This window comes from Leuresthes tenuis, unplaced genomic scaffold, assembly GCF_036924035.1.
Source record: "Leuresthes tenuis unplaced genomic scaffold, fLeuTen1.0.hap1 SCAF_5, whole genome shotgun sequence".
Classification (NCBI taxonomy): domain Eukaryota; kingdom Metazoa; phylum Chordata; class Actinopteri; order Atheriniformes; family Atherinopsidae; genus Leuresthes; species Leuresthes tenuis.
This window is the reverse complement of record NW_027325359.1, coordinates 24206123-24349938: the sequence shown is the minus strand read 5'-3', so window position 1 is coordinate 24349938 and position 143816 is coordinate 24206123. Positions and strand designations below refer to the sequence as shown.

General features: G+C 45.2%; 19 non-coding genes across 19 annotated transcripts; all 19 read left to right on the top strand.

The window, feature by feature from the left end:
* Window positions 1-31103: 31103 nt before the first annotated feature.
* Window positions 31104-31217, top strand: LOC140308284 (U5 spliceosomal RNA). Its single transcript, XR_011916245.1, has one exon. It is a non-coding gene; the product is annotated as a U5 spliceosomal RNA (small nuclear RNA).
* A 23564-nt stretch (window positions 31218-54781) lies between these two features.
* Window positions 54782-54895, top strand: LOC140308146 (U5 spliceosomal RNA). Its single transcript, XR_011916119.1, has one exon. It is a non-coding gene; the product is annotated as a U5 spliceosomal RNA (small nuclear RNA).
* Window positions 54896-55180: 285 nt separating this feature from the next.
* LOC140308001 (U2 spliceosomal RNA) lies at window positions 55181-55371 on the top strand. The gene has a single exon (XR_011916015.1). It is a non-coding gene; the product is annotated as a U2 spliceosomal RNA (small nuclear RNA).
* A 411-nt stretch (window positions 55372-55782) lies between these two features.
* On the top strand, window positions 55783-55896 carry LOC140308145 (U5 spliceosomal RNA). The gene has a single exon (XR_011916118.1). It is a non-coding gene; the product is annotated as a U5 spliceosomal RNA (small nuclear RNA).
* A 308-nt stretch (window positions 55897-56204) lies between these two features.
* Window positions 56205-56395, top strand: LOC140307904 (U2 spliceosomal RNA). Its single transcript, XR_011915926.1, has one exon. It is a non-coding gene; the product is annotated as a U2 spliceosomal RNA (small nuclear RNA).
* Window positions 56396-56806: 411 nt separating this feature from the next.
* On the top strand, window positions 56807-56920 carry LOC140308283 (U5 spliceosomal RNA). Its single transcript, XR_011916244.1, has one exon. It is a non-coding gene; the product is annotated as a U5 spliceosomal RNA (small nuclear RNA).
* Window positions 56921-83763: 26843 nt separating this feature from the next.
* Window positions 83764-83877, top strand: LOC140308143 (U5 spliceosomal RNA). The gene has a single exon (XR_011916117.1). It is a non-coding gene; the product is annotated as a U5 spliceosomal RNA (small nuclear RNA).
* A 285-nt stretch (window positions 83878-84162) lies between these two features.
* Window positions 84163-84353, top strand: LOC140308313 (U2 spliceosomal RNA). The gene has a single exon (XR_011916271.1). It is a non-coding gene; the product is annotated as a U2 spliceosomal RNA (small nuclear RNA).
* A 411-nt stretch (window positions 84354-84764) lies between these two features.
* LOC140308142 (U5 spliceosomal RNA) lies at window positions 84765-84878 on the top strand. The gene has a single exon (XR_011916116.1). It is a non-coding gene; the product is annotated as a U5 spliceosomal RNA (small nuclear RNA).
* A 308-nt stretch (window positions 84879-85186) lies between these two features.
* On the top strand, window positions 85187-85377 carry LOC140307903 (U2 spliceosomal RNA). The gene has a single exon (XR_011915925.1). It is a non-coding gene; the product is annotated as a U2 spliceosomal RNA (small nuclear RNA).
* Window positions 85378-85788: 411 nt separating this feature from the next.
* On the top strand, window positions 85789-85902 carry LOC140307813 (U5 spliceosomal RNA). The gene has a single exon (XR_011915843.1). It is a non-coding gene; the product is annotated as a U5 spliceosomal RNA (small nuclear RNA).
* Window positions 85903-109377: 23475 nt separating this feature from the next.
* Window positions 109378-109491, top strand: LOC140308359 (U5 spliceosomal RNA). Its single transcript, XR_011916313.1, has one exon. It is a non-coding gene; the product is annotated as a U5 spliceosomal RNA (small nuclear RNA).
* A 278-nt stretch (window positions 109492-109769) lies between these two features.
* LOC140308301 (U2 spliceosomal RNA) lies at window positions 109770-109960 on the top strand. Its single transcript, XR_011916260.1, has one exon. It is a non-coding gene; the product is annotated as a U2 spliceosomal RNA (small nuclear RNA).
* A 411-nt stretch (window positions 109961-110371) lies between these two features.
* On the top strand, window positions 110372-110485 carry LOC140308282 (U5 spliceosomal RNA). The gene has a single exon (XR_011916243.1). It is a non-coding gene; the product is annotated as a U5 spliceosomal RNA (small nuclear RNA).
* Window positions 110486-137151: 26666 nt separating this feature from the next.
* On the top strand, window positions 137152-137265 carry LOC140308140 (U5 spliceosomal RNA). The gene has a single exon (XR_011916114.1). It is a non-coding gene; the product is annotated as a U5 spliceosomal RNA (small nuclear RNA).
* A 285-nt stretch (window positions 137266-137550) lies between these two features.
* On the top strand, window positions 137551-137741 carry LOC140308289 (U2 spliceosomal RNA). The gene has a single exon (XR_011916249.1). It is a non-coding gene; the product is annotated as a U2 spliceosomal RNA (small nuclear RNA).
* Window positions 137742-138152: 411 nt separating this feature from the next.
* Window positions 138153-138266, top strand: LOC140308139 (U5 spliceosomal RNA). The gene has a single exon (XR_011916113.1). It is a non-coding gene; the product is annotated as a U5 spliceosomal RNA (small nuclear RNA).
* Window positions 138267-138574: 308 nt separating this feature from the next.
* LOC140307902 (U2 spliceosomal RNA) lies at window positions 138575-138765 on the top strand. Its single transcript, XR_011915924.1, has one exon. It is a non-coding gene; the product is annotated as a U2 spliceosomal RNA (small nuclear RNA).
* A 411-nt stretch (window positions 138766-139176) lies between these two features.
* LOC140307810 (U5 spliceosomal RNA) lies at window positions 139177-139290 on the top strand. The gene has a single exon (XR_011915841.1). It is a non-coding gene; the product is annotated as a U5 spliceosomal RNA (small nuclear RNA).
* Window positions 139291-143816: the final 4526 nt, after the last annotated feature.

Here is a 143816-nt window from a genome sequence, read left to right as displayed (position 1 = left end):
TATGGTCTGGCAATACTACCTTTTCTTACCCGTTTGTGAGTAATTATGGCTGGACATTCACACCTACTTTCAGCAGAACACCACCTCTCTCGCTTTTGATGATGTATGGACCGGCATTCTTACCTTTTCTAACACATTTTTCAGCAATTATGGTCGGACATTCCCACCTACTCAGAGCCGAACACCTCCGTTCCCGCATTTGATGGTGTATAGTCGGGCATTCTCACTCTTTCTCATCAGCTTTTTGCAAATTATGATCTGATATTCACAGCTGCTTTTGATAATGTATGGTTGGGCATTCGCACCTTTTTTTACCCATTTTTCAGGAATTATGGGTGGACATTCACACCGTCTTGCAGCTGAAAACATCCTCTCCCGCTTATGATCATGTGCGGTTTGATATTCGAAAATTTTCTTTCATGTTTTAAAGAAATTATTGATGGACATTCAGACCTTCTTGCAGCTGAACCCCTCTGCTCGCGCTTTTGATGGTGTATAGTAGGGCTTTCGAGCCTTTTCTTCCCGGTTTTTACAAATTATGGTTGGACATTCAGACCTTCTTGCAACCTAACACCTCCGCTCCCTCTTTTGATCATACATTGTCTGGCATTCGCACCTTGTCTTACGCGCTTTTTACAAACTTTAGTCGGACATTCAGACCTTCTTGCAGCTGAACCACCTCCGCTCCCTGTTTTGATCATGTATGGTCTGGCAATACTACCTTTTCTTACCCGTTTGTGAGTAATTTTGGCTGGACATTCACACCTACTCAAAGCCGAACAACTCCGCTACCGCATTTGATGGTGTATAGTCGGGCATTCTCACCCTTTCTCATCAGCTTTTTGCAAATTATGATCTGACATTCACACCTACTTGCAGTCGAACAGCTCTGCTCCCGCTTTTGATTATGTTTGGTTGGATATTCGAACCTTTTCTTCACTGCTTTTTACAAACTTTGTTCGGAGGTACACGTCTTCTTGAAGCCGAACACCTCCGCTTCCGCTTTTGATGGTGTATAGTCGGGCTTTCGAGCCTTTTCTTACCTGGTTTTTAGAAATTATGGTTGGACATTCAGACCTCGCAGCCGAACACCTCCGCTCCCTCTTTTGATCATACATTGTCGGTTATTCGCACCTTGTCTTACCCGCTTTTTACAAACTATAGTCAGACATTCACACGTTGCAGCTGAACCACCTCTGCTCCCTGTTTTGATTATGTATGGTCTGGCAATACTACCTTTTCTTACCCGGTTGTGAGTAATTATGGCTGGACATTCACACCTACTTGCAGTCGAACAGCTCTGCTCCCGCTTTTGATTTTGTTTGGTTGGATATTCGAACCTTTTCTTAACTGCTTTTTACAAACTTTGGTCGGACGTTCACACCTTCTTGCAGCCGAACAACTCCACTCCCGCTATTTATTGTGTACAGTCGGGTAGTTTAACCTTTTCTTACCCGCTTTTTACCAAACTAAGGTCGGACATTCACACCGTCTTACAGCGGAACACCTCCGCTTCCGCTTTTGATGGTGTATAGTCGGGCATGCGAACCTTTTCTTACCCGCTTTTTACAAACTATGGTCGGACATTCAAACCTTCTTGTAGCCGAAAGCCTCCGCTGCCTCTTTTGATCATACATTGTCGGGCATTCGCACCCTTTCTTACCCGCTTTTTATAAAACCATGGTCGGACTGTCACAACTTCTTGTAGCCGAACACATCTGCTCCCGCTATCGATTGTGTACAGTTGGGTTTTTTAACCTTTTCTTACCCGCTTTTTACCAGCTCTGGTCGGACATTCACACCTTCTTACAGCGGAACACGTCCGCTCCCTCTTTTGATGGTGTATTTTCGGGCATTCAAACCTTTTCTTACCCGCTTTTTACAAACTATGCTCGGACATTCAGACCTTCTTGCAGCTGAATCACCTCCGCTCCCTGTTTTGATTATGTATGGTCTGGCAATACTAGCTTTTCTTACCCGTTTGTGAGTAATTATGGCTGGACATTCACACCTACTTTCAGCAGAACACCACCTCTCTCGCTTTTGATGATGTATGGACCGGCATTCTTACCTTTTCTAACACATTTTTCAGCAATTATGGTCGGACATTCCCACCTACTCAGAGCCAAACACCTCCGTTCCCGCATTTGATGGTGTATAGTCGGGCATTCTCACTCTTTCTCATCAGCTTTTTGCAAATTATGATCTGATATTCACAGCTGCTTTTGATAATGTATGGTTGGGCATTCGCACCTTTTTTTACCCATTTTTCAGGAATTATGGGTGGACATTCACACCGTCTTGCAGCTGAAAACATCCTCTCCCGCTTATGATCATGTGCGGTTTGATATTCGAAAATTTTCTTTCATGTTTTAAAGAAATTATTGATGGACATTCAGACCTTCTTGCAGCTGAACCCCTCTGCTCGCGCTTTTGATGGTGTATAGTAGGGCTTTCGAGCCTTTTCTTCCCGGTTTTTACAAATTATGGTTGGACATTCAGACCTTCTTGCAACCTAACACCTCCGCTCCCTCTTTTGATCATACATTGTCTGGCATTCGCACCTTGTCTTACGCGCTTTTTACAAACTTTAGTCGGACATTCAGACCTTCTTGCAGCTGAACCACCTCCGCTCCCTGTTTTGATCATGTATGGTCTGGCAATACTACCTTTTCTTACCCGTTTGTGAGTAATTTTGGCTGGACATTCACACCTACTCAAAGCCGAACAACTCCGCTACCGCATTTGATGGTGTATAGTCGGGCATTCTCACCCTTTCTCATCAGCTTTTTGCAAATTATGATCTGACATTCACACCTACTTGCAGTCGAACAGCTCTGCTCCCGCTTTTGATTATGTTTGGTTGGATATTCGAACCTTTTCTTCACTGCTTTTTACAAACTTTGTTCGGAGGTACACGTCTTCTTGAAGCCGAACACCTCCGCTTCCGCTTTTGATGGTGTATAGTCGGGCTTTCGAGCCTTTTCTTACCTGGTTTTTAGAAATTATGGTTGGACATTCAGACCTCGCAGCCGAACACCTCCGCTCCCTCTTTTGATCATACATTGTCGGTTATTCGCACCTTGTCTTACCCGCTTTTTACAAACTATAGTCAGACATTCACACGTTGCAGCTGAACCACCTCTGCTCCCTGTTTTGATTATGTATGGTCTGGCAATACTACCTTTTCTTACCCGGTTGTGAGTAATTATGGCTGGACATTCACACCTACTTGCAGTCGAACAGCTCTGCTCCCGCTTTTGATTTTGTTTGGTTGGATATTCGAACCTTTTCTTAACTGCTTTTTACAAACTTTGGTCGGACGTTCACACCTTCTTGCAGCCGAACAACTCCACTCCCGCTATTTATTGTGTACAGTCGGGTAGTTTAACCTTTTCTTACCCGCTTTTTACCAAACTAAGGTCGGACATTCACACCGTCTTACAGCGGAACACCTCCGCTTCCGCTTTTGATGGTGTATAGTCGGGCATGCGAACCTTTTCTTACCCGCTTTTTACAAACTATGGTCGGACATTCAAACCTTCTTGTAGCCGAAAGCCTCCGCTGCCTCTTTTGATCATACATTGTCGGGCATTCGCACCCTTTCTTACCCGCTTTTTATAAAACCATGGTCGGACTGTCACAACTTCTTGTAGCCGAACACATCTGCTCCCGCTATCGATTGTGTACAGTTGGGTTTTTTAACCTTTTCTTACCCGCTTTTTACCAGCTCTGGTCGGACATTCACACCTTCTTACAGCGGAACACGTCCGCTCCCTCTTTTGATGGTGTATTTTCGGGCATTCAAACCTTTTCTTACCCGCTTTTTACAAACTATGCTCGGACATTCAGACCTTCTTGCAGCTGAATCACCTCCGCTCCCTGTTTTGATTATGTATGGTCTGGCAATACTAGCTTTTCTTACCCGTTTGTGAGTAATTATGGCTGGACATTCACACCTACTTTCAGCAGAACACCACCTCTCTCGCTTTTGATGATGTATGGACCGGCATTCTTACCTTTTCTAACACATTTTTCAGCAATTATGGTCGGACATTCCCACCTACTCAGAGCCGAACACCTCCGTTCCCGCATTTGATGGTGTATAGTCGGGCATTCTCACTCTTTCTCATCAGCTTTTTGCAAATTATGATCTGATATTCACAGCTGCTTTTGATAATGTATGGTTGGGCATTCGCACCTTTTTTTACCCATTTTTCAGGAATTATGGGTGGACATTCACACCGTCTTGCAGCTGAAAACATCCTCTCCCGCTTATGATCATGTGCGGTTTGATATTCGAAAATTTTCTTTCATGTTTTAAAGAAATTATTGATGGACATTCAGACCTTCTTGCAGCTGAACCCCTCTGCTCGCGCTTTTGATGGTGTATAGTAGGGCTTTCGAGCCTTTTCTTCCCGGTTTTTACAAATTATGGTTGGACATTCAGACCTTCTTGCAACCTAACACCTCCGCTCCCTCTTTTGATCATACATTGTCTGGCATTCGCACCTTGTCTTACGCGCTTTTTACAAACTATGCTCGGACATTCAGACCTTCTTGCAGCTGAATCACCTCCGCTCCCTGTTTTGATTATGTATGGTCTGGCAATACTACCTTTTCTTACCCGTTTGTGAGTAATTATGGCTGGACATTCACACCTACTTTCAGCAGAACACCACCTCTCTCGCTTTTGATGATGTATGGACCGGCATTCTTACCTTTTCTAACACATTTTTCAGCAATTATGGTCGGACATTCCCACCTACTCAGAGCCGAACACCTCCGTTCCCGCATTTGATGGTGTATAGTCGGGCATTCTCACTCTTTCTCATCAGCTTGTTGCAAATTATGATCTGATATTCACAGCTGCTTTTGATAATGTATGGTTGGGCATTCGCACCTTTTTTTACCCATTTTTCAGGAATTATGGGTGGACATTCACACCGTCTTGCAGCTGAAAACATCCTCTCCCGCTTATGATCATGTGCGGTTTGATAATCGAAAATTTTCTTTCATGTTTTAAAGAAATTATTGATGGACATTCAGACCTTCTTGCAGCTGAACCCCTCTGCTCGCGCTTTTGATGGTGTATAGTAGGGCTTTCGAGCCTTTTCTTCCCGGTTTTTACAAATTATGGTTGGACATTCAGACCTTCTTGCAACCTAACACCTCCGCTCCCTCTTTTGATCATACATTGTCTGGCATTCGCACCTTGTCTTACGCGCTTTTTACAAACTTTAGTCGGACATTCAGACCTTCTTGCAGCTGAACCACCTCCGCTCCCTGTTTTGATCATGTATGGTCTGGCAATACTACCTTTTCTTACCCGTTTGTGAGTAATTTTGGCTGGACATTCACACCTACTCAAAGCCGAACAACTCCGCTACCGCATTTGATGGTGTATAGTCGGGCATTCTCACCCTTTCTCATCAGCTTTTTGCAAATTATGATCTGACATTCACACCTACTTGCAGTCGAACAGCTCTGCTCCCGCTTTTGATTATGTTTGGTTGGATATTCGAACCTTTTCTTAACTGCTTTTTACAAACTTTGTTCGGAGGTACACGTCTTCTTGAAGCCGAACACCTCCGCTTCCGCTTTTGATGGTGTATAGTCGGGCTTTCGAGCCTTTTCTTACCTGGTTTTTAGAAATTATGGTTGGACATTCAGACCTTGCAGCCGAACACCTCCGCTCCCTCTTTTGATCATACATTGTCGGTTATTCGCACCTTGTCTTACCCGCTTTTTGCAAACTATAGTCAGACATTCACACGTTGCAGCTGAACCACCTCTGCTCCCTGTTTTGATTATGTATGGTCTGGCAATACTACCTTTTCTTACCCGGTTGTGAGTAATTATGGCTGGACATTCACACCTACTTGCAGTCGAACAGCTCTGCTCCCGCTTTTGATTTTGTTTGGTTGGATATTCAAACCTTTTCTTAACTGCTTTTTACAAACTTTGGTCGGACGTTCACACCTTCTTGCAGCCGAACACCTCCGCTTCCGCTTTTGATAGTATATATTCGGGCATTCGAACCTTTTGTTACCCGCTTTTTACAAACCATGGGTGGACTTTCACACCTTCTTGTACCCGAACAACCCTGCTCCCGCTATTGGTGGTGTACAGTCGGGTATTTTAACCTTTTCTTACCCGCTTTTTACAAACTATGGTCGGACATTCACACCTTCTTACAGCGGAACACGTCTGCTCCACCTTTTAGTGTTCTATCACACCTTTTTTTCACCGCATTTTATGGATTATGGTTGGAAATTCTCAACCACTCTCATCCGAAGACCTCTCCTCCCGCTTTTGTGAATATATTTGAACTTTAGTCGGACATTCACACCTTCTTGCAGCTGAACCACCTCCGCTCCCTGTTTTGATCATGTATGATCTGGCAATACTACATTTTCTTACCTGTTTGTGAGTAATTATGGCTGGACATTCACACCTACTTTCAGCAGAACACCACCTCTCTCGCTTTTGATGATGTATGGACCGGCATTCTTACCTTTTCTAACACATTTTTCAGCAATTATGGTCGGAGATTCACACCTACTAACAGACGAACAACTCCGCTCCCGCATTTGATGGTGTATAGTTGTTGTTTTGCAAATTATGATCTGACATTCACACTTACTTGCAGTCGAACAGTTCTGCTCCCGCTTTTGATTATGTTTGGTTGGATATTCGAAACTTTTCTTAACTGCTTTTTACAAACTTTGGTTGGACGTTCAAACCCTCTTGTAGCCGAACACATCCACAGCTGCTTTTGATGATGTATGGTTGGGTATTCGCACCTTTTTTTTACCCATTTTTCAGTAATTATGGGTGGACATTCACACCTTCTTACAGCTGAACACCTCCTCTCCCACTTATGATCATGTGCGGTTTGATTTTCGAAATTTTTACTTTAATTTTTTCTAGCAATTATTGATGGACATTCAGACCTTCTTGCAGCTGAACATCTCCGCTCCCGCTTTTGATCATACATTGTCGGACATTCATACCTTGTCTTACCAGATTTTTACAAACTTTAGTCGAACATTCACACCTTCTTGCAGCTGAACACCTCGGCTCCCACTTTTGATGGTGTAAAGTTGGGCTTTTGAGCCTTTTCTTACCCGGTTTTTAGAAATTATGGTTGGACATTCAGACCTTGCAGCCGAACACCTCCGCTCCCTCTTTTGATTATACATTGTCGGGCATTCGCACCTTGTCTTACCCGCTTTTTACAAACTATAGTCAGACATTCACACGTTGCAGCTGAACACCTCCGCTCCCGCTTTTGATGGTGTAAAGTCGGGCTTTTGAGCCTTTTCTTACCCGGTTTTTAGAAATTATGGTTGGACATTCAGACCTTGCAGCCGAACACCTCCGCTCCCTCTTTTGATTATTTTTATATATATTATTTAGACTTCAAGGTTTGAATGTCCGAGCATAGTTTGTAAAAAGCGGGTAAGAAAAGGTTCGAATGCCCGAACATACACCATCAAAAGAGGGAGCGGAGGTGTTCCGCTGTAAGAAGGTGTGAATGTCCGACCAGAGTTGGTAAAAAGCGGGTAAGAAAAGGTTAAAAAAACCCGACTGTACACAATCAATAGCGGGAGCAGATGTGTTCGGCTACAAGAAGGTGTGACAGTCCGACCATGGTTTGTAAAAAGCGGGTAAGAAAAGGTGCAAATGCCCGACAATGTATGATCAAAAGAGGGAGCGGAGCTTTTCGGCTACAAGAAGGTTTGAATGTCCGACCATAGTTTGTAAAAAGCGGGTAAGAAAAGGTTCGAATGCCCGACTATACACCTTCAAAAGCGGAAGCGGAGGTGTTCCGCTGTAGACGGTGTGAATGTCCGACCATAGTTGGTAAAAAGCGGGTAAGAAAAGGTTAAACTACACGACTGTACACAATCAATAGCGGGAGTGGAGTTGTTCGGCTACAAGAAGGTGTGAAAGTCCGACCATGGTTTGTAAAAAACGGGTAAGATAATGTTCGAATTCCCGAATATATACCATCAAAAGCGAGAGAGGTGGTGTTCTGCTGAAAGTAGGTGTGAATGTCCAGCCATAATTACTCACAATCGGGTAAGAAAAGGTAGTATTGCCACTCCATACATGATCAAAACAGGGAGCGGAGGTGGTTCAGCTGCAACGTGTGAATGTCTGACTATAGTTTGTAAAAAGCGGGTAAGACAAGGTGCGAATGCCCGACAATGTATGATCAAAAGTGGGAGCGGAGGTGTTCGGCTGCAAGGTCTGAATATCCAACCATAATTTCTAAAAACCGGGTAAGAAAAGGCTCGAAAGCCCGACTTTACACCATCAAAAGCGGGAGCGGAGGTGTTCAGCTGCAAGAAGGTGTGAATGTTCGACTAAAGTTTGTAAAAATCTGGTAAGACAAGGTATGAATGTCCGACAATGTATGATCAAAAGCGGGAGCGGAGGTGTTCATCTGCAAGCAGGTCTGAATGTCCATCAATAATTGCTAGAAAACATGAAAGTAAAAATTTCTAAAATCAAACCACACATGATCATAAGTGGGAGAGGAGGTGTTCAGCTGCAAGAAGGTGTGAATATCCACCCATAATTCCTGAAAAATGGGTAAAAAAAAGGTGCGAATGCCCAACCATACATCATCAAAAGCAGCTGTGGATGTGTTCGGCTACAAGAAGGTGTGAACGTCCAACCAAAGTTTGTAAAAAGCAGTTAAGAAAAGGTTCGAATATCCAACCAAACATAATCAAAAGCGGGAGCAGAACTCTTCGACTGCAAGTAGGTGTGGATGTCAGATCATGATTTGCAAAAAGCTGATGAGAAAGGGTGAGAATGCCCGACTATACACCATCAAATGCGGGAGCGGAGTTGTTTGTCTGTGAGTAGGTGTGAATCTGCGACCATAATTGCTGAAAAATGTGTTAGAAAAGGTAAGAATGCCGGTCCATACATCATCAAAAGCGAGAGAGGTGGTGTTCTGCTGAAAGTAGGTGTGAATGTCCAGCCATAATTACTCACAATCGGGTAAGAAAAGGTAGTATTGCCAGACCTTACATGATCAAAACAGGGAGCGGAGGTGGTTCAGCTGCAACGTGTGAATGTCTGACTATAGTTTGTAAAAAGCGGGTAAGACAAGGTGCGAATGCCCGACAATGTATAATCAAAAGAGGGAGCGGAGGTGTTCAGCTGCAAGAAGGTGTGAATGTTCGACTAAAGTTTGTAAAAATCTGGTAAGACAAGGTGCGAATGCCCGACAATGTATGATCAAAAGCGGGAGCGGAGGTGTTCAGCTGCAAGAAGGTCTGAATGTCCATCAATAATTGCTAGAAAAAAATAAAGTAAAAATTTCGAAAATCAAAGCGCACATGATCATAAGTGGGAGAGGAGGTGTTCAGCTGCAAGAAGGTGTGAATGTCCACCCATAATTGCTGAAAAATGGGTAAAAAAAAGGTGCGAATACCCAACCATACATCATCAAAAGCAGGTGTTAATGTCAGATCATAATTTGCAAAAAGCTGATGAGAAAGGGTGAGAATGCCCGACTATACACCATCAAATGCGGGAGCGGAGTTGTTTGTCTGTGAGTAGGTGTGAATCTCCGACCATAATTGCTGAAAAATGTGTTAGAAAAGGTAAGAATGCCGGTCCATACATCATCAAAAGCGAGAGAGGTGGTGTTCTGCTGAAAGTAGGTGTGAATGTCCAGCCATAATTACTCACAAACGGGTAAGAAAAAGTAGTATTGCCAGACCATACATGATCAAAACAGGGAGCGGAGGTGGTTCAGCTGCAAGAAGGTGTGAATGTCCGACTAAAGTTCAAATATATTAACAAAAGCGGGAGGAGAGGTCTTCGGATGAGAGTGTTTGAGAATTTCCAACCATAAGCTATAAAATGCGGTGAAAAAAAGGTGTGATAGAACACTAAAAGGTGGAGCGGAAGTGTTCGGCTGCAAGAAGGTGTGAATGTCCGACTATATTTGGTGAAAAGCAGGGGAAGCAAGGTCTGAATGCCCAACCTTACATCATCAAAAGCGAGATCAGAGGTCTTTGGCTGCAAGAAGGCCATAGTTTGCCAAAAGCGGGTAAGGTGCGAATGACCGACTAAATATCAACAAAAGTGGGGGCGGAGGTCTTCGGATGCAAGTGGGTGTGAATATCCCACCATGCAAGTATGGTGGAGAGGAAGCTGTGAATTGCTGACCATAGTTTGCAAAAAGCGGGTGAGAAAAGGTGCGAATGTCCAACCATATGTGATCAAAACAGGGAGCGGAGGTGTTTGGCTGCGACAAGGTGTGAATGTCCACCCATAATTAATGAAAAGCGGGCAAGAAGTGGGTTCGAATGCCCAACCACACATCATCAAAAGCAGGAGTGGATGTGTTCGGCTATAAGAAGGTTTGAATGTCCGAGCATAGTTTGTAAAAAGCGGGTAAGAAAAGGTTCGAATGCCCGAACATACACCATCAAAAGAGGGAGCGGAGGTGTTCCGCTGTAAGAAGGTGTGAATGTCCGACCAGAGTTGGTAAAAAGCGGGTAAGAAAAGGTTAAAAAAACCCGACTGTACACAATCAATAGCGGGAGCAGATGTGTTCGGCTACAAGAAGGTGTGACAGTCCGACCATGGTTTGTAAAAAGCGGGTAAGAAAAGGTGCAAATGCCCGACAATGTATGATCAAAAGAGGGAGCGGAGCTTTTCGGCTACAAGAAGGTTTGAATGTCCGACCATAGTTTGTAAAAAGCGGGTAAGAAAAGGTTCGAATGCCCGACTATACACCATCAAAAGCGGAAGCGGAGGTGTTCCGCTGTAGACGGTGTGAATGTCCGACCATAGTTGGTAAAAAGCGGGTAAGAAAAGGTTAAACTACACGACTGTACACAATCAATAGCGGGAGTGGAGTTGTTCGGCTACAAGAAGGTGTGAAAGTCCGACCATGGTTTGTAAAAAACGGGTAAGATAATGTTCGAATTCCCGAATATATACCATCAAAAGCGGAAGCGGAGGTGTTCGGTTGCAAGAAGGTGTGAACGTCCGACCAAAGTTTGTAAAAAGCAGTTAAGAAAAGGTTCGAATATCCAACCAAACAAAATCAAAAGCAGGAGCAGAGCTGTTCGACTGCAAGTAGGTGTGAATGTCCAGCCATAATTACTCACAAATGGGTAAGAAAAGGTAGTATTGCCACTCCATACATGATCAAAACAGGGAGCGGAGGTGGTTCAGCTGCAACGTGTGAATGTCTGACTATAGTTTGTAAAAAGCGGGTAAGACAAGGTGCGAATGCCCGACAATGTATGATCAAAAGAGGGAGCGGAGGTGTTCGGCTGCAAGGTCTGAATATCCAACCATAATTTCTAAAAACCGGGTAAGAAAAGGCTCGAAAGCCCGACTTTACACCATCAAAAGCGGGAGCGGAGGTGTTCAGCTGCAAGAAGGTGTGAATGTTCGACTAAAGTTTGTAAAAATCTGGTAAGACAAGTTATGAATGCCCGACAATGTATGATAAAAGCGGGAGCGGAGGTGTTCAGCTGCAAAGAAGGTCTGAATGTCCATCAATAATTGCTAGAAAACATGAAAGTAAAAATTTCTAATATCAAACCGCGCATGATCATAAGTGGGAGAGGAGGTGTTCAGCTGCAAGAAGGTGTGAATGTCCATCAATAATTGCTAGAAAACATGAAAGTAAAAATTTCTAAAATCAAACCGCACATGATCATAAGTGGGAGAGGAGGTGTTCAGCTGCAAGAAGGTGTGAATATCCACCCATAATTCCTGAAAAATGGGTAAAAAAAAGGTGCGAATGCCCAACCATACATCATCAAAAGCAGCTGTGGATGTGTTCGGCTACAAGAAGGTGTGAACGTCCAACCAAAGTTTGTAAAAAGCAGTTAAGAAAAGGTTCGAATATCCAACCAAACATAATCAAAAGCGGGAGCAGAACTGTTCGACTGCAAGTAGGTGTGGATGTCAGATCATAATTTGCAAAAAGCTGATGAGAAAGGGTGAGAATGCCCGACTATACACCATCAAATGCGGGAGCGGAGTTGTTCGTCTGTGAGTAGGTGTGAATCTCCGAACATAATTGCTGAAAAATGTGTTAGAAAAGGTAAGAATGCCGGTCCATACATCATCAAAAGCGAGAGAGGTGGTGTTCTGCTGAAAGTAGGTGTGAATGTCCAGCCATAATTACTCACAAACGGGTAAGAAAAGGTAGTATTGCCAGACCATACATGATCAAAACAGTAAGCGGAGGTGGTTCAGCTGCAAGAAGGTGTGGATGTCTGACTATAGTTTGTAAAAAGCGGGTAAGACAAGGTGCGAATGCCCGACAATGTAAGGCAAGGCAAGACAAGGCAAGTATATTTGTATAGCACAATTCAACAACAAGGTGATTCAAAGTGCTTCACAGAGACATTAAAACAGAAGAAATAAAAAGCATGATTTAAAATTTAAACAAAAGAAGGAAATAAGAACAATAGATAAAATCAGAAAAAATTATATATATGAAAGATAAAATCAATAGTTAAAACATGATTCCGTTTTGAAACTCAAGCTTATTCAAATGCAGCTGAAAATAGATGTGTCTTCAACCTGGACTTAAATACACTGAGTGTTTCAGCTGATCTGAGGCTTTCTGGGACTTTGTTCCAGACATGTGGAGCATAGAAGCTGAATGCAGCTTCTCCATGTCTGGTTTTGACTCTGGGAACTGATAAAATACCGGATCCAGATGACCTGAGGGGTCTGGAAGGTTCATAGTGGGTCAGGAGGTCACTGATGTATTTTGGTCCTTGACCATTCAGAGCTTTATAGACCAGCATCAGAACTTTAAAGTCTATCCTCTGATGGACAGGCAGCCAGTGTAAAGACTTGAGAGCTGGACTGTGATGTGCTCCACTTTTTTGGTCTTAGTGAGGACTCGAGCAGCTGAGTTCTGGATGAGCTGCAGTTGTCTAACTGACTTTTTAGGCAGACCTGTAAAGATGCTATTACAATAATCAAGCCTACTAAAGATGAATGCATGGACTAGTTTTTCCAGGTCCTGCTGAGACATCAGATCTTTTAGCCTTGATATATTCTTAAGGTGATAGTAGGCTGACTTTGTTAATGCCTTAATGTGTTTGTCCAAATTTAGGTCTGAGTCCATCACTACACCCAGATTTCTGGCCTGGTTGGTCGTTTTTAGATTTATAGATTGAAGCTCTGTGGTGACTTTCAATCGTTTATCTTTGGCTCCAAAGACAATTACCTCAGTTTTGTTTTTGTTTAGCTGGAGGAAGTTGTGGCACATCCAGTCATTAATCTCCTCAATGCATTTTCCAAGGGCCTGTACAGGCCCTCTGTCTCCTGGTGACATTGTTATATACATCTGTGTGTCATCTGCATAGCTATGGTAGTTTATTTGGTTGTTTTTTATAATCTGTGCCAGTGGGAGCATGTAGATGTTAAACAGAAGAGGTCCCAGGATGGAACCTTGGGGAACTTGTGATTCTTGTCTGCTCAGATGTAAAGTTACCTATTGACACAAAGTACTTCCTGTTCTCTAAGTATGTTTTGAACCAGTTTAGTACAGTTCCGGAAAGACCAGCCCAGTTCTCCAGTTGTTTGAGTAATATATTGTGGTCAACTGTATCAAAGGCAGCACTGAGATCCAGTAAAACTAAGACTGACATTTTTCCACTGTCTGTATTCAGACATATGTCATTAAACACTTTGGTCAGAGCAGTCTCAGTGCTGTGGTGCTGTCTAAAGCCTGACTGGAAGGTATCATAGCAGTTATTTTGTGTTAAAAAGTAATTAAGCTGTTGAAAAACCGCTTTTTCAATGATCTTACTTAAAAATGGGAGATTTGAGATGGGCCTGTAGTTGTTCATTTGCGTCTTATCAAGATTGTCCTTTTTCAGCAGAGGTTTAATTACAGCTGTTTTTAGTGGCTCTGGAAACACACCTGACGTTAAGGACAGGTTCACAATCAGTAACAGGTCTGACTCCAAAGTCTTTGAGACCCCTTTGAAAAAACCTGTTGGTAGGATGTCTAAACAGCAAGAGGAGGACTTCAGGTGACGTAAGATGTCCTCCAGGTCTTTACTGTTAATGGGTTGAAATAGTGTCATGGTGTTTAAACCGGTTTTCGGTGGACACAGTACATATGCTGAACCTGCTGCTGATGTACCAACTGCTTGTCTAATATTTTGGACTTTGTCTATGAAGAATTTGGCAAAGTCATTGCAGGCCATGGTGGAATGGAGTTCATTTGCCACTGACACAGGAGGGTTTGTTAGCCTGTCAACTGTAGCAAATAAGGCCCGAGCATTATGACTGTTTTTGGTGATGATGTCAGGGAAGTAGGATTTCCTTGCATTCCTCAGTTGTAAATTATAAGAGTGAAGTTTCTCTTTATAGATGTCATAATGAACCTGGAGATTTGTTTTTCTCCATCGGCGCTCAGCTTTCCGACACACTCTTTTCCCATTTTTCACCAGTGTGGAATTTCGCCATGGAGACTTCTTCCTTCCAGAGATAACCTTCACCTTAATGGGAGCAATAGTATCCATAACATTTAACATTTTAGTATTAAAGCTACTGACGAGCTCACTGACTGAACCCCCAGACAGGGCAGGTGCTAAGGAGAAAACCTGGTTAAAGATCTTACTACTGTTTTCAGTTTTGAGATCACTGCTGTTGAGACATTTGTGTGCACTGAAATCGTACTCTCAAAGAAAACACAGGAATGGTCAGACAGGCCCACATCAGACACAGTAATCTTTGAAATGCTTAGACCCTTGGAGATCACTAAGTCTAGAGTGTGCCCCCTATTGTGCGTATGCTCTGTTATATGCTGAGTCAGCCCAAAGTTGTCCAGAGTGTTACTCAGGTCTTTAGTCCCTCTGTCCTGAGGATTGTCCATATGGATGTTAAAATCACCAACAATAATTATACAGTCAAAATCAACACAGATCATAGACAGCAGTTCACTGAGGTCTTCAGAAAAATCTGAACAGTATTTAGGGGGCCTGTAAATATTCAGAAACAGGACACTGGGTGAGGCCTTCACCTGTATAGCCATATATTCAAAGGACTGAAAACTTCCAGGAGATAACTGCTTACATTGAAAGGATTCATTGAATAAGACTGCGACCCCTCCTCCTCTCCTGCTCACTCTGGCCTCGCTGATAAAACTGTAACCAGGAGGGGTTGACTCAATAAGAACAGCAGCACTGTTATTTTGTTCCAACCAAGTTTCAGTTAAAAACATAAAATCCAGGGTGTGCTCAGTGATAAAATCATCAATTAAGAATGTTTTCCCAGCTAAAGACCTAACATTTAATAAAGCCAACTTAAGTGTTTTAGAGGTATTATTTGCCCCCTCGTGTTTGGGTGCAGTCTGTGGCACACAAGGTATGTTTACTTTATTTAAAGATCTTTTTGAGTGCAACTCTCTGTGTTTTGACTGGGTCACATTTCTCCTTCTGTCACCTAAAAGTACAGAAATTTTAAGATCTTCTAATAAACAGGGTCCCAGCTTGTCCTGGGAAAAGTCACGACTGTCAGAATTCACACAGCCTGGACCCCTCACACATCACACATCAGACTGCGGAGACAGTACATGGTGGCAGCGTGAAGGGACAGAAGGGGGTGGGGCTGGGCTCCGTCGCTTCGGCTGCTCTAGTAGGGGCGGGGCTCGGCGGGGAACCTTTGGCCGCTTTGGTGGGGGGTTTATGGGGGATAAAAAGGGATTGGGCTGGGGGGTAGATCTAAGCCCAGCATTGACCCGTTCCATCATCTCCTCAGTGAATTTCAGGTGAGGGGAGGAGGAGGGAGAAAGGGAGGGTGAGGAGCACAATGACCTGTCAGGGGTTTGGGGGGCTGGGGAAGGTCCTGGTCCTGGTCCCTGGTCCTGGTCATTAGTGCTGTTGAGAGGGTTTGGGGCAAATAAAGACCTCTCTTCTTGCCTCTGATGTCTCTCCTTTCCAAAGTTCCTCTTGGGTGGGGGCAGATGGAGTTCCTCCTCAAGGTTTCTGCTGGGATTTGTTTGTTCCTCTCTATGAGATAACTCCTTGTTTATCTCAGCCTTGGCCCCGAGCACAGATGGATGACGTAGGAAATAAAATATGTTGGAGGTGAACAGTTTCACCCCTGACTTGTTAAAATTAAATCCATTTGCCATGTATGATCAAAAGAGGGAGCGGAGGTGTTTGGCTGCAAGGTCTGAATGTCCAGCCATAATTTCTAAAAACCGGGTAAGAAAAGGCTCGAAAGCCCGACTTTACACCATCAAAAGCGGGAGCGGAGGTGTTCAGCTGCAAGAAGGTGTGAATGTTCGACTAAAGTTTGTAAAAATCTGGTAAGACAAGGTGCGAATGCCCAACAATGTATGATCAAAAGCGGGAGCGGAGGTGTTCAGCTGCAAGAAGGTCTGAATGTCCATCAATAATTGCTAGAAAACATGAAAGTAAAAATTTCGAAAATCAAACCGCACATGATCATAAGTGGGAGAGGAGGTGTTCCGCTGCAAGAAGATGTGAATATCCACCCATAATTCCTGAAAAAAGGGGAAAAAAATGGTGCGAATGCCCAACCATACATCATCAAAAGCAGCTGTAGATGTGTTCGGCTACAAGAAGGTGTGAACGTCCAACCAAAGTTTGTAAAAAGCAGTTAAGAAAAGGTTCGAATATCCAACCAAACATAATCAAAAGCGGGAGCAGAACTGTTCGACTGCAAGTAGGTGTGGATGTCAGATCCATCCATCCATCCATCATCTGCCGCTTATCCGGGGGTCGGGTCGCGGGGGCAGCAGCTTGAGCAGAGAAACCCAGACGTCTCTGTCCCCGGCCACTTCCTCCAGCTCTTCCGGGGGGACCCCGAGGCGTTCCCAGGCCAGCCGAGAGACATAGTCTCTCCAGCGTGTCCTGGGTCTTCCCCGGGGTCTCCTCCCAGTGGGACGTGCCCGGAACACCTCCCCAGGGAGGCGCCCAGGGGGCATCCTAACCAGATGCCCGAGCCACCTCATCTGACTCCTCTCAATGCGGAGGAGCAGCGGTTCTACTCCGAGCCCCTCCCGGATGACTGAGCTTCTCACCCTATCTCTAAGGGAGAGCCCAGACACCCTGCGGAGGAAACCCATTTCGGCCGCTTGTATTCGCGATCTTGTTCTTTCGGTCACTACCCACAACTCGTGACCATAGGTGAGGATGGGAACGTAGATTGACCAGTAAGTAGAGAGCTTCGCCTTCTGGCTCAGCTCCCTCTTCACAACGACGGGTCGGTGCAGAGCCCGCAACACTGCAGACGCCGCACCGATCCGCCCGTCAATCTCCCGCTCCATTCGTCCCTCACTCGTGAACAAGACCCCGAGATACTTGAACTCCTCCACTTGGGGAAGGATCTCATTCCCGACCCGGAGAGAGCATTCCACCCTTTTCCGGCTGAGAACCATAGTCTCGGATTTGGAGGTGCTGATTCTCATCCCAGCCGCTTCACACTCGGCTGCGAATCGCTCCAGTGAGAGCTGAAGGTCACGGCCTGACGACGCTAACAGAACCACATCATCTGCAAAAAGCAGAGACCCGATTCTGAGGTCGCCAAATCGGACACCCTCAACGCCCTGGCTGCGCCTAGAAATTCTGTCCATAAAAGTTAGGAACAGAATCGGTGACAAAGGGCAGCCCTGACGGAGTCCAACTCTCACCGGAAACGTATCCGACTTACTGCCGGCAATGCGGACCAAACTCTGGCACCGGTCATACAGAGACCGAACGGACCCTATCAAGGGGTCCGGCACTCCATATTGCCGGAGCACCCCCCACAGGACTCCACGAGGGACACGGTCGAACGCTTTCTCCAAGTCCACAAAACACATGTAGACTGGTTGGGCGAACTCCCATGCACCCTCCAGGATCCTGCCGAGGGTATAGAGCTGGTCCACTGTTCCACGGCCAGGACGAAAGCCACACTGCATCTCCTGAATCCGAGGCTCGATTATCCGACGGATCTTCCTCTCCAATACCCCCGAATAGACCTTACCAGGGAGGCTGAGGAGCAACCGCCGAAGCCGCAGCCCGTCTGGCCTGTCGGTACCTATCAGCTGCTTCCAGGGTCCCACTGGCCAAAAAGGCCCGATAGGACTCCTTCTTCAGCTTGACGGCTTCCCTCACCACTGGTGTCCACCAGCAGATTCGAGGGTTGCCGCCACGACAGGCACCGACCACCTTACGGCCACAACTCCGATCAGCTGCCTCGGCAATGGAGTCACGGAACATGGCCCATTCGGACTCAATGTCCCCCACCTCCCCCGGGATATGGTTGAAGCTCTGCCGGAGGTGGGAGTTAAAGCTCCTTCTGACGGGGGATTCTGACAAACGCTCCCAGCAGACCCTCACAATACGTTTGGGCCTGCCAGGTCTGATCGGCATCCTCCCCCACCAGCGGAGCCAACTCACCACCAGGTGGTGATCAGTTGACAGCTCCGCCCCTCTCTTCACCCGAGTGTCCAGGACATACGGCCGCAAGTCCGATGATACAACCACAAAGTCGATCATCGAACTGTGGCCAAGGGTGTCCTGGTGCCAAGTGCACATATGGACACCCTTATGTCTGAACATGGTGTTCGTTATGGACAGTCCATGACCAGCACAGAAGTCCAACAACATAACACCACTCTGGTTCAGATCGGGGGGGCCGTTCCTCCCAATCACACCCCTCCAGGTCTCACTGTCATTGCCCACGTGAGCATTGAAGTCCCCCAGCAGAACGAGGGAGTCTCCGGTAGGAGCATTCTCCAGTGCCTCCCCCAGAGACTCCAAAAAGGGTGGGTACTCTGAACTGCTGTTTGGCGCATAGGCACAAACAACAGTCAGGACTCGTCCCCCCACCCGAAGGCGGAGGGAGGCTACCCTCTCGTTCACTGGGGTAAACCCCAATGTACTGGCACACAGCCGGGGGGCAATAAGTATGCCCACACCTGCTCTGCGCCTCTCACCCCGGGCAACTCCAGAGTGGAAGAGAGTCCAACCCCTCTCAAGAGGACTGGTTCCAGAGCCCAAGCCGTGCGTCGAGGTGAGTCCGACTATATCTAGCCGGAACCGCTCAGCCTCGCGCACCAGCTCCGGCTCCTTCCCCAACAGAGAGGTGACATTCCACGTCCCAAGAGCTAGCTTCAGTAGCCGAGGATCAGACCGCCAAGGCCTCTGCCTTCGGCCGCTACCCAGCTCACATCGCACCCGACCCCCTTGGCCCCTCCCACGGGTGGTGAGCCCGTCGGAAGGGGGACCCACGTCATCATTTCGGGCTATGCCCGACCGAGCCCCATGGGCACAGACCCGGCCACCAGGCGCCCGCTGCCGGGCCCCACCCCCGGGCCTGGCTCCGGGGGGAGGCCCCGGTGTCCCATATCCGGGCAAGGGATCACGAGGTCCAAATTTTTTGTTCATCATAAGGGGTCTTTTGAGCTGTTCTTTGTCTGGTCCCTCATCTAGGATCTGCTTGCCTTGGGTGACCCTACCAGGGGCTTAAAGCCCCGAGCAACATAGCTCCCGGACTCATTGGGGCACGCAAACTCCCCCACCACGATAAGGTGACAGCTCAGGAGGGAGGGATGTCAGATCATAATTTGCAAAAAGCTGATGAGAAAGGGTGAGAATGCCCAACTATACACCATCAAATGCGGGAGCGGAGTTGTTCGTCTGTGAGTAGGTGTGAATCTCCGACCATAATTGCTGAAAAATGTGTTAGAAAAGGTAAGAATGCCGGTCCATACATCATCAAAAGCGAGAGAAGTGGTGTTCTGCTGAAAGTAGGTGTGAATGTCCAGCCATAATTACTCACAAACGGGTAAGAAAAGGTAGTATTACCAGACCATACATGATCAAAACAGGGAGCGGAGGTGGTTCAGCTGCAAGAAGGTGTGAATGTCCGACTAAAGTTCAAATATATTAACAAAAGCGAGAGGAGAAGTCTTCGGATGAGAGTGTTTGAGAATTTCCAACCATAATCTATAAAATGCGGTGAAAAAAAGGTGTTATAGAACACTAAAAGGTGGAGCGGAAGTGTTCGGCTGCAAGAAGGTGTGAATGTCCGACTATATTTGGTGAAAAGCATGTGAAGCAAGGTCTGAATGCCCAACCTTACATCATCAAAAGCGAGATCAGAGGTGTTTGGCTGCAAGAAGGCCATAGTTTGCCAAAAGCGGGTAAGGTGCGAATGACCGACTAAATATCAACAAAAGTGGGGGCGGAGGTCTTCGGATGCAAGTGGGTGTGAATATTCCACCATACAAGTATGGTGGAGAGGAAGCTATGAATTGCTGACCATTGTTTGCAAAAAGCGGGTGAGAAAAGGTGCGAATGTCCAACCATACATGATCAAAACAGGGAGCGGACGTGTTTGGCTGCGACAAGGTTTTAATGTCCACCCATAATTAATGAATAGCGGGCAACAAGTAGGTTCCAATGCCCAACCATACATCATCAAAAGCAGGAGTGGATGTGTTCGGCAACAAGAAGGTTTGAATGTCCGAGCATAGTTTGTAAAAAGCGGGTAAGAAAAGCTTCGAATGCCCGAACATACACCATCAAAAGACAGACCGGACGTGTTCCGCTGTAAGTAGGTGTGAATGCCCAACCATAGTTGGTAAAAAGAAGGTAAGAAAAGGTTCAAATATCCGACTGTACACAATCAATAGCGGGAGCGGATGTGTTCGGCTACAAGAAGGTGTGAAAGTCTCACCATGGTTTGTAAAAAGCGGGTAAGAAAAGGTGCGAATGCCCGACAATGTATGATCAAAAGAGGGAGCGGAGGTTTTCGGCTACAAGAAGGTCTGAATGTCCGACCAAAGTTTGTAAAAAGCGGGTAAGAAAGGTTTGAATGCCCGACTATACACCATCAAAAGCGGGAGCGGAGGTGTTGCACTGTAAGACGGTGTGAATGTCTGACCATAGTTTGTAAAAAGCAGTAGGTGTGAATGTCAGATCATAATTTGCAAAAAGCTGATGAGAAAGGGTGAGAATGCCCTACTATACACCATCAAATGCGAGAGCGGAGGTGTTTGTCTGTGAGTAGGTGTGAATGTCCCACCCTAGTTGCTGAAAAATGTGTTAGAAAAGGTAAGAATGCCAGCCCATACATCATCAAAAGCGGGAGAGGTGGTGTTCGGCTGCAAGAAGGTGTGAATATCCAGCCATAATTACTCACAAACGGGTAAGAAAAGGTAAGAATACCAAACCATAAATTATCAAAAGCGGCAGCAGAGATGTTCGGCTGGTATTTATAAATGTCTAGATAGATTTGAACAAAAAACAACGTAGTATTTTGCAGTAAAAGAAAGAAAGGTTCAGAAATCCGAGAAAAAGCTTTTCATGAGTTCTGCATGATTTGGGATTTTGCTTATAAAATGCATTCCTTCAATCAAACTATGGTAAAACGGCTTTTACCTTCATATTTATCAATGTCTAGATCGACTTCAACAAAGAACAACATTAGATTTTGCAGTAGAAGAAAGAGAGACACTGAAGGATCAGGAATCCGAGAATAAGCTTATTTTCATACGTTCTGCATGATTTGGGATTTTGCTATAAAATGAATTCCTTCACTCAAACTATGTTAAAACTGCTTTTACCTTCATATTTATCGATGTCTAGATCGACTTCAACAAAGAACAACATTGTATATTGCAGTAGTAGAAAGAGCAACACTGAAGGAACAGGAATCCGAGAATAAGCTTACTTTCATACGTTCTGCATGATTTGGGATTTTATGTATAAAATGAATTCCTTCACTCAAACCAAGTGAAAACTTCTTTGTCCTTCATATTTATCAATGTCTAGATCGACTTCAACAAAGAACAACATTGTATATTGCAGTAGAAGAAAGAGAGACACTGAAGGAACAGGAATCCGAGAATAAGCTTCTTTTCATACGTTCTGCATGATTTGGGATTTTGCTATAAAATGAATTCCTTCACTCAAACTATGTTAAAACTGCTTTTAACTTCATATTTATCAATGTCTAGATCGACTTCAACAAAGAACAACATTGTATATTGCAGTAGAAGAAAGAGCAACACTGAAGGAACAGGAATCCGAGAATAAGCTTATTTTCATACGTTCTGCATGATTTCGGATTTTCCTATAAAATGAATTGCTTTGCTCAAACCAAGTTAAAATTGCTTTGTCTTCATATTTATCAATGTCAAAGCAGTTTTAACATAGTTTGAGTGAAGGAATTCATTTTAAAACAAAATCTCAAAACATGCACAACACATGAAAAGCTTATTCTCGGATTCCTGATCCTTCAGTGTTGCTATTTGTTATATTGCAAAGTACAACGTGTTTTCTTTGTTTTGTTTAAATCTATCTCGACATTGATAAATATGGAAGGACAAAGCAGGTTTAACTTGGTTTGAGCAAAGCAATTCATTTTGTAGCAAAATCCGAAATCGTGAAGAACTCATGAAAGCAAGCTTATACTCGGATTCCTGAAACTTTTAGATCTTAGATTTGCTCTTTCTTTTACTGCAAAGTACGTTGGGGTTTTTTTTTGTTTAAATCTTTCTAGACAAGGTAAATATGAAGGACAAATCAGTTTTAACATAGTTTGAGTGAAGGAATGCATTTTATAAGCAAAATCCCAAATCATGCAAAACTAACGAAAAGCTTTTTCTCGCTTTTCACTGCTTTTTACAAACTGGTCGGACGTTCACACCTTCTTGCAGCCGAACAATTCCGCTTCCACTTTTGATGGTGTATATTCGGGCATTCAAACCTTTTCTTACCCGCTTTTTACAAACCATGGTCGGACTTTCACACCTTCTTGCAGCCGAACACCACCTCTCCCGCTTTTGATGATGTATGGTCCAGCATTCTTACCTTTTCTAACACATTTTTCAGCAATTATGGTCGGACATTCACACCTACTCACAGCCAAACACTTCCGCTCCCGCATTTGATGGTGTTTAGTCAGGCATTCTCACCCTTTCTCATCAACTTTTTGCATATGATCTGATATTCACACCTACTTGCAGTCGAACACCTCTGCTTCCGCTTTTGATGGTACATATTTGGGCATTCGAACCTTTTCTTACCCGCTTTTTACATACCATGGGTGGACTTTCACACCTTCTTGTAGCCGAACAACTCTGCTCCCGCTATTGATTGTGTACAGTCGGGTATTTTAACCTTTTCTTACCCGCTTTTTACCAACTATGGTCGGACATTCACACCTTCTTACAGCGGAACACGTCCGCTCCCTCTTTTGATGGTGTATGTTCGGGCATTCGAACCTTTTCTTACCTGCTTTTTACAAACCATGGTCGGACTTTCACACCTTCTTGTAGCCGAACACCTCCGCTCCCTCTTTTGATCATACATTGTTGGGCATTCGCACCTTGTCTTACCCGCTTGTTACAAACTATAGTCAGACATTCACACGTTGCAGCTGAACCACCTCCGCTCCCTGTTTTGATCATGTATGGTCTGGCAATACTAGCTTTTCTTACCCGTTTGTGAGTAATTATGGCTGGACATTCACACCTACTTGCAGTCGAACAGCTCTGCTCCCGCTTTTGATTTTGTTTGGTTGGATATTCGACGCTTTTCTTAACTGCTTTTTACAAACTTTGGTCGGACGTTCAAACCTTCTTGCAACCGAACACCTCCGCTTCCGCTTTTGATGGTATATATTCGGGAATTCGAACCTTTTCTTACCCGCTTTTTACAAACCATGGTCGAACTTTCACACCTTCTTGTAGCCGAACAACTCCACTCACGCTATTGATTGTGTACAGTCGGGTAGTTTAACCTTTTCTTACCCGCTTTTTACAAACCATGGTCGGACTGTCACACCTTCTTGTAGCTGAACACATCCGCTCCCACTATTGATTGTGTACAGTCAGGTTTTTTAACGTTTTCTTACCCGCTTCTTACCAACTCTGGTCGGACATTCACACCTTCTTAAAGCGGAACACGTCCGCTCCCTCTTTTGATGGTGTATGTTTGGGCATTCGAACCTTTTCTTACCCGCTTTTTACAAACTATGCTGGGACATTCAAACCTTCTTGTAGCCGAACACATCCACTCCTGCTTTTGATGATGTGTGGTTGGGCATTCGAACCTACTTCTTGCCCGCTTTTCATTAATTATGGGTGGACATTCACACCTTGTCGCAGCCAAACACCTCCGCTCCCTGTTTTGATCATGTATGGTTGGACATTCGCACCTTTTCTCAACCGCTTTTTGCAAACTATGGTCAGCGATTCACAGCTTCCTCTCCACCATACTTGTATGGTGGAAGATTCACACCCACTTGCATCCGAAGACCTCCGCCCCCACTTTTGTTGATATTTAGTCGGTCATTCGCACCTTACCCGCTTTTGGCAAACTATGGCCTTCTTGCAGCCAAACACCACTGATCTCGTTTTTGATGATGTAAGGTTGGACAATCAGACCTTGCTTCACCTGCTTTTCACCAAATATAGTCGGACATTCACACCTTCTTGCAGCCGAACACTTCCGCTCCACCTTTTAGTGTTCTATCACACCTTTTTTTCACCGCATTTTATAGATTATGGTTGGAAATTCTCAACCATTGTCATCCGAAGACCTCTCCTCCCGCTTTTGTTAATATATTTGAACTTTAGTCGGACATTCACACCTTCTTGCAGCTGAACCACCTCCTCTCCCTGTTTTGATCATGTATGGTCTGGCAATACTACCTTTTCTTACCCGTTTGTGAGTAATTATGGCTGGACATTCACACCTACTTTCAGCAGAACACCACCTCTCTCGCTTTTGATGATGTATGGACCGGCATTCTTACCTTTTCTAACACATTTTTCAGCAATTATGGTCGGACATTCCCACCTACTCAGAGCCGAACACCTCCGCTCCCGCATTTGATGGTGTATAGTCGGGCATTCTCACTCTTTCTCATCAGCTTTTTGCAAATTATGATCTGATATTCACAGCTGCTTTTGATAATGTATGGTTGGGCATTCGCACCTTTTTTTACCCATTTTTCAGGAATTATGGGTGGATATTCACACCGTCTTGCAGCTGAAAACATCCTCTCCCGCTTATGATCATGTGCGGTTTGATATTCGAAAATTTTCTTTCATGTTTTAAAGAAATTATTGATGGACATTCAGACCTTCTTGCAGCTGAACCCCTCTGCTCGCGCTTTTGATGGTGTATAGTAGGGCTTTCGAGCCTTTTCTTCCCGGTTTTTACAAATTATGGTTGGACATTCAGACCTTCTTGCAACCTAACACCTCCGCTCCCTCTTTTGATCATACATTGTCTGGCATTCGCACCTTGTCTTACGCGCTTTTTACAAACTTTAGTCGGACATTCAGACCTTCTTGCAGCTGAACCACCTCCGCTCCCTGTTTTGATCATGTATGGTCTGGCAATACTACCTTTTCTTACCCGTTTGTGAGTAATTTTGGCTGGACATTCACACCTACTCAAAGCCGAACAACTCCGCTACCGCATTTGATGGTGTATAGTCGGGCATTCTCACCCTTTCTCATCAGCTTTTTGCAAATTATGATCTGACATTCACACCTACTTGCAGTCGAACAGCTCTGCTCCCGCTTTTGATTATGTTTGGTTGGATATTCGAACCTTTTCTTCACTGCTTTTTACAAACTTTGTTCGGAGGTACACGTCTTCTTGAAGCCGAACACCTCCGCTTCCGCTTTTGATGGTGTATAGTCGGGCTTTCGAGCCTTTTCTTACCTGGTTTTTAGAAATTATGGTTGGACATTCAGACCTCGCAGCCGAACACCTCCGCTCCCTCTTTTGATCATACATTGTCGGTTATTCGCACCTTGTCTTACCCGCTTTTTACAAACTATAGTCAGACATTCACACGTTGCAGCTGAACCACCTCTGCTCCCTGTTTTGATTATGTATGGTCTGGCAATACTACCTTTTCTTACCCGGTTGTGAGTAATTATGGCTGGACATTCACACCTACTTGCAGTCGAACAGCTCTGCTCCCGCTTTTGATTTTGTTTGGTTGGATATTCGAACCTTTTCTTAACTGCTTTTTACAAACTTTGGTCGGACGTTCACACCTTCTTGCAGCCGAACAACTCCACTCCCGCTATTTATTGTGTACAGTCGGGTAGTTTAACCTTTTCTTACCCGCTTTTTACCAACTATGGTCGGACATTCACACCGTCTTACAGCGGAACACCTCCGCTTCCGCTTTTGATGGTGTATAGTCGGGCATGCGAACCTTTTCTTACCCGCTTTTTACAAACTATGGTCGGACATTCAAACCTTCTTGTAGCCGAAAGCCTCCGCTGCCTCTTTTGATCATACATTGTCGGGCATTCGCACCCTTTCTTACCCGCTTTTTATAAAACCATGGTCGGACTGTCACAACTTCTTGTAGCCGAACACATCTGCTCCCGCTATCGATTGTGTACAGTTGGGTTTTTTAACCTTTTCTTACCCGCTTTTTACCAGCTCTTGTCGGACATTCACACCTTCTTACAGCGGAACACGTCCGCTCCCTCTTTTGATGGTGTATTTTCGGGCATTCAAACCTTTTCTTACCCGCTTTTTACAAACTATGCTCGGACATTCAGACCTTCTTGCAGCTGAATCACCTCCGCTCCCTGTTTTGATTATGTATGGTCTGGCAATACTACCTTTTCTTACCCGTTTGTGAGTAATTATGGCTGGACATTCACACCTACTTTCAGCAGAACACCACCTCTCTCGCTTTTGATGATGTATGGACCGGCATTCTTACCTTTTCTAACACATTTTTCAGCAATTATGGTCGGACATTCCCACCTACTCAGAGCCGAACACCTCCGTTCCCGCATTTGATGGTGTATAGTCGGGCATTCTCACTCTTTCTCATCAGCTTTTTGCAAATTATGATCTGATATTCACAGCTGCTTTTGATAATGTATGGTTGGGCATTCGCACCTTTTTTTACCCATTTTTCAGGAATTATGGGTGGACATTCACACCGTCTTGCAGCTGAAAACATCCTCTCCCGCTTATGATCATGTGCGGTTTGATATTCGAAAATTTTCTTTCATGTTTTAAAGAAATTGTTGATGGACATTCAGACCTTCTTGCAGCTGAACCCCTCTGCTCGCGCTTTTGATGGTGTATAGTAGGGCTTTCGAGCCTTTTCTTCCCGGTTTTTACAAATTATGGTTGGACATTCAGACCTTCTTGCAACCTAACACCTCCGCTCCCTCTTTTGATCATACATTGTCTGGCATTCGCACCTTGTCTTACGCGCTTTTTACAAACTTTAGTCGGACATTCAGACCTTCTTGCAGCTGAACCACCTCCGCTCCCTGTTTTGATCATGTATGGTCTGGCAATACTACCTTTTCTTACCCGTTTGTGAGTAATTTTGGCTGGACATTCACACCTACTCAAAGCCGAACAACTCCGCTACCGCATTTGATGGTGTATAGTCGGGCATTCTCACCCTTTCTCATCAGCTTTTTGCAAATTATGATCTGACATTCACACCTACTTGCAGTCGAACAGCTCTGCTCCCGCTTTTGATTATGTTTGGTTGGATATTCGAACCTTTTCTTAACTGCTTTTTACAAACTTTGTTCGGAGGTACACGTCTTCTTGAAGCCGAACACCTCCGCTTCCGCTTTTGATGGTGTATAGTCGGGCTTTCGAGCCTTTTCTTACCTGGTTTTTAGAAATTATGGTTGGACATTCAGACCTTGCAGCCGAACACCTCCGCTCCCTCTTTTGATCATACATTGTCGGTTATTCGCACCTTGTCTTACCCGCTTTTTGCAAACTATAGTCAGACATTCACATGTTGCAGCTGAACCACCTCTGCTCCCTGTTTTGATTATGTATGGTCTGGCAATACTACCTTTTCTTACCCGGTTGTGAGTAATTATGGCTGGACATTCACACCTACTTGCAGTCGAACAGCTCTGCTCCCGCTTTTGATTTTGTTTGGTTGGATATTCGAACCTTTTCTTAACTGCTTTTTACAAACTTTGGTCGGACGTTCACACCTTCTTGCAGCCGAACACCTCCGCTTCCGCTTTTGATAGTATATATTCGGGCATTCGAACCTTTTGTTACCCGCTTTTTACAAACCATGGGTGGACTTTCACACCTTCTTGTACCCGAACAACCCTGCTCCCGCTATTGGTGGTGTACAGTCGGGTATTTTAACCTTTTCTTACCCGCTTTTTACAAACTATGGTCGGACATTCACACCTTCTTACAGCGGAACACGTCTGCTCCACCTTTTAGTGTTCTATCACACCTTTTTTTCACCGCATTTTATGGATTATGGTTGGAAATTCTCAACCACTCTCATCCGAAGACCTCTCCTCCCGCTTTTGTGAATATATTTGAACTTTAGTCGGACATTCACACCTTCTTGCAGCTGAACCACCTCCGCTCCCTGTTTTGATCATGTATGATCTGGCAATACTACATTTTCTTACCTGTTTGTGAGTAATTATGGCTGGACATTCACACCTACTTTCAGCAGAACACCACCTCTCTCGCTTTTGATGATGTATGGACCGGCATTCTTACCTTTTCTAACACATTTTTCAGCAATTATGGTCGGAGATTCACACCTACTAACAGACGAACAACTCCGCTCCCGCATTTGATGGTGTATAGTTGTTGTTTTGCAAATTATGATCTGACATTCACACTTACTTGCAGTCGAACAGTTCTGCTCCCGCTTTTGATTATGTTTGGTTGGATATTCAAAACTTTTCTTAACTGCTTTTTACAAACTTTGGTTGGACGTTCAAACCCTCTTGTAGCCGAACACATCCACAGCTGCTTTTGATGATGTATGGTTGGGTATTCGCACCTTTTTTTTACCCATTTTTCAGTAATTATGGGTGGACATTCACACCTTCTTGCAGCTGAACACCTCCTCTCCCACTTATGATCATGTGCGGTTTGATTTTCAAAATTTTTACTTTAATTTTTTCTAGCAATTATTGATGGACATTCAGACCTTCTTGCAGCTGAACAACTCCGCTCCCTCTTTTGATCATAAATTGTCGGGCATTCGAACCTTTTCTTACCCGCTTTTTACAAAACTTGGTCGGACTTTCACACCTTTTAGTAGCCGAACAACTCCGCTCCCGCTATTGATTGTGTACAGTCGGGTATTTTAACCTTTTCTTACCCGCTTTTTACCAACTATGGTCGGACATTCATAACTTCTTACAACGGAACACCTCCGCTCCTTATTTTGATGATGTATGGTTGGGCATTCAAACCTACTTGTTGCCCGCTTTTCATTAATTATGGGTGGACATTCACACCTTGTCGCAGCCAAACACCTCCGCTCCCTGTTTTGATGGTGTATAATGGTGGACATTCGCACCTTTTCTCACCCGCTTTTTACTATGGTCGGCCATTCACAGCTTCCTCTCCACCATACTTGTATGGTGGGATATTCACACCCACTTGCATCCGAAGACCTCCGCCCCCACTTTTGTTGATATTTAGTCGGTCATTCGCACCTTACCCGCTTTTGGCAAACTATGGCCTTCTTGCAGCCAAACACCTGATCTCGCTTTTGATGATGTAAGGTTGGGCATTCAGACCTTGCTTCACCTACTTTTCACCAAATATAGTCGGACATTCACACCTTCTTGCAGCCGAACACTTCCGCTCCACTTTTGAGTGTTCTATGTAGCATTCACACCTTTTTCTTCACCGCATTTTATAGATTATGGTTGGAAATTCTCACCCACTCTCATCCGAAGACCTCTCCTCCCGCTTTTGTTAATGTATAGTCGGGCATGAGAACCTTTTCTTACCCGCTTTTTACAAATTATGGTTGGACATTCACACCTACTTGCAGCCGAATACTGATACTGATCCTCCCGTAATAAAATGGTCGGATCTTATCAAACACACTTTGTTTCTTGTGACAATCAAGTCAGCGAAACAGCGTATACACGTCAAGACACTGAATCAAGTTTGCCACAAGAACTCATAAGTTTGGCAGTATTGCTCTGCCGTCAGCAATCATACACCCATTTTATTTTCGTGAGACATGTGCAGGCACCTGTTCATCTACTGTTCTATCACTATGAATTAGTTTATCTATTATCAATAAGGATACTTCTACAACTACTATCAAAGTATGTCCGGACTTCTTATGTTGTCAGTTGCTATATATGAATAAGTGGGTAGCTACTGACAAGCATTAAGCATGTCACACAGCCCAAACATATAACATTTCAGGACACACCACACAGTTAACAACCACAGTGAAGCGTGTCAAAGCCCAAACATGTAACATTCAACGGGACACTTACACAACACATTCAAATCAAACAGTCAGACAACATACAAGAACATATACCCCAGCCGGCATTGCTCCCTGCCTATTTTCCTACAGCTCACTATGTGTGCGCACACCTTTATTCACAAACTCTTCAACTTATACTCTTTTACCGAAGCTGCTACAGCTCGATTGGCCGAATACCCTTAGATCCTATTTCGGTGAATTTGACATCTGCCTTACATGTAACAGATTAGCGATTTAGTTTGAGTGAAGGAATTCATTTTATAGCAAAATCCCAAATCGTGAAGAACTCATGAAAGTAAGCTTATTCTCGGATTCATGAAACTTTAGATTTGCTCTGTCTTTTACTGCAAAGTACAACGTTGTTTTTTTTGTTTAAATCTTTCTAGACATGGTAAATATGAAGGACAAAGCAGTTTTAACATAGTTTGAGTGAAGGAATTCATTTTATAGATAAAATCCCAAGAGTCTGCTGAGAAACAAGAATGAATGCGAAGTAGACTTTAACACGGCTCTAGGAGCGAGCCGAGTGTGGGCTAACCGGGAGAATTGCTTGAAAGAAACGCGACACCGAATGAGCGGTCAGAACAAAGCCTCAATACGGTTTTCCCGTGGTGTTTTTGTTGCTGCCTTGTCTTTTGCACAGAGTAAAAGACAAGGCAGCCATCGAATAGGGCCCGATTGTTCCTACTTGGTCAGCCGAGGAGCAAGGGGGGGAGCAAGCGTCTCAACCAAGCAAAGCTCACCATGGGGAAGGTGGCTATGCCAACTAGCCTGATGCCCTGCTCCCGCAGTGACAGATAATCGTACTCTGGTTTCTCTTCATAATGTACAAGTCTTTCGCCTTTTACTAAAGACTTCCGTGGAGAGCAGCACTAATGAGTTGTTGCTATTTTTGGCAGGCTTTACCTTTGCGGGTGAAGCCCTTTCTGTCTGTGCAAAAGAAATCTTGTTACTGTGCAGAGTGACTTCTCTGAGTAGAGTTGCCTTACTTGTTGCGACTGTGCCGATGTTTGAAGCTGGAGTGCAAAGTTGTTGCTTGAATGGTGCTCGCTGGAGCGTGCGGGAGTGCAAAGTTATACCATTTAAAAGGGCTGAAGAGTGCTCAGTGCAGCGGGTGGGCGGAGATGCAAAGTGACACTCTGGCCACCTCGAAAACCGAGGTTACATCCAGTACCAGGGGCAGCCCAAGCTCTGCCGCAAGTGTGGTGAGCATGGGCACCTGGTTGAGGCTTGTACCAAGGTGATATGTGGGAAGTGCAGAGAAATTGGGGACACTTTTGGAGAGTGTCCAAATGGCAGGAAATGTAATCTCTGTGGAGAATTAAATCACCTCTTCTGAGGTGGCAGTTGGTGAACAAAGTGAAGAGGTTGACCCAATAAATTCAAACTTCCCGCTAAAAGCTTGGATTGGAAGTGAGGAGCAAAAAGGAGAGGGGCCTGTAGAGGCCTCACCACTCAGTGCTGAAGTCTGTGAGAATTCACAGGCAGAGGGTGGAGCTAAGCTAAATGAGGAGGAAGAGCAGACAGGTGAGTCTAGTGAAGGTACTCACCTCCCCGAAGGTCAACAGCCGAGGAGGACGGCATCTGAGTTGTCCTCTGATTCCCTTTAGCTCTGCAATCAACCCCCAGGGACTCAAAGTTAAATGCAACATTGCATCAGAGGCCAACACGAGAGTCCGAAAAGGAGAGCTAGTTTCCCAAGAAATAACCTGAGTGTGTAATTTGTTTTGATAACTTAGAAAAACGAAAATGACATACCTACTTTCCTTTATCCTTTTAATGGTTCTCACCTTCTCAACACTAAATGTGAGAAGTGTGAAATCAAAGACAAGAGCCCAGAGTATTATATCCTTCTTAGACTCCATAAAATCAGATGTGTTTTTAAAACAAGAATGTGGACTACCTTTTTTGAAAAACCATAGACAATGGGAGGAAATGTGGCCCAATTTATCGATATGGAGTGGCTCAAATCAAATTAAAAATGATGGTGTGGCCATTCTAATTAAAAATCCGCATGTTCTGGTGCGAGACGGACGGGCACTTTTAGCACACTTGAATTTTATGGGGCAAGACTTTAACCTCTTAAATATTTATGGTTTCAATGGAAAAAATGACAGGTATGACCTTTTAGAAGATTACTCACAAACGGGTAAGAAATGGTAGTATTGCCAGACTATACATGATCAAAACAGGGAGCGGAGGTGGTTCAGCTGCAAGGTGTGAATTTCTGACTAAAGTTTGTAAAAAGCGCGTAAGACAAGGTGCGAATGCCCAACAATGTATGATCAAAAGAGGGAGCGGAGGTTTTCGGCTGCAAGGTCTGAATGTCCAACCATAATTTGTAAAAACCGGGGAAGAAAAGGCTCGAAAGCCCGACTATACACCATCAAAAGCGGGAGCGGAGGTGTTCAGCTGCAAGAAGGTGTGAATGTCCGACCATAGTTGGTAAAAAGCGGGTAAGAAAAGGTTAAAATGCCCGACTGTACACCATCAAAAGCGGAAGCGGAGGTGTTCGGCTTCAAGAAGACGTGAACCTCCGAACAAAGTTTGTAAAAAGCAGTTAAGAAAAGGTTCGAATATCCAACCAAACATAATCAAAAGCGGGAGCAGAGCTTTTCGACTGCAAGTAGGTGTGAATGTCAGATCATGATTTGCAAAAAGCTGATGAGAAAGGGTGAGAATGCCCGACTATACACCATCAAATGCGGTAGCGGAGTTGTTTGTCTGTGAATAGGTGTGAATCTGCGACCATAATTGCTGAAAAATGTGTTAGAAAAGGTAAGAATGCCGGTCCATACATCATCAAAAGCGAGAGAGGTGGTGTTCTGCTGAAAGTAGGTGTGAATGTCCAGCCATAATTACTCACAAACGGGTAAGAAAAGGTAGTATTGCCAGACCATACATGATCAAAACAGGGAGCGGAGGTGGTTCAGCTGCAACGTGTGAATGTCTGACTATAGTTTGTAAAAAGCGGGTAAGACAAGGTGCGAATGCCCGACAATGTATAATCAAAAGAGGGAGCGGAGGTGTTCGGCTGCAAGGTCTGAATGTCCAACCATAATTTCTAAAAACCGGGTAAGAAAAGGCTCAAAAGCCCGACTTTACACCATCAAAAGCGGGAGCGGAGGTGTTCAGCTGCAAGAAGGTGTGAATGTTGGACTAAAGTTTGTAAAAATCTGGTAAGACAAGGTATGAATGTCCGACAATGTATGATCAAAAGCGGGAGCGGAGATGTTCAGCTGCAAGAAGGTCTGAATGTCCATCAATAATTGCTAGAAAAAATTAAAGTAAAAATTTCGAAAATCAAACCGCACATGATCATAAGTGGGAGAGGAGGTGTTCAGCTGCAAGAAGGTGTGAATGTCCACCCATAATTCCTTAAAAATGGGTAAAAAAAAGGTGCGAATACCCAACCATACATCATCAAAAGCAGGTGTTAATGTCAGATCATAATTTGCAAAAAGCTGATGAGAAAGGGTGAGAATGCCCGACTATACACCATCAAATGCGGGAGCGGAGTTGTTTGTCTGTGAGTAGGTGTGAATCTCCGACCATAATTGCTGAAAAATGTGTTAGAAAAGGTAAGAATGCCGGTCCATACATCATCAAAAGCGAGAGAGGTGGTGTTCTGCTGAAAGTAGGTGTGAATGTCCAGCCATAATTACTCACAAACGGGTAAGAAAAAGTAGTATTGCCAGACCATACATGATCAAAACAGGGAGCGGAGGTGGTTCAGCTGCAAGAAGGTGTGAATGTCCGACTAAAGTTCAAATATATTAACAAAAGCGGGAGGAGAGGTCTTCGGATGAGAGTGGTTGAGAATTTCCAACCATAATCTATAAAATGCGGTGAAAAAAAGGTGTGATAGAACACTAAAAGGTGGAGCGGAAGTGTTCGGCTGCAAGAAGGTGTGAATGTCCGACTATATTTGGTGAAAAGCAGGGGAAGCAAGGTCTGAATGCCCAACCTTACATCATCAAAAGCGAGATCAGAGGTGTTTGGCTGCAAGAAGGCCATAGTTTGCCAAAAGCGGGTAAGGTGCGAATGACCGACTAAATATCAACAAAAGTGGGGGCGGAGGTCTTCGGATGCAAGTGGGTGTGAATATCCCACCATACAAGTATGGTGGAGAGGAAGCTGTGAATTGCTGACCATAGTTTGCAAAAAGCGGGTGAGAAAAGGTGCGAATGTCCAACCATACACCATCAAAACAGGGAGCGGAGTTGTTTGGCTGCGACAAGGTGTGAATGTCCACCCATAATTAATGAAAAGCGGGCAAGAAGTGGGTTCGAATGCCCAACCACACATCATCAAAAGCAGGAGTGGATGTGTTCGGCTATAAGAAGGTTTGAATGTCCGAGCATAGTTTGTAAAAAGCGGGTAAGAAAAGGTTCGAATGCCCGAACATACACCATCAAAAGAGGGAGCGGAGGTGTTCCGCTGTAAGAAGGTGTGAATGTCCGACCAGAGTTGGTAAAAAGCGGGTAAGAAAAGGTTAAAAAAAACCCGACTGTACACAATCAATAGCGGGAGCAGATGTGTTCGGCTACAAGAAGGTGTGACAGTCCGACCATGGTTTGTAAAAAGCGGGTAAGAAAAGGTGCAAATGCCCGACAATGTATGATCAAAAGAGGGAGCGGAGCTGTTCGGCTACAAGAAGGTTTGAATGTCCGACCATAGTTTGTAAAAAGCGGGTAAGAAAAGGTTCGAATGCCCGACTATACACCATCAAAAGCGGAAGCGGAGGTGTTCCGCTGTAGACGGTGTGAATATCCGACCATAGTTGGTAAAAAGCGGGTAAGAAAAGGTTAAACTACACGACTGTACACAATCAATAGCGGGAGTGGAGTTGTTCGGCTACAAGAAGGTGTGAAAGTCCGACCATGGTTTGTAAAAAACGGGTAAGATAATGTTCGAATTCCCGAATATATACCATCAAAAGCGGAAGCGGAGGTGTTCGGTTGCAAGAAGGTGTGAACGTCCGACCAAAGTTTGTAAAAAGCAGTTAAGAAAAGGTTCGAATATCCAACCAAACAAAATCAAAAGCAGGAGCAGAGCTGTTCGACTGCAAGTAGGTGTGAATGTCCAGCCATAATTACTCACAAATGAAAAGAAAAGTAAGAAAAGGTAGTATTGCCACTCCATACATGATCAAAACAGGGAGCGGAGGTGGTTCAGCTGCAACGTGTGAATGTCTGACTATAGTTTGTAAAAAGCGGGTAAGACAAGGTGCGAATGCCCGACAATGTATGATCAAAAGAGGGAGCGGAGGTGTTCGGCTGCAAGGTCTGAATATCCAACCATAATTTCTAAAAACCGGGTAAGAAAAGGCTCGAAAGCCCGACTTTACACCATCAAAAGCGGGAGCGGAGGTGTTCAGCTGCAAGAAGGTGTGAATGTTGGACTAAAGTTTGTAAAAATCTGGTAAGACAAGTTATGAATGCCCGACAATGTATGATCAAAAGCGGGAGCGGAGGTGTTCAGCTGCAAAGAAGGTCTGAATGTCCATCAATAATTGCTAGAAAACATGAAAGTAAAAATTTCTAATATCAAACCGCGCATGATCATAAGTGGGAGAGGAGGTGTTCAGCTGCAAGAAGGTGTGAATGTCCATCAATAATTGCTAGAAAACATGAAAGTAAAAATTTCTAAAATCAAACCGCACATGATCATAAGTGGGAGAGGAGGTGTTCAGCTGCAAGAAGGTGTGAATATCCACCCATAATTCCTGAAAAATGGGTAAAAAAAAGGTGCGAATGCCCAACCATACATCATCAAAAGCAGCTGTGGATGTGTTCGGCTACAAGAAGGTGTGAACGTCCAACCAAAGTTTGTAAAAAGCAGTTAAGAAAAGGTTCGAATATCCAACCAAACATAATCAAAAGCGGGAGCAGAACTGTTCGACTGCAAGTAGGTGTGGATGTCAGATCATAATTTGCAAAAAGCTGATGAGAAAGGGTGAGAATGCCCGACTATACACCATCAAATGCGGGAGCGGAGTTGTTCGTCTGTGAGTAGGTGTGAATCTCCGAACATAATTGCTGAAAAATGTGTTAGAAAAGGTAAGAATGCCGGTCCATACATCATCAAAAGCGAGAGAGGTGGTGTTCTGCTGAAAGTAGGTGTGAATGTCCAGCCATAATTACTCACAAACGGGTAAGAAAAGGTAGTATTGCCAGACCATACATGATCAAAACAGTAAGCGGAGGTGGTTCAGCTGCAAGAAGGTGTGGATGTCAGATCATAATTTGCAAAAAGCTGATGAGAAAGGGTGAGAATGCCCGACTATACACCATCAAATGCGGGAGCGGAGTTGTTCGTCTGTGAGTAGGTGTGAATCTCCGAACATAATTGCTGAAAAATGTGTTAGAAAAGGTAAGAATGCCGGTCCATACATCATCAAAAGCGAGAGAGGTGGTGTTCTGCTGAAAGTAGGTGTGAATGTCCAGCCATAATTACTCACAAACGGGTAAGAAAAGGTAGTATTGCCAGACCATACATGATCAAAACAGTAAGCGGAGGTGGTTCAGCTGCAAGAAGGTGTGGATGTCTGACTATAGTTTGTAAAAAGCGGGTAAGACAAGGTGCGAATGCCCGACAATGTAAGGCAAGGCAAGACAAGGCAAGTATATTTGTATAGCACAATTCAACAACAAGGTGATTCAAAGTGCTTCACAGAGACATTAAAACAGAAGAAATAAAAAGCATGATTTAAAATTTAAACAAAAGAAGGAAATAAGAACAATAGATAAAATCAGAAAAAATTATATATATGAAAGATAAAATCAATAGTTAAAACATGATTCCGTTTTGAAACTCAAGCTTATTCAAATGCAGCTGAAAATAGATGTGTCTTCAACCTGGACTTAAATACACTGAGTGTTTCAGCTGATCTGAGGCTTTCTGGGACTTTGTTCCAGACATGTGGAGCATAGAAGCTGAATGCAGCTTCTCCATGTCTGGTTTTGACTCTGGGAACTGATAAAATACCGGATCCAGATGACCTGAGGGGTCTGGAAGGTTCATAGTGGGTCAGGAGGTCACTGATGTATTTTGGTCCTTGACCATTCAGAGCTTTATAGACCAGCATCAGAACTTTAAAGTCTATCCTCTGATGGACAGGCAGCCAGTGTAAAGACTTGAGAGCTGGACTGTGATGTGCTCCACTTTTTTGGTCTTAGTGAGGACTCGAGCAGCTGAGTTCTGGATGAGCTGCAGTTGTCTAACTGACTTTTTAGGCAGACCTGTAAAGATGCTATTACAATAATCAAGCCTACTAAAGATGAATGCATGGACTAGTTTTTCCAGGTCCTGCTGAGACATCAGATCTTTTAGCCTTGATATATTCTTAAGGTGATAGTAGGCTGACTTTGTTAATGCCTTAATGTGTTTGTCCAAATTTAGGTCTGAGTCCATCACTACACCCAGATTTCTGGCCTGGTTGGTCGTTTTTAGATTTATAGATTGAAGCTCTGTGGTGACTTTCAATCGTTTATCTTTGGCTCCAAAGACAATTACCTCAGTTTTGTTTATGTTTAGCTGGAGGAAGTTGTGGCACATCCAGTCATTAATCTCCTCAATGCATTTTCCAAGGGCCTGTACAGGCCCTCTGTCTCCTGGTGACATTGTTATATACATCTGTGTGTCATCTGCATAGCTATGGTAGTTTATTTGGTTGTTTTTTATAATCTGTGCCAGTGGGAGCATGTAGATGTTAAACAGAAGAGGTCCCAGGATGGAACCTTGGGGAACTTGTGATTCTTGTCTGCTCAGATGTAAAGTTACCTATTGACACAAAGTACTTCCTGTTCTCTAAGTATGTTTTGAACCAGTTTAGTACAGTTCCGGAAAGACCAGCCCAGTTCTCCAGTTGTTTGAGTAATATATTGTGGTCAACTGTATCAAAGGCAGCACTGAGATCCAGTAAAACTAAGACTGACATTTTTCCACTGTCTGTATTCAGACATATGTCATTAAACACTTTGGTCAGAGCAGTCTCAGTGCTGTGGTGCTGTCTAAAGCCTGACTGGAAGGTATCATAGCAGTTATTTTGTGTTAAAAAGTAATTAAGCTGTTGAAAAACCGCTTTTTCAATGATCTTACTTAAAAATGGGAGATTTGAGATGGGCCTGTAGTTGTTCATTTGCGTCTTATCAAGATTGTCCTTTTTCAGCAGAGGTTTAATTACAGCTGTTTTTAGTGGCTCTGGAAACACACCTGACGTTAAGGACAGGTTCACAATCAGTAACAGGTCTGACTCCAAAGTCTTTGAGACCCCTTTGAAAAAACCTGTTGGTAGGATGTCTAAACAGCAAGAGGAGGACTTCAGGTGACGTAAGATGTCCTCCAGGTCTTTACTGTTAATGGGTTGAAATAGTGTCATGGTGTTTAAACCGGTTTTCGGTGGACACAGTACATATGCTGAACCTGCTGCTGATGTACCAACTGCTTGTCTAATATTTTGGACTTTGTCTATGAAGAATTTGGCAAAGTCATTGCAGGCCATGGTGGAATGGAGTTCATTTGCCACTGACACAGGAGGGTTTGTTAGCCTGTCAACTGTAGCAAATAAGGCCCGAGCATTATGACTGTTTTTGGTGATGATGTCAGGGAAGTAGGATTTCCTTGCATTCCTCAGTTGTAAATTATAAGAGTGAAGTTTCTCTTTATAGATGTCATAATGAACCTGGAGATTTGTTTTTCTCCATCGGCGCTCAGCTTTCCGACACACTCTTTTCCCATTTTTCACCAGTGTGGAATTTCGCCATGGAGACTTCTTCCTTCCAGAGATAACCTTCACCTTAATGGGAGCAATAGTATCCATAACATTTAACATTTTAGTATTAAAGCTACTGACGAGCTCACTGACTGAACCCCCGGACAGGGCAGGTGCTAAGGAGAAAACCTGGTTAAAGATCTTACTACTGTTTTCAGTTTTGAGATCACTGCTGTTGAGACATTTGTGTGCACTGAAATCGTACTCTCAAAGAAAACACAGGAATGGTCAGACAGGCCCACATCAGACACAGTAATCTTTGAAATGCTTAGACCCTTGGAGATCACTAAGTCTAGAGTGTGCCCCCTATTGTGCGTAGGCTCTGTTATATGCTGAGTCAGCCCAAAGTTGTCCAGAGTGTTACTCAGGTCTTTAGTCCCTCTGTCCTGAGGATTGTCCATATGGATGTTAAAATCACCAACAATAATTATACAGTCAAAATCAACACAGATCATAGACAGCAGTTCACTGAGGTCTTCAGAAAAATCTGAACAGTATTTAGGGGGCCTGTAAATATTCAGAAACAGGACACTGGGTGAGGCCTTCACCTGTATAGCCATATATTCAAAGGACTGAAAACTTCCAGGAGATAACTGCTTACATTGAAAGGATTCATTGAATAAGACTGCGACCCCTCCTCCTCTCCTGCTCACTCTGGCCTCGCTGATAAAACTGTAACCAGGAGGGGTTGACTCAATAAGAACAGCAGCACTGTTATTTTGTTCCAACCAAGTTTCAGTTAAAAACATAAAATCCAGGGTGTGCTCAGTGATAAAATCATCAATTAAGAATGTTTTCCCAGCTAAAGACCTAACATTTAATAAAGCCAACTTAAGTGTTTTAGAGGTATTATTTGCCCCCTCGTGTTTGGGTGCAGTCTGTGGCACACAAGGTATGTTTACTTTATTTAAAGATCTTTTTGAGTGCAACTCTCTGTGTTTTGACTGGGTCACATTTCTCCTTCTGTCACCTAAAAGTACAGAAATTTTAAGATCTTCTAATAAACAGGGTCCCAGCTTGTCCTGGGAAAAGTCACGACTGTCAGAATTCACACAGCCTGGACCCCTCACACATCACACATCAGACTGCGGAGACAGTACATGGTGGCAGCGTGAAGGGACAGAAGGGGGTGGGGCTGGGCTCCGTCGCTTCGGCTGCTCTAGTAGGGGCGGGGCTCGGCGGGGAACCTTTGACCGCTTTGGTGGGGGGTTTATGGGGGATAAAAAGGGATTGGGCTGGGGGGTAGATCTAAGCCCAGCATTGACCCGTTCCATCATCTCCTCAGTGAATTTCAGGTGAGGGGAGGAGGAGGGAGAAAGGGAGGGTGAGGAGCACAATGACCTGTCAGGGGTTTGGGGGGCTGGGGAAGGTCCTGGTCCTGGTCCCTGGTCCTGGTTATTAGTGCTGTTGAGAGGGTTTGGGGCAAATAAAGACCTCTCTTCTTGCCTCTGATGTCTCTCCTTTCCAAAGTTCCTCTTGGGTGGGGGCAGATGGAGTTCCTCCTCAAGGTTTCTGCTGGGATTTGTTTGTTCCTCTCTATGAGATAACTCCTTGTTTATCTCAGCCTTGGCCCCGAGCACAGATGGATGACGTAGGAAATAAAATATGTTGGAGGTGAACAGTTTCACCCCTGACTTGTTAAAATTAAATCCATTTGCCATGTATGATCAAAAGAGGGAGCGGAGGTGTTTGGCTGCAAGGTCTGAATGTCCAGCCATAATTTCTAAAAACCGGGTAAGAAAAGGCTCGAAAGCCCGACTTTACACCATCAAAAGCGGGAGCGGAGGTGTTCAGCTGCAAGAAGGTGTGAATGTTCGACTAAAGTTTGTAAAAATCTGGTAAGACAAGGTGCGAATGCCCAACAATGTATGATCAAAAGCGGGAGCGGAGGTGTTCAGCTGCAAGAAGGTCTGAATGTCCATCAATAATTGCTAGAAAACATGAAAGTAAAAATTTCGAAAATCAAACCGCACATGATCATAAGTGGGAGAGGAGGTGTTCCGCTGCAAGAAGATGTGAATATCCACCCATAATTCCTGAAAAAAGGGGAAAAAAATGGTGCGAATGCCCAACCATACATCATCAAAAGCAGCTGTAGATGTGTTCGGCTACAAGAAGGTGTGAACGTCCAACCAAAGTTTGTAAAAAGCAGTTAAGAAAAGGTTCGAATATCCAACCAAACATAATCAAAAGCGGGAGCAGAACTGTTCGACTGCAAGTAGGTGTGGATGTCAGATCCATCCATCCATCCATCATCTGCCGCTTATCCGGGGGTCGGGTCGCGGGGGCAGCAGCTTGAGCAGAGAAACCCAGACGTCTCTGTCCCCGGCCACTTCCTCCAGCTCTTCCGGGGGGACCCCGAGGCGTTCCCAGGCCAGCCGAGAGACATAGTCTCTCCAGCGTGTCCTGGGTCTTCCCCGGGGTCTCCTCCCAGTGGGACGTGCCCGGAACACCTCCCCAGGGAGGCGCCCAGGGGGCATCCTAACCAGATGCCCGAGCCACCTCATCTGACTCCTCTCAATGCGGAGGAGCAGCGGTTCTACTCCGAGCCCCTCCCGGATGACTGAGCTTCTCACCCTATCTCTAAGGGAGAGCCCAGACACCCTGCGGAGGAAACCCATTTCGGCCGCTTGTATTCGCGATCTTGTTCTTTCGGTCACTACCCACAACTCGTGACCATAGGTGAGGATGGGAACGTAGATTGACCAGTAAGTAGAGAGCTTCGCCTTCTGGCTCAGCTCCCTCTTCACAACGACGGGTCGGTGCAGAGCCCACAACACTGCAGACGCCGCACCGATCCGCCCGTCAATCTCCCGCTCCATTCGTCCCTCACTCGTGAACAAGACCCCGAGATACTTGAACTCCTCCACTTGGGGAAGGATCTCATTCCCGACCCGGAGAGAGCATTCCACCCTTTTCCGGCTGAGAACCATAGTCTCGGATTTGGAGGTGCTGATTCTCATCCCAGCCGCTTCACACTCGGCTGCGAATCGCTCCAGTGAGAGCTGAAGGTCACGGCCTGACGACGCTAACAGAACCACATCATCTGCAAAAAGCAGAGACCCGATTCTGAGGTCGCCAAATCGGACACCCTCAACGCCCTGGCTGCGCCTAGAAATTCTGTCCATAAAAGTTAGGAACAGAATCGGTGACAAAGGGCAGCCCTGACGGAGTCCAACTCTCACCGGAAACGTATCCGACTTACTGCCGGCAATGCGGACCAAACTCTGGCACCGGTCATACAGAGACCGAACGGACCCTATCAAGGGGTCCGGCACTCCATATTCCCGGAGCACCCCCCACAGGACTCCACGAGGGACACGGTCGAACGCTTTCTCCAAGTCCACAAAACACATGTAGACTGGTTGGGCGAACTCCCATGCACCCTCCAGGATCCTGCCGAGGGTATAGAGCTGGTCCACTGTTCCACGGCCAGGACGAAAGCCACACTGCATCTCCTGAATCCGAGGCTCGATTATCCGACGGATCCTCCTCTCCAATACCCCCGAATAGACCTTACCAGGGAGGCTGAGGAGTGTGATACCCCTATAGTTGGAACACACCCTCCGGTCCCCCTTTTTAAAGAGGGGGACCACCACCCCAATCTGCCAGTCCAGAGGCACTGTCCCCGATGTCCACGCGATGCTGCAGAGGCGTGTCAGCCAAGACAGCCCTACAACATCCAGAGCCTTGAGAAACTCAGGACGGACCTCATCCACCCCCGGGCCTTGCCACCGAGGAGCTTTTTGACCACCTCGGCAACCTCAGCCCCAGAAATGGGAGGCCCCGTCTCCGAGCTCTCCGACTCTGCCTCTTCCGAGCACGTGTTGGTAGGATTGAGGAGTTCCTCGAAGTACTCCCCCCACCGACTCACAACATCCCTAGTTGAGGTCAGCAAAGCCCCGTCCCCACTGTAAACAGTGTTGACTGTGAGCCGCTTCCCCCCCCTGAGACGCCGGATGGTGGACCAGAATCTCTTCGAGGCCGTCCGGAAATCGTTCTCCATGGTCTCACCGAACTCCTCCCAGGCCCGAGTTTTTTTCTCAGCAACCGCCGAAGCCGCAGCCCGTCTGGCCTGTCGGTACCTATCAGCTGCTTCCAGGGTCCCACTGGCCAAAAAGGCCCGATAGGACTCCTTCTTCAGCTTGACGGCTTCCCTCACCACTGGTGTCCACCAGCAGGTTCGAGGGTTGCCGCCACGACAGGCACCGACCACCTTACGGCCACAACTCCGATCAGCTGCCTCGGCAATGGAGTCACGGAACATGGCCCATTCGGACTCAATGTCCCCCACCTCCCCCGGGATATGGTTGAAGCTCTGCCGGAGGTGGGAGTTAAAGCTCCTTCTGACGGGGGATTCTGACAAACGCTCCCAGCAGACCCTCACAATACGTTTGGGCCTGCCAGGTCTGATCGGCATCCTCCCCCACCAGCGGAGCCAACTCACCACCAGGTGGTGATCAGTTGACAGCTCCGCCCCTCTCTTCACCCGAGTGTCCAGGACATACGGCCGCAAGTCCGATGATACAACCACAAAGTCGATCATCGAACTGCGGCCAAGGGTGTCCTGGTGCCAAGTGCACATATGGACACCCTTATGTCTGAACATGGTGTTCGTTATGGACAGTCCATGACCAGCACAGAAGTCCAACAACATAACACCACTCTGGTTCAGATCGGGGGGGCCGTTCCTCCCAATCACACCCCTCCAGGTCTCACTGTCATTGCCCACGTGAGCATTGAAGTCCCCCAGCAGAACGAGGGAGTCTCCGGTAGGAGCATTCTCCAGTGCCTCCCCAGAGACTCCAAAAAGGGTGGGTACTCTGAACTGCTGTTTGGCGCATAGGCACAAACAACAGTCAGGACTCGTCCCCCCACCCGAAGGCGGAGGGAGGCTACCCTCTCGTTCACTGGGGTAAACCCCAATGTACTGGCACACAGCCGGGGGGCAATAAGTATGCCCACACCTGCTCTGCGCCTCTCACCACGGGCAACTCCAGAGTGGAAGAGAGTCCAACCCCTCTCAAGAGGACTGGTTCCAGAGCCCAAGCCGTGCGTCGAGGTGAGTCCGACTATATCTAGCCGGAACCGCTCAGCCTCGCGCACCAGCTCCGGCTCCTTCCCCAACAGAGAGGTGACATTCCACGTCCCAAGAGCTAGCTTCAGTAGCCGAGGATCAGACCGCCAAGGCCTCTGCCTTCGGCCGCTACCCAGCTCACATCGCACCCGACCCCCTTGGCCCCTCCCACGGGTGGTGAGCCCGTCGGAAGGGGGACCCACGTCATCATTTCGGGCTATGCCCGACCGAGCCCCATGGGCATAGACCCGGCCACCAGGCGCCCGCTGCCGGGCCCCACCCCCGGGCCTGGCTCCGGGGGGAGGCCCCGGTGTCCCATATCCGGGCAAGGGATCACGAGGTCCAAATTTTTTTTCATCATAAGGGGTCTTTTGAGCTGTTCTTTGTCTGGTCCCTCATCTAGGATCTGCTTGCCTTGGGTGACCCTACCAGGGGCTTAAAGCCCCGAGCAACATAGCTCCCGGACTCATTGGGGCACGCAAACTCCCCCACCACGATAAGGTGACAGCTCAGGAGGGAGGGATGTCAGATCATAATTTGCAAAAAGCTGATGAGAAAGGGTGAGAATGCCCAACTATACACCATCAAATGCGGGAGCGGAGTTGTTCGTCTGTGAGTAGGTGTGAATCTCCGACCATAATTGCTGAAAAATGTGTTAGAAAAGGTAAGAATGCCGGTCCATACATCATCAAAAGCGAGAGAAGTGGTGTTCTGCTGAAAGTAGGTGTGAATGTCCAGCCATAATTACTCACAAACGGGTAAGAAAAGGTAGTATTGCCAGACCATACATGATCAAAACAGGGAGCGGAGGTGGTTCAGCTGCAAGAAGGTGTGAATGTCCGACTAAAGTTCAAATATATTAACAAAAGCGAGAGGAGAAGTCTTCGGATGAGAGTGTTTGAGAATTTCCAACCATAATCTATAAAATGCGGTGAAAAAAAGGTGTTATAGAACACTAAAAGGTGGAGCGGAAGTGTTCGGCTGCAAGAAGGTGTGAATGTCCGACTATATTTGGTGAAAAGCATGTGAAGCAAGGTCTGAATGCCCAACCTTACATCATCAAAAGCGAGATCAGAGGTGTTTGGCTGCAAGAAGGCCATAGTTTGCCAAAAGCGGGTAAGGTGCGAATGACCGACTAAATATCAACAAAAGTGGGGGCGGAGGTCTTCGGATGCAAGTGGGTGTGAATATTCCACCATACAAGTATGGTGGAGAGGAAGCTATGAATTGCTGACCATTGTTTGCAAAAAGCGGGTGAGAAAAGGTGCGAATGTCCAACCATACATGATCAAAACAGGGAGCGGACGTGTTTGGCTGCGACAAGGTTTTAATGTCCACCCATAATTAATGAATAGCGGGCAACAAGTAGGTTCCAATGCCCAACCATACATCATCAAAAGCAGGAGTGGATGTGTTCGGCTACAAGAAGGTTTGAATGTCCGAGCATAGTTTGTAAAAAGCGGGTAAGAAAAGCTTCGAATGCCCGAACATACACCATCAAAAGACAGACCGGACGTGTTCCGCTGTAAGTAGGTGTGAATGCCCAACCATAGTTGGTAAAAAGAAGGTAAGAAAAGGTTCAAATATCCGACTGTACACAATCAATAGCGGGAGCGGATGTGTTCGGCTACAAGAAGGTGTGAAAGTCTCACCATGGTTTGTAAAAAGCGGGTAAGAAAAGGTGCGAATGCCCGACAATGTATGATCAAAAGAGGGAGCGGAGGTTTTCGGCTACAAGAAGGTCTGAATGTCCGACCAAAGTTTGTAAAAAGCGGGTAAGAAAGGTTTGAATGCCCGACTATACACCATCAAAAGCGGGAGCGGAGGTGTTGCACTGTAAGACGGTGTGAATGTCTGACCATAGTTTGTAAAAAGCAGTAGGTGTGAATGTCAGATCATAATTTGCAAAAAGCTGATGAGAAAGGGTGAGAATGCCCTACTATACACCATCAAATGCGAGAGCGGAGGTGTTTGTCTGTGAGTAGGTGTGAATGTCCCACCCTAGTTGCTGAAAAATGTGTTGGAAAAGGTAAGAATGCCAGCCCATACATCATCAAAAGCGGGAGAGGTGGTGTTCGGCTGCAAGAAGGTGTGAATATCCAGCCATAATTACTCACAAACGGGTAAGAAAAGGTAAGAATACCAAACCATAAATTATCAAAAGCGGCAGCAGAGATGTTCGGCTGGTATTTATAAATGTCTAGATAGATTTGAACAAAAAACAACGTAGTATTTTGCAGTAAAAGAAAGAAAGGTTCAGAAATCCGAGAAAAAGCTTTTCATGAGTTCTGCATGATTTGGGATTTTGCTTATAAAATGCATTCCTTCAATCAAACTATGGTAAAACGGCTTTTACCTTCATATTTATCAATGTCTAGATCGACTTCAACAAAGAACAACATTAGATTTTGCAGTAGAAGAAAGAGAGACACTGAAGGATCAGGAATCCGAGAATAAGCTTATTTTCATACGTTCTGCATGATTTGGGATTTTGCTATAAAATGAATTCCTTCACTCAAACTATGTTAAAACTGCTTTTACCTTCATATTTATCAATGTCTAGATCGACTTCAACAAAGAACAACATTGTATATTGCAGTAGTAGAAAGAGCAACACTGAAGGAACAGGAATCCGAGAATAAGCTTACTTTCATACGTTCTGCATGATTTGGGATTTTATGTATAAAATGAATTCCTTCACTCAAACCAAGTGAAAACTTCTTTGTCCTTCATATTTATCAATGTCTAGATCGACTTCAACAAAGAACAACATTGTATATTGCAGTAGAAGAAAGAGAGACACTGAAGGAACAGGAATCCGAGAATAAGCTTCTTTTCATACGTTCTGCATGATTTGGGATTTTGCTATAAAATGAATTCCTTCACTCAAACTATGTTAAAACTGCTTTTAACTTCATATTTATCAATGTCTAGATCGACTTCAACAAAGAACAACATTGTATATTGCAGTAGAAGAAAGAGCAACACTGAAGGAACAGGAATCCGAGAATAAGCTTATTTTCATACGTTCTGCATGATTTCGGATTTTCCTATAAAATGAATTGCTTTGCTCAAACCAAGTTAAAATTGCTTTGTCTTCATATTTATCAATGTCAAAGCAGTTTTAACATAGTTTGAGTGAAGGAATTCATTTTAAAACAAAATCTCAAAACATGCACAACACATGAAAAGCTTATTCTCGGATTCCTGATCCTTCAGTGTTGCTATTTGTTATATTGCAAAGTACAACGTGTTTTCTTTGTTTTGTTTAAATCTATCTCGACATTGATAAATATGGAAGGACAAAGCAGGTTTAACTTGGTTTGAGCAAAGCAATTCATTTTGTAGCAAAATCCGAAATCGTGAAGAACTCATGAAAGCAAGCTTATACTCGGATTCCTGAAACTTTTAGATCTTAGATTTGCTCTTTCTTTTACTGCAAAGTACGTTGGGGTTTTTTTTTTGTTTAAATCTTTCTAGACAAGGTAAATATGAAGGACAAATCAGTTTTAACATAGTTTGAGTGAAGGAATGCATTTTATAAGCAAAATCCCAAATCATGCAAAACTAACGAAAAGCTTTTTCTCGCTTTTCACTGCTTTTTACAAACTGGTCGGACGTTCACACCTTCTTGCAGCCGAACAATTCCGCTTCCACTTTTGATGGTGTATATTCGGGCATTCAAACCTTTTCTTACCCGCTTTTTACAAACCATGGTCGGACTTTCACACCTTCTTGCAGCCGAACACCACCTCTCCCGCTTTTGATGATGTATGGTCCAGCATTCTTACCTTTTCTAACACATTTTTCAGCAATTATGGTCGGACATTCACACCTACTCACAGCCAAACACTTCCGCTCCCGCATTTGATGGTGTTTAGTCAGGCATTCTCACCCTTTCTCATCAACTTTTTGCATATGATCTGATATTCACACCTACTTGCAGTCGAACACCTCTGCTTCCGCTTTTGATGGTACATATTTGGGCATTCGAACCTTTTCTTACCCGCTTTTTACATACCATGGGTGGACTTTCACACCTTCTTGTAGCCGAACAACTCTGCTCCCGCTATTGATTGTGTACAGTCGGGTATTTTAACCTTTTCTTACCCGCTTTTTACCAACTATGGTCGGACATTCACACCTTCTTACAGCGGAACACGTCCGCTCCCTCTTTTGATGGTGTATGTTCGGGCATTCGAACCTTTTCTTACCTGCTTTTTACAAACCATGGTCGGACTTTCACACCTTCTTGTAGCCGAACACCTCCGCTCCCTCTTTTGATCATACATTGTTGGGCATTCGCACCTTGTCTTACCCGCTTGTTACAAACTATAGTCAGACATTCACACGTTGCAGCTGAACCACCTCCGCTCCCTGTTTTGATCATGTATGGTCTGGCAATACTAGCTTTTCTTACCCGTTTGTGAGTAATTATGGCTGGACATTCACACCTACTTGCAGTCGAACAGCTCTGCTCCCGCTTTTGATTTTGTTTGGTTGGATATTCGACGCTTTTCTTAACTGCTTTTTACAAACTTTGGTCGGACGTTCAAACCTTCTTGCAACCGAACACCTCCGCTTCCGCTTTTGATGGTATATATTCGGGAATTCGAACCTTTTCTTACCCGCTTTTTACAAACCATGGTCGGACTTTCACACCTTCTTGCAGCCGAACACCACCTCTCACGCTTTTGATGATGTATGGTCCAGCATTCTTACCTTTTCTAACACATTTTTCAGCAATTATGGTCGGACATTCACACCTACTCACAGCCAAACACTTCCGCTCCCGCATTTGATGGTGTTTAGTCAGGCATTCTCACCCTTTCTCATCAACTTTTTGCATATGATCTGATATTCACACCTACTTGCAATCGAACACCTCTGCTTCCGCTTTTGATGGTACATATTTGGGCATTCGAACCTTTTCTTACCCGCTTTTTACATACCATGGGTGGACTTTCACACCTTCTTGTAGCCGAACAACTCTGCTCCCGCTATTGATTGTGTACAGTCGGGTATTTTAACCTTTTCTTACCCGCTTTTTACCAACTATGGTCGGACATTCACACCTTCTTACAGCGGAACACGTCCGCTCCCTCTTTTGATGGTGTATGTTCGGGCATTCGAACCTTTTCTTACCTGCTTTTTACAAACCATGGTCGGACTTTCACACCTTCTTGTAGCCGAACACCTCCGCTCCCTCTTTTGATCATACATTGTTGGGCATTCGCACCTTGTCTTACCCGCTTGTTACAAACTATAGTCAGACATTCACACGTTGCAGCTGAACCACCTCCGCTCCCTGTTTTGATCATGTATGGTCTGGCAATACTAGCTTTTCTTACCCGTTTGTGAGTAATTATGGCTGGACATTCACACCTACTTGCAGTCGAACAGCTCTGCTCCCGCTTTTGATTTTGTTTGGTTGGATATTCGACGCTTTTCTTAACTGCTTTTTACAAACTTTGGTCGGACGTTCAAACCTTCTTGCAACTGAACACCTCCGCTTCCGCTTTTGATGGTATATATTCGGGAATTCGAACCTTTTCTTACCCGCTTTTTACAAACCATGGTCGAACTTTCACACCTTCTTGTAGCCGAACAACTCCACTCACGCTATTGATTGTGTACAGTCGGGTAGTTTAACCTTTTCTTACCCGCTTTTTACCAACTATGGTTGGACATTCACACCGTCTTACAGCGGAACACCTCCGCTTCCGCTTTTGATGGTGTATAGTCGGGCATTCGAACATTTTCTTACCCGCTTTTTACAAACTATGGTCGGACATTCAATCCTTCTTGTAGCCGAAAAGCTCCGCTGCCTCTTTTGATCATACATTGTCGGGCATTCGCACCCTTTCTTACCCGCTTTTTATAAAACCATGGTCGGACTGTCACAACTTCTTGTAGCCAAACACATCTGCTCCCGCTATCGATTGTGTACAGTTGGGTTTTTTAACCTTTTCTTACCCGCTTCTTACCAACTCTGGTCGGACATTCACACCTTCTTAAAGCGGAACACGTCCGCTCCCTCTTTTGATGGTGTATTTTCGGGCATTCAAACCTTTTCTTACCCGCTTTTTACAAACTATGCTCGGACATTCAGACCTTCTTGCAGCTGAATCACCTCCGCTCCCTGTTTTGATTATGTATGGTCTGGCAATACTACCTTTTCTTACCCGTTTGTGAGTAATTATGGCTGGACATTCACACCTACTTTCAGCAGAACACCACCTCTCTCGCTTTTGATGATGTATGGACCGGCATTCTTACCTTTTCTAACACATTTTTCAGCAATTATGGTCGGACATTCCCACCTACTCAGAGCCGAACACCTCCGTTCCCGCATTTGATGGTGTATAGTCGGGCATTCTCACTCTTTCTCATCAGCTTTTTGCAAATTATGATCTGATATTCACAGCTGCTTTTGATAATGTATGGTTGGGCATTCGCACCTTTTTTTACCCATTTTTCAGGAATTATGGGTGGACATTCACACCGTCTTGCAGCTGAAAACATCCTCTCCCGCTTATGATCATGTGCGGTTTGATATTCGAAAATTTTCTTTCATGTTTTAAAGAAATTATTGATGGACATTCAGACCTTCTTGCAGCTGAACCCCTCTGCTCGCGCTTTTGATGGTGTATAGTAGGGCTTTCGAGCCTTTTCTTCCCGGTTTTTACAAATTATGGTTGGACATTCAGACCTTCTTGCAACCTAACACCTCCGCTCCCTCTTTTGATCATACATTGTCTGGCATTCGCACCTTGTCTTACGCGCTTTTTACAAACTTTAGTCGGACATTCAGACCTTCTTGCAGCTGAACCACCTCCGCTCCCTGTTTTGATCATGTATGGTCTGGCAATACTACCTTTTCTTACCCGTTTGTGAGTAATTTTGGCTGGACATTCACACCTACTCAAAGCCGAACAACTCCGCTACCGCATTTGATGGTGTATAGTCGGGCATTCTCACCCTTTCTCATCAGCTTTTTGCAAATTATGATCTGACATTCACACCTACTTGCAGTCGAACAGCTCTGCTCCCGCTTTTGATTATGTTTGGTTGGATATTCGAACCTTTTCTTAACTGCTTTTTACAAACTTTGTTCGGAGGTACACGTCTTCTTGAAGCCGAACACCTCCGCTTCCGCTTTTGATGGTGTATAGTCGGGCTTTCGAGCCTTTTCTTACCTGGTTTTTAGAAATTATGGTTGGACATTCAGACCTTGCAGCCGAACACCTCCGCTCCCTCTTTTGATCATACATTGTCGGTTATTCGCACCTTGTCTTACCCGCTTTTTGCAAACTATAGTCAGACATTCACACGTTGCAGCTGAACCACCTCTGCTCCCTGTTTTGATTATGTATGGTCTGGCAATACTACCTTTTCTTACCCGGTTGTGAGTAATTATGGCTGGACATTCACACCTACTTGCAGTCGAACAGCTCTGCTCCCGCTTTTGATTTTGTTTGGTTGGATATTCGAACCTTTTCTTAACTGCTTTTTACAAACTTTGGTCGGAGGTTCACACCTTCTTGCAGCCGAACACCTCCGCTTCCGCTTTTGATAGTATATATTCGGGCATTCGAACCTTTTGTTACCCGCTTTTTACAAACCATGGGTGGACTTTCACACCTTCTTGTACCCGAACAACCCTGCTCCCGCTATTGGTGGTGTACAGTCGGGTATTTTAACCTTTTCTTACCCGCTTTTTACAAACTATGGTCGGACATTCACACCTTCTTACAGCGGAACACGTCTGCTCCACCTTTTAGTGTTCTATCACACCTTTTTTTCACCGCATTTTATGGATTATGGTTGGAAATTCTCAACCACTCTCATCCGAAGACCTCTCCTCCCGCTTTTGTGAATATATTTGAACTTTAGTCGGACATTCACACCTTCTTGCAGCTGAACCACCTCCGCTCCCTGTTTTGATCATGTATGATCTGGCAATACTACATTTTCTTACCTGTTTGTGAGTAATTATGGCTGGACATTCACACCTACTTTCAGCAGAACACCACCTCTCTCGCTTTTGATGATGTATGGACCGGCATTCTTACCTTTTCTAACACATTTTTCAGCAATTATGGTCGGAGATTCACACCTACTAACAGACGAACAACTCCGCTCCCGCATTTGATGGTGTATAGTTGTTGTTTTGCAAATTATGATCTGACATTCACACTTACTTGCAGTCGAACAGTTCTGCTCCCGCTTTTGATTATGTTTGGTTGGATATTCGAAACTTTTCTTAACTGCTTTTTACAAACTTTGGTTGGACGTTCAAACCCTCTTGTAGCCGAACACATCCACAGCTGCTTTTGATGATGTATGGTTGGGTATTCGCACCTTTTTTTTACCCATTTTTCAGTAATTATGGGTGGACATTCACACCTTCTTGCAGCTGAACACCTCCTCTCCCACTTATGATCATGTGCGGTTTGATTTTCAAAATTTTTACTTTAATTTTTTCTAGCAATTATTGATGGACATTCAGACCTTCTTGCAGCTGAACAACTCCGCTCCCTCTTTTGATCATAAATTGTCGGGCATTCGAACCTTTTCTTACCCGCTTTTTACAAAACTTGGTCGGACTTTCACACCTTTTAGTAGCCGAACAACTCCGCTCCCGCTATTGATTGTGTACAGTCGGGTATTTTAACCTTTTCTTACCCGCTTTTTACCAACTATGGTCGGACATTCATAACTTCTTACAACGGAACACCTCCGCTCCTTATTTTGATGATGTATGGTTGGGCATTCAAACCTACTTGTTGCCCGCTTTTCATTAATTATGGGTGGACATTCACACCTTGTCGCAGCCAAACACCTCCGCTCCCTGTTTTGATGGTGTATAATGGTGGACATTCGCACCTTTTCTCACCCGCTTTTTACTATGGTCGGCCATTCACAGCTTCCTCTCCACCATACTTGTATGGTGGGATATTCACACCCACTTGCATCCGAAGACCTCCGCCCCCACTTTTGTTGATATTTAGTCGGTCATTCGCACCTTACCCGCTTTTGGCAAACTATGGCCTTCTTGCAGCCAAACACCTGATCTCGCTTTTGATGATGTAAGGTTGGGCATTCAGACCTTGCTTCACCTACTTTTCACCAAATATAGTCGGACATTCACACCTTCTTGCAGCCGAACACTTCCGCTCCACTTTTGAGTGTTCTATGTAGCATTCACACCTTTTTCTTCACCGCATTTTATAGATTATGGTTGGAAATTCTCACCCACTCTCATCCGAAGACCTCTCCTCCCGCTTTTGTTAATGTATAGTCGGGCATGAGAACCTTTTCTTACCCGCTTTTTACAAATTATGGTTGGACATTCACACCTACTTGCAGCCGAATACTGATACTGATCCTCCCGTAATAAAATGGTCGGATCTTATCAAACACACTTTGTTTCTTGTGACAATCAAGTCAGCGAAACAGCGTATACACGTCAAGACACTGAATCAAGTTTGCCACAAGAACTCATAAGTTTGGCAGTATTGCTCTGCCGTCAGCAATCATACACCCATTTTATTTTCGTGAGACATGTGCAGGCACCTGTTCATCTACTGTTCTATCACTATGAATTAGTTTATCTATTATCAATAAGGATACTTCTACAACTACTATCAAAGTATGTCCGGACTTCTTATGTTGTCAGTTGCTATATATGAATAAGTGGGTAGCTACTGACAAGCATTAAGCATGTCACACAGCCCAAACATATAACATTTCAGGACACACCACACAGTTAACAACCACAGTGAAGCGTGTCAAAGCCCAAACATGTAACATTCAACGGGACACTTACACAACACATTCAAATCAAACAGTCAGACAACATACAAGAACATATACCCCAGCCGGCATTGCTCCCTGCCTATTTTCCTACAGCTCACTATGTGTGCGCACACCTTTATTCACAAACTCTTCAACTTATACTCTTTTACCGAAGCTGCTACAGCTCGATTGGCCGAATACCCTTAGATCCTATTTCGGTGAATTTGACATCTGCCTTACATGTAACAGATTAGCGATTTAGTTTGAGTGAAGGAATTCATTTTATAGCAAAATCCCAAATCGTGAAGAACTCATGAAAGTAAGCTTATTCTCGGATTCATGAAACTTTAGATTTGCTCTGTCTTTTACTGCAAAGTACAACGTTGTTTTTTTTGTTTAAATCTTTCTAGACATGGTAAATATGAAGGACAAAGCAGTTTTAACATAGTTTGAGTGAAGGAATTCATTTTATAGATAAAATCCCAAGAGTCTGCTGAGAAACAAGAATGAATGAGAAGTAGACTTTAACACGGCTCTAGGAGCGAGCCGAGTGTGGGCTAACCGGGAGAATTGCTTGAAAGAAACGCGACACCGAATGAGCGGTCAGAACAAAGCCTCAATACGGTTTTCCCGTGGTGTTTTTGTTGCTGCCTTGTCTTTTGCACAGAGTAAAAGACAAGGCAGCCATCGAATAGGGCCCGATTGTTCCTACTTGGTCAGCCGAGGAGCAAGGGGGGGAGCAAGCGTCTCAACCAAGCAAAGCTCACCATGGGGAAGGTGGCTATGCCAACTAGCCTGATGCCCTGCTCCCGCAGTGATGGATAATCGTACTCTGGTTTCTCTTCATAACGTACAAGTCTTTCGCCTTTTACTAAAGACTTCCGTGGAAAGCAGCACTAATGAGTTGTTTCTATTTTTGGCAGGCTTTACCTTTGCGGGTGAAGCCCTTTCCGTCTGTGCAAAAGAAATCTTGTTACTGTGCAGAGTGACTTCTCTGAGTAGAGTCGCCTTACTTGTTGCAACTGTGCCGATGTTGCTTGGATGGTGCTTGCTGGAGCGTGCGGGAGTGCAAAGTTATACCATTTAAAAGGGCTGAAGAGTGCTCAGTGCAGCGGGTGGGCGGAGGTGCAAAGTGACACTCTGGCCACCTATGGCCATAAAAAGAACACCGCTACAAGTGCGCATTGTGCCAGGAAGGGCCCTTGGACGTGAACCAGTGGACAGATATCACTTCTCGGCCTTTTGGCTAAGATCAAGTGTAGTACCTGTTCTTATCAGTTTAATATCTGATATGGCCTTTGTACGAGGACTACATATTAAATTGATTTTTAGCAATAGGAGTTGAAAAAGGAGCTTGCTCCGTTCACTCCAAGCATCGACTCGATACTGCAGTGCCGCTGGGAACGGTGCGCTCTTCTCTGCTCTTGTGAAAAAGCAAACAGTGGTGCAGGATGGAAGTTTCAGGGAGCCCAAGATGAAACTTTCTTTTAGTCTGCTGAGAAAAGAGAGTGAATGCGAAGTAGACTTTAACACAGCTCTGGGGGCAAGCCGAGTGCGGGCTAACCGGGAGAATTACTTGAAAGAAACGCGACACTGAATGAGCGGTCAGAACAAAGCCTCAATACAGTGTTCCCGTGGTGTTTGTGGCTGCCTTGTCTTTTGCACAGAGTAAAAGACAAGGCAGCCATCGAATAGGGCCCGATTTTTCCTACTTGGTCAGTCGAGGATCATGGAGGGGGAGCAAGCGTCTCAACCAAGCAAAGCTCACCATGGGGAAGGTGGCTATGCCAACTAGCCTGATGCCCTGCTCCCGCAGTGACGGATAATCGTACTCTGGTTTCTCTTCATAACGTACAAGTCTTTCGCCTTTTACTAAAGACTTCCGTGGAAAGCAGCACTAATGAGTTGTTTCTATTTTTGGCAGGCTTTACCTTTGCGGGTGAAGCCCTTTCCGTCTGTGCAAAAGAAATCTTGTTACTGTGCAGAGTGACTTCTCTGAGTAGAGTCGCCTTACTTGTTGCGACTGTGCCGATGTTTGAAGCTGGAGTGCAACGTTGTTGCTTGGATGGTGCTTGCTGGAGCGTGCGGGAGTGCAAAGTTATACCATTTAAAAGGGCTGAAGAGTGCTCAGTGCAGCGGGTGGGCGGAGGTGCAAAGTGACACTCTGGCCACCTATGGCCATAAAAAGAACACCGCTACAAGTGTGCATTGTGCCAGGAAGGGCCCTCGGACGTGAACCAGTGGACAGTTATCGCTTCTCGGCCTTTTGGCTAAGATCAAGTGTAGTACCTGTTCTTATCAGTTTAATATCTGATATGGCCTTTGTACGAGGACTACATATTAAATGGATTTTTAGCAATAGGAGTTGAAAAAGGAGCTTGCTCCGTTCACTCCAAGCATCGACCCGGTACTGCAGTGCCGCTGGGAACGGTGCGCTCTTCTCTGCTCTTGTGAAAAAGCAAACAGTGGTGCAGGATGGAAGTTTCAGGGAGCCCAAGATGAAACTTTCTTTTAGTCTGCTGAGAAAAGAGAGTGAATGCGAAGTAGACTTTAACACAGCTCTGGGGGCGAGCCGAGTGCGGGCTAACCGGGAGAATTGCTTGAAAGAAACGCGACACTGAATGAGCGGTCAGAACAAAGCCTCAATACGGTGTTCCCGTGGTGTTTGTGGCTGCCTTGTCTTTTGCACAGAGTAAAAGACAAGGCAGCCATCGAATAGGGCCCGATTTTTCCTACTTGGTCAGCCGAGGAGCAAGGAGGGGGAGCAAGCGTCTCAACCAAGCAAAGCTCACCATGGGGAAGGTGGCTATGCCAACTAGCCTGATGCCCTGCTCCCGCAGTGACAGATAATCGTACTCTGGTTTCTCTTCATAATGTACAAGTCTTTCGCCTTTTACTAAAGACTTCCGTGGAGAGCAGCACTAATGAGTTGTTGCTATTTTTGGCAGGCTTTACCTTTGCGGGTGAAGCCCTTTCTGTCTGTGCAAAAGAAATCTTGTTACTGTGCAGAGTGACTTCTCTGAGTAGAGTTGCCTTACTTGTTGCGACTGTGCCGATGTTTGAAGCTGGAGTGCAAAGTTGTTGCTTGAATGGTGCTCGCTGGAGCGTGCGGGAGTGCAAAGTTATACCATTTAAAAGGGCTGAAGAGTGCTCAGTGCAGCGGGTGGGCGGAGATGCAAAGTGACACTCTGGCCACCTCGAAAACCGAGGTTACATCCAGTACCAGGGGCAGCCCAAGCTCTGCCGCAAGTGTGGTGAGCATGGGCACCTGGTTGAGGCTTGTACCAAGGTGATATGTGGGAAGTGCAGAGAAATTGGGGACACTTTTGGAGAGTGTCCAAATGGCAGGAAATGTAATCTCTGTGGAGAATTAAATCACCTCTTCTGAGATTGCCCTAAATCTTTTGCCAACAAATTAAAGACGGTAAAGCCACAGTCAAGCCAACAAAGAGAAGGACCAGAGGTGGCAGTTGGTGAACAAAGTGAAGAGGTTGACCCAATAAATTCAAACTTCCCGCTAAAAGCTTGGATTGGAAGTGAGGAGCAAAAAGGAGAGGGGCCTGTAGAGGCCTCACCACTCAGTGCTGAAGTCTGTGAGAATTCACAGGCAGAGGGTGGAGCTAAGCTAAATGAGGAGGAAGAGCAGACAGGTGAGTCTAGTGAAGGTACTCACCTCCCCGAAGGTCAACAACCGAGGAGGACGGCATCTGAGTTGTCCTCTGATTCCCTTTAGCTCTGCAATCAACCCCCAGGGACTCAAAGTTAAATGCAACATTGCATCAGAGGCCAACACGAGAGTCCGAAAAGGAGAGCTAGTTTCCCAAGAAATAACCTGAGTGTGTAATTTGTTTTGATAACTTAGAAAAACGAAAATGACATACCTACTTTCCTTTATCCTTTTAATGGTTCTCACCTTCTCAACACTAAATGTGAGAAGTGTGAAATCAAAGACAAGAGCCCAGAGTATTATATCCTTCTTAGACTCCATAAAATCAGATGTGTTTTTAATACAAGAATGTGGACTACCTTTTTTGAAAAACCATAGACAATGGGAGGAAATGTGGCCCAATTTATCGATATGGAGTGGCTCAAATCAAATTAAAAATGATGGTGTGGCCATTCTAATTAAAAATCCGCATGTTCTGGTGCGAGACGGACGGGCACTTTTAGCACACTTGAATTTTATGGGGCAAGACTTTAACCTCTTAAATATTTATGATTTCAATGGAAAAAATGACAGGTATGACCTTTTAGAACATTACTCACAAACGGGTAAGAAATGGTAGTATTGCCAGACAATACATGATCAAAACAGGGAGCGGAGGTGGTTCAGCTGCAAGGTGTGAATTTCTGACTAAAGTTTGTAAAAAGCGCGTAAGACAAGGTGCGAATGCCCAACAATGTATGATCAAAAGAGGGAGCGGAGGTTTTCGGCTTCAAGAAGACGTGAACCTCCGAACAAAGTTTGTAAAAAGTAGTTAAGAAAAGGTTCGAATATCCAACCAAACATAATCAAAAGCGGGAGCAGAGCTTTTCGACTGCAAGTAGGTGTGAATGTCAGATCATGATTTGCAAAAAGCTGATGAGAAAGGGTGAGAATGCCCGACTATACACCATCAAATGCGGTAGCGGAGTTGTTTGTCTGTGAGTAGGTGTGAATCTTCGACCATAATTGCTGAAAAATGTGTTAGAAAAGGTAAGAATGCCGGTCCATACATCATCAAAAGCGAGAGAGGTGGTGTTCTGCTGAAAGTAGGTGTGAATGTCCAGCCATAATTACTCACAAACAGGTAAGAAAAGGTAGTATTGCCAGACCATACATGATCAAAACAGGGAGCGGAGGTGGTTCAGCTGCAACGTGTGAATGTCTGACTATAGTTTGTAAAAAGCGGGTAAGACAAGGTGCGAATGCCCGACAATGTATAATCAAAAGAGGGAGCGGAGGTGTTCGGCTGCAAGGTCTGAATGTCCAACCATAATTTCTAAAAACCGGGTAAGAAAAGGCTCAAAAGCCCGACTTTACACCATCAAAAGCGGGAGCGGAGGTGTTCAGCTGCAACGTGTGAATGTCTGACTATAGTTTGTAAAAAGCGGGTAAGACAAGGAGCGAATGCCCGACAATGTATAATCAAAAGAGGGAGCGGAGGTGTTCGGCTGCAAGGTCTGAATGTCTAACCATAATTTCTAAAAACCGGGTAAGAAAAGGCTCAAAAGCCCGACTTTACACCATCAAAAGTGGGAGCGGAGGTGTTCAGCTGCAAGAAGGTGTGAATGTTCGACTAAAGTTTGTAAAAATCTGGTAAGACAAGGTATGAATGTCCGACAATGTATGATCAAAAGCGGGAGCGGAGATGTTCAGCTGCAAGAAGGTCTGAATGTCTATCAATAATTGCTAGAAAAAATTAAAGTAAAAATTTCGAAAATCAAACCGCACATGATCATAAGTGGGAGAGGAGGTGTTCAGCTGCAAGAAGGTGTGAATGTCCACCCATAATTCCTTAAAAATGGGTAAAAAAAAGGTGCGAATACCCAACCATACATCATCAAAAGCAGGTGTTAATGTCAGATCATAATTTGCAAAAAGCTGATGAGAAAGGGTGAGAATGCCCGACTATACACCATCAAATGCAGGAGCGGAGTTGTTTGTCTGTGAGTAGGTGTGAATCTCCGACCATAATTGCTGAAAAATGTGTTAGAAAAGGTAAGAATGCCGGTCCATACATCATCAAAAGCGAGAGAGGTGGTGTTCTGCTGAAAGTAGGTGTGAATGTCCAGCCATAATTACTCACAAACGGGTAAAAAAAAGTAGTATTGCCAGACCATACATGATCAAAACAGGGAGCGGAGGTGGTTCAGCTGCAAGAAGGTGTGAATGTCTGACTAAAGTTCAAATATATTAACAAAAGCGGGAGGAGAGGTCTTCGGATAGATTGGTTGAGAATTTCCAACCATAATCTATAAAATGCGGTGAAAAAAAGGTGTGATAGAACACTAAAAGGTGGAGCGGAAGTGTTCGGCTGCAAGAAGGTGTGAATGTCCGACTATATTTGGTGAAAAGCAGGTGAAGCAAGGTCTGAATGCCCAACCTTACATCATCAAAAGTGAGATCAGAGGTGTTTGGCTGCAAGAAGGCCATAGTTTGCCAAAAGCGGGTAAGGTGCGAATGACCGACTAAATATCAACAAAAGTGGGGGCGGAGGTCTTCGGATGCAAGTGGGTGTGAATATCCCACCATACAAGTATGGTGGAGAGGAAGCTGTGAATTGCTGACCATAGTTTGCAAAAAGCGGGTGAGAAAAGGTGCGAATGTCCAACCATACACCATCAAAACAGGGAGCGGAGGTGTTTGGCTGCGACAAGGTGTGAATGTCCACCCATAATTAATGAAAAGCGGGCAAGAAGTAGGTTCGAATGCCCAACCACTCATCATCAAAAGCAGGAGTGGATGTGTTCGGCTATAAAAAGGTTTGAATGTCCGAGCATAATTTGTAAAAAGCGGGTAAGAAAAGGTTTGAATGCCCGAACATACACCATCAAAAGAGGGAGCGGAGGTGTTCCGCTGTAAGAAGGTGTGAATGTCCGACCAGAGTTGGTAAAAAGCGGGTAAGAAAAGGTTAAAAAACCCGACTGTACACAATCAATAGCGGGAGCAGATGTGTTCGGCTACAAGAAGGTGTGACAGTCCGACCATGGTTTGTAAAAAGCGGGTAAGAAAAGGTGCAAATGCCCGACAATGTATGATCAAAAGAGGGAGCGGAGCTTTTCGGCTACAAGAAGGTTTGAATGTCCGACCATAGTTTGTAAAAAGCGGGTAAGAAAAGGTTCGAATGCCCGACTATACACCATCAAAAGCGGAAGCGGAGGTGTTCCGCTGTAGACGGTGTGAATGTCCGACCATAGTTGTTAAAAAGCGGGTAAGAAAAGGTTAAACTACACGACTGTACACAATCAATAGCGGGAGTGGAGTTGTTCGGCTACAAGAAGGTGTGAAAGTCCGACCATGGTTTGTAAAAAACGGGTAAGAAAAGGTTCGAATTCCCGAATATATACCATCAAAAGCGGAAGCGGAGGTGTTCGGTTGCAAGAAGGTGTGAACGTCCGACCAAAGTTTGTAAAAAGCAGTTAAGAAAAGGTTCGAATATCCAACCAAACAAAATCAAAAGCAGGAGCAGAGCTGTTCGACTGCAAGTAGGTGTGAATGTCCAGCCATAATTACTCACAAACGGGTAAGAAAAGGTAGTATTGCCACTCCATACATGATCAAAACAGGGAGCGGAGGTGGTTCAGCTGCAACGTGTGAATGTCTGACTATAGTTTGTAAAAAGCAGGTAAGACAAGGTGCGAATGCCCGACAATGTATGATCAAAAGTGGGAGCGGAGGTGTTCGGCTGCAAGGTCTGAATATCCAACCATAATTTCTAAAAACCGGGTAAGAAAAGGCTCGAAAGCCCGACTTTACACCATCAAAAGCGGGAGCGGAGGTGTTCAGCTGCAAGAAGGTGTGAATGTTCGACTAAAGTTTGTAAAAATCTGGTAAGACAAGGTATGAATGTCCGACAATGTATGATCAAAAGCGGGAGCGGAGGTGTTCATCTGCAAGCAGGTCTGAATGTCCATCAATAATTGCTAGAAAACATGAAAGTAAAAATTTCTAAAATCAAACCACACATGATCATAAGTGGGAGAGGAGGTGTTCAGCTGCAAGAAGGTGTGAATATCCACCCATAATTCCTGAAAAATGGGTAAAAAAAAGGTGCGAATGCCCAACCATACATCATCAAAAGCAGCTGTGGATGTGTTCGGCTACAAGAAGGTGTGAACGTCCAACCAAAGTTTGTAAAAAGCAGTTAAGAAAAGGTTCGAATATCCAACCAAACATAATCAAAAGCGGGAGCAGAACTCTTCGACTGCAAGTAGGTGTGGATGTCAGATCATGATTTGCAAAAAGCTGATGAGAAAGGGTGAGAATGCCCGACTATACACCATCAAATGCGGGAGCGGAGTTGTTTGTCTGTGAGTAGGTGTGAATCTGCGACCATAATTGCTGAAAAATGTGTTAGAAAAGGTAAGAATGCCGGTCCATACATCATCAAAAGCGAGAGAGGTGGTGTTCTGCTGAAAGTAGGTGTGAATGTCCAGCCATAATTACTCACAATCGGGTAAGAAAAGGTAGTATTGCCAGACCATACATGATCAAAACAGGGAGCGGAGGTGGTTCAGCTGCAACGTGTGAATGTCTGACTATAGTTTGTAAAAAGCGGGTAAGACAAGGTGCGAATGCCCGACAATGTATAATCAAAAGAGGGAGCGGAGGTGTTCAGCTGCAAGAAGGTGTGAATGTTCGACTAAAGTTTGTAAAAATCTGGTAAGACAAGGTGCGAATGCCCGACAATGTATGATCAAAAGCGGGAGCGGAGGTGTTCAGCTGCAAGAAGGTCTGAATGTCCATCAATAATTGCTAGAAAAAAATAAAGTAAAAATTTCGAAAATCAAACCGCACATGATCATAAGTGGGAGAGGAGGTGTTCAGCTGCAAGAAGGTGTGAATGTCCACCCATAATTGCTGAAAAATGGGTAAAAAAAAGGTGCGAATACCCAACCATACATCATCAAAAGCAGGTGTTAATGTCAGATCATAATTTGCAAAAAGCTGATGAGAAAGGGTGAGAATGCCCGACTATACACCATCAAATGCGGGAGCGGAGTTGTTTGTCTGTGAGTAGGTGTGAATCTCCGACCATAATTGCTGAAAAATGTGTTAGAAAAGGTAAGAATGCCGGTCCATACATCATCAAAAGCGAGAGAGGTGGTGTTCTGCTGAAAGTAGGTGTGAATGTCCAGCCATAATTACTCACAAACGGGTAAGAAAAAGTAGTATTGCCAGACCATACATGATCAAAACAGGGAGCGGAGGTGGTTCAGCTGCAAGAAGGTGTGAATGTCCGACTAAAGTTCAAATATATTAACAAAAGCGGGAGGAGAGGTCTTCGGATGAGAGTGGTTGAGAATTTCCAACCATAATCTATAAAATGCGGTGAAAAAAAGGTGTGATAGAACACTAAAAGGTGGAGCGGAAGTGTTCGGCTGCAAGAAGGTGTGAATGTCCGACTATATTTGGTGAAAAGCAGGGGAAGCAAGGTCTGAATGCCCAACCTTACATCATCAAAAGCGAGATCAGAGGTGTTTGGCTGCAAGAAGGCCATAGTTTGCCAAAAGCGGGTAAGGTGCGAATGACCGACTAAATATCAACAAAAGTGGGGGCGGAGGTCTTCGGATGCAAGTGGGTGTGAATATCCCACCATACAAGTATGGTGGAGAGGAAGCTGTGAATTGCTGACCATAGTTTGCAAAAAGCGGGTGAGAAAAGGTGCGAATGTCCAACCATACGTGATCAAAACAGGGAGCGGAGGTGTTTGGCTGCGACAAGGTGTGAATGTCCACCCATAATTAATGAAAAGCGGGCAAGAAGTGGGTTCGAATGCCCAACCACACATCATCAAAAGCAGGAGTGGATGTGTTCGGCTATAAGAAGGTTTGAATGTCCGAGCATAGTTTGTAAAAAGCGGGTAAGAAAAGGTTCGAATGCCCGAACATACACCATCAAAAGAGGGAGCGGAGGTGTTCCGCTGTAAGAAGGTGTGAATGTCCGACCAGAGTTGGTAAAAAGCGGGTAAGAAAAGGTTAAAAAAACCCGACTGTACACAATCAATAGCGGGAGCAGATGTGTTCGGCTACAAGAAGGTGTGACAGTCCGACCATGGTTTGTAAAAAGCGGGTAAGAAAAGGTGCAAATGCCCGACAATGTATGATCAAAAGAGGGAGCGGAGCTTTTCGGCTACAAGAAGGTTTGAATGTCCGACCATAGTTTGTAAAAAGCGGGTAAGAAAAGGTTCGAATGCCCGACTATACACCATCAAAAGCGGAAGCGGAGGTGTTCCGCTTTAGACGGTGTGAATGTCCGACCATAGTTGGTAAAAAGCGGGTAAGAAAAGGTTAAACTACACGACTGTACACAATCAATAGCGGGAGTGGAGTTGTTCGGCTACAAGAAGGTGTGAAAGTCCGACCATGGTTTGTAAAAAACGGGTAAGATAATGTTCGAATTCCCGAATATATACCATCAAAAGCGGAAGCGGAGGTGTTCGGTTGCAAGAAGGTGTGAACGTCCGACCAAAGTTTGTAAAAAGCAGTTAAGAAAAGGTTCGAATATCCAACCAAACAAAATCAAAAGCAGGAGCAGAGCTGTTCGACTGCAAGTAGGTGTGAATGTCCAGCCATAATTACTCACAAATGGGTAAGAAAAGGTAGTATTGCCACTCCATACATGATCAAAACAGGGAGCGGAGGTGGTTCAGCTGCAACGTGTGAATGTCTGACTATAGTTTGTAAAAAGCGGGTAAGACAAGGTGCGAATGCCCGACAATGTATGATCAAAAGAGGGAGCGGAGGTGTTCGGCTGCAAGGTCTGAATATCCAACCATAATTTCTAAAAACCGGGTAAGAAAAGGCTCGAAAGCCCGACTTTACACCATCAAAAGCGGGAGCGGAGGTGTTCAGCTGCAAGAAGGTGTGAATGTTCGACTAAAGTTTGTAAAAATCTGGTAAGACAAGTTATGAATGCCCGACAATGTATGATCAAAAGCGGGAGCGGAGGTGTTCAGCTGCAAAGAAGGTCTGAATGTCCATCAATAATTGCTAGAAAACATGAAAGTAAAAATTTCTAATATCAAACCGCGCATGATCATAAGTGGGAGAGGAGGTGTTCAGCTGCAAGAAGGTGTGAATGTCCATCAATAATTGCTAGAAAACATGAAAGTAAAAATTTCTAAAATCAAACCGCACATGATCATAAGTGGGAGAGGAGGTGTTCAGCTGCAAGAAGGTGTGAATATCCACCCATAATTCCTGAAAAATGGGTAAAAAAAAGGTGCGAATGCCCAACCATACATCATCAAAAGCAGCTGTGGATGTGTTCGGCTACAAGAAGGTGTGAACGTCCAACCAAAGTTTGTAAAAAGCAGTTAAGAAAAGGTTCGAATATCCAACCAAACATAATCAAAAGCGGGAGCAGAACTGTTCGACTGCAAGTAGGTGTGGATGTCAGATCATAATTTGCAAAAAGCTGATGAGAAAGGGTGAGAATGCCCGACTATACACCATCAAATGCGGGAGCGGAGTTGTTCGTCTGTGAGTAGGTGTGAATCTCCGAACATAATTGCTGAAAAATGTGTTAGAAAAGGTAAGAATGCCGGTCCATACATCATCAAAAGCGAGAGAGGTGGTGTTCTGCTGAAAGTAGGTGTGAATGTCCAGCCATAATTACTCACAAACGGGTAAGAAAAGGTAGTATTGCCAGACCATACATGATCAAAACAGTAAGCGGAGGTGGTTCAGCTGCAAGAAGGTGTGGATGTCTGACTATAGTTTGTAAAAAGCGGGTAAGACAAGGTGCGAATGCCCGACAATGTAAGGCAAGGCAAGACAAGGCAAGTATATTTGTATAGCACAATTCAACAACAAGGTGATTCAAAGTGCTTCACAGAGACATTAAAACAGAAGAAATAAAAAGCATGATTTAAAATTTAAACAAAAGAAGGAAATAAGAACAATAGATAAAATCAGAAAAAATTATATATATGAAAGATAAAATCAATAGTTAAAACATGATTCCGTTTTGAAACTCAAGCTTATTCAAATGCAGCTGAAAATAGATGTGTCTTCAACCTGGACTTAAATACACTGAGTGTTTCAGCTGATCTGAGGCTTTCTGGGACTTTGTTCCAGACATGTGGAGCATAGAAGCTGAATGCAGCTTCTCCATGTCTGGTTTTGACTCTGGGAACTGATAAAATACCGGATCCAGATGACCCGAGGGGTCTGGAAGGTTCATAGTGGGTCAGGAGGTCACTGATGTATTTTGGTCCTTGACCATTCAGAGCTTTATAGACCAGCATCAGAACTTTTTAGGCAGACCTGTAAAGATGCTATTACAATAATCAAGCCTACTAAAGATGAATGCATGGACTAGTTTTTCCAGGTCCTGCTGAGACATCAGATCTTTTAGCCTTGATATATTCTTAAGGTGATAGTAGGCTGACTTTGTTAATGCCTTAATGTGTTTGTCCAAATTTAGGTCTGAGTCCATCACTACACCCAGATTTCTGGCCTGGTTGGTCGTTTTTAGATTTATAGATTGAAGCTCTGTGGTGACTTTCAATCGTTTATCTTTGGCTCCAAAGACAATTACCTCAGTTTTGTTTTTGTTTAGCTGGAGGAAGTTGTGGCACATCCAGTCATTAATCTCCTCAATGCATTTTCCAAGAGCCTGTACAGGCCCTCTGTCTCCTGGTGACATTGTTATATACATCTGTGTGTCATCTGCATAGCTATGGTAGTTTATTTGGTTGTTTTTTATAATCTGTGCCAGTGGGAGCATGTAGATGTTAAACAGAAGAGGTCCCAGGATGGAACCTTGGGGAACTTGTGATTCTTGTCTGCTCAGATGTAAAGTTACCTATTGACACAAAGTACTTCCTGTTCTCTAAGTATGTTTTGAACCAGTTTAGTACAGTTCCGGAAAGACCAGCCCAGTTCTCCAGTTGTTTGAGTAATATATTGTGGTCAACTGTATCAAAGGCAGCACTGAGATCCAGTAAAACTAAGACTGACATTTTTCCACTGTCTGTATTCAGACATATGTCATTAAACACTTTGGTCAGAGCAGTCTCAGTGCTGTGGTGCTGTCTAAAGCCTGACTGGAAGGTATCATAGCAGTTATTTTGTGTTAAAAAGTAATTAAGCTGTTGAAAAACCGCTTTTTCAATGATCTTACTTAAAAATGGGAGATTTGAGATGGGCCTGTAGTTGTTCATTTGCGTCTTATCAAGATTGTCCTTTTTCAGCAGAGGTTTAATTACAGCTGTTTTTAGTGGCTCTGGAAACACACCTGACGTTAAGGACAGGTTCACAATCAGTAACAGGTCTGACTCCAAAGTCTTTGAGACCCCTTTGAAAAAACCTGTTGGTAGGATGTCTAAACAGCAAGAGGAGGACTTCAGGTGACGTAAGATGTCCTCCAGGTCTTTACTGTTAATGGGTTGAAATAGTGTCATGGTGTTTAAACCGGTTTTCGGTGGACACAGTACATATGCTGAACCTGCTGCTGATGTACCAACTGCTTGTCTAATATTTTGGACTTTGTCTATGAAGAATTTGGCAAAGTCATTGCAGGCCATGGTGGAATGGAGTTCATTTGCCACTGACACAGGAGGGTTTGTTAGCCTGTCAACTGTAGCAAATAAGGCCCGAGCATTATGACTGTTTTTGGTGATGATGTCAGGGAAGTAGGATTTCCTTGCATTCCTCAGTTGTAAATTATAAGAGTGAAGTTTCTCTTTATAGATGTCATAATGAACCTGGAGATTTGTTTTTCTCCATCGGCGCTCAGCTTTCCGACACACTCTTTTCCCATTTTTCACCAGTGTGGAATTTCGCCATGGAGACTTCTTCCTTCCAGAGATAACCTTCACCTTAATGGGAGCAATAGTATCCATAACATTTAACATTTTAGTATTAAAGCTACTGACGAGCTCACTGACTGAACCCCCGGACAGGGCAGGTGCTAAGGAGAAAACCTGGTTAAAGATCTTACTACTGTTTTCAGTTTTGAGATCACTGCTGTTGAGACATTTGTGTGCACTGAAATCGTACTCTCAAAGAAAACACAGGAATGGTCAGACAGGCCCACATCAGACACAGTAATCTTTGAAATGCTTAGACCCTTGGAGATCACTAAGTCTAGAGTGTGCCCCCTATTGTGCGTAGGCTCTGTTATATGCTGAGTCAGCCCAAAGTTGTCCAGAGTGTTACTCAGGTCTTTAGTCCCTCTGTCCTGAGGATTGTCCATATGGATGTTAAAATCACCAACAATAATTATACAGTCAAAATCAACACAGATCATAGACAGCAGTTCACTGAGGTCTTCAGAAAAATCTGAACAGTATTTAGGGGGCCTGTAAATATTCAGAAACAGGACACTGGGTGAGGCCTTCACCTGTATAGCCATATATTCAAAGGACTGAAAACTTCCAGGAGATAACTGCTTACATTGAAAGGATTCATTGAATAAGACTGCGACCCCTCCTCCTCTCCTGCTCACTCTGGCCTCGCTGATAAAACTGTAACCAGGAGGGGTTGACTCAATAAGAACAGCAGCACTGTTATTTTGTTCCAACCAAGTTTCAGTTAAAAACATAAAATCCAGGGTGTGCTCAGTGATAAAATCATCAATTAAGAATGTTTTCCCAGCTAAAGACCTAACATTTAATAAAGCCAACTTAAGTGTTTTAGAGGTATTATTTGCCCCCTCGTGTTTGGGTGCAGTCTGTGGCACACAAGGTATGTTTACTTTATTTAAAGATCTTTTTGAGTGCAACTCTCTGTGTTTTGACTGGGTCACATTTCTCCTTCTGTCACCTAAAAGTACAGAAATTTTAAGATCTTCTAATAAACAGGGTCCCAGCTTGTCCTGGGAAAAGTCACGACTGTCAGAATTCACACAGCCTGGACCCCTCACACATCACACATCAGACTGCGGAGACAGTACATGGTGGCAGCGTGAAGGGACAGAAGGGGGTGGGGCTGGGCTCCGTCGCTTCGGCTGCTCTAGTAGGGGCGGGGCTCGGCGGGGAACCTTTGGCCGCTTTGGTGGGGGGTTTATGGGGGATAAAAAGGGATTGGGCTGGGGGGTAGATCTAAGCCCAGCATTGACCCGTTCCATCATCTCCTCAGTGAATTTCAGGTGAGGGGAGGAGGAGGGAGAAAGGGAGGGTGAGGAGCACAATGACCTGTCAGGGGTTTGGGGGGCTGGGGAAGGTCCTGGTCCTGGTCCCTGGTCCTGGTCATTAGTGCTGTTGAGAGGGTTTGGGGCAAATAAAGACCTCTCTTCTTGCCTCTGATGTCTCTCCTTTCCAAAGTTCCTCTTGGGTGGGGGCAGATGGAGTTCCTCCTCAAGGTTTCTGCTGGGATTTGTTTGTTCCTCTCTATGAGATAACTCCTTGTTTATCTCAGCCTTGGCCCCGAGCACAGATGGATGACGTAGGAAATAAAATATGTTGGAGGTGAACAGTTTCACCCCTGACTTGTTAAAATTAAATCCATTTGCCATGTATGATCAAAAGAGGGAGCGGAGGTGTTTGGCTGCAAGGTCTGAATGTCCAGCCATAATTTCTAAAAACCGGGTAAGAAAAGGCTCGAAAGCCCGACTTTACACCATCAAAAGCGGGAGCGGAGGTGTTCAGCTGCAAGAAGGTGTGAATGTTCGACTAAAGTTTGTAAAAATCTGGTAAGACAAGGTGCGAATGCCCAACAATGTATGATCAAAAGCGGGAGCGGAGGTGTTCAGCTGCAAGAAGGTCTGAATGTCCATCAATAATTGCTAGAAAACATGAAAGTAAAAATTTCGAAAATCAAACCGCACATGATCATAAGTGGGAGAGGAGGTGTTCCGCTGCAAGAAGATGTGAATATCCACCCATAATTCCTGAAAAAAGGGGAAAAAAATGGTGCGAATGCCCAACCATACATCATCAAAAGCAGCTGTAGATGTGTTCGGCTACAAGAAGGTGTGAACGTCCAACCAAAGTTTGTAAAAAGCAGTTAAGAAAAGGTTCGAATATCCAACCAAACATAATCAAAAGCGGGAGCAGAACTGTTCGACTGCAAGTAGGTGTGGATGTCAGATCCATCCATCCATCCATCATCTGCCGCTTATCCGGGGGTCGGGTCGCGGGGGCAGCAGCTTGAGCAGAGAAACCCAGACGTCTCTGTCCCCGGCCACTTCCTCCAGCTCTTCCGGGGGGACCCCGAGGCGTTCCCAGGCCAGCCGAGAGACATAGTCTCTCCAGCGTGTCCTGGGTCTTCCCCGGGGTCTCCTCCCAGTGGGACGTGCCCGGAACACCTCCCCAGGGAGGCGCCCAGGGGGCATCCTAACCAGATGCCCGAGCCACCTCATCTGACTCCTCTCAATGCGGAGGAGCAGCGGTTCTACTCCGAGCCCCTCCCGGATGACTGAGCTTCTCACCCTATCTCTAAGGGAGAGCCCAGACACCCTGCGGAGGAAACCCATTTCGGCCGCTTGTATTCGCGATCTTGTTCTTTCGGTCACTACCCACAACTCGTGACCATAGGTGAGGATGGGAACGTAGATTGACCAGTAAGTAGAGAGCTTCGCCTTCTGGCTCAGCTCCCTCTTCACAACGACGGGTCGGTGCAGAGCCCACAACACTGCAGACGCCGCACCGATCCGCCCGTCAATCTCCCGCTCCATTCGTCCCTCACTCGTGAACAAGACCCCGAGATACTTGAACTCCTCCACTTGGGGAAGGATCTCATTCCCGACCCGGAGAGAGCATTCCACCCTTTTCCGGCTGAGAACCATAGTCTCGGATTTGGAGGTGCTGATTCTCATCCCAGCCGCTTCACACTCGGCTGCGAATCGCTCCAGTGAGAGCTGAAGGTCACGGCCTGACGACGCTAACAGAACCACATCATCTGCAAAAAGCAGAGACCCGATTCTGAGGTCGCCAAATCGGACACCCTCAACGCCCTGGCTGCGCCTAGAAATTCTGTCCATAAAAGTTAGGAACAGAATCGGTGACAAAGGGCAGCGCTGACGGAGTCCAACTCTCACCGGAAACGTATCCGACTTACTGCCGGCAATGCGGACCAAACTCTGGCACCGGTCATACAGAGACCGAACGGACCCTATCAAGGGGTCCGGCACTCCATATTCCCGGAGCACCCCCCACAGGACTCCACGAGGGACACGGTCGAACGCTTTCTCCAAGTCCACAAAACACATGTAGACTGGTTGGGCGAACTCCCATGCACCCTCCAGGATCCTGCCGAGGGTATAGAGCTGGTCCACTGTTCCACGGCCAGGACGAAAGCCACACTGCATCTCCTGAATCCGAGGCTCGATTATCCGACGGATCCTCCTCTCCAATAACCCCGAATAGACCTTACCAGGGAGGCTGAGGAGTGTGATACCCCTATAGTTGGAACACACCCTCCGGTCCCCCTTTTTAAAGAGGGGGACCACCACCCCAATCTGCCAGTCCAGAGGCACTGTCCCCGATGTCCACGCGATGCTGCAGAGGCGTGTCAGCCAAGACAGCCCTACAACATCCAGAGCCTTGAGAAACTCAGGACGGACCTCATCCACCCCCGGGGCCTTGCCACCGAGGAGCTTTTTGACCACCTCGGCAACCTCAGCCCCAGAAATGGGAGGCCCCGTCTCCGAGCTCTCCGACTCTGCCTCTTCCGAGCACGTGTTGGTAGGATTGAGGAGTTCCTCGAAGTACTCCCCCCACCGACTCACAACATCCCTAGTTGAGGTCAGCAAAGCCCCGTCCCCACTGTAAACAGTGTTGACTGTGAGCCGCTTCCCCCCCCTGAGACGCCGGATGGTGGACCAGAATCTCTTCGAGGCCGTCCGGAAATCGTTCTCCATGGTCTCACCGAACTCCTCCCAGGCCCGAGTTTTTTTCTCAGCAACCGCCGAAGCCGCAGCCCGTCTGGCCTGTCGGTACCTATCAGCTGCTTCCAGGGTCCCACTGGCCAAAAAGGCCCGATAGGACTCCTTCTTCAGCTTGACGGCTTCCCTCACCACTGGTGTCCACCAGCAGGTTCGAGGGTTGCCGCCACGACAGGCACCGACCACCTTACGGCCACAACTCCGATCAGCTGCCTCGGCAATGGAGTCACGGAACATGGCCCATTCGGACTCAATGTCCCCCACCTCCCCCGGGATATGGTTGAAGCTCTGCCGGAGGTGGGAGTTAAAGCTCCTTCTGACGGGGGATTCTGACAAACGCTCCCAGCAGACCCTCACAATACGTTTGGGCCTGCCAGGTCTGATCGGCATCCTCCCCCACCAGCGGAGCCAACTCACCACCAGGTGGTGATCAGTTGACAGCTCCGCCCCTCTCTTCACCCGAGTGTCCAGGACATACGGCCGCAAGTCCGATGATACAACCACAAAGTCGATCATCGAACTGCGGCCAAGGGTGTCCTGGTGCCAAGTGCACATATGGACACCCTTATGTCTGAACATGGTGTTCGTTATGGACAGTCCATGACCAGCACAGAAGTCCAACAACATAACACCACTCTGGTTCAGATCGGGGGGGCCGTTCCTCCCAATCACACCCCTCCAGGTCTCACTGTCATTGCCCACGTGAGCATTGAAGTCCCCCAGCAGAGCGAGGGAGTCTCCGGTAGGAGCATTCTCCAGTGCCTCCCCCAGAGACTCCAAAAAGGGTGGGTACTCTGAACTGCTGTTTGGCGCATAGGCACAAACAACAGTCAGGACTCGTCCCCCCACCCGAAGGCGGAGGGAGGCTACCCTCTCGTTCACTGGGGTAAACCCCAATGTACTGGCACACAGCCGGGGGGCAATAAGTATGCCCACACCTGCTCTGCGCCTCTCACCACGGGCAACTCCAGAGTGGAAGAGAGTCCAACCCCTCTCAAGAGGACTGGTTCCAGAGCCCAAGCCGTGCGTCGAGGTGAGTCCGACTATATCTAGCCGGAACCGCTCAGCCTCGCGCACCAGCTCCGGCTCCTTCCCCAACAGAGAGGTGACATTCCACGTCCCAAGAGCTAGCTTCAGTAGCCGAGGATCAGACCGCCAAGGCCTCTGCCTTCGGCCGCTACCCAGCTCACATCGCACCCGACCCCCTTGGCCCCTCCCACGGGTGGTGAGCCCGTCGGAAGGGGGACCCACGTCATCATTTCGGGCTATGCCCGACCGAGCCCCATGGGCACAGACCCGGCCACCAGGCGCCCGCTGCCGGGCCCCACCCCCGGGCCTGGCTCCGGGGGGAGGCCCCGGTGTCCCATATCCGGGCAAGGGATCACGAGGTCCAAATTTTTTGTTCATCATAAGGGGTCTTTTGAGCTGTTCTTTGTCTGGTCCCTCATCTAGGATCTGCTTGCCTTGGGTGACCCTACCAGGGGCTTAAAGCCCCGAGCAACATAGCTCCCGGACTCATTGGGGCACGCAAACTCCCCCACCACGATAAGGTGACAGCTCAGGAGGGAGGGATGTCAGATCATAATTTGCAAAAAGCTGATGAGAAAGGGTGAGAATGCCCAACTATACACCATCAAATGCGGGAGCGGAGTTGTTCGTCTGTGAGTAGGTGTGAATCTCCGACCATAATTGCTGAAAAATGTGTTAGAAAAGGTAAGAATGCCGGTCCATACATCATCAAAAGCGAGAGAAGTGGTGTTCTGCTGAAAGTAGGTGTGAATGTCCAGCCATAATTACTCACAAACGGGTAAGAAAAGGTAGTATTGCCAGACCATACATGATCAAAACAGGGAGCGGAGGTGGTTCAGCTGCAAGAAGGTGTGAATGTCCGACTAAAGTTCAAATATATTAACAAAAGCGAGAGGAGAAGTCTTCGGATGAGAGTGTTTGAGAATTTCCAACCATAATCTATAAAATGCGGTGAAAAAAAGGTGTGATAGAACACTAAAAGGTGGAGCGGAAGTGTTCGGCTGCAAGAAGGTGTGAATGTCCGACTATATTTGGTGAAAAGCATGTGAAGCAAGGTCTGAATGCCCAACCTTACATCATCAAAAGCGAGATCAGAGGTGTTTGGCTGCAAGAAGGCCATAGTTTGCCAAAAGCGGGTAAGGTGCGAATGACCGACTAAATATCAACAAAAGTGGGGGCGGAGGTCTTCGGATGCAAGTGGGTGTGAATATCCCACCATACAAGTATGGTGGAGAAGAAGCTATGAATTGCTGACCATTGTTTGCAAAAAGCGGGTGAGAAAAGGTGCGAATGTCCAACCATACATGATCAAAACAGGGAGCGGACGTGTTTGGCTGCGACAAGGTTTTAATGTCCACCCATAATTAATGAATAGCGGGCAACAAGTAGGTTCCAATGCCCAACCATACATCATCAAAAGCAGGAGTGGATGTGTTCGGCTACAAGAAGGTTTGAATGTCCGAGCATAGTTTGTAAAAAGCGGGTAAGAAAAGCTTCGAATGCCCGAACATACACCATCAAAAGACAGACCGGACGTGTTCCGCTGTAAGGGTGTAAGGGTGTGAATGCCCAACCATAGTTGGTAAAAAGAAGGTAAGAAAAGGTTCAAATATCCGACTGTACACAATCAATAGCGGGAGCGGATGTGTTCGGCTACAAGAAGGTGTGAAAGTCTCACCATGGTTTGTAAAAAGCGGGTAAGAAAAGGTGCGAATGCCCGACAATGTATGATCAAAAGAGGGAGCGGAGGTTTTCGGCTACAAGAAGGTCTGAATGTCCGACCAAAGTTTGTAAAAAGTGGGTAAGAAAGGTTTGAATGCCCGACTATACACCATCAAAAGCGGGAGCGGAGGTGTTGCACTGTAAGACGGTGTGAATGTCTGACCATAGTTTGTAAAAAGCAGTAGGTGTGAATGTCAGATCATAATTTGCAAAAAGCTGATGAGAAAGGGTGAGAATGCCCTACTATACACCATCAAATGCGAGAGCGGAGGTGTTTGTCTGTGAGTAGGTGTGAATGTCCCACCCTAGTTGCTGAAAAATGTGTTAGAAAAGGTAAGAATGCCAGCCCATACATCATCAAAAGCGGGAGAGGTGGTGTTCGGCTGCAAGAAGGTGTGAATATCCAGCCATAATTACTCACAAACGGGTAAGAAAAGGTAAGAATACCAAACCATAAATTATCAAAAGCGGCAGCAGAGATGTTCGGCTGGTATTTATAAATGTCTAGATATATTTGAACAAAAAACAACGTAGTATTTTGCAGTAAAAGAAAGAAAGGTTCAGAAATCCGAGAAAAAGCTTTTCATGAGTTCTGCATGATTTGGGATTTTGCTTATAAAATGCATTCCTTCAATCAAACTATGGTAAAACGGCTTTTACCTTCATATTTATCAATGTCTAGATCGACTTCAACAAAGAACAACATTAGATTTTGCAGTAGAAGAAAGAGAGACACTGAAGGATCAGGAATCCGAGAATAAGCTTATTTTCATACGTTCTGCATGATTTGGGATTTTGCTATAAAATGAATTCCTTCACTCAAACCAAGTGAAAACTTCTTTGTCCTTCATATTTATCAATGTCTAGATCGACTTCAACAAAGAACAACATTGTATATTGCAGTAGAAGAAAGAGAGACACTGAAGGAACAGGAATCCGAGAATAAGCTTCTTTTCATACGTTCTGCATGATTTGGGATTTTGCTATAAAATGAATTCCTTCACTCAAACTATGTTAAAACTGCTTTTAACTTCATATTTATCAATGTCTAGATCGACTTCAACAAAGAACAACATTGTATATTGCAGTAGAAGAAAGAGCAACACTGAAGGAACAGGAATCCGAGAATAAGCTTATTTTCATACGTTCTGCATGATTTCGGATTTTCCTATAAAATGAATTGCTTTGCTCAAACCAAGTTAAAATTGCTTTGTCTTCATATTTATCAATGTCAAAGCAGTTTTAACATAGTTTGAGTGAAGGAATTCATTTTAAAACAAAATCTCAAAACATGCACAACACATGAAAAGCTTATTCTCGGATTCCTGATCCTTCAGTGTTGCTATTTGTTATATTGCAAAGTACAACGTGTTTTCTTTGTTTTGTTTAAATCTATCTCGACATTGATAAATATGGAAGGACAAAGCAGGTTTAACTTGGTTTGAGCAAAGCAATTCATTTTGTAGCAAAATCCGAAATCGTGAAGAACTCATGAAAGCAAGCTTATACTCGGATTCCTGAAACTTTTAGATCTTAGATTTGCTCTTTCTTTTACTGCAAAGTACGTTGGGGTTTTTTTTTGTTTAAATCTTTCTAGACAAGGTAAATATGAAGGACAAATCAGTTTTAACATAGTTTGAGTGAAGGAATGCATTTTATAAGCAAAATCCCAAATCATGCAAAACTAACGAAAAGCTTTTTCTCGCTTTTCACTGCTTTTTACAAACTGGTCGGACGTTCACACCTTCTTGCAGCCGAACAATTCCACTTCCACTTTTGATGGTGTATATTCGGGCATTCAAACCTTTTCTTACCCGCTTTTTACAAACCATGGTCGGACTTTCACACCTTCTTGTAGCCGAACACCTCCGCTCCCTCTTTTGATCATACATTGTCGGGCATTCGCACCTTGTCTTACCCGCTTGTTACAAACTATAGTCAGACATTCACACGTTGCAGCTGAACCACCTCCGCTCCCTGTTTTGATCATGTATGGTCTGGCAATACTAGCTTTTCTTACCCGTTTGTGAGTAATTATGGCTGGACATTCACACCTACTTGCAGTCGAACAGCTCTGCTCCCGCTTTTGATTTTGTTTGGTTGGATATTCGACGCTTTTCTTAACTGCTTTTTACAAACTTTGGTCGGACGTTCAAACCTTCTTGCAACCGAACACCTCCGCTTCCGCTTTTGATGGTATATATTCGGGAATTCGAACCTTTTCTTACCCGCTTTTTACAAACCATGGTCGGACTGTCACACCTTCTTGTAGCTGAACACATCCGCTCCCACTATTGATTGTGTACAGTCAGGTTTTTTAACGTTTTCTTACCCGCTTCTTACCAACTCTGGTCGGACATTCACACCTTCTTAAAGCGGAACACGTCCGCTCCCTCTTTTGATGGTGTATGTTTGGGCATTCGAACCTTTTCTTACCCGCTTTTTACAAACTATGCTCGGACATTCAAACCTTCTTGTAGCCGAACACATCCACTCCTGCTTTTGATGATGTGTGGTTGGGCATTCGAACCTTCTTCTTGCCCGCTTTTCATTAATTATGGGTGGACATTCACACCTTGTCGCAGCCAAACACCTCCGCTCCCTGTTTTGATCATGTATGGTTGGACATTCGCACCTTTTCTCAACCGCTTTTTGCAAACTATGGTCAGCGATTCACAGCTTCCTCTCCACCATACTTGTATGGTGGAAGATTCACACCCACTTGCATCCGAAGACCTCCGCCCCCACTTTTGTTGATATTTAGTCGGTCATTCGCACCTTACCCGCTTTTGGCAAACTATGGCCTTCTTGCAGCCAAACACCACTGATCTCATTTTTGATGATGTAAGGTTGGACAATCAGACCTTGCTTCACCTGCTTTTCACCAAATATAGTCGGACATTCACACCTTCTTGCAGCCGAACACTTCCGCTCCACCTTTTAGTGTTCTATCACACCTTTTTTTCACCGCATTTTATAGATTATGGTTGGAAATTCTCAACCATTGTCATCCGAAGACCTCTCCTCCCGCTTTTGTTAATATATTTGAACTTTAGTCGGACATTCACACCTTCTTGCAGCTGAACCACCTCCGCTCCCTGTTTTGATCATGTATGGTCTGGCAATACTACCTTTTCTTACCCGTTTGTGAGTAATTATGGCTGGACATTCACACCTACTTTCAGCAGAACACCACCTCTCTCGCTTTTGATGATGTATGGACCGGCATTCTTACCTTTTCTAACACATTTTTCAGCAATTATGGTCGGACATTCCCACCTACTCAGAGCCGAACACCTCCGCTCCCGCATTTGATGGTGTATAGTCGGGCATTCTCACTCTTTCTCATCAGCTTTTTGCAAATTATGATCTGATATTCACAGCTGCTTTTGATAATGTATGGTTGGGCATTCGCACCTTTTTTTACCCATTTTTCAGGAATTATGGGTGGACATTCACACCGTCTTGCAGCTGAAAACATCCTCTCCCGCTTATGATCATGTGCGGTTTGATATTCGAAAATTTTCTTTCATGTTTTAAAGAAATTATTGATGGACATTCAGACCTTCTTGCAGCTGAACCCCTCTGCTCGCGCTTTTGATGGTGTATAGTAGGGCTTTCGAGCCTTTTCTTCCCGGTTTTTACAAATTATGGTTGGACATTCAGACCTTCTTGCAACCTAACACCTCCGCTCCCTCTTTTGATCATACATTGTCTGGCATTCGCACCTTGTCTTACGCGCTTTTTACAAACTTTAGTCGGACATTCAGACCTTCTTGCAGCTGAACCACCTCCGCTCCCTGTTTTGATCATGTATGGTCTGGCAATACTACCTTTTCTTACCCGTTTGTGAGTAATTTTGGCTGGACATTCACACCTACTCAAAGCCGAACAACTCCGCTACCGCATTTGATGGTGTATAGTCGGGCATTCTCACCCTTTCTCATCAGCTTTTTGCAAATTATGATCTGACATTCACACCTACTTGCAGTCGAACAGCTCTGCTCCCGCTTTTGATTATGTTTGGTTGGATATTCGAACCTTTTCTTCACTGCTTTTTACAAACTTTGTTCGGAGGTACACGTCTTCTTGAAGCCGAACACCTCCGCTTCCGCTTTTGATGGTGTATAGTCGGGCTTTCGAGCCTTTTCTTACCTGGTTTTTAGAAATTATGGTTGGACATTCAGACCTCGCAGCCGAACACCTCCGCTCCCTCTTTTGATCATACATTGTCGGTTATTCGCACCTTGTCTTACCCGCTTTTTACAAACTATAGTCAGACATTCACACGTTGCAGCTGAACCACCTCTGCTCCCTGTTTTGATTATGTATGGTCTGGCAATACTACCTTTTCTTACCCGGTTGTGAGTAATTATGGCTGGACATTCACACCTACTTGCAGTCGAACAGCTCTGCTCCCGCTTTTGATTTTGTTTGGTTGGATATTCGAACCTTTTCTTAACTGCTTTTTACAAACTTTGGTCGGACGTTCACACCTTCTTGCAGCCGAACAACTCCACTCCCGCTATTTATTGTGTACAGTCGGGTAGTTTAACCTTTTCTTACCCGCTTTTTACCAACTATGGTCGGACATTCACACCGTCTTACAGCGGAACACCTCCGCTTCCGCTTTTGATGGTGTATAGTCGGGCATGCGAACCTTTTCTTACCCGCTTTTTACAAACTATGGTCGGACATTCAAACCTTTTTGCAGCCGAAAGCCTCCGCTGCCTCTTTTGATCATACATTGTCGGGCATTCGCACCCTTTCTTACCCGCTTTTTATAAAACCATGGTCGGACTGTCACAACTTCTTGTAGCCGAACACATCTGCTCTCGCTATCGATTGTGTACAGTTGGGTTTTTTAACCTTTTCTTACCCGCTTTTTACCAGCTCTGGTCGGACATTCACACCTTCTTACAGCGGAACACGTCCGCTCCCTCTTTTGATGGTGTATTTTCGGGCATTCAAACCTTTTCTTACCCGCTTTTTACAAACTATGCTCGGACATTCAGACCTTCTTGCAGCTGAATCACCTCCGCTCCCTGTTTTGATTATGTATGGTCTGGCAATACTACCTTTTCTTACCCGTTTGTGAGTAATTATGGCTGGACATTCACACCTACTTTCAGCAGAACACCACCTCTCTCGCTTTTGATGATGTATGGACCGGCATTCTTACCTTTTCTAACACATTTTTCAGCAATTATGGTCGGACATTCCCACCTACTCAGAGCCGAACACCTCCGTTCCCGCATTTGATGGTGTATAGTCGGGCATTCTCACTCTTTCTCATCAGCTTTTTGCAAATTATGATCTGATATTCACAGCTGCTTTTGATAATGTATGGTTGGGCATTCGCACCTTTTTTTACCCATTTTTCAGGAATTATGGGTGGACATTCACACCGTCTTGCAGCTGAAAACATCCTCTCCCGCTTATGATCATGTGCGGTTTGATATTCGAAAATTTTCTTTCATGTTTTAAAGAAATTATTGATGGACATTCAGACCTTCTTGCAGCTGAACACCTCTGCTCGCGCTTTTGATGGTGTATAGTAGGGCTTTCGAGCCTTTTCTTCCCGGTTTTTACAAATTATGGTTGGACATTCAGACCTTGCAACCTAACACCTCCGCTCCCTCTTTTGATCATACATTGTCTGGCATTCGCACCTTGTCTTACGCGCTTTTTACAAACTTTAGTCGGACATTCAGACCTTCTTGCAGCTGAACCACCTCCGCTCCCTGTTTTGATCATGTATGGTCTGGCAATACTACCTTTTCTTACCCGTTTGTGAGTAATTTTGGCTGGACATTCACACCTACTCAAAGCCGAACAACTCCGCTACCGCATTTGATGGTGTATAGTCGGGCATTCTCACCCTTTCTCATCAGCTTTTTGCAAATTATGATCTGACATTCACACCTACTTGCAGTCGAACAGCTCTGCTCCCGCTTTTGATTATGTTTGGTTGGATATTCGAACCTTTTCTTAACTGCTTTTTACAAACTTTGTTCGGAGGTACACGTCTTCTTGAAGCCGAACACCTCCGCTTCCGCTTTTGATGGTGTATAGTCGGGCTTTCGAGCCTTTTCTTACCTGGTTTTTAGAAATTATGGTTGGACATTCAGACCTTGCAGCCGAACACCTCCGCTCCCTCTTTTGATCATACATTGTCGGTTATTCGCACCTTGTCTTACCCGCTTTTTGCAAACTATAGTCAGACATTCACACGTTGCAGCTGAACCACCTCTGCTCCCTGTTTTGATTATGTATGGTCTGGCAATACTACCTTTTCTTACCCGGTTGTGAGTAATTATGGCTGGACATTCACACCTACTTGCAGTCGAACAGCTCTGCTCCCGCTTTTGATTTTGTTTGGTTGGATATTCGAACCTTTTCTTAACTGCTTTTTACAAACTTTGGTCGGACGTTCACACCTTCTTGCAGCCGAACACCTCCGCTTCCGCTTTTGATAGTATATATTCGGGCATTCGAACCTTTTGTTACCCGCTTTTTACAAACCATGGGTGGACTTTCACACCTTCTTGTACCCGAACAACCCTGCTATTGGTGGTGTACAGTCGGGTATTTTAACCTTTTCTTACCCGCTTTTTACAAACTATGGTCGGACATTCACACCTTCTTACAGCGGAACACGTCTGCTCCACCTTTTAGTGTTCTATCACACCTTTTTTTCACCGCATTTTATGGATTATGGTTGGAAATTCTCAACCACTCTCATCCGAAGACCTCTCCTCCCGCTTTTGTGAATATATTTGAACTTTAGTCGGACATTCACACCTTCTTGCAGCTGAACCACCTCCGCTCCCTGTTTTGATCATGTATGATCTGGCAATACTACATTTTCTTACCTGTTTGTGAGTAATTATGGCTGGACATTCACACCTACTTTCAGCAGAACACCACCTCTCTCGCTTTTGATGATGTATGGACCGGCATTCTTACCTTTTCTAACACATTTTTCAGCAATTATGTTCGGAGATTCACACCTACTAACAGACGAACAACTCCGCTCCCGCATTTGATGGTGTATAGTTGTTGTTTTGCAAATTATGATCTGACATTCACACTTACTTGCAGTCGAACAGTTCTGCTCCCGCTTTTGATTATGTTTGGTTGGATATTCGAAACTTTTCTTAACTGCTTTTTACAAACTTTGGTTGGACGTTCAAACCCTCTTGTAGCCGAACACATCCACAGCTGCTTTTGATGATGTATGGTTGGGTATTCGCACCTTTTTTTTACCCATTTTTCAGTAATTATGGGTGGACATTCACACCTTCTTGCAGCTGAACACCTCCTCTCCCACTTATGATCATGTGCGGTTTGATTTTCAAAATTTTTACTTTAATTTTTTCTAGCAATTATTGATGGACATTCAGACCTTCTTGCAGCTGAACAACTCCGCTCCCTCTTTTGATCATAAATTGTCGGGCATTCGAACCTTTTCTTACCCGCTTTTTACAAAACTTGGTCGGACTTTCACACCTTTTAGTAGCCGAACAACTCCGCTCCCGCTATTGATTGTGTACAGTCGGGTATTTTAACCTTTTCTTACCCGCTTTTTACCAACTATGGTCGGACATTCATAACTTCTTACAACGGAACACCTCCGCTCCTTATTTTGATGATGTATGGTTGGGCATTCAAACCTACTTGTTGCCCGCTTTTCATTAATTATGGGTGGACATTCACACCTTGTCGCAGCCAAACACCTCCGCTCCCTGTTTTGATGGTGTATAATGGTGGACATTCGCACCTTTTCTCACCCGCTTTTTACTATGGTCGGCCATTCACAGCTTCCTCTCCACCATACTTGTATGGTGGGATATTCACACCCACTTGCATCCGAAGACCTCCGCCCCCACTTTTGTTGATATTTAGTCGGTCATTCGCACCTTACCCGCTTTTGGCAAACTATGGCCTTCTTGCAGCCAAACACCTGATCTCGCTTTTGATGATGTAAGGTTGGGCATTCAGACCTTGCTTCACCTACTTTTCACCAAATATAGTCGGACATTCACACCTTCTTGCAGCCGAACACTTCCGCTCCACTTTTGAGTGTTCTATGTAGCATTCACACCTTTTTCTTCACCGCATTTTATAGATTATGGTTGGAAATTCTCACCCACTCTCATCCGAAGACCTCTCCTCCCGCTTTTGTTAATGTATAGTCGGGCATGAGAACCTTTTCTTACCCGCTTTTTACAAATTATGGTTGGACATTCACACCTACTTGCAGCCGAATACTGATACTGATCCTCCCGTAATAAAATGGTCGGATCTTATCAAACACACTTTGTTTCTTGTGACAATCAAGTCAGCGAAACAGCGTATACACGTCAAGACACTGAATCAAGTTTGCCACAAGAACTCATAAGTTTGGCAGTATTGCTCTGCCGTCAGCAATCATACACCCATTTTATTTTCGTGAGACATGTGCAGGCACCTGTTCATCTACTGTTCTATCACTATGAATTAGTTTATCTATTATCAATAAGGATACTTCTACAACTACTATCAAAGTATGTCCGGACTTCTTATGTTGTCAGTTGCTATATATGAATAAGTGGGTAGCTACTGACAAGCATTAAGCATGTCACACAGCCCAAACATATAACATTTCAGGACACACCACACAGTTAACAACCACAGTGAAGCGTGTCAAAGCCCAAACATGTAACATTCAACGGGACACTTACACAACACATTCAAATCAAACAGTCAGACAACATACAAGAACATATACCCCAGCCGGCATTGCTCCCTGCCTATTTTCCTACAGCTCACTATGTGTGCGCACACCTTTATTCACAAACTCTTCAACTTATACTCTTTTACCGAAGCTGCTACAGCTCGATTGGCCGAATACCCTTAGATCCTATTTCGGTGAATTTGACATCTGCCTTACATGTAACAGATTAGCGATTTAGTTTGAGTGAAGGAATTCATTTTATAGCAAAATCCCAAATCGTGAAGAACTCATGAAAGTAAGCTTATTCTCGGATTCATGAAACTTTAGATTTGCTCTGTCTTTTACTGCAAAGTACAACGTTGTTTTTTTTGTTTAAATCTTTCTAGACATGGTAAATATGAAGGACAAAGCAGTTTTAACATAGTTTGAGTGAAGGAATTCATTTTATAGATAAAATCCCAAGAGTCTGCTGAGAAACAAGAATGAATGAGAAGTAGACTTTAACACGGCTCTAGGAGCGAGCCGAGTGTGGGCTAACCGGGAGAATTGCTTGAAAGAAACGCGACACCGAATGAGCGGTCAGAACAAAGCCTCAATACGGTTTTCCCGTGGTGTTTTTGTTGCTGCCTTGTCTTTTGCACAGAGTAAAAGACAAGGCAGCCATCGAATAGGGCCCGATTGTTCCTACTTGGTCAGCCGAGGAGCAAGGGGGGGAGCAAGCGTCTCAACCAAGCAAAGCTCACCATGGGGAAGGTGGCTATGCCAACTAGCCTGATGCCCTGCTCCCGCAGTGATGGATAATCGTACTCTGGTTTCTCTTCATAACGTACAAGTCTTTCGCCTTTTACTAAAGACTTCCGTGGAAAGCAGCACTAATGAGTTGTTTCTATTTTTGGCAGGCTTTACCTTTGCGGGTGAAGCCCTTTCCGTCTGTGCAAAAGAAATCTTGTTACTGTGCAGAGTGACTTCTCTGAGTAGAGTCGCCTTACTTGTTGCAACTGTGCCGATGTTGCTTGGATGGTGCTTGCTGGAGCGTGCGGGAGTGCAAAGTTATACCATTTAAAAGGGCTGAAGAGTGCTCAGTGCAGCGGGTGGGCGGAGGTGCAAAGTGACACTCTGGCCACCTATGGCCATAAAAAGAACACCGCTACAAGTGCGCATTGTGCCAGGAAGGGCCCTTGGACGTGAACCAGTGGACAGATATCACTTCTCGGCCTTTTGGCTAAGATCAAGTGTAGTACCTGTTCTTATCAGTTTAATATCTGATATGGCCTTTGTACGAGGACTACATATTAAATTGATTTTTAGCAATAGGAGTTGAAAAAGGAGCTTGCTCCGTTCACTCCAAGCATCGACCCGGTACTGCAGTGCCGCTGGGAACGGTGCGCTCTTCTCTGCTCTTGTGAAAAAGCAAACAGTGGTGCAGGATGGAAGTTTCAGGGAGCCCAAGATGAAACTTTCTTTTAGTCTGCTGAGAAAAGAGAGTGAATGCGAAGTAGACTTTAACACAGCTCTGGGGGCAAGCCGAGTGCGGGCTAACCGGGAGAATTACTTGAAAGAAACGCGACACTGAATGAGCGGTCAGAACAAAGCCTCAATACAGTGTTCCCGTGGTGTTTGTGGCTGCCTTGTCTTTTGCACAGAGTAAAAGACAAGGCAGCCATCGAATAGGGCCCGATTTTTCCTACTTGGTCAGTCGAGGATCATGGAGGGGGAGCAAGCGTCTCAACCAAGCAAAGCTCACCATGGGGAAGGTGGCTATGCCAACTAGCCTGATGCCCTGCTCCCGCAGTGACGGATAATCGTACTCTGGTTTCTCTTCATAACGTACAAGTCTTTCGCCTTTTACTAAAGACTTCCGTGGAAAGCAGCACTAATGAGTTGTTTCTATTTTTGGCAGGCTTTACCTTTGCGGGTGAAGCCCTTTCCGTCTGTGCAAAAGAAATCTTGTTACTGTGCAGAGTGACTTCTCTGAGTAGAGTCGCCTTACTTGTTGCGACTGTGCCGATGTTTGAAGCTGGAGTGCAACGTTGTTGCTTGGATGGTGCTTGCTGGAGCGTGCGGGAGTGCAAAGTTATACCATTTAAAAGGGCTGAAGAGTGCTCAGTGCAGCGGGTGGGCGGAGGTGCAAAGTGACACTCTGGCCACCTATGGCCATAAAAAGAACACCGCTACAAGTGTGCATTGTGCCAGGAAGGGCCCTCGGACGTGAACCAGTGGACAGTTATCGCTTCTCGGCCTTTTGGCTAAGATCAAGTGTAGTACCTGTTCTTATCAGTTTAATATCTGATATGGCCTTTGTACGAGGACTACATATTAAATGGATTTTTAGCAATAGGAGTTGAAAAAGGAGCTTGCTCCGTTCACTCCAAGCATCGACCCGGTACTGCAGTGCCGCTGGGAACGGTGCGCTCTTCTCTGCTCTTGTGAAAAAGCAAACAGTGGTGCAGGATGGAAGTTTCAGGGAGCCCAAGATGAAACTTTCTTTTAGTCTGCTGAGAAAAGAGAGTGAATGCGAAGTAGACTTTAACACAGCTCTGGGGGCGAGCCGAGTGCGGGCTAACCGGGAGAATTGCTTGAAAGAAACGCGACACTGAATGAGCGGTCAGAACAAAGCCTCAATACGGTGTTCCCGTGGTGTTTGTGGCTGCCTTGTCTTTTGCACAGAGTAAAAGACAAGGCAGCCATCGAATAGGGCCCGATTTTTCCTACTTGGTCAGCCGAGGAGCAAGGAGGGGGAGCAAGCGTCTCAACCAAGCAAAGCTCACCATGGGGAAGGTGGCTATGCCAACTAGCCTGATGCCCTGCTCCCGCAGTGACAGATAATCGTACTCTGGTTTCTCTTCATAATGTACAAGTCTTTCGCCTTTTACTAAAGACTTCCTTGGAGAGCAGCACTAATGAGTTGTTGCTATTTTTGGCAGGCTTTACCTTTGCGGGTGAAGCCCTTTCTGTCTGTGCAAAAGAAATCTTGTTACTGTGCAGAGTGACTTCTCTGAGTAGAGTTGCCTTACTTGTTGCGACTGTGCCGACGTTTGAAGCTGGAGTGCAAAGTTGTTGCTTGAATGGTGCTCGCTGGAGCGTGCGGGAGTGCAAAGTTATACCATTTAAAAGGGCTGAAGAGTGCTCAGTGCAGCGGGTGGGCGGAGATGCAAAGTGACACTCTGGCCACCTCGAAAACCGAGGTTACATCCAGTACCAGGGGCAGCCCAAGCTCTGCCGCAAGTGTGGTGAGCATGGGCACCTGGTTGAGGCTTGTACCAAGGTGATATGTGGGAAGTGCAGAGAAATTGGGGACACTTTTGGAGAGTGTCCAAATGGCAGGAAATGTAATCTCTGTGGAGAATTAAATCACCTCTTCTGAGATTGCCCTAAATCTTTTGCCAACAAATTAAAGACGGTAAAGCCACAGTCAAGCCAACAAAGAGAAGGACCAGAGGTGGCAGTTGGTGAACAAAGTGAAGAGGTTGACCCAATAAATTCAAACTTCCCGCTAAAAGCTTGGATTGGAAGTGAGGAGCAAAAAGGAGAGGGGCCTGTAGAGGCCTCACCACTCAGTGCTGAAGTCTGTGAGAATTCACAGGCAGAGGGTGGAGCTAAGCTAAATGAGGAGGAAGAGCAGACAGGTGAGTCTAGTGAAGGTACTCACCTCCCCGAAGGTCAACAGCCGAGGAGGACGGCATCTGAGTTGTCCTCTGATTCCCTTTAGCTCCGCAATCAACCCCCAGGGACTCAAAGTTAAATGCAACATTGCATCAGAGGCCAACACGAGAGTCCGAAAAGGAGAGCTAGTTTCCCAAGAAATAACCTGAGTGTGTAATTTGTTTTGATAACTTAGAAAAACGAAAATGACATACCTACTTTCCTTTATCCTTTTAATGGTTCTCACCTTCTCAACACTAAATGTGAGAAGTGTGAAATCAAAGACAAGAGCCCAGAGTATTATATCCTTCTTAGACTCCATAAAATCAGATGTGTTTTTAATACAAGAATGTGGACTACCTTTTTTGAAAAACCATAGACAATGGGAGGAAATGTGGCCCAATTTATCGATATGGAGTGGCTCAAATCAAATTAAAAATGATGGTGTGGCCATTCTAATTAAAAATCCGCATGTTCTGGTGCGAGACGGACGGGCACTTTTAGCACACTTGAATTTTATGGGGCAAGACTTTAACCTCTTAAATATTTATGGTTTCAATGGAAAAAATGACAGGTATGACCTTTTAGAAGATTACTCACAAACGGGTAAGAAATGGTAGTATTGCCAGACAATACATGATCAAAACAGGGAGCGGAGGTGGTTCAGCTGCAAGGTGTGAATTTCTGACTAAAGTTTGTAAAAAGCGCGTAAGACAAGGTGCGAATGCCCAACAATGTATGATCAAAAGAGGGAGCGGAGGTTTTCGGCTGCAAGGTCTGAATGTCCAACCATAATTTGTAAAAACCGGGGAAGAAAAGGCTCGAAAGCCCGACTATACACCATCAAAAGCGGGAGCGGAGGTGTTCAGCTGCAAGAAGGTGTGAATGTCCGACCATAGTTGGTAAAAAGCGGGTAAGAAAAGGTTAAAATGCCCGACTGTACACCATCAAAAGCGGAAGCGGAAGTGTTCGGCTTCAAGAAGACGTGAACCTCCGAACAAAGTTTGTAAAAAGCAGTTAAGAAAAGGTTCGAATATCCAACCAAACATAATCAAAAGCGGGAGCAGAGCTTTTCGACTGCAAGTAGGTGTGAATGTCAGATCATGATTTGCAAAAAGCTGATGAGAAAGGGTGAGAATGCCCGACTATACACCATCAAATGCGGTAGCGGAGTTGTTTGTCTGTGAGTAGGTGTGAATCTGCGACCATAATTGCTGAAAAATGTGTTAGAAAAGGTAAGAATGCCGGTCCATACATCATCAAAAGCGAGAGAGGTGGTGTTCTGCTGAAAGTAGGTGTGAATGTCCAGCCATAATTACTCACAAACGGGTAAGAAAAGGTAGTATTGCCAGACCATACATGATCAAAACAGGGAGCGGAGGTGGTTCAGCTGCAACGTGTGAATGTCTGACTATAGTTTGTAAAAAGCGGGTAAGACAAGGTGCGAATGCCCGACAATGTATAATCAAAAGAGGGAGCGGAGGTGTTCGGCTGCAAGGTCTGAATGTCCAACCATAATTTCTAAAAACCGGGTAAGAAAAGGCTCAAAAGCCCGACTTTACACCATCAAAAGCGGGAGCGGAGGTGTTCAGCTGCAACGTGTGAATGTCTGACTATAGTTTGTAAAAATCTGGTAAGACAAGGTATGAATGTCCGACAATGTATGATCAAAAGCGGGAGCGGAGGTGTTCATCTGCAAGCAGGTCTGAATGTCCATCAATAATTGCTAGAAAACATGAAAGTAAAAATTTCTAAAATCAAACCACACATGATCATAAGTGGGAGAGGAGGTGTTCAGCTGCAAGAAGGTGTGAATATCCACCCATAATTCCTGAAAAATGGGTAAAAAAAAGGTGCGAATGCCCAACCATACATCATCAAAAGCAGCTGTGGATGTGTTCGGCTACAAGAAGGTGTGAACGTCCAACCAAAGTTTGTAAAAAGCAGTTAAGAAAAGGTTCGAATATCCAACCAAACATAATCAAAAGCGGGAGCAGAACTCTTCGACTGCAAGTAGGTGTGGATGTCAGATCATGATTTGCAAAAAGCTGATGAGAAAGGGTGAGAATGCCCGACTATACACCATCAAATGCGGGAGCGGAGTTGTTTGTCTGTGAGTAGGTGTGAATCTGCGACCATAATTGCTGAAAAATGTGTTAGAAAAGGTAAGAATGCCGGTCCATACATCATCAAAAGCGAGAGAGGTGGTGTTCTGCTGAAAGTAGGTGTGAATGTCCAGCCATAATTACTCACAATCGGGTAAGAAAAGGTAGTATTGCCAGACCATACATGATCAAAACAGGGAGCGGAGGTGGTTCAGCTGCAACGTGTGAATGTCTGACTATAGTTTGTAAAAAGCGGGTAAGACAAGGTGCGAATGCCCGACAATGTATAATCAAAAGAGGGAGCGGAGGTGTTCAGCTGCAAGAAGGTGTGAATGTTCGACTAAAGTTTGTAAAAATCTGGTAAGACAAGGTGCGAATGCCCGACAATGTATGATCAAAAGCGGGAGCGGAGGTGTTCAGCTGCAAGAAGGTCTGAATGTCCATCAATAATTGCTAGAAAAAAATAAAGTAAAAATTTCGAAAATCAAACCGCACATGATCATAAGTGGGAGAGGAGGTGTTCAGCTGCAAGAAGGTGTGAATGTCCACCCATAATTGCTGAAAAATGGGTAAAAAAAAGGTGCGAATACCCAACCATACATCATCAAAAGCAGGTGTTAATGTCAGATCATAATTTGCAAAAAGCTGATGAGAAAGGGTGAGAATGCCCGACTATACACCATCAAATGCGGGAGCGGAGTTGTTTTTCTGTGAGTAGGTGTGAATCTCCGACCATAATTGCTGAAAAATGTGTTAGAAAAGGTAAGAATGCCGGTCCATACATCATCAAAAGCGAGAGAAGTGGTGTTCTGCTGAAAGTAGGTGTGAATGTCCAGCCATAATTACTCACAAACGGGTAAGAAAAGGTAGTATTGCCAGACCATACATGATCAAAACAGGGAGCGGAGGTGGTTCAGCTGCAAGAAGGTGTGAATGTCCGACTAAAGTTCAAATATATTAACAAAAGCGGGAGGAGAGGTCTTCGGATGAGAGTGGTTGAGAATTTCCAACCATAATCTATAAAATGCGGTGAAAAAAAGGTGTGATAGAACACTAAAAGGTGGAGCGGAAGTGTTCGGCTGCAAGAAGGTGTGAATGTCCGACTATATTTGGTGAAAAGCAGGGGAAGCAAGGTCTGAATGCCCAACCTTACATCATCAAAAGCGAGATCAGAGGTGTTTGGCTGCAAGAAGGCCATAGTTTGCCAAAAGCGGGTAAGGTGCGAATGACCGACTAAATATCAACAAAAGTGGGGGCGGAGGTCTTCGGATGCAAGTGGGTGTGAATATCCCACCATACAAGTATGGTGGAGAGGAAGCTGTGAATTGCTGACCATAGTTTGCAAAAAGCGGGTGAGAAAAGGTGCGAATGTCCAACCATACGTGATCAAAACAGGGAGCGGAGGTGTTTGGCTGCGACAAGGTGTGAATGTCCACCCATAATTAATGAAAAGCGGGCAAGAAGTGGGTTCGAATGCCCAACCACACATCATCAAAAGCAGGAGTGGATGTGTTCGGCTATAAGAAGGTTTGAATGTCCGAGCATAGTTTGTAAAAAGCGGGTAAGAAAAGGTTCGAATGCCCGAACATACACCATCAAAAGAGGGAGCGGAGGTGTTCCGCTGTAAGAAGGTGTGAATGTCCGACCAGAGTTGGTAAAAAGCGGGTAAGAAAAGGTTAAAAAAACCCGACTGTACACAATCAATAGCGGGAGCAGATGTGTTCGGCTACAAGAAGGTGTGACAGTCCGACCATGGTTTGTAAAAAGCGGGTAAGAAAAGGTGCAAATGCCCGACAATGTATGATCAAAAGAGGGAGCGGAGCTTTTCGGCTACAAGAAGGTTTGAATGTCCAACCATAGTTTGTAAAAAGCGGGTAAGAAAAGGTTCGAATGCCCGACTATACACCATCAAAAGCGGAAGCGGAGGTGTTCCGCTGTAGACGGTGTGAATGTCCGACCATAGTTGGTAAAAAGCGGGTAAGAAAAGGTTAAACTACACGACTGTACACAATCAATAGCGGGAGTGGAGTTGTTCGGCTACAAGAAGGTGTGAAAGTCCGACCATGGTTTGTAAAAAACGGGTAAGATAATGTTCGAATTCCCGAATATATACCATCAAAAGCGGAAGCGGAGGTGTTCGGTTGCAAGAAGGTGTGAACGTCCGACCAAAGTTTGTAAAAAGCAGTTAAGAAAAGGTTCGAATATCCAACCAAACAAAATCAAAAGCAGGAGCAGAGCTGTTCGACTGCAAGTAGGTGTGAATGTCCAGCCATAATTACTCACAAATGGGTAAGAAAAGGTAGTATTGCCACTCCATACATGATCAAAACAGGGAGCGGAGGTGGTTCAGCTGCAACGTGTGAATGTCTGACTATAGTTTGTAAAAAGCGGGTAAGACAAGGTGCGAATGCCCGACAATGTATGATCAAAAGAGGGAGCGGAGGTGTTCGGCTGCAAGGTCTGAATATCCAACCATAATTTCTAAAAACCGGGTAAGAAAAGGCTCGAAAGCCCGACTTTACACCATCAAAAGCGGGAGCGGAGGTGTTCAGCTGCAAGAAGGTGTGAATGTTCGACTAAAGTTTGTAAAAATCTGGTAAGACAAGTTATGAATGCCCGACAATGTATGATCAAAAGCGGGAGCGGAGGTGTTCAGCTGCAAAGAAGGTCTGAATGTCCATCAATAATTGCTAGAAAACATGAAAGTAAAAATTTCTAATATCAAACCGCGCATGATCATAAGTGGGAGAGGAGGTGTTCAGCTGCAAGAAGGTGTGAATGTCCATCAATAATTGCTAGAAAACATGAAAGTAAAAATTTCTAAAATCAAACCGCACATGATCATAAGTGGGAGAGGAGGTGTTCAGCTGCAAGAAGGTGTGAATATCCACCCATAATTCCTGAAAAATGGGTAAAAAAAAGGTGCGAATGCCCAACCATACATCATCAAAAGCAGCTGTGGATGTGTTCGGCTACAAGAAGGTGTGAACGTCCAACCAAAGTTTGTAAAAAGCAGTTAAGAAAAGGTTCGAATATCCAACCAAACATAATCAAAAGCTTGAGCAGAACTGTTCGACTGCAAGTAGGTGTGGATGTCAGATCATAATTTGCAAAAAGCTGATGAGAAAGGGTGAGAATGCCCGACTATACACCATCAAATGCGGGAGCGGAGTTGTTCGTCTGTGAGTAGGTGTGAATCTCCGAACATAATTGCTGAAAAATGTGTTAGAAAAGGTAAGAATGCCGGTCCATACATCATCAAAAGCGAGAGAGGTGGTGTTCTGCTGAAAGTAGGTGTGAATGTCCAGCCATAATTACTCACAAACGGGTAAGAAAAGGTAGTATTGCCAGACCATACATGATCAAAACAGTAAGCGGAGGTGGTTCAGCTGCAAGAAGGTGTGGATGTCTGACTATAGTTTGTAAAAAGCGGGTAAGACAAGGTGCGAATGCCCGACAATGTAAGGCAAGGCAAGACAAGGCAAGTATATTTGTATAGCACAATTCAACAACAAGGTGATTCAAAGTGCTTCACAGAGACATTAAAACAGAAGAAATAAAAAGCATGATTTAAAATTTAAACAAAAGAAGGAAATAAGAACAATAGATAAAATCAGAAAAAATTATATATATGAAAGATAAAATCAATAGTTAAAACATGATTCCGTTTTGAAACTCAAGCTTATTCAAATGCAGCTGAAAATAGATGTGTCTTCAACCTGGACTTAAATACACTGAGTGTTTCAGCTGATCTGAGGCTTTCTGGGACTTTGTTCCAGACATGTGGAGCATAGAAGCTGAATGCAGCTTCTCCATGTCTGGTTTTGACTCTGGGAACTGATAAAATACCGGATCCAGATGACCTGAGGGGTCTGGAAGGTTCATAGTGGGTCAGGAGGTCACTGATGTATTTTGGTCCTTGACCATTCAGAGCTTTATAGACCAGCATCAGAACTTTAAAGTCTATCCTCTGATGGACAGGCAGCCAGTGTAAAGACTTGAGAGCTGGACTGTGATGTGCTCCACTTTTTTGGTCTTAGTGAGGACTCGAGCAGCTGAGTTCTGGATGAGCTGCAGTTGTCTAACTGACTTTTTAGGCAGACCTGTAAAGATGCTATTACAATAATCAAGCCTACTAAAGATGAATGCATGGACTAGTTTTTCCAGGTCCTGCTGAGACATCAGATCTTTTAGCCTTGATATATTCTTAAGGTGATAGTAGGCTGACTTTGTTAATGCCTTAATGTGTTTGTCCAAATTTAGGTCTGAGTCCATCACTACACCCAGATTTCTGGCCTGGTTGGTCGTTTTTAGATTTATAGATTGAAGCTCTGTGGTGACTTTCAATCGTTTATCTTTGGCTCCAAAGACAATTACCTCAGTTTTGTTTTTGTTTAGCTGGAGGAAGTTGTGGCACATCCAGTCATTAATCTCCTCAATGCATTTTCCAAGGGCCTGTACAGGCCCTCTGTCTCCTGGTGACATTGTTATATACATCTGTGTGTCATCTGCATAGCTATGGTAGTTTATTTGGTTGTTTTTTATAATCTGTGCCAGTGGGAGCATGTAGATGTTAAACAGAAGAGGTCCCAGGATGGAACCTTGGGGAACTTGTGATTCTTGTCTGCTCAGATGTAAAGTTACCTATTGACACAAAGTACTTCCTGTTCTCTAAGTATGTTTTGAACCAGTTTAGTACAGTTCCGGAAAGACCAGCCCAGTTCTCCAGTTGTTTGAGTAATATATTGTGGTCAACTGTATCAAAGGCAGCACTGAGATCCAGTAAAACTAAGACTGACATTTTTCCACTGTCTGTATTCAGACATATGTCATTAAACACTTTGGTCAGAGCAGTCTCAGTGCTGTGGTGCTGTCTAAAGCCTGACTGGAAGGTATCATAGCAGTTATTTTGTGTTAAAAAGTAATTAAGCTGTTGAAAAACCGCTTTTTCAATGATCTTACTTAAAAATGGGAGATTTGAGATGGGCCTGTAGTTGTTCATTTGCGTCTTATCAAGATTGTCCTTTTTCAGCAGAGGTTTAATTACAGCTGTTTTTAGTGGCTCTGGAAACACACCTGACGTTAAGGACAGGTTCACAATCAGTAACAGGTCTGACTCCAAAGTCTTTGAGACCCCTTTGAAAAAACCTGTTGGTAGGATGTCTAAACAGCAAGAGGAGGACTTCAGGTGACGTAAGATGTCCTCCAGGTCTTTACTGTTAATGGGTTGAAATAGTGTCATGGTGTTTAAACCGGTTTTCGGTGGACACAGTACATATGCTGAACCTGCTGCTGATGTACCAACTGCTTGTCTAATATTTTGGACTTTGTCTATGAAGAATTTGGCAAAGTCATTGCAGGCCATGGTGGAATGGAGTTCATTTGCCACTGACACAGGAGGGTTTGTTAGCCTGTCAACTGTAGCAAATAAGGCCCGAGCATTATGACTGTTTTTGGTGATGATGTCAGGGAAGTAGGATTTCCTTGCATTCCTCAGTTGTAAATTATAAGAGTGAAGTTTCTCTTTATAGATGTCATAATGAACCTGGAGATTTGTTTTTCTCCATCGGCGCTCAGCTTTCCGACACACTCTTTTCCCATTTTTCACCAGTGTGGAATTTCGCCATGGAGACTTCTTCCTTCCAGAGATAACCTTCACCTTAATGGGAGCAATAGTATCCATAACATTTAACATTTTAGTATTAAAGCTACTGACGAGCTCACTGACTGAACCCCCGGACAGGGCAGGTGCTAAGGAGAAAACCTGGTTAAAGATCTTACTACTGTTTTCAGTTTTGAGATCACTGCTGTTGAGACATTTGTGTGCACTGAAATCGTACTCTCAAAGAAAACACAGGAATGGTCAGACAGGCCCACATCAGACACAGTAATCTTTGAAATGCTTAGACCCTTGGAGATCACTAAGTCTAGAGTGTGCCCCCTATTGTGCGTAGGCTCTGTTATATGCTGAGTCAGCCCAAAGTTGTCCAGAGTGTTACTCAGGTCTTTAGTCCCTCTGTCCTGAGGATTGTCCATATGGATGTTAAAATCACCAACAATAATTATACAGTCAAAATCAACACAGATCATAGACAGCAGTTCACTGAGGTCTTCAGAAAAATCTGAACAGTATTTAGGGACTAATTAGGACACTGGGTGAGGCCTTCACCTGTATAGCCATATATTCAAAGGACTGAAAACTTCCAGGAGATAACTGCTTACATTGAAAGGATTCATTGAATAAGACTGCGACCCCTCCTCCTCTCCTGCTCACTCTGGCCTCGCTGATAAAACTGTAACCAGGAGGGGTTGACTCAATAAGAACAGCAGCACTGTTATTTTGTTCCAACCAAGTTTCATTTAAAAACATAAAATCCAGGGTGTGCTCAGTGATAAAATCATCAATTAAGAATGTTTTCCCAGCTAAAGACCTAACATTTAATAAAGCCAACTTAAGTGTTTTAGAGGTATTATTTGCCCCCTCGTGTTTGGGTGCAGTCTGTGGCACACAAGGTATGTTTACTTTATTTAAAGATCTTTTTGAGTGCAACTCTCTGTGTTTTGACTGGGTCACATTTCTCCTTCTGTCACCTAAAAGTACAGAAATTTTAAGATCTTCTAATAAACAGGGTCCCAGCTTGTCCTGGGAAAAGTCACGACTGTCAGAATTCACACAGCCTGGACCCCTCACACATCACACATCAGACTGCGGAGACAGTACATGGTGGCAGCGTGAAGGGACAGAAGGGGGTGGGGCTGGGCTCCGTCGCTTCGGCTGCTCTAGTAGGGGCGGGGCTCGGCGGGGAACCTTTGGCCGCTTTGGTGGGGGGTTTATGGGGGATAAAAAGGGATTGGGCTGGGGGGTAGATCTAAGCCCAGCATTGACCCGTTCCATCATCTCCTCAGTGAATTTCAGGTGAGGGGAGGAGGAGGGAGAAAGGGAGGGTGAGGAGCACAATGACCTGTCAGGGGTTTGGGGGGCTGGGGAAGGTCCTGGTCCTGGTCCCTGGTCCTGGTCATTAGTGCTGTTGAGAGGGTTTGGGGCAAATAAAGACCTCTCTTCTTGCCTCTGATGTCTCTCCTTTCCAAAGTTCCTCTTGGGTGGGGGCAGATGGAGTTCCTCCTCAAGGTTTCTGCTGGGATTTGTTTGTTCCTCTCTATGAGATAACTCCTTGTTTATCTCAGCCTTGGCCCCGAGCACAGATGGATGACGTAGGAAATAAAATATGTTGGAGGTGAACAGTTTCACCCCTGACTTGTTAAAATTAAATCCATTTGCCATGTAAAGAGGGAGCGGAGGTGTTTGGCTGCAAGGTCTGAATGTCCAGCCATAATTTCTAAAAACCGGGTAAGAAAAGGCTCGAAAGCCCGACTTTACACCATCAAAAGCGGGAGCGGAGGTGTTCAGCTGCAAGAAGGTGTGAATGTTCGACTAAAGTTTGTAAAAATCTGGTAAGACAAGGTGCGAATGCCCAACAATGTATGATCAAAAGCGGGAGCGGAGGTGTTCAGCTGCAAGAAGGTCTGAATGTCCATCAATAATTGCTAGAAAACATGAAAGTAAAAATTTCGAAAATCAAACCGCACATGATCATAAGTGGGAGAGGAGGTGTTCCGCTGCAAGAAGATGTGAATATCCACCCATAATTCCTGAAAAAAGGGGAAAAAAATGGTGCGAATGCCCAACCATACATCATCAAAAGCAGCTGTAGATGTGTTCGGCTACAAGAAGGTGTGAACGTCCAACCAAAGTTTGTAAAAAGCAGTTAAGAAAAGGTTCGAATATCCAACCAAACATAATCAAAAGCGGGAGCAGAACTGTTCGACTGCAAGTAGGTGTGGATGTCAGATCCATCCATCCATCCATCATCTGCCGCTTATCCGGGGGTCGGGTCGCGGGGGCAGCAGCTTGAGCAGAGAAACCCAGACGTCTCTGTCCCCGGCCACTTCCTCCAGCTCTTCCGGGGGGACCCCGAGGCGTTCCCAGGCCAGCCGAGAGACATAGTCTCTCCAGCGTGTCCTGGGTCTTCCCCGGGGTCTCCTCCCAGTGGGACGTGCCCGGAACACCTCCCCAGGGAGGCGCCCAGGGGGCATCCTAACCAGATGCCCGAGCCACCTCATCTGACTCCTCTCAATGCGGAGGAGCAGCGGTTCTACTCCGAGCCCCTCCCGGATGACTGAGCTTCTCACCCTATCTCTAAGGGAGAGCCCAGACACCCTGCGGAGGAAACCCATTTCGGCCGCTTGTATTCGCGATCTTGTTCTTTCGGTCACTACCCACAACTCGTGACCATAGGTGAGGATGGGAACGTAGATTGACCAGTAAGTAGAGAGCTTCGCCTTCTGGCTCAGCTCCCTCTTCACAACGACGGGTCGGTGCAGAGCCCACAACACTGCAGACGCCGCACCGATCCGCCCGTCAATCTCCCGCTCCATTCGTCCCTCACTCGTGAACAAGACCCCGAGATACTTGAACTCCTCCACTTGGGGAAGGATCTCATTCCCGACCCGGAGAGAGCATTCCACCCTTTTCCGGCTGAGAACCATAGTCTCGGATTTGGAGGTGCTGATTCTCATCCCAGCCGCTTCACACTCGGCTGCGAATCGCTCCAGTGAGAGCTGAAGGTCACGGCCTGACGACGCTAACAGAACCACATCATCTGCAAAAAGCAGAGACCCGATTCTGAGGTCGCCAAATCGGACACCCTCAACGCCCTGGCTGCGCCTAGAAATTCTGTCCATAAAAGTTAGGAACAGAATCGGTGACAAAGGGCAGCCCTGACGGAGTCCAACTCTCACCGGAAACGTATCCGACTTACTGCCGGCAATGCGGACCAAACTCTGGCACCGGTCATACAGAGACCGAACGGACCCTATCAAGGGGTCCGGCACTCCATATTCCCGGAGCACCCCCCACAGGACTCCACGAGGGACACGGTCGAACGCTTTCTCCAAGTCCACAAAACACATGTAGACTGGTTGGGCGAACTCCCATGCACCCTCCAGGATCCTGCCGAGGGTATAGAGCTGGTCCACTGTTCCACGGCCAGGACGAAAGCCACACTGCATCTCCTGAATCCGAGGCTCGATTATCCGACGGATCCTCCTCTCCAATACCCCCGAATAGACCTTACCAGGGAGGCTGAGGAGTGTGATACCCCTATAGTTGGAACACACCCTCCGGTCCCCCTTTTTAAAGAGGGGGACCACCACCCCAATCTGCCAGTCCAGAGGCACTGTCCCCGATGTCCACGCGATGCTGCAGAGGCGTGTCAGCCAAGACAGCCCTACAACATCCAGAGCCTTGAGAAACTCAGGACGGACCTCATCCACCCCCGGGGCCTTGCCACCGAGGAGCTTTTTGACCACCTCGGCAACCTCAGCCCCAGAAATGGGAGGCCCCGTCTCCGAGCTCTCCGACTCTGCCTCTTCCGAGCACGTGTTGGTAGGATTGAGGAGTTCCTCGAAGTACTCCCCCCACCGACTCACAACATCCCTAGTTGAGGTCAGCAAAGCCCCGTCCCCACTGTAAACAGTGTTGACTGTGAGCCGCTTCCCCCCCCTGAGACGCCGGATGGTGGACCAGAATCTCTTCGAGGCCGTCCGGAAATCGTTCTCCATGGTCTCACCGAACTCCTCCCAGGCCCGAGTTTTTTTCTCAGCAACCGCCGAAGCCGCAGCCCGTCTGGCCTGTCGGTACCTATCAGCTGCTTCCAGGGTCCCACTGGCCAAAAAGGCCCGATAGGACTCCTTCTTCAGCTTGACGGCTTCCCTCACCACTGGTGTCCACCAGCAGGTTCGAGGGTTGCCGCCACGACAGGCACCGACCACCTTACGGCCACAACTCTGATCAGCTGCCTCGGCAATGGAGTCACGGAACATGGCCCATTCGGACTCAATGTCCCCCACCTCCCCCGGGATATGGTTGAAGCTCTGCCGGAGGTGGGAGTTAAAGCTCCTTCTGACGGGGGATTCTGACAAACGCTCCCAGCAGACCCTCACAATACGTTTGGGCCTGCCAGGTCTGATCGGCATCCTCCCCCACCAGCGGAGCCAACTCACCACCAGGTGGTGATCAGTTGACAGCTCCGCCCCTCTCTTCACCCGAGTGTCCAGGACATACGGCCGCAAGTCCGATGATACAACCACAAAGTCGATCATCGAACTGCGGCCAAGGGTGTCCTGGTGCCAAGTGCACATATGGACACCCTTATGTCTGAACATGGTGTTCGTTATGGACAGTCCATGACCAGCACAGAAGTCCAACAACATAACACCACTCTGGTTCAGATCGGGGGGGCCATTCCTCCCAATCACACCCCTCCAGGTCTCACTGTCATTGCCCACGTGAGCATTGAAGTCCCCCAGCAGAAAGAGGGAGTCTCCGGTAGGAGCATTCTCCAGTGCCTCCCCCAGAGACTCCAAAAAGGGTGGGTACTCTGAACTGCTGTTTGGCGCATAGGCACAAACAACAGTCAGGACTCGTCCCCCCACCCGAAGGCGGAGGGAGGCTACCCTCTCGTTCACTGGGGTAAACCCCAATGTACTGGCACACAGCCGGGGGGCAATAAGTATGCCCACACCTGCTCTGCGCCTCTCACCACGGGCAACTCCAGAGTGGAAGAGAGTCCAACCCCTCTCAAGAGGACTGGTTCCAGAGCCCAAGCCGTGCGTCGAGGTGAGTCCGACTATATCTAGCCGGAACCGCTCAGCCTCGCGCACCAGCTCCGGCTCCTTCCCCAACAGAGAGGTGACATTCCACGTCCCAAGAGCTAGCTTCAGTAGCCGAGGATCAGACCGCCAAGGCCTCTGCCTTCGGCCGCTACCCAGCTCACATCGCACCCGACCCCCTTGGCCCCTCCCACGGGTGGTGAGCCCGTCGGAAGGGGGACCCACGTCATCATTTCGGGCTATGCCCGACCGAGCCCCATGGGCACAGACCCGGCCACCAGGCGCCCGCTGCCGGGCCCCACCCCCGGGCCTGGCTCCGGGGGGAGGCCCCGGTGTCCCATATCCGGGCAAGGGATCACGAGGTCCAAATTTTTTGTTCATCATAAGGGGTCTTTTGAGCTGTTCTTTGTCTGGTCCCTCATCTAGGATCTGCTTGCCTTGGGTGACCCTACCAGGGGCTTAAAGCCCCGAGCAACATAGCTCCCGGACTCATTGGGGCACGCAAACTCCCCCACCACGATAAGGTGACAGCTCAGGAGGGAGGGATGTCAGATCATAATTTGCAAAAAGCTGATGAGAAAGGGTGAGAATGCCCAACTATACACCATCAAATGCGGGAGCGGAGTTGTTCGTCTGTGAGTAGGTGTGAATCTCCGACCATAATTGCTGAAAAATGTGTTAGAAAAGGTAAGAATGCCGGTCCATACATCATCAAAAGCGAGAGAAGTGGTGTTCTGCTGAAAGTAGGTGTGAATGTCCAGCCATAATTACTCACAAACGGGTAAGAAAAGGTAGTATTGCCAGACCATACATGATCAAAACAGGGAGCGGAGGTGGTTCAGCTGCAAGAAGGTGTGAATGTCCGACTAAAGTTCAAATATATTAACAAAAGTGAGAGGAGAAGTCTTCGGATGAGAGTGTTTGAGAATTTCCAACCATAATCTATAAAATGCGGTGAAAAAAAGGTGTTATAGAACACTAAAAGGTGGAGCGGAAGTGTTCGGCTGCAAGAAGGTGTGAATGTCCGACTATATTTGGTGAAAAGCATGTGAAGCAAGGTCTGAATGCCCAACCTTACATCATCAAAAGCGAGATCAGAGGTGTTTGGCTGCAAGAAGGCCATAGTTTGCCAAAAGCGGGTAAGGTGCGAATGACCGACTAAATATCAACAAAAGTGGGGGCGGAGGTCTTCGGATGAAAGTGGGTGTGAATATTCCACCATACAAGTATGGTGGAGAGGAAGCTATGAATTGCTGACCATTGTTTGCAAAAAGCGGGTGAGAAAAGGTGCGAATGTCCAACCATACATGATCAAAACAGGGAGCGGACGTGTTTGGCTGCGACAAGGTTTTAATGTCCACCCATAATTAATGAATAGCGGGCAACAAGTAGGTTCCAATGCCCAACCATACATCATCAAAAGCAGGAGTGGATGTGTTCGGCTACAAGAAGGTTTGAATGTCCGAGCATAGTTTGTAAAAAGCGGGTAAGAAAAGCTTCGAATGCCCGAACATACACCATCAAAAGACAGACCGGACGTGTTCCGCTGTAAGTAGGTGTGAATGCCCAACCATAGTTGGTAAAAAGAAGGTAAGAAAAGGTTCAAATATCCGACTGTACACAATCAATAGCGGGAGCGGATGTGTTCGGCTACAAGAAGGTGTGAAAGTCTCACCATGGTTTGTAAAAAGCGGGTAAGAAAGGTTTGAATGCCCGACTATACACCATCAAAAGCGGGAGCGGAGGTGTTGCACTGTAAGACGGTGTGAATGTCTGACCATAGTTTGTAAAAAGCAGTAGGTGTGAATGTCAGATCATAATTTGCAAAAAGCTGATGAGAAAGGGTGAGAATGCCCTACTATACACCATCAAATGCGAGAGCGGAGGTGTTTGTCTGTGAGTAGGTGTGAATGTCCCACCCTAGTTGCTGAAAAATGTGTTAGAAAAGGTAAGAATGCCAGCCCATACATCATCAAAAGCGGGAGAGGTGGTGTTCGGCTGCAAGAAGGTGTGAATATCCAGCCATAATTACTCACAAACGGGTAAGAAAAGGTAAGAATACCAAACCATAAATTATCAAAAGCGGCAGCAGAGATGTTCGGCTGGTATTTATAAATGTCTAGATAGATTTGAACAAAAAACAACGTAGTATTTTGCAGTAAAAGAAAGAAAGGTTCAGAAATCCGAGAAAAAGCTTTTCATGAGTTCTGCATGATTTGGGATTTTGCTTATAAAATGCATTCCTTCAATCAAACTATGGTAAAACGGCTTTTACCTTCATATTTATCAATGTCTAGATCGACTTCAACAAAGAACAACATTAGATTTTGCAGTAGAAGAAAGAGAGACACTGAAGGATCAGGAATCCGAGAATAAGCTTATTTTCATACGTTCTGCATGATTTGGGATTTTGCTATAAAATGAATTCCTTCACTCAAACTATGTTAAAACTGCTTTTACCTTCATATTTATCAATGTCTAGATCGACTTCAACAAAGAACAACATTGTATATTGCAGTAGAAGAAAGAGCAACACTGAAGGAACAGGAATCCGAGAATAAGCTTACTTTCATACGTTCTGCATGATTTGGGATTTTATGTATAAAATGAATTCCTTCACTCAAACCAAGTGAAAACTTCTTTGTCCTTCATATTTATCAATGTCTAGATCGACTTCAACAAAGAACAACATTGTATATTGCAGTAGAAGAAAGAGAGACACTGAAGGAACAGGAATCCGAGAATAAGCTTCTTTTCATACGTTCTGCATGATTTGGGATTTTGCTATAAAATGAATTCCTTCACTCAAACTATGTTAAAACTGCTTTTAACTTCATATTTATCAATGTCTAGATCGACTTCAACAAAGAACAACATTGTATATTGCAGTAGAAGAAAGAGCAACACTGAAGGAACAGGAATCCGAGAATAAGCTTATTTTCATACGTTCTGCATGATTTCGGATTTTCCTATAAAATGAATTGCTTTGCTCAAACCAAGTTAAAATTGCTTTGTCTTCATATTTATCAATGTCAAAGCAGTTTTAACATAGTTTGAGTGAAGGAATTCATTTTAAAACAAAATCTCAAAACATGCACAACACATGAAAAGCTTATTCTCGGATTCCTGATCCTTCAGTGTTGCTATTTGTTATATTGCAAAGTACAACGTGTTTTCTTTGTTTTGTTTAAATCTATCTCGACATTGATAAATATGGAAGGACAAAGCAGGTTTAACTTGGTTTGAGCAAAGCAATTCATTTTGTAGCAAAATCCGAAATCGTGAAGAACTCATGAAAGCAAGCTTATACTCGGATTCCTGAAACTTTTAGATCTTAGATTTGCTCTTTCTTTTACTGCAAAGTACGTTGGGGTTTTTTTTTTTGTTTAAATCTTTCTAGACAAGGTAAATATGAAGGACAAATCAGTTTTAACATAGTTTGAGTGAAGGAATGCATTTTATAAGCAAAATCCCAAATCATGCAAAACTAACGAAAAGCTTTTTCTCGCTTTTCACTGCTTTTTACAAACTGGTCGGACGTTCACACCTTCTTGCAGCCGAACAATTCCGCTTCCACTTTTGATGGTGTATATTCGGGCATTCAAACCTTTTCTTACCCGCTTTTTACAAACCATGGTCGGACTTTCACACCTTCTTGCAGCCGAACACCACCTCTCCCGCTTTTGATGATGTATGGTCCAGCATTCTTACCTTTTCTAACACATTTTTCAGCAATTATGGTCGGACATTCACACCTACTCACAGCCAAACACTTCCGCTCCCGCATTTGATGGTGTTTAGTCAGGCATTCTCACCCTTTCTCATCAACTTTTTGCATATGATCTGATATTCACACCTACTTGCAGTCGAACACCTCTGCTTCCGCTTTTGATGGTACATATTTGGGCATTCGAACCTTTTGTTACCCGCTTTTTACATACCATGGGTGGACTTTCACACCTTCTTGTAGCCGAACAACTCTGCTCCCGCTATTGATTGTGTACAGTCGGGTATTTTAACCTTTTCTTACCCGCTTTTTACCAACTATGGTCGGACATTCACACCTTCTTACAGCGGAACACGTCCGCTCCCTCTTTTGATGGTGTATGTTCGGGCATTCGAACCTTTTCTTACCTGCTTTTTACAAACCATGGTCGGACTTTCACACCTTCTTGTAGCCGAACACCTCCGCTCCCTCTTTTGATCATACATTGTTGGGCATTTGCACCTTGTCTTACCCGCTTTTTACAAACTATAGTCAGACATTCACACGTTGCAGCTGAACCACCTCCGCTCCCTGTTTTGATCATGTATGGTCTGGCAATACTAGCTTTTCTTACCCGTTTGTGAGTAATTATGGCTGGACATTCACACCTACTTGCAGTCGAACAGCTCTGCTCCCGCTTTTGATTTTGTTTGGTTGGATATTCGACGCTTTTCTTAACTGCTTTTTACAAACTTTGGTCGGACGTTCAAACCTTCTTGCAACCGAACACCTCCGCTTCCGCTTTTGATGGTATATATTCGGGAATTCGAACCTTTTCTTACCCGCTTTTTACAAACCATGGTCGGACTTTCACACCTTCTTGTAGCCGAACAACTCCACTCACGCTATTGATTGTGTACAGTCGGGTAGTTTAACCTTTTCTTACCCGCTTTTTACCAACTATGGTTGGACATTCACACCGTCTTACAGCGGAACACCTCCGCTTCCGCTTTTGATGGTGTATAGTCGGGCATTCGAACCTTTTCTTACCCGCTTTTTACAAACTATGGTCGGACATTCAATCCTTCTTGTAACCGAAAAGCTCCGCTCCCTCTTTTGATCATACATTGTCGGGCATTTGCAACTTTTCTTACCCGCTTTTTACAAACCATGGTCGGACTGTCACACCTTCTTGTAACTGAACACATCCGCTCCCACTATTGATTGTGTACAGTCAGGTTTTTTAACGTTTTCTTACCCGCTTCTTACCAACTCTGGTCGGACATTCACACCTTCTTAAAGCGGAACACGTCCGCTCCCTCTTTTGATGGTGTATGTTTGGGCATTCGAACCTTTTCTTACCCGCTTTTTACAAACTATGCTCGGACATTCAAACCTTCTTGTAGCCGAACACATCCACTCCTGCTTTTGATGATGTGTGGTTGGGCATTCGAACCTACTTCTTGCCCGCTTTTCATTAATTATGGGTGGACATTCACACCTTGTCGCAGCCAAACACCTCCGCTCCCTGTTTTGATCATGTATGGTTGGACATTCGCACCTTTTCTCAACCGCTTTTTGCAAACTATGGTCAGCAATTCACAGCTTCCTCTCCACCATACTTGTATGGTGGAAGATTCACACCCACTTGCATCCGAAGACCTCCGCCCCCACTTTTGTTGATATTTAGTCGGTCATTCGCACCTTACCCGCTTTTGGCAAACTATGGCCTTCTTGCAGCCAAACACCTCTGATCTCGCTTTTGATGATGTAAGGTTGGGCATTCAGACCTTGCTTCCCCTGCTTTTCACCAAATATAGTCGGACATTCACACCTTCTTGCAGCCGAACACTTCCGCTCCACCTTTTAGTGTTCTATAACACCTTTTTTTCACCGCATTTTATAGATTATGGTTGGAAATTCTCAACCATTGTCATCCGAAGACCTCTCCTCCCGCTTTTGTTAATATATTTGAACTTTAGTCGGACATTCACACCTTCTTGCAGCTGAACCACCTCCGCTCCCTGTTTTGATCATGTATGGTCTGGCAATACTACCTTTTCTTACCCGTTTGTGAGTAATTATGGCTGGACATTCACACCTACTTTCAGCAGAACACCACCTCTCTCGCTTTTGATGATGTATGGACCGGCATTCTTACCTTTTCTAACACATTTTTCAGCAATTATGGTCGGACATTCCCACCTACTCAGAGCCGAACACCTCAGTTCCCGCATTTGATGGTGTATAGTCGGGCATTCTCACTCTTTCTCATCAGCTTTTTGCAAATTATGATCTGATATTCACAGCTGCTTTTGATAATGTATGGTTGGGCATTCGCACCTTTTTTTACCCATTTTTCAGGAATTATGGGTGGACATTCACACCGTCTTGCAGCTGAAAACATCCTCTCCCGCTTATGATCATGTGCGGTTTGATATTCGAAAATTTTCTTTCATGTTTTAAAGAAATTATTGATGGACATTCAGACCTTCTTGCAGCTGAACCCCTCTGCTCGCGCTTTTGATGGTGTATAGTAGGGCTTTCGAGCCTTTTCTTCCCGGTTTTTACAAATTATGGTTGGACATTCAGACCTTCTTGCAACCTAACACCTCCGCTCCCTCTTTTGATCATACATTGTCTGGCATTCGCACCTTGTCTTACGCGCTTTTTACAAACTTTAGTCGGACATTCAGACCTTCTTGCAGCTGAACCACCTCCGCTCCCTGTTTTGATCATGTATGGTCTGGCAATACTACCTTTTCTTACCCGTTTGTGAGTAATTTTGGCTGGACATTCACACCTACTCAAAGCCGAACAACTCCGCTACCGCATTTGATGGTGTATAGTCGGGCATTCTCACCCTTTCTCATCAGCTTTTTGCAAATTATGATCTGACATTCACACCTACTTGCAGTCGAACAGCTCTGCTCCCGCTTTTGATTATGTTTGGTTGGATATTCGAACCTTTTCTTAACTGCTTTTTACAAACTTTGTTCGGAGGTACACGTCTTCTTGAAGCCGAACACCTCCGCTTCCGCTTTTGATGGTGTATAGTCGGGCTTTCGAGCCTTTTCTTACCTGGTTTTTAGAAATTATGGTTGGACATTCAGACCTTGCAGCCGAACACCTCCGCTCCCTCTTTTGATCATACATTGTCGGTTATTCGCACCTTGTCTTACCCGCTTTTTGCAAACTATAGTCAGACATTCACACGTTGCAGCTGAACCACCTCTGCTCCCTGTTTTGATTATGTATGGTCTGGCAATACTACCTTTTCTTACCCGGTTGTGAGTAATTATGGCTGGACATTCACACCTACTTGCAGTCGAACAGCTCTGCTCCCGCTTTTGATTTTGTTTGGTTGGATATTCGAACCTTTTCTTAACTGCTTTTTACAAACTTTGGTCGGACGTTCACACCTTCTTGCAGCCGAACACCTCCGCTTCCGCTTTTGATAGTATATATTCGGGCATTCGAACCTTTTGTTACCCGCTTTTTACAAACCATGGGTGGACTTTCACACCTTCTTGTACCCGAACAACCCTGCTCCCGCTATTGGTGGTGTACAGTCGGGTATTTTAACCTTTTCTTACCCGCTTTTTACAAACTATGGTCGGACATTCACACCTTCTTACAGCGGAACACGTCTGCTCCACCTTTTAGTGTTCTATCACACCTTTTTTTCACCGCATTTTATGGATTATGGTTGGAAATTCTCAACCACTCTCATCCGAAGACCTCTCCTCCCGCTTTTGTGAATATATTTGAACTTTAGTCGGACATTCACACCTTCTTGCAGCTGAACCACCTCCGCTCCCTGTTTTGATCATGTATGATCTGGCAATACTACATTTTCTTACCTGTTTGTGAGTAATTATGGCTGGACATTCACACCTACTTTCAGCAGAACACCACCTCTCTCGCTTTTGATGATGTATGGACCGGCATTCTTACCTTTTCTAACACATTTTTCAGCAATTATGGTCGGAGATTCACACCTACTAACAGACGAACAACTCCGCTCCCGCATTTGATGGTGTATAGTTGTTGTTTTGCAAATTATGATCTGACATTCACACTTACTTGCAGTCGAACAGTTCTGCTCCCGCTTTTGATTATGTTTGGTTGGATATTCGAAACTTTTCTTAACTGCTTTTTACAAACTTTGGTTGGACGTTCAAACCCTCTTGTAGCCGAACACATCCACAGCTGCTTTTGATGATGTATGGTTGGGTATTCGCACCTTTTTTTTACCCATTTTTCAGTAATTATGGGTGGACATTCACACCTTCTTGCAGCTGAACACCTCCTCTCCCACTTATGATCATGTGCGGTTTGATTTTCAAAATTTTTACTTTAATTTTTTCTAGCAATTATTGATGGACATTCAGACCTTCTTGCAGCTGAACAACTCCGCTCCCTCTTTTGATCATAAATTGTCGGGCATTCGAACCTTTTCTTACCCGCTTTTTACAAAACTTGGTCGGACTTTCACACCTTTTAGTAGCCGAACAACTCCGCTCCCGCTATTGATTGTGTACAGTCGGGTATTTTAACCTTTTCTTACCCGCTTTTTACCAACTATGGTCGGACATTCATAACTTCTTACAACGGAACACCTCCGCTCCTTATTTTGATGATGTATGGTTGGGCATTCAAACCTACTTGTTGCCCGCTTTTCATTAATTATGGGTGGACATTCACACCTTGTCGCAGCCAAACACCTCCGCTCCCTGTTTTGATGGTGTATAATGGTGGACATTCGCACCTTTTCTCACCCGCTTTTTACTATGGTCGGCCATTCACAGCTTCCTCTCCACCATACTTGTATGGTGGGATATTCACACCCACTTGCATCCGAAGACCTCCGCCCCCACTTTTGTTGATATTTAGTCGGTCATTCGCACCTTACCCGCTTTTGGCAAACTATGGCCTTCTTGCAGCCAAACACCTGATCTCGCTTTTGATGATGTAAGGTTGGGCATTCAGACCTTGCTTCACCTACTTTTCACCAAATATAGTTGGACATTCACACCTTCTTGCAGCCGAACACTTCCGCTCCACTTTTGAGTGTTCTATGTAGCATTCACACCTTTTTCTTCACCGCATTTTATAGATTATGGTTGGAAATTCTCACCCACTCTCATCCGAAGACCTCTCCTCCCGCTTTTGTTAATGTATAGTCGGGCATGAGAACCTTTTCTTACCCGCTTTTTACAAATTATGGTTGGACATTCACACCTACTTGCAGCCGAATACTGATACTGATCCTCCCGTAATAAAATGGTCGGATCTTATCAAACACACTTTGTTTCTTGTGACAATCAAGTCAGCGAAACAGCGTATACACGTCAAGACACTGAATCAAGTTTGCCACAAGAACTCATAAGTTTGGCAGTATTGCTCTGCCGTCAGCAATCATACACCCATTTTATTTTCGTGAGACATGTGCAGGCACCTGTTCATCTACTGTTCTATCACTATGAATTAGTTTATCTATTATCAATAAGGATACTTCTACAACTACTATCAAAGTATGTCCGGACTTCTTATGTTGTCAGTTGCTATATATGAATAAGTGGGTAGCTACTGACAAGCATTAAGCATGTCACACAGCCCAAACATATAACATTTCAGGACACACCACACAGTTAACAACCACAGTGAAGCGTGTCAAAGCCCAAACATGTAACATTCAACGGGACACTTACACAACACATTCAAATCAAACAGTCAGACAACATACAAGAACATATACCCCAGCCGGCATTGCTCCCTGCCTATTTTCCTACAGCTCACTATGGGTGCGCACACCTTTATTCACAAACTCTTCAACTTATACTCTTTTACCGAAGCTGCTACAGCTCGATTGGCCGAATACCCTTAGATCCTATTTCGGTGAATTTGACATCTGCCTTACATGTAACAGATTAGCGATTTAGTTTGAGTGAAGGAATTCATTTTATAGCAAAATCCCAAATCGTGAAGAACTCATGAAAGTAAGCTTATTCTCGGATTCATGAAACTTTAGATTTGCTCTGTCTTTTACTGCAAAGTACAACGTTGTTTTTTTTGTTTAAATCTTTCTAGACATGGTAAATATGAAGGACAAAGCAGTTTTAACATAGTTTGAGTGAAGGAATTCATTTTATAGATAAAATCCCAAGAGTCCTACTTGGTCAGCCGAGGAGCAAGGGGGGGAGCAAGCGTCTCAACCAAGCAAAGCTCACCATGGGGAAGGTGGCTATGCCAACTAGCCTGATGCCCTGCTCCCGCAGTGATGGATAATCGTACTCTGGTTTCTCTTCATAACGTACAAGTCTTTCGCCTTTTACTAAAGACTTCCGTGGAAAGCAGCACTAATGAGTTGTTGCTATTTTTGGCAGGCTTTACCTTTGCGGGTGAAGCCCTTTCCGTCTGTGCAAAAGAAATCTTGTTACTGTGCAGAGTGAGAGTAGAGTCGCCTTACTTGTTGCAACTGTGCCGATGTTGCTTGGATGGTGCTTGCTGGAGCGTGCGGGAGTGCAAAGTTATACCATTTAAAAGGGCTGAAGAGTGCTCAGTGCAGCGGGTGGGCGGAGGTGCAAAGTGACACTCTGGCCACCTATGGCCATAAAAAGAACACCGCTACAAGTGCGCATTGTGCCAGGAAGGGCCCTTGGACGTGAACCAGTGGACAGATATCACTTCTCGGCCTTTTGGCTAAGATCAAGTGTAGTACCTGTTCTTATCAGTTTAATATCTGATATGGCCTTTGTACGAGGACTACATATTAAATTGATTTTTAGCAATAGGAGTTGAAAAAGGAGCTTGCTCCGTTCACTCCAAGCATCGACCCGGTACTGCAGTGCCGCTGGGAACGGTGCGCTCTTCTCTGCTCTTGTGAAAAAGCAAACAGTGGTGCAGGATGGAAGTTTCAGGGAGCCCAAGATGAAACTTTCTTTTAGTCTGCTGAGAAAAGAGAGTGAATGCGAAGTAGACTTTAACACAGCTCTGGGGGCGAGCCGAGTGCGGGCTAACCGGGAGAATTGCTTGAAAGAAACGCGACACTGAATGAGCGGTCAGAACAAAGCCTCAATACGGTGTTCCCGTGGTGTTTGTGGCTGCCTTGTCTTTTGCACAGAGTAAAAGACAAGGCAGCCATCGAATAGGGCCCGATTTTTCCTACTTGGTCAGCCGAGGAGCAAGGAGGGGGAGCAAGCGTCTCAACCAAGCAAAGCTCACCATGGGGAAGGTGGCTATGCCAACTAGCCTGATGCCCTGCTCCCGCAGTGACAGATAATCGTACTCTGGTTTCTCTTCATAATGTACAAGTCTTTCGCCTTTTACTAAAGACTTCCGTGGAGAGCAGCACTAATGAGTTGTTGCTATTTTTGGCAGGCTTTACCTTTGCGGGTGAAGCCCTTTCTGTCTGTGCAAAAGAAATCTTGCCTTACTTGTTGCGACTGTGCCGATGTTTGAAGCTGGAGTGCAAAGTTGTTGCTTGAATGGTGCTCGCTGGAGCGTGCGGGAGTGCAAAGTTATACCATTTAAAAGGGCTGAAGAGTGCTCAGTGCAGCGGGTGGGCGGAGATGCAAAGTGACACTCTGGCCACCTCGAAAACCGAGGTTACATCCAGTACCAGGGGCAGCCCAAGCTCTGCCGCAAGTGTGGTGAGCATGGGCACCTGGTTGAGGCTTGTACCAAGGTGATATGTGGGAAGTGCAGAGAAATTGGGGACACTTTTGGAGAGTGTCCAAATGGCAGGAAATGTAATCTCTGTGGAGAATTAAATCACCTCTTCTGAGGTGGCAGTTGGTGAACAAAGTGAAGAGGTTGACCCAATAAATTCAAACTTCCCGCTAAAAGCTTGGATTGGAAGTGAGGAGCAAAAAGGAGAGGGGCCTGTAGAGGCCTCACCACTCAGTGCTGAAGTCTGTGAGAATTCACAGGCAGAGGGTGGAGCTAAGCTAAATGAGGAGGAAGAGCAGACAGGTGAGTCTAGTGAAGGTACTCACCTCCCCGAAGGTCAACAGCCGAGGAGGACGGCATCTGAGTTGTCCTCTGATTCCCTTTAGCTCTGCAATCAACCCCCAGGGACTCAAAGTTAAATGCAACATTGCATCAGAGGCCAACACGAGAGTCCGAAAAGGAGAGCTAGTTTCCCAAGAAATAACCTGAGTGTGTAATTTGTTTTGATAACTTAGAAAAACGAAAATGACATACCTACTTTCCTTTATCCTTTTAATGGTTCTCACCTTCTCAACACTAAATGTGAGAAGTGTGAAATCAAAGACAAGAGCCCAGAGTATTATATCCTTCTTAGACTCCATAAAATCAGATGTGTTTTTAATACAAGAATGTGGACTACCTTTTTTGAAAAACCATAGACAATGGGAGGAAATGTGGCCCAATTTATCGATATGGAGTGGCTCAAATCAAATTAAAAATGATGGTGTGGCCATTCTAATTAAAAATCCGCATGTTCTGGTGCGAGACGGACGGGCACTTTTAGCACACTTGAATTTTATGGGGCAAGACTTTAACCTCTTAAATATTTATGGTTTCAATGGAAAAAATGACAGGTATGACCTTTTAGAAGATTACTCACAAACGGGTAAGAAATGGTAGTATTGCCAGACTATACATGATCAAAACAGGGAGCGGAGGTGGTTCAGCTGCAAGGTGTGAATTTCTGACTAAAGTTTGTAAAAAGCGCGTAAGACAAGGTGCGAATGCCCAACAATGTATGATCAAAAGAGGGAGCGGAGGTTTTCAGCTGCAAGGTCTGAATGTCCAACCATAATTTGTAAAAACCGGGGAAGAAAAGGCTCGAAAGCCCGACTATACACCATCAAAAGCGGGAGCGGAGGTGTTCAGCTGCAAGAAGGTGTGAATGTCCGACCATAGTTGGTAAAAAGCGGGTAAGAAATGGTTAAAATGCCCGACTGTACACCATCAAAAGCGGAAGCGGAGGTGTTCGGCTTCAAGAAGACGTGAACCTCCGAACAAAGTTTGTAAAAAGCAGTTAAGAAAAGGTTCGAATATCCAACCAAACATAATCAAAAGCGGGAGCAGAGCTTTTCGACTGCAAGTAGGTGTGAATGTCAGATCATGATTTGCAAAAAGCTGATGAGAAAGGGTGAGAATGCCCGACTATACACCATCAAATGCGGGAGCGGAGTTGTTTGTCTGTGAGTAGGTGTGAATCTGCGACCATAATTGCTGAAAAATGTGTTAGAAAAGGTAAGAATGCCGGTCCATACATCATCAAAAGCGAGAGAGGTGGTGTTCTGCTGAAAGTAGGTGTGAATGTCCAGCCATAATTACTCACAAACGGGTAAGAAAAGGTAGTATTGCCAGACCATACATGATCAAAACAGGGAGCGGAGGTGGTTCAGCTGCAACGTGTGAATGTCTGACTATAGTTTGTAAAAAGCGGGTAAGACAAGGTGCGAATGCCCGACAATGTATAATCAAAAGAGGGAGCGGAGGTGTTCGGCTGCAAGGTCTGAATGTCCAACCATAATTTCTAAAAACCGGGTAAGAAAAGGCTCAAAAGCCCGACTTTACACCATCAAAAGCGGGAGCGGAGGTGTTCAGCTGCAAGAAGGTGTGAATGTTCGACTAAAGTTTGTAAAAATCTGGTAAGACAAGGTATGAATGTCCGACAATGTATGATCAAAAGCGGGAGCGGAGATGTTCAGCTGCAAGAAGGTCTGAATGTCCATCAATAATTGCTAGAAAAAATTAAAGTAAAAATTTCGAAAATCAAACCGCACATGATCATAAGTGGGAGAGGAGGTGTTCAGCTGCAAGAAGGTGTGAATGTCCACCCATAATTCCTTAAAAATGGGTAAAAAAAAAGGTGCGAATACCCAACCATACATCATCAAAAGCAGGTGTTAATGTCAGATCATAATTTGCAAAAAGCTGATGAGAAAGGGTGAGAATGCCCGACTATACACCATCAAATGCGGGAGCGGAGTTGTTTGTCTGTGAGTAGGTGTGAATCTCCGACCATAATTGCTGAAAAATGTGTTAGAAAAGGTAAGAATGCCGGTCCATACATCATCAAAAGCGAGAGAGGTGGTGTTCTGCTGAAAGTAGGTGTGAATGTCCAGCCATAATTACTCACAAACGGGTAAGAAAAAGTAGTATTGCCAGACCATACATGATCAAAACAGGGAGCGGAGGTGGTTCAGCTGCAAGAAGGTGTGAATGTCCGACTAAAGTTCAAATATATTAACAAAAGCGGGAGGAGAGGTCTTCGGATGAGAGTGGTTGAGAATTTCCAACCATAATCTATAAAATGCGGTGAAAAAAAGGTGTGATAGAACACTAAAAGGTGGAGCGGAAGTGTTCGGCTGCAAGAAGGTGTGAATGTCCGACTATATTTGGTGAAAAGCAGGGGAAGCAAGGTCTGAATGCCCAACCTTACATCATCAAAAGCGAGATCAGAGGTGTTTGGCTGCAAGAAGGCCATAGTTTGCCAAAAGCGGGTAAGGTGCGAATGACCGACTAAATATCAACAAAGGTGGGGGCGGAGGTCTTCGGATGCAAGTGGGTGTGAATATCCCACCATACAAGTATGGTGGAGAGGAAGCTGTGAATTGCTGACCATAGTTTGCAAAAAGCGGGTGAGAAAAGGTGCGAATGTCCAACCATACGTGATCAAAACAGGGAGCGGAGGTGTTTGGCTGCGACAAGGTGTGAATGTCCACCCATAATTAATGAAAAGCGGGCAAGAAGTGGGTTCGAATGCCCAACCACACATCATCAAAAGCAGGAGTGGATGTGTTCGGCTATAAGAAGGTTTGAATGTCCGAGCATAGTTTGTAAAAAGCGGGTAAGAAAAGGTTCGAATGCCCGAACATACACCATCAAAAGAGGGAGCGGAGGTGTTCCGCTGTAAGAAGGTGTGAATGTCCGACCAGAGTTGGTAAAAAGCGGGTAAGAAAAGGTTAAAAAAACCCGACTGTACACAATCAATAGCGGGAGCAGATGTGTTCGGCTACAAGAAGGTGTGACAGTCCGACCATGGTTTGTAAAAAGCGGGTAAGAAAAGGTGCAAATGCCCGACAATGTATGATCAAAAGAGGGAGCGGAGCTTTTCGGCTACAAGAAGGTTTGAATGTCCGACCATAGTTTGTAAAAAGCGGGTAAGAAAAGGTTCGAATGCCCGACTATACACCATCAAAAGCGGAAGCGGAGGTGTTCCGCTGTAGACGGTGTGAATGTCCGACCATAGTTGGTAAAAAGCGGGTAAGAAAAGGTTAAACTACACGACTGTACACAATCAATAGCGGGAGTGGAGTTGTTCGGCTACAAGAAGGTGTGAAAGTCCGACCATGGTTTGTAAAAAACGGGTAAGATAATGTTCGAATTCCCGAATATATACCATCAAAAGCGGAAGCGGAGGTGTTCGGTTGCAAGAAGGTGTGAACGTCCGACCAAAGTTTGTAAAAAGCAGTTAAGAAAAGGTTCGAATATCCAACCAAACAAAATCAAAAGCAGGAGCAGAGCTGTTCGACTGCAAGTAGGTGTGAATGTCCAGCCATAATTACTCACAAACGGGTAAGAAAAGGTAGTATTGCCACTCCATACATGATCAAAACAGGGAGCGGAGGTGGTTCAGCTGCAACGTGTGAATGTCTGACTATAGTTTGTAAAAAGCGGGTAAGACAAGGTGCGAATGCCCGACAATGTATGATCAAAAGTGGGAGCGGAGGTGTTCGGCTGCAAGGTCTGAATATCCAACCATAATTTCTAAAAACCGGGTAAGAAAAGGCTCGAAAGCCCGACTTTACACCATCAAAAGCGGGAGCGGAGGTGTTCAGCTGCAAGAAGGTGTGAATGTTCGACTAAAGTTTGTAAAAATCTGGTAAGACAAGGTATGAATGTCCGACAATGTATGATCAAAAGCGGGAGCGGAGGTGTTCATCTGCAAGCAGGTCTGAATGTCCATCAATAATTGCTAGAAAACATGAAAGTAAAAATTTCTAAAATCAAACCACACATGATCATAAGTGGGAGAGGAGGTGTTCAGCTGCAAGAAGGTGTGAATATCCACCCATAATTCCTGAAAAATGGGTAAAAAAAAGGTGCGAATGCCCAACCATACATCATCAAAAGCAGCTGTGGATGTGTTCGGCTACAAGAAGGTGTGAACGTCCAACCAAAGTTTGTAAAAAGCAGTTAAGAAAAGGTTCGAATATCCAACCAAACATAATCAAAAGCGGGAGCAGAACTCTTCGACTGCAAGTAGGTGTGGATGTCAGATCATGATTTGCAAAAAGCTGATGAGAAAGGGTGAGAATGCCCGACTATACACCATCAAATGCGGGAGCGGAGTTGTTTGTCTGTGAGTAGGTGTGAATCTGCGACCATAATTGCTGAAAAATGTGTTAGAAAAGGTAAGAATGCCGGTCCATACATCATCAAAAGCGAGAGAGGTGGTGTTCTGCTGAAAGTAGGTGTGAATGTCCAGCCATAATTACTCACAATCGGGTAAGAAAAGGTAGTATTGCCAGACCATACATGATCAAAACAGGGAGCGGAGGTGGTTCAGCTGCAACGTGTGAATGTCTGACTATAGTTTGTAAAAAGCGGGTAAGACAAGGTGCGAATGCCCGACAATGTATAATCAAAAGAGGGAGCGGAGGTGTTCAGCTGCAAGAAGGTGTGAATGTTCGACTAAAGTTTGTAAAAATCTGGTAAGACAAGGTGCGAATGCCCGACAATGTATGATCAAAAGCGGGAGCGGAGGTGTTCAGCTGCAAGAAGGTCTGAATGTCCATCAATAATTGCTAGAAAAATGGGTAAAAAAAAGGTGCGAATACCCAACCATACATCATCAAAAGCAGGTGTTAATGTCAGATCATAATTTGCAAAAAGCTGATGAGAAAGGGTGAGAATGCCCGACTATACACCATCAAATGCGGGAGCGGAGTTGTTTGTCTGTGAGTAGGTGTGAATCTCCGACCATAATTGCTGAAAAATGTGTTAGAAAAGGTAAGAATGCCGGTCCATACATCATCAAAAGCGAGAGAAGTGGTGTTCTGCTGAAAGTAGGTGTGAATGTCCAGTCATAATTACTCACAAACGGGTAAGAAAAGGTAGTATTGCCAGACCATACATGATCAAAACAGGGAGCGGAGGTGGTTCAGCTGCAAGAAGGTGTGAATGTCCGACTAAAGTTCAAATATATTAACAAAAGCGGGAGGAGAGGTCTTCGGATGAGAGTGGTTGAGAATTTCCAACCATAATCTATAAAATGCGGTGAAAAAAAGGTGTGATAGAACACTAAAAGGTGGAGCGGAAGTGTTCGGCTGCAAGAAGGTGTGAATGTCCGACTATATTTGGTGAAAAGCAGGGGAAGCAAGGTCTGAATGCCCAACCTTACATCATCAAAAGCGAGATCAGAGGTGTTTGGCTGCAAGAAGGCCATAGTTTGCCAAAAGCGGGTAAGGTGCGAATGACCGACTAAATATCAACAAAAGTGGGGGCGGAGGTCTTCGGATGCAAGTGGGTGTGAATATCCCACCATACAAGTATGGTGGAGAGGAAGCTGTGAATTGCTGACCATAGATTGCAAAAAGCGGGTGAGAAAAGGTGCGAATGTCCAACCATACACCATCAAAACAGGGAGCGGAGGTGTTTGGCTGCGACAAGGTGTGAATGTCCACCCATAATTAATGAAAAGCGGGCAAGAAGTGGGTTCGAATGCCCAACCACACATCATCAAAAGCAGGAGTGGATGTGTTCGGCTATAAGAAGGTTTGAATGTCCGAGCATAGTTTGTAAAAAGCGGGTAAGAAAAGGTTCGAATGCCCGAACATACACCATCAAAAGAGGGAGCGGAGGTGTTCCGCTGTAAGAAGGTGTGAATGTCCGACCAGAGTTGGTAAAAAGCGGGTAAGAAAAGGTTAAAAAAACCCGACTGTACACAATCAATAGCGGGAGCAGATGTGTTCGGCTACAAGAAGGTGTGACAGTCCGACCATGGTTTGTAAAAAGCGGGTAAGAAAAGGTGCAAATGCCCGACAATGTATGATCAAAAGAGGGAGCGGAGCTTTTCGGCTACAAGAAGGTTTGAATGTCCAACCATAGTTTGTAAAAAGCGGGTAAGAAAAGGTTCGAATGCCCGACTATACACCATCAAAAGCGGAAGCGGAGGTGTTCCGCTGTAGACGGTGTGAATGTCCGACCATAGTTGGTAAAAAGCGGGTAAGAAAAGGTTAAACTACACGACTGTACACAATCAATAGCGGGAGTGGAGTTGTTCGGCTACAAGAAGGTGTGAAAGTCCGACCATGGTTTGTAAAAAACGGGTAAGATAATGTTCGAATTCCCGAATATATACCATCAAAAGCGGAAGCGGAGGTGTTCGGTTGCAAGAAGGTGTGAACGTCCGACCAAAGTTTGTAAAAAGCAGTTAAGAAAAGGTTCGAATATCCAACCAAACAAAATCCAAAGCAGGAGCAGAGCTGTTCGACTGCAAGTAGGTGTGAATGTCCAGCCATAATTACTCACAAATGGGTAAGAAAAGGTAGTATTGCCACTCCATACATGATCAAAACAGGGAGCGGAGGTGGTTCAGCTGCAACGTGTGAATGTCTGACTATAGTTTGTAAAAAGCGGGTAAGACAAGGTGCGAATGCCCGACAATGTATGATCAAAAGAGGGAGCGGAGGTGTTCGGCTGCAAGGTCTGAATATCCAACCATAATTTCTAAAAACCGGGTAAGAAAAGGCTCGAAAGCCCGACTTTACACCATCAAAAGCGGGAGCGGAGGTGTTCAGCTGCAAGAAGGTGTGAATGTTCGACTAAAGTTTGTAAAAATCTGGTAAGACAAGTTATGAATGCCCGACAATGTATGATCAAAAGCGGGAGCGGAGGTGTTCAGCTGCAAAGAAGGTGTGAATGTCCATCAATAATTGCTAGAAAACATGAAAGTAAAAATTTCTAAAATCAAACCGCACATGATCATAAGTGGGAGAGGAGGTGTTCAGCTGCAAGAAGGTGTGAATATCCACCCATAATTCCTGAAAAATGGGTAAAAAAAAGGTGCGAATGCCCAACCATACATCATCAAAAGCAGCTGTGGATGTGTTCGGCTACAAGAAGGTGTGAACGTCCAACCAAAGTTTGTAAAAAGCAGTTAAGAAAAGGTTCGAATATCCAACCAAACATAATCAAAAGCTTGAGCAGAACTGTTCGACTGCAAGTAGGTGTGGATGTCAGATCATAATTTGCAAAAAGCTGATGAGAAAGGGTGAGAATGCCCGACTATACACCATCAAATGCGGGAGCGGAGTTGTTCGTCTGTGAGTAGGTGTGAATCTCCGAACATAATTGCTGAAAAATGTGTTAGAAAAGGTAAGAATGCCGGTCCATACATCATCAAAAGCGAGAGAGGTGGTGTTCTGCTGAAAGTAGGTGTGAATGTCCAGCCATAATTACTCACAAACGGGTAAGAAAAGGTAGTATTGCCAGACCATACATGATCAAAACAGTAAGCGGAGGTGGTTCAGCTGCAAGAAGGTGTGGATGTCTGACTATAGTTTGTAAAAAGCGGGTAAGACAAGGTGCGAATGCCCGACAATGTAAGGCAAGGCAAGACAAGGCAAGTATATTTGTATAGCACAATTCAACAACAAGGTGATTCAAAGTGCTTCACAGAGACATTAAAACAGAAGAAATAAAAAGCATGATTTAAAATTTAAACAAAAGAAGGAAATAAGAACAATAGATAAAATCAGAAAAAATTATATATATGAAAGATAAAATCAATAGTTAAAACATGATTCCGTTTTGAAACTCAAGCTTATTCAAATGCAGCTGAAAATAGATGTGTCTTCAACCTGGACTTAAATACACTGAGTGTTTCAGCTGATCTGAGGCTTTCTGGGACTTTGTTCCAGACATGTGGAGCATAGAAGCTGAATGCAGCTTCTCCATGTCTGGTTTTGACTCTGGGAACTGATAAAATACCGGATCCAGATGACCTGAGGGGTCTGGAAGGTTCATAGTGGGTCAGGAGGTCACTGATGTATTTTGGTCCTTGACCATTCAGAGCTTTATAGACCAGCATCAGAACTTTAAAGTCTATCCTCTGATGGACAGGCAGCCAGTGTAAAGACTTGAGAGCTGGACTGTGATGTGCTCCACTTTTTTGGTCTTAGTGAGGACTCGAGCAGCTGAGTTCTGGATGAGCTGCAGTTGTCTAACTGACTTTTTAGGCAGACCTGTAAAGATGCTATTACAATAATCAAGCCTACTAAAGATGAATGCATGGACTAGTTTTTCCAGGTCCTGCTGAGACATCAGATCTTTTAGCCTTGATATATTCTTAAGGTGATAGTAGGCTGACTTTGTTAATGCCTTAATGTGTTTGTCCAAATTTAGGTCTGAGTCCATCACTACACCCAGATTTCTGGCCTGGTTGGTCGTTTTTAGATTTATAGATTGAAGCTCTGTGGTGACTTTCAATCGTTTATCTTTGGCTCCAAAGACAATTACCTCAGTTTTGTTTTTGTTTAGCTGGAGGAAGTTGTGGCACATCCAGTCATTAATCTCCTCAATGCATTTTCCAAGGGCCTGTACAGGCCCTCTGTCTCCTGGTGACATTGTTATATACATCTGTGTGTCATCTGCATAGCTATGGTAGTTTATTTGGTTGTTTTTTATAATCTGTGCCAGTGGGAGCATGTAGATGTTAAACAGAAGAGGTCCCAGGATGGAACCTTGGGGAACTTGTGATTCTTGTCTGCTCAGATGTAAAGTTACCTATTGACACAAAGTACTTCCTGTTCTCTAAGTATGTTTTGAACCAGTTTAGTACAGTTCCGGAAAGACCAGCCCAGTTCTCCAGTTGTTTGAGTAATATATTGTGGTCAACTGTATCAAAGGCAGCACTGAGATCCAGTAAAACTAAGACTGACATTTTTCCACTGTCTGTATTCAGACATATGTCATTAAACACTTTGGTCAGAGCAGTCTCAGTGCTGTGGTGCTGTCTAAAGCCTGACTGGAAGGTATCATAGCAGTTATTTTGTGTTAAAAAGTAATTAAGCTGTTGAAAAACCGCTTTTTCAATGATCTTACTTAAAAATGGGAGATTTGAGATGGGCCTGTAGTTGTTCATTTGCGTCTTATCAAGATTGTCCTTTTTCAGCAGAGGTTTAATTACAGCTGTTTTTAGTGGCTCTGGAAACACACCTGACGTTAAGGACAGGTTCACAATCAGTAACAGGTCTGACTCCAAAGTCTTTGAGACCCCTTTGAAAAAACCTGTTGGTAGGATGTCTAAACAGCAAGAGGAGGACTTCAGGTGACGTAAGATGTCCTCCAGGTCTTTACTGTTAATGGGTTGAAATAGTGTCATGGTGTTTAAACCGGTTTTCGGTGGACACAGTACATATGCTGAACCTGCTGCTGATGTACCAACTGCTTGTCTAATATTTTGGACTTTGTCTATGAAGAATTTGGCAAAGTCATTGCAGGCCATGGTGGAATGGAGTTCATTTGCCACTGACACAGGAGGGTTTGTTAGCCTGTCAACTGTAGCAAATAAGGCCCGAGCATTATGACTGTTTTTGGTGATGATGTCAGGGAAGTAGGATTTCCTTGCATTCCTCAGTTGTAAATTATAAGAGTGAAGTTTCTCTTTATAGATGTCATAATGAACCTGGAGATTTGTTTTTCTCCATCGGCGCTCAGCTTTCCGACACACTCTTTTCCCATTTTTCACCAGTGTGGAATTTCGCCATGGAGACTTCTTCCTTCCAGAGATAACCTTCACCTTAATGGGAGCAATAGTATCCATAACATTTAACATTTTAGTATTAAAGCTACTGACGAGCTCACTGACTGAACCCCCGGACAGGGCAGGTGCTAAGGAGAAAACCTGGTTAAAGATCTTACTACTGTTTTCAGTTTTGAGATCACTGCTGTTGAGACATTTGTGTGCACTGAAATCGTACTCTCAAAGAAAACACAGGAATGGTCAGACAGGCCCACATCAGACACAGTAATCTTTGAAATGCTTAGACCCTTGGAGATCACTAAGTCTAGAGTGTGCCCCCTATTGTGCGTAGGCTCTGTTATATGCTGAGTCAGCCCAAAGTTGTCCAGAGTGTTACTCAGGTCTTTAGTCCCTCTGTCCTGAGGATTGTCCATATGGATGTTAAAATCACCAACAATAATTATACAGTCAAAATCAACACAGATCATAGACAGCAGTTCACTGAGGTCTTCAGAAAAATCTGAACAGTATTTAGGGGGCCTGTAAATATTCAGAAACAGGACACTGGGTGAGGCCTTCACCTGTATAGCCATATATTCAAAGGACTGAAAACTTCCAGGAGATAACTGCTTACATTGAAAGGATTCATTGAATAAGACTGCGACCCCTCCTCCTCTCCTGCTCACTCTGGCCTCGCTGATAAAACTGTAACCAGGAGGGGTTGACTCAATAAGAACAGCAGCACTGTTATTTTGTTCCAACCAAGTTTCATTTAAAAACATAAAATCCAGGGTGTGCTCAGTGATAAAATCATCAATTAAGAATGTTTTCCCAGCTAAAGACCTAACATTTAATAAAGCCAACTTAAGTGTTTTAGAGGTATTATTTGCCCCCTCGTGTTTGGGTGCAGTCTGTGGCACACAAGGTATGTTTACTTTATTTAAAGATCTTTTTGAGTGCAACTCTCTGTGTTTTGACTGGGTCACATTTCTCCTTCTGTCACCTAAAAGTACAGAAATTTTAAGATCTTCTAATAAACAGGGTCCCAGCTTGTCCTGGGAAAAGTCACGACTGTCAGAATTCACACAGCCTGGACCCCTCACACATCACACATCAGACTGCGGAGACAGTACATGGTGGCAGCGTGAAGGGACAGAAGGGGGTGGGGCTGGGCTCCGTCGCTTCGGCTGCTCTAGTAGGGGCGGGGCTCGGCGGGGAACCTTTGGCCGCTTTGGTGGGGGGTTTATGGGGGATAAAAAGGGATTGGGCTGGGGGGTAGATCTAAGCCCAGCATTGACCCGTTCCATCATCTCCTCAGTGAATTTCAGGTGAGGGGAGGAGGAGGGAGAAAGGGAGGGTGAGGAGCACAATGACCTGTCAGGGGTTTGGGGGGCTGGGGAAGGTCCTGGTCCTGGTCCCTGGTCCTGGTCATTAGTGCTGTTGAGAGGGTTTGGGGCAAATAAAGACCTCTCTTCTTGCCTCTGATGTCTCTCCTTTCCAAAGTTCCTCTTGGGTGGGGGCAGATGGAGTTCCTCCTCAAGGTTTCTGCTGGGATTTGTTTGTTCCTCTCTATGAGATAACTCCTTGTTTATCTCAGCCTTGGCCCCGAGCACAGATGGATGACGTAGGAAATAAAATATGTTGGAGGTGAACAGTTTCACCCCTGACATGTTAAAATTAAATCCATTTGCCATGTATGATCAAAAGAGGGAGCGGAGGTGTTTGGCTGCAAGGTCTGAATGTCCAGCCATAATTTCTAAAAACCGGGTAAGAAAAGGCTCGAAAGCCCGACTTTACACCATCAAAAGCGGGAGCGGAGGTGTTCAGCTGCAAGAAGGTGTGAATGTTCGACTAAAGTTTGTAAAAATCTGGTAAGACAAGGTGCGAATGCCCAACAATGTATGATCAAAAGCGGGAGCGGAGGTGTTCAGCTGCAAGAAGGTCTGAATGTCCATCAATAATTGCTAGAAAACATGAAAGTAAAAATTTCGAAAATCAAACCGCACATGATCATAAGTGGGAGAGGAGGTGTTCCGCTGCAAGAAGATGTGAATATCCACCCATAATTCCTGAAAAAAGGGGAAAAAAATGGTGCGAATGCCCAACCATACATCATCAAAAGCAGCTGTAGATGTGTTCGGCTACAAGAAGGTGTGAACGTCCAACCAAAGTTTGTAAAAAGCAGTTAAGAAAAGGTTCGAATATCCAACCAAACATAATCAAAAGCGGGAGCAGAACTGTTCGACTGCAAGTAGGTGTGGATGTCAGATCCATCCATCCATCCATCATCTGCCGCTTATCCGGGGGTCGGGTCGCGGGGGCAGCAGCTTGAGCAGAGAAACCCAGACGTCTCTGTCCCCGGCCACTTCCTCCAGCTCTTCCGGGGGGACCCCGAGGCGTTCCCAGGCCAGCCGAGAGACATAGTCTCTCCAGCGTGTCCTGGGTCTTCCCCGGGGTCTCCTCCCAGTGGGACGTGCCCGGAACACCTCCCCAGGGAGGCGCCCAGGGGGCATCCTAACCAGATGCCCGAGCCACCTCATCTGACTCCTCTCAATGCGGAGGAGCAGCGGTTCTACTCCGAGCCCCTCCCGGATGACTGAGCTTCTCACCCTATCTCTAAGGGAGAGCCCAGACACCCTGCGGAGGAAACCCATTTCGGCCGCTTGTATTCGCGATCTTGTTCTTTCGGTCACTACCCACAACTCGTGACCATAGGTGAGGATGGGAACGTAGATTGACCAGTAAGTAGAGAGCTTCGCCTTCTGGCTCAGCTCCCTCTTCACAACGACGGGTCGGTGCAGAGCCCACAACACTGCAGACGCCGCACCGATCCGCCCGTCAATCTCCCGCTCCATTCGTCCCTCACTCGTGAACAAGACCCCGAGATACTTGAACTCCTCCACTTGGGGAAGGATCTCATTCCCGACCCGGAGAGAGCATTCCACCCTTTTCCGGCTGAGAACCATAGTCTCGGATTTGGAGGTGCTGATTCTCATCCCAGCCGCTTCACACTCGGCTGCGAATCGCTCCAGTGAGAGCTGAAGGTCACGGCCTGACGACGCTAACAGAACCACATCATCTGCAAAAAGCAGAGACCCGATTCTGAGGTCGCCAAATCGGACACCCTCAACGCCCTGGCTGCGCCTAGAAATTCTGTCCATAAAAGTTAGGAACAGAATCGGTGACAAAGGGCAGCGCTGACGGAGTCCAACTCTCACCGGAAACGTATCCGACTTACTGCCGGCAATGCGGACCAAACTCTGGCACCGGTCATACAGAGACCGAACGGACCCTATCAAGGGGTCCGGCACTCCATATTCCCGGAGCACCCCCCACAGGACTCCACGAGGGACACGGTCGAACGCTTTCTCCAAGTCCACAAAACACATGTAGACTGGTTGGGCGAACTCCCATGCACCCTCCAGGATCCTGCCGAGGGTATAGAGCTGGTCCACTGTTCCACGGCCAGGACGAAAGCCACACTGCATCTCCTGAATCCGAGGCTCGATTATCCGACGGATCCTCCTCTCCAATAACCCCGAATAGACCTTACCAGGGAGGCTGAGGAGTGTGATACCCCTATAGTTGGAACACACCCTCCGGTCCCCCTTTTTAAAGAGGGGGACCACCACCCCAATCTGCCAGTCCAGAGGCACTGTCCCCGATGTCCACGCGATGCTGCAGAGGCGTGTCAGCCAAGACAGCCCTACAACATCCAGAGCCTTGAGAAACTCAGGACGGACCTCATCCACCCCCGGGGCCTTGCCACCGAGGAGCTTTTTGACCACCTCGGCAACCTCAGCCCCAGAAATGGGAGGCCCCGTCTCCGAGCTCTCCGACTCTGCCTCTTCCGAGCACGTGTTGGTAGGATTGAGGAGTTCCTCGAAGTACTCCCCCCACCGACTCACAACATCCCTAGTTGAGGTCAGCAAAGCCCCGTCCCCACTGTAAACAGTGTTGACTGTGAGCCGCTTCCCCCCCCTGAGACGCCGGATGGTGGACCAGAATCTCTTCGAGGCCGTCCGGAAATCGTTCTCCATGGTCTCACCGAACTCCTCCCAGGCCCGAGTTTTTTTCTCAGCAACCGCCGAAGCCGCAGCCCGTCTGGCCTGTCGGTACCTATCAGCTGCTTCCAGGGTCCCACTGGCCAAAAAGGCCCGATAGGACTCCTTCTTCAGCTTGACGGCTTCCCTCACCACTGGTGTCCACCAGCAGGTTCGAGGGTTGCCGCCACGACAGGCACCGACCACCTTACGGCCACAACTCCGATCAGCTGCCTCGGCAATGGAGTCACGGAACATGGCCCATTCGGACTCAATGTCCCCCACCTCCCCCGGGATATGGTTGAAGCTCTGCCGGAGGTGGGAGTTAAAGCTCCTTCTGACGGGGGATTCTGACAAACGCTCCCAGCAGACCCTCACAATACGTTTGGGCCTGCCAGGTCTGATCGGCATCCTCCCCCACCAGCGGAGCCAACTCACCACCAGGTGGTGATCAGTTGACAGCTCCGCCCCTCTCTTCACCCGAGTGTCCAGGACATACGGCCGCAAGTCCGATGATACAACCACAAAGTCGATCATCGAACTGCGGCCAAGGGTGTCCTGGTGCCAAGTGCACATATGGACACCCTTATGTCTGAACATGGTGTTCGTTATGGACAGTCCATGACCAGCACAGAAGTCCAACAACATAACACCACTCTGGTTCAGATCGGGGGGGCCGTTCCTCCCAATCACACCCCTCCAGGTCTCACTGTCATTGCCCACGTGAGCATTGAAGTCCCCCAGCAGAGCGAGGGAGTCTCCGGTAGGAGCATTCTCCAGTGCCTCCCCCAGAGACTCCAAAAAGGGTGGGTACTCTGAACTGCTGTTTGGCGCATAGGCACAAACAACAGTCAGGACTCGTCCCCCCACCCGAAGGCGGAGGGAGGCTACCCTCTCGTTCACTGGGGTAAACCCCAATGTACTGGCACACAGCCGGGGGGCAATAAGTATGCCCACACCTGCTCTGCGCCTCTCACCACGGGCAACTCCAGAGTGGAAGAGAGTCCAACCCCTCTCAAGAGGACTGGTTCCAGAGCCCAAGCCGTGCGTCGAGGTGAGTCCGACTATATCTAGCCGGAACCGCTCAGCCTCGCGCACCAGCTCCGGCTCCTTCCCCAACAGAGAGGTGACATTCCACGTCCCAAGAGCTAGCTTCAGTAGCCGAGGATCAGACCGCCAAGGCCTCTGCCTTCGGCCGCTACCCAGCTCACATCGCACCCGACCCCCTTGGCCCCTCCCACGGGTGGTGAGCCCGTCGGAAGGGGGACCCACGTCATCATTTCGGGCTATGCCCGACCGAGCCCCATGGGCACAGACCCGGCCACCAGGCGCCCGCTGCCGGGCCCCACCCCCGGGCCTGGCTCCGGGGGGAGGCCCCGGTGTCCCATATCCGGGCAAGGGATCACGAGGTCCAAATTTTTTGTTCATCATAAGGGGTCTTTTGAGCTGTTCTTTGTCTGGTCCCTCATCTAGGATCTGCTTGCCTTGGGTGACCCTACCAGGGGCTTAAAGCCCCGAGCAACATAGCTCCCGGACTCATTGGGGCACGCAAACTCCCCCACCACGATAAGGTGACAGCTCAGGAGGGAGGGATGTCAGATCATAATTTGCAAAAAGCTGATGAGAAAGGGTGAGAATGCCCAACTATACACCATCAAATGCGGGAGCGGAGTTGTTCGTCTGTGAGTAGGTGTGAATCTCCGACCATAATTGCTGAAAAATGTGTTAGAAAAGGTAAGAATGCCGGTCCATACATCATCAAAAGCGAGAGAAGTGGTGTTCTGCTGAAAGTAGGTGTGAATGTCCAGCCATAATTACTCACAAACGGGTAAGAAAAGGTAGTATTGCCAGACCATACATGATCAAAACAGGGAGCGGAGGTGGTTCAGCTGCAAGAAGGTGTGAATGTCCGACTAAAGTTCAAATATATTAACAAAAGCGAGAGGAGAAGTCTTCGGATGAGAGTGTTTGAGAATTTCCAACCATAATCTATAAAATGCGGTGAAAAAAAGGTGTGATAGAACACTAAAAGGTGGAGCGGAAGTGTTCGGCTGCAAGAAGGTGTGAATGTCCGACTATATTTGGTGAAAAGCATGTGAAGCAAGGTCTGAATGCCCAACCTTACATCATCAAAAGCGAGATCAGAGGTGTTTGGCTGCAAGAAGGCCATAGTTTGCCAAAAGCGGGTAAGGTGCGAATGACCGACTAAATATCAACAAAAGTGGGGGCGGAGGTCTTCGGATGCAAGTGGGTGTGAATATCCCACCATACAAGTATGGTGGAGAAGAAGCTATGAATTGCTGACCATTGTTTGCAAAAAGCGGGTGAGAAAAGGTGCGAATGTCCAACCATACATGATCAAAACAGGGAGCGGACGTGTTTGGCTGCGACAAGGTTTTAATGTCCACCCATAATTAATGAATAGCGGGCAACAAGTAGGTTCCAATGCCCAACCATACATCATCAAAAGCAGGAGTGGATGTGTTCGGCTACAAGAAGGTTTGAATGTCCGAGCATAGTTTGTAAAAAGCGGGTAAGAAAAGCTTCGAATGCCCGAACATACACCATCAAAAGACAGACCGGACGTGTTCCGCTGTAAGGGTGTAAGGGTGTGAATGCCCAACCATAGTTGGTAAAAATAAGGTAAGAAAAGGTTCAAATATCCGACTGTACACAATCAATAGCGGGAGCGGATGTGTTCGGCTACAAGAAGGTGTGAAAGTCTCACCATGGTTTGTAAAAAGCGGGTAAGAAAAGGTGCGAATGCCCGACAATGTATGATCAAAAGAGGGAGCGGAGGTTTTCGGCTACAAGAAGGTCTGAATGTCCGACCAAAGTTTGTAAAAAGTGGGTAAGAAAGGTTTGAATGCCCGACTATACACCATCAAAAGCGGGAGCGGAGGTGTTGCACTGTAAGACGGTGTGAATGTCTGACCATAGTTTGTAAAAAGCAGTAGGTGTGAATGTCAGATCATAATTTGCAAAAAGCTGATGAGAAAGGGTGAGAATGCCCTACTATACACCATCAAATGCGAGAGCGGAGGTGTTTGTCTGTGAGTAGGTGTGAATGTCCCACCCTAGTTGCTGAAAAATGTGTTAGAAAAGGTAAGAATGCCAGCCCATACATCATCAAAAGCGGGAGAGGTGGTGTTCGGCTGCAAGAAGGTGTGAATATCCAGCCATAATTACTCACAAACGGGTAAGAAAAGGTAAGAATACCAAACCATAAATTATCAAAAGCGGCAGCAGAGATGTTCGGCTGGTATTTATAAATGTCTAGATAGATTTGAACAAAAAACAACGTAGTATTTTGCAGTAAAAGAAAGAAAGGTTCAGAAATCCGAGAAAAAGCTTTTCATGAGTTCTGCATGATTTGGGATTTTGCTTATAAATGCATTCCTTCAATCAAACTATGGTAAAACGGCTTTTACCTTCATATTTATCAATGTCTAGATCGACTTCAACAAAGAACAACATTAGATTTTGCAGTAGAAGAAAGAGAGACACTGAAGGATCAGGAATCCGAGAATAAGCTTATTTTCATACGTTCTGCATGATTTGGGATTTTGCTATAAAATGAATTCCTTCACTCAAACCAAGTGAAAACTTCTTTGTCCTTCATATTTATCAATGTCTAGATCGACTTCAACAAAGAACAACATTGTATATTGCAGTAGAAGAAAGAGAGACACTGAAGGAACAGGAATCCGAGAATAAGCTTCTTTTCATACGTTCTGCATGATTTGGGATTTTGCTATAAAATGAATTCCTTCACTCAAACTATGTTAAAACTGCTTTTAACTTCATATTTATCAATGTCTAGATCGACTTCAACAAAGAACAACATTGTATATTGCAGTAGAAGAAAGAGCAACACTGAAGGAACAGGAATCCGAGAATAAGCTTATTTTCATACGTTCTGCATGATTTCGGATTTTCCTATAAAATGAATTGCTTTGCTCAAACCAAGTTAAAATTGCTTTGTCTTCATATTTATCAATGTCAAAGCAGTTTTAACATAGTTTGAGTGAAGGAATTCATTTTAAAACAAAATCTCAAAACATGCACAACACATGAAAAGCTTATTCTCGGATTCCTGATCCTTCAGTGTTGCTATTTGTTATATTGCAAAGTACAACGTGTTTTCTTTGTTTTGTTTAAATCTATCTCGACATTGATAAATATGGAAGGACAAAGCAGGTTTAACTTGGTTTGAGCAAAGCAATTCATTTTGTAGCAAAATCCGAAATCGTGAAGAACTCATGAAAGCAAGCTTATACTCGGATTCCTGAAACTTTTAGATCTTAGATTTGCTCTTTCTTTTACTGCAAAGTACGTTGGGGTTTTTTTTTGTTTAAATCTTTCTAGACAAGGTAAATATGAAGGACAAATCAGTTTTAACATAGTTTGAGTGAAGGAATGCATTTTATAAGCAAAATCCCAAATCATGCAAAACTAACGAAAAGCTTTTTCTCGCTTTTCACTGCTTTTTACAAACTGGTCGGACGTTCACACCTTCTTGCAGCCGAACAATTCCACTTCCACTTTTGATGGTGTATATTCGGGCATTCAAACCTTTTCTTACCCGCTTTTTACAAACCATGGTCGGACTTTCACACCTTCTTGTAGCCGAACACCTCCGCTCCCTCTTTTGATCATACATTGTCGGGCATTCGCACCTTGTCTTACCCGCTTGTTACAAACTATAGTCAGACATTCACACGTTGCAGCTGAACCACCTCCGCTCCCTGTTTTGATCATGTATGGTCTGGCAATACTAGCTTTTCTTACCCGTTTGTGAGTAATTATGGCTGGACATTCACACCTACTTGCAGTCGAACAGCTCTGCTCCCGCTTTTGATTTTGTTTGGTTGGATATTCGACGCTTTTCTTAACTGCTTTTTACAAACTTTGGTCGGACGTTCAAACCTTCTTGCAACCGAACACCTCCGCTTCCGCTTTTGATGGTATATATTCGGGAATTCGAACCTTTTCTTACCCGCTTTTTACAAACCATGGTCGGACTGTCACACCTTCTTGTAGCTGAACACATCCGCTCCCACTATTGATTGTGTACAGTCAGGTTTTTTAACGTTTTCTTACCCGCTTCTTACCAACTCTGGTCGGACATTCACACCTTCTTAAAGCGGAACACGTCCGCTCCCTCTTTTGATGGTGTATGTTTGGGCATTCGAACCTTTTCTTACCCGCTTTTTACAAACTATGCTCGGACATTCAAACCTTCTTGTAGCCGAACACATCCACTCCTGCTTTTGATGATGTGTGGTTGGGCATTCGAACCTTCTTCTTGCCCGCTTTTCATTAATTATGGGTGGACATTCACACCTTGTCGCAGCCAAACACCTCCGCTCCCTGTTTTGATCATGTATGGTTGGACATTCGCACCTTTTCTCAACCGCTTTTTGCAAACTATGGTCAGCGATTCACAGCTTCCTCTCCACCATACTTGTATGGTGGAAGATTCACACCCACTTGCATCCGAAGACCTCCGCCCCCACTTTTGTTGATATTTAGTCGGTCATTCGCACCTTACCCGCTTTTGGCAAACTATGGCCTTCTTGCAGCCAAACACCACTGATCTCATTTTTGATGATGTAAGGTTGGACAATCAGACCTTGCTTCACCTGCTTTTCACCAAATATAGTCGGACATTCACACCTTCTTGCAGCCGAACACTTCCGCTCCACCTTTTAGTGTTCTATCACACCTTTTTTTCACCGCATTTTATAGATTATGGTTGGAAATTCTCAACCATTGTCATCCGAAGACCTCTCCTCCCGCTTTTGTTAATATATTTGAACTTTAGTCGGACATTCACACCTTCTTGCAGCTGAACCACCTCCGCTCCCTGTTTTGATCATGTATGGTCTGGCAATACTACCTTTTCTTACCCGTTTGTGAGTAATTATGGCTGGACATTCACACCTACTTTCAGCAGAACACCACCTCTCTCGCTTTTGATGATGTATGGACCGGCATTCTTACCTTTTCTAACACATTTTTCAGCAATTATGGTCGGACATTCCCACCTACTCAGAGCCGAACACCTCCGCTCCCGCATTTGATGGTGTATAGTCGGGCATTCTCACTCTTTCTCATCAGCTTTTTGCAAATTATGATCTGATATTCACAGCTGCTTTTGATAATGTATGGTTGGGCATTCGCACCTTTTTTTACCCATTTTTCAGGAATTATGGGTGGACATTCACACCGTCTTGCAGCTGAAAACATCCTCTCCCGCTTATGATCATGTGCGGTTTGATATTCGAAAATTTTCTTTCATGTTTTAAAGAAATTATTGATGGACATTCAGACCTTCTTGCAGCTGAACCCCTCTGCTCGCGCTTTTGATGGTGTATAGTAGGGCTTTCGAGCCTTTTCTTCCCGGTTTTTACAAATTATGGTTGGACATTCAGACCTTCTTGCAACCTAACACCTCCGCTCCCTCTTTTGATCATACATTGTCTGGCATTCGCACCTTGTCTTACGCGCTTTTTACAAACTTTAGTCGGACATTCAGACCTTCTTGCAGCTGAACCACCTCCGCTCCCTGTTTTGATCATGTATGGTCTGGCAATACTACCTTTTCTTACCCGTTTGTGAGTAATTTTGGCTGGACATTCACACCTACTCAAAGCCGAACAACTCCGCTACCGCATTTGATGGTGTATAGTCGGGCATTCTCACCCTTTCTCATCAGCTTTTTGCAAATTATGATCTGACATTCACACCTACTTGCAGTCGAACAGCTCTGCTCCCGCTTTTGATTATGTTTGGTTGGATATTCGAACCTTTTCTTCACTGCTTTTTACAAACTTTGTTCGGAGGTACACGTCTTCTTGAAGCCGAACACCTCCGCTTCCGCTTTTGATGGTGTATAGTCGGGCTTTCGAGCCTTTTCTTACCTGGTTTTTAGAAATTATGGTTGGACATTCAGACCTCGCAGCCGAACACCTCCGCTCCCTCTTTTGATCATACATTGTCGGTTATTCGCACCTTGTCTTACCCGCTTTTTACAAACTATAGTCAGACATTCACACGTTGCAGCTGAACCACCTCTGCTCCCTGTTTTGATTATGTATGGTCTGGCAATACTACCTTTTCTTACCCGGTTGTGAGTAATTATGGCTGGACATTCACACCTACTTGCAGTCGAACAGCTCTGCTCCCGCTTTTGATTTTGTTTGGTTGGATATTCGAACCTTTTCTTAACTGCTTTTTACAAACTTTGGTCGGACGTTCACACCTTCTTGCAGCCGAACAACTCCACTCCCGCTATTTATTGTGTACAGTCGGGTAGTTTAACCTTTTCTTACCCGCTTTTTACCAACTATGGTCGGACATTCACACCGTCTTACAGCGGAACACCTCCGCTTCCGCTTTTGATGGTGTATAGTCGGGCATGCGAACCTTTTCTTACCCGCTTTTTACAAACTATGGTCGGACATTCAAACCTTTTTGCAGCCGAAAGCCTCCGCTGCCTCTTTTGATCATACATTGTCGGGCATTCGCACCCTTTCTTACCCGCTTTTTATAAAACCATGGTCGGACTGTCACAACTTCTTGTAGCCGAACACATCTGCTCTCGCTATCGATTGTGTACAGTTGGGTTTTTTAACCTTTTCTTACCCGCTTTTTACCAGCTCTGGTCGGACATTCACACCTTCTTACAGCGGAACACGTCCGCTCCCTCTTTTGATGGTGTATTTTCGGGCATTCAAACCTTTTCTTACCCGCTTTTTACAAACTATGCTCGGACATTCAGACCTTCTTGCAGCTGAATCACCTCCGCTCCCTGTTTTGATTATGTATGGTCTGGCAATACTACCTTTTCTTACCCGTTTGTGAGTAATTATGGCTGGACATTCACACCTACTTTCAGCAGAACACCACCTCTCTCGCTTTTGATGATGTATGGACCGGCATTCTTACCTTTTCTAACACATTTTTCAGCAATTATGGTCGGACATTCCCACCTACTCAGAGCCGAACACCTCCGTTCCCGCATTTGATGGTGTATAGTCGGGCATTCTCACTCTTTCTCATCAGCTTTTTGCAAATTATGATCTGATATTCACAGCTGCTTTTGATAATGTATGGTTGGGCATTCGCACCTTTTTTTACCCATTTTTCAGGAATTATGGGTGGACATTCACACCGTCTTGCAGCTGAAAACATCCTCTCCCGCTTATGATCATGTGCGGTTTGATATTCGAAAATTTTCTTTCATGTTTTAAAGAAATTATTGATGGACATTCAGACCTTCTTGCAGCTGAACCCCTCTGCTCGCGCTTTTGATGGTGTATAGTAGGGCTTTCGAGCCTTTTCTTCCCGGTTTTTACAAATTATGGTTGGACATTCAGACCTTGCAACCTAACACCTCCGCTCCCTCTTTTGATCATACATTGTCTGGCATTCGCACCTTGTCTTACGCGCTTTTTACAAACTTTAGTCGGACATTCAGACCTTCTTGCAGCTGAACCACCTCCGCTCCCTGTTTTGATCATGTATGGTCTGGCAATACTACCTTTTCTTACCCGTTTGTGAGTAATTTTGGCTGGACATTCACACCTACTCAAAGCCGAACAACTCCGCTACCGCATTTGATGGTGTATAGTCGGGCATTCTCACCCTTTCTCATCAGCTTTTTGCAAATTATGATCTGACATTCACACCTACTTGCAGTCGAACAGCTCTGCTCCCGCTTTTGATTATGTTTGGTTGGATATTCGAACCTTTTCTTAACTGCTTTTTACAAACTTTGTTCGGAGGTACACGTCTTCTTGAAGCCGAACACCTCCGCTTCCGCTTTTGATGGTGTATAGTCGGGCTTTCGAGCCTTTTCTTACCTGGTTTTTAGAAATTATGGTTGGACATTCAGACCTTGCAGCCGAACACCTCCGCTCCCTCTTTTGATCATACATTGTCGGTTATTCGCACCTTGTCTTACCCGCTTTTTGCAAACTATAGTCAGACATTCACACGTTGCAGCTGAACCACCTCTGCTCCCTGTTTTGATTATGTATGGTCTGGCAATACTACCTTTTCTTACCCGGTTGTGAGTAATTATGGCTGGACATTCACACCTACTTGCAGTCGAACAGCTCTGCTCCCGCTTTTGATTTTGTTTGGTTGGATATTCGAACCTTTTCTTAACTGCTTTTTACAAACTTTGGTCGGACGTTCACACCTTCTTGCAGCCGAACACCTCCGCTTCCGCTTTTGATAGTATATATTCGGGCATTCGAACCTTTTGTTACCCGCTTTTTACAAACCATGGGTGGACTTTCACACCTTCTTGTACCCGAACAACCCTGCTATTGGTGGTGTACAGTCGGGTATTTTAACCTTTTCTTACCCGCTTTTTACAAACTATGGTCGGACATTCACACCTTCTTACAGCGGAACACGTCTGCTCCACCTTTTAGTGTTCTATCACACCTTTTTTTCACCGCATTTTATGGATTATGGTTGGAAATTCTCAACCACTCTCATCCGAAGACCTCTCCTCCCGCTTTTGTGAATATATTTGAACTTTAGTCGGACATTCACACCTTCTTGCAGCTGAACCACCTCCGCTCCCTGTTTTGATCATGTATGATCTGGCAATACTACATTTTCTTACCTGTTTGTGAGTAATTATGGCTGGACATTCACACCTACTTTCAGCAGAACACCACCTCTCTCGCTTTTGATGATGTATGGACCGGCATTCTTACCTTTTCTAACACATTTTTCAGCAATTATGTTCGGAGATTCACACCTACTAACAGACGAACAACTCCGCTCCCGCATTTGATGGTGTATAGTTGTTGTTTTGCAAATTATGATCTGACATTCACACTTACTTGCAGTCGAACAGTTCTGCTCCCGCTTTTGATTATGTTTGGTTGGATATTCGAAACTTTTCTTAACTGCTTTTTACAAACTTTGGTTGGACGTTCAAACCCTCTTGTAGCCGAACACATCCACAGCTGCTTTTGATGATGTATGGTTGGGTATTCGCACCTTTTTTTTACCCATTTTTCAGTAATTATGGGTGGACATTCACACCTTCTTGCAGCTGAACACCTCCTCTCCCACTTATGATCATGTGCGGTTTGATTTTCAAAATTTTTACTTTAATTTTTTCTAGCAATTATTGATGGACATTCAGACCTTCTTGCAGCTGAACAACTCCGCTCCCTCTTTTGATCATAAATTGTCGGGCATTCGAACCTTTTCTTACCCGCTTTTTACAAAACTTGGTCGGACTTTCACACCTTTTAGTAGCCGAACAACTCCGCTCCCGCTATTGATTGTGTACAGTCGGGTATTTTAACCTTTTCTTACCCGCTTTTTACCAACTATGGTCGGACATTCATAACTTCTTACAACAGAACACCTCCGCTCCTTATTTTGATGATGTATGGTTGGGCATTCAAACCTACTTGTTGCCCGCTTTTCATTAATTATGGGTGGACATTCACACCTTGTCGCAGCCAAACACCTCCGCTCCCTGTTTTGATGGTGTATAATGGTGGACATTCGCACCTTTTCTCACCCGCTTTTTACTATGGTCGGCCATTCACAGCTTCCTCTCCACCATACTTGTATGGTGGGATATTCACACCCACTTGCATCCGAAGACCTCCGCCCCCACTTTTGTTGATATTTAGTCGGTCATTCGCACCTTACCCGCTTTTGGCAAACTATGGCCTTCTTGCAGCCAAACACCTGATCTCGCTTTTGATGATGTAAGGTTGGGCATTCAGACCTTGCTTCACCTACTTTTCACCAAATATAGTCGGACATTCACACCTTCTTGCAGCCGAACACTTCCGCTCCACTTTTGAGTGTTCTATGTAGCATTCACACCTTTTTCTTCACCGCATTTTATAGATTATGGTTGGAAATTCTCACCCACTCTCATCCGAAGACCTCTCCTCCCGCTTTTGTTAATGTATAGTCGGGCATGAGAACCTTTTCTTACCCGCTTTTTACAAATTATGGTTGGACATTCACACCTACTTGCAGCCGAATACTGATACTGATCCTCCCGTAATAAAATGGTCGGATCTTATCAAACACACTTTGTTTCTTGTGACAATCAAGTCAGCGAAACAGCGTATACACGTCAAGACACTGAATCAAGTTTGCCACAAGAACTCATAAGTTTGGCAGTATTGCTCTGCCGTCAGCAATCATACACCCATTTTATTTTCGTGAGACATGTGCAGGCACCTGTTCATCTACTGTTCTATCACTATGAATTAGTTTATCTATTATCAATAAGGATACTTCTACAACTACTATCAAAGTATGTCCGGACTTCTTATGTTGTCAGTTGCTATATATGAATAAGTGGGTAGCTACTGACAAGCATTAAGCATGTCACACAGCCCAAACATATAACATTTCAGGACACACCACACAGTTAACAACCACAGTGAAGCGTGTCAAAGCCCAAACATGTAACATTCAACGGGACACTTACACAACACATTCAAATCAAACAGTCAGACAACATACAAGAACATATACCCCAGCCGGCATTGCTCCCTGCCTATTTTCCTACAGCTCACTATGTGTGCGCACACCTTTATTCACAAACTCTTCAACTTATACTCTTTTACCGAAGCTGCTACAGCTCGATTGGCCGAATACCCTTAGATCCTATTTCGGTGAATTTGACATCTGCCTTACATGTAACAGATTAGCGATTTAGTTTGAGTGAAGGAATTCATTTTATAGCAAAATCCCAAATCGTGAAGAACTCATGAAAGTAAGCTTATTCTCGGATTCATGAAACTTTAGATTTGCTCTGTCTTTTACTGCAAAGTACAACGTTGTTTTTTTTGTTTAAATCTTTCTAGACATGGTAAATATGAAGGACAAAGCAGTTTTAACATAGTTTGAGTGAAGGAATTCATTTTATAGATAAAATCCCAAGAGTCTGCTGAGAAACAAGAATGAATGAGAAGTAGACTTTAACACGGCTCTAGGAGCGAGCCGAGTGTGGGCTAACCGGGAGAATTGCTTGAAAGAAACGCGACACCGAATGAGCGGTCAGAACAAAGCCTCAATACGGTTTTCCCGTGGTGTTTTTGTTGCTGCCTTGTCTTTTGCACAGAGTAAAAGACAAGGCAGCCATCGAATAGGGCCCGATTGTTCCTACTTGGTCAGCCGAGGAGCAAGGGGGGGAGCAAGCGTCTCAACCAAGCAAAGCTCACCATGGGGAAGGTGGCTATGCCAACTAGCCTGATGCCCTGCTCCCGCAGTGATGGATAATCGTACTCTGGTTTCTCTTCATAACGTACAAGTCTTTCGCCTTTTACTAAAGACTTCCGTGGAAAGCAGCACTAATGAGTTGTTTCTATTTTTGGCAGGCTTTACCTTTGCGGGTGAAGCCCTTTCCGTCTGTGCAAAAGAAATCTTGTTACTGTGCAGAGTGACTTCTCTGAGTAGAGTCGCCTTACTTGTTGCAACTGTGCCGATGTTGCTTGGATGGTGCTTGCTGGAGCGTGCGGGAGTGCAAAGTTATACCATTTAAAAGGGCTGAAGAGTGCTCAGTGCAGCGGGTGGGCGGAGGTGCAAAGTGACACTCTGGCCACCTATGGCCATAAAAAGAACACCGCTACAAGTGCGCATTGTGCCAGGAAGGGCCCTTGGACGTGAACCAGTGGACAGATATCACTTCTCGGCCTTTTGGCTAAGATCAAGTGTAGTACCTGTTCTTATCAGTTTAATATCTGATATGGCCTTTGTACGAGGACTACATATTAAATTGATTTTTAGCAATAGGAGTTGAAAAAGGAGCTTGCTCCGTTCACTCCAAGCATCGACCCGGTACTGCAGTGCCGCTGGGAACGGTGCGCTCTTCTCTGCTCTTGTGAAAAAGCAAACAGTGGTGCAGGATGGAAGTTTCAGGGAGCCCAAGATGAAACTTTCTTTTAGTCTGCTGAGAAAAGAGAGTGAATGCGAAGTAGACTTTAACACAGCTCTGGGGGCAAGCCGAGTGCGGGCTAACCGGGAGAATTACTTGAAAGAAACGCGACACTGAATAAGCGGTCAGAACAAAGCCTCAATACAGTGTTCCCGTGGTGTTTGTGGCTGCCTTGTCTTTTGCACAGAGTAAAAGACAAGGCAGCCATCGAATAGGGCCCGATTTTTCCTACTTGGTCAGTCGAGGATCATGGAGGGGGAGCAAGCGTCTCAACCAAGCAAAGCTCACCATGGGGAAGGTGGCTATGCCAACTAGCCTGATGCCCTGCTCCCGCAGTGACGGATAATCGTACTCTGGTTTCTCTTCATAACGTACAAGTCTTTCGCCTTTTACTAAAGACTTCCGTGGAAAGCAGCACTAATGAGTTGTTTCTATTTTTGGCAGGCTTTACCTTTGCGGGTGAAGCCCTTTCCGTCTGTGCAAAAGAAATCTTGTTACTGTGCAGAGTGACTTCTCTGAGTAGAGTCGCCTTACTTGTTGCAACTGTGCCGATGTTTGAAGCTGGAGTGCAACGTTGTTGCTTGGATGGTGCTTGCTGGAGCGTGCGGGAGTGCAAAGTTATACCATTTAAAAGGGCTGAAGAGTGCTCAGTGCAGCGGGTGGGCGGAGGTGCAAAGTGACACTCTGGCCACCTATGGCCATAAAAAGAACACCGCTACAAGTGTGCATTGTGCCAGGAAGGGCCCTCGGACGTGAACCAGTGGACAGTTATCGCTTCTCGGCCTTTTGGCTAAGATCAAGTGTAGTACCTGTTCTTATCAGTTTAATATCTGATATGGCCTTTGTACGAGGACTACATATTAAATGGATTTTTAGCAATAGGAGTTGAAAAAGGAGCTTGCTCCGTTCACTCCAAGCATCGACCCGGTACTGCAGTGCCGCTGGGAACGGTGCGCTCTTCTCTGCTCTTGTGAAAAAGCAAACAGTGGTGCAGGATGGAAGTTTCAGGGAGCCCAAGATGAAACTTTCTTTTAGTCTGCTGAGAAAAGAGAGTGAATGCGAAGTAGACTTTAACACAGCTCTGGGGGCGAGCCGAGTGCGGGCTAACCGGGAGAATTGCTTGAAAGAAACGCGACACTGAATGAGCGGTCAGAACAAAGCCTCAATACGGTGTTCCCGTGGTGTTTGTGGCTGCCTTGTCTTTTGCACAGAGTAAAAGACAAGGCAGCCATCGAATAGGGCCCGATTTTTCCTACTTGGTCAGCCGAGGAGCAAGGAGGGGGAGCAAGCGTCTCAACCAAGCAAAGCTCACCATGGGGAAGGTGGCTATGCCAACTAGCCTGATGCCCTGCTCCCGCAGTGACAGATAATCGTACTCTGGTTTCTCTTCATAATGTACAAGTCTTTCGCCTTTTACTAAAGACTTCCTTGGAGAGCAGCACTAATGAGTTGTTGCTATTTTTGGCAGGCTTTACCTTTGCGGGTGAAGCCCTTTCTGTCTGTGCAAAAGAAATCTTGTTACTGTGCAGAGTGACTTCTCTGAGTAGAGTTGCCTTACTTGTTGCGACTGTGCCGACGTTTGAAGCTGGAGTGCAAAGTTGTTGCTTGAATGGTGCTCGCTGGAGCGTGCGGGAGTGCAAAGTTATACCATTTAAAAGGGCTGAAGAGTGCTCAGTGCAGCGGGTGGGCGGAGATGCAAAGTGACACTCTGGCCACCTCGAAAACCGAGGTTACATCCAGTACCAGGGGCAGCCCAAGCTCTGCCGCAAGTGTGGTGAGCATGGGCACCTGGTTGAGGCTTGTACCAAGGTGATATGTGGGAAGTGCAGAGAAATTGGGGACACTTTTGGAGAGTGTCCAAATGGCAGGAAATGTAATCTCTGTGGAGAATTAAATCACCTCTTCTGAGATTGCCCTAAATCTTTTGCCAACAAATTAAAGACGGTAAAGCCACAGTCAAGCCAACAAAGAGAAGGACCAGAGGTGGCAGTTGGTGAACAAAGTGAAGAGGTTGACCCAATAAATTCAAACTTCCCGCTAAAAGCTTGGATTGGAAGTGAGGAGCAAAAAGGAGAGGGGCCTGTAGAGGCCTCACCACTCAGTGCTGAAGTCTGTGAGAATTCACAGGCAGAGGGTGGAGCTAAGCTAAATGAGGAGGAAGAGCAGACAGGTGAGTCTAGTGAAGGTACTCACCTCCCCGAAGGTCAACAGCCGAGGAGGACGGCATCTGAGTTGTCCTCTGATTCCCTTTAGCTCCGCAATCAACCCCCAGGGACTCAAAGTTAAATGCAACATTGCATCAGAGGCCAACACGAGAGTCCGAAAAGGAGAGCTAGTTTCCCAAGAAATAACCTGAGTGTGTAATTTGTTTTGATAACTTAGAAAAACGAAAATGACATACCTACTTTCCTTTATCCTTTTAATGGTTCTCACCTTCTCAACACTAAATGTGAGAAGTGTGAAATCAAAGACAAGAGCCCAGAGTATTATATCCTTCTTAGACTCCATAAAATCAGATGTGTTTTTAATACAAGAATGTGGACTACCTTTTTTGAAAAACCATAGACAATGGGAGGAAATGTGGCCCAATTTATCGATATGGAGTGGCTCAAATCAAATTAAAAATGATGGTGTGGCCATTCTAATTAAAAATCCGCATGTTCTGGTGCGAGACGGACGGGCACTTTTAGCACACTTGAATTTTATGGGGCAAGACTTTAACCTCTTAAATATTTATGGTTTCAATGGAAAAAATGACAGGTATGACCTTTTAGAAGATTACTCACAAACGGGTAAGAAATGGTAGTATTGCCAGACAATACATGATCAAAACAGGGAGCGGAGGTGGTTCAGCTGCAAGGTGTGAATTTCTGACTAAAGTTTGTAAAAAGCGCGTAAGACAAGGTGCGAATGCCCAACAATGTATGATCAAAAGAGGGAGCGGAGGTTTTCGGCTGCAAGGTCTGAATGTCCAACCATAATTTGTAAAAACCGGGGAAGAAAAGGCTCGAAAGCCCGACTATACACCATCAAAAGCGGGAGCGGAGGTGTTCAGCTGCAAGAAGGTGTGAATGTCCGACCATAGTTGGTAAAAAGCGGGTAAGAAAAGGTTAAAATGCCCGACTGTACACCATCAAAAGCGGAAGCGGAAGTGTTCGGCTTCAAGAAGACGTGAACCTCCGAACAAAGTTTGTAAAAAGCAGTTAAGAAAAGGTTCGAATATCCAACCAAACATAATCAAAAGCGGGAGCAGAGCTTTTCGACTGCAAGTAGGTGTGAATGTCAGATCATGATTTGCAAAAAGCTGATGAGAAAGGGTGAGAATGCCCGACTATACACCATCAAATGCGGTAGCGGAGTTGTTTGTCTGTGAGTAGGTGTGAATCTGCGACCATAATTGCTGAAAAATGTGTTAGAAAAGGTAAGAATGCCGGTCCATACATCATCAAAAGCGAGAGAGGTGGTGTTCTGCTGAAAGTAGGTGTGAATGTCCAGCCATAATTACTCACAAACGGGTAAGAAAAGGTAGTATTGCCAGACCATACATGATCAAAACAGGGAGCGGAGGTGGTTCAGCTGCAACGTGTGAATGTCTGACTATAGTTTGTAAAAAGCGGGTAAGACAAGGTGCGAATGCCCGACAATGTATAATCAAAAGAGGGAGCGGAGGTGTTCGGCTGCAAGGTCTGAATGTCCAACCATAATTTCTAAAAACCGGGTAAGAAAAGGCTCAAAAGCCCGACTTTACACCATCAAAAGCGGGAGCGGAGGTGTTCAGCTGCAACGTGTGAATGTCTGACTATAGTTTGTAAAAATCTGGTAAGACAAGGTATGAATGTCCGACAATGTATGATCAAAAGCGGGAGCGGAGGTGTTCATCTGCAAGCAGGTCTGAATGTCCATCAATAATTGCTAGAAAACATGAAAGTAAAAATTTCTAAAATCAAACCACACATGATCATAAGTGGGAGAGGAGGTGTTCAGCTGCAAGAAGGTGTGAATATCCACCCATAATTCCTGAAAAATGGGTAAAAAAAAGGTGCGAATGCCCAACCATACATCATCAAAAGCAGCTGTGGATGTGTTCGGCTACAAGAAGGTGTGAACGTCCAACCAAAGTTTGTAAAAAGCAGTTAAGAAAAGGTTCGAATATCCAACCAAACATAATCAAAAGCGGGAGCAGAACTCTTCGACTGCAAGTAGGTGTGGATGTCAGATCATGATTTGCAAAAAGCTGATGAGAAAGGGTGAGAATGCCCGACTATACACCATCAAATGCGGGAGCGGAGTTGTTTGTCTGTGAGTAGGTGTGAATCTGCGACCATAATTGCTGAAAAATGTGTTAGAAAAGGTAAGAATGCCGGTCCATACATCATCAAAAGCGAGAGAGGTGGTGTTCTGCTGAAAGTAGGTGTGAATGTCCAGCCATAATTACTCACAATCGGGTAAGAAAAGGTAGTATTGCCAGACCATACATGATCAAAACAGGGAGCGGAGGTGGTTCAGCTGCAACGTGTGAATGTCTGACTATAGTTTGTAAAAAGCGGGTAAGACAAGGTGCGAATGCCCGACAATGTATAATCAAAAGAGGGAGCGGAGGTGTTCAGCTGCAAGAAGGTGTGAATGTTCGACTAAAGTTTGTAAAAATCTGGTAAGACAAGGTGCGAATGCCCGACAATGTATGATCAAAAGCGGGAGCGGAGGTGTTCAGCTGCAAGAAGGTCTGAATGTCCATCAATAATTGCTAGAAAAAAATAAAGTAAAAATTTCGAAAATCAAACCGCACATGATCATAAGTGGGAGAGGAGGTGTTCAGCTGCAAGAAGGTGTGAATGTCCACCCATAATTGCTGAAAAATGGGTAAAAAAAAGGTGCGAATACCCAACCATACATCATCAAAAGCAGGTGTTAATGTCAGATCATAATTTGCAAAAAGCTGATGAGAAAGGGTGAGAATGCCCGACTATACACCATCAAATGCGGGAGCGGAGTTGTTTTTCTGTGAGTAGGTGTGAATCTCCGACCATAATTGCTGAAAAATGTGTTAGAAAAGGTAAGAATGCCGGTCCATACATCATCAAAAGCGAGAGAAGTGGTGTTCTGCTGAAAGTAGGTGTGAATGTCCAGCCATAATTACTCACAAACGGGTAAGAAAAGGTAGTATTGCCAGACCATACATGATCAAAACAGGGAGCGGAGGTGGTTCAGCTGCAAGAAGGTGTGAATATCCGACTAAAGTTCAAATATATTAACAAAAGCGGGAGGAGAGGTCTTCGGATGAGAGTGGTTGAGAATTTCCAACCATAATCTATAAAATGCGGTGAAAAAAAGGTGTGATAGAACACTAAAAGGTGGAGCGGAAGTGTTCGGCTGCAAGAAGGTGTGAATGTCCGACTATATTTGGTGAAAAGCAGGGGAAGCAAGGTCTGAATGCCCAACCTTACATCATCAAAAGCGAGATCAGAGGTGTTTGGCTGCAAGAAGGCCATAGTTTGCCAAAAGCGGGTAAGGTGCGAATGACCGACTAAATATCAACAAAAGTGGGGGCGGAGGTCTTCGGATGCAAGTGGGTGTGAATATCCCACCATACAAGTATGGTGGAGAGGAAGCTGTGAATTGCTGACCATAGTTTGCAAAAAGCGGGTGAGAAAAGGTGCGAATGTCCAACCATACGTGATCAAAACAGGGAGCGGAGGTGTTTGGCTGCGACAAGGTGTGAATGTCCACCCATAATTAATGAAAAGCGGGCAAGAAGTGGGTTCGAATGCCCAACCACACATCATCAAAAGCAGGAGTGGATGTGTTCGGCTATAAGAAGGTTTGAATGTCCGAGCATAGTTTGTAAAAAGCGGGTAAGAAAAGGTTCGAATGCCCGAACATACACCATCAAAAGAGGGAGCGGAGGTGTTCCGCTGTAAGAAGGTGTGAATGTCCGACCAGAGTTGGTAAAAAGCGGGTAAGAAAAGGTTAAAAAAACCCGACTGTACACAATCAATAGCGGGAGCAGATGTG